Here is a 144,179-nt window from a genome sequence, read left to right as displayed (position 1 = left end):
GTCAAGCAGCGCTACGGGACAGAATTGCGCTCTCGTACCCTAGCTTCACTGAAACCCGAAATCTCTCAGGCATTAGATAGTCTTTTGGATGAAATCCACACCACAGAGAGTTCTCGTGCTATGCGCACCCTGACCTCCCCTTCCCCGCGCCCTGTAGGCCTACGCCCCCAGCGTGCTCCAATGCCCCGCAGTCGCCGCAATCTGCAGACTCGCACCCCCCAGCGCAACAGTAAATACTGTCCTCTCTGTCGTGAAGCGCGCCGGCCAGACACTCATTATTTAAGTGAGTGTACGTACTTACCCGAAGCAGACAGGCGATTCATTGCTAAGGCCCGCCAGGTTGCACATATTTTAGAGTCTGATGATGAGATTGATGATTTGTTCCAAGTTGAACAGGTCCACCTGTCTGAGCCTGTCCCTCTGAAGGATGATACGGCTACCACAGCGACTCTTCATCGTCCCTCAGAGTCCAGGTCTGTCAGTCTCCATATTTTGATGCGTTTTGCGGGCACCAGGTCGTTCGCATCACTGTCGACAGTGGTGCTACTGGTAACATGATCAGAGCTTCTACTGTCCAGTCCCTCCAGGGTGTCATAAAACCCAGCTCGCAGTCTGCTCATCAAGCCGATGGGTCTTCCCCCCCTTGATGTTGTTGGGGAGACCACTCTGTCCTTCACTCGTGACGGCAAGTCATTCGTGTTTGAGGGTTTGGTCATTGATAATCTTGATGTAGAAGTACTCGCAGGTACCCCATTCATGGAGCACAATGATGTGTCGGTTCGTCCTGCTAAACGCCAGGTGTGTGTGGGTGATGACATGATCATTTCATATGGTTCTCGCAGGCCTTCGGACAATGTGACACATGCAGTTCGCCGTGCTCATGTCCTTCGTGCCCCATCTCAGTCTACTGTGCTTTTGCCTGGTGAATTCGTCGAGCTGTCAGTTCCTGATGAGCTACTGTCTCATGACACACTTGCCCTTGAGCCCAGGATTGTCCCTCAGAAAGGTGTTCCCCCAACTGATCCATCTTGGCCTGAACCGTGCATGGTCTCCAGTGTAGCAGGCAAAGTGCGTATCCCTAATCTTACGCCTCAACCCCGCCTGATCCGTAAACATGAACATTTCTGCCAGGTCCGTCCGGTCTACGTTCCTTCAGAGCCTCAGTCTGATGACCTCCCCGTGTACCCGATAGGCCCGTGCCCAGTGGTGTCTCACGTGATACTGAGCATCGTTTTTCTGACCCAATATTGCTCGATCCTGATTGCATTATCCCCATTGGTACGAAACATGACTTTCAGTCTCTCCATGCGGAGTTCGATGATGTTTTTGACCCTGCCTTCACTGGGTATAATGGTGCTGTTGGCCCGTTTGAGGCCGTTGTCAACATGGGCCCGGTTCAGCCTCCCCAACGCAAGGGTCGCTTGCCACTTTACTCCCGTAACTCTTTGGTTGATCTCCAAGAGAAATTCGATGAACTAGAACAACAGGGTGTCTTTGCTCGCCCAGAAGATGTGGGCATCTCTGTTGAGTACCTGAATCCATCCTTCCTTGTGAAGAAGGCCAACGGCGGCTTCCGCCTTGTTACAGCTTTTGCCGATGTAGGCCGTTATGCCAAGCCTCAGCCCTCCCTTATGCCTGATGTGGATTCCACCCTCAGAAAAATTGGTCAATGGAAACATCTCATTGCCACAGATCTCACCAATGCTTTTTATCAAATTCCCCTGTCCAAGGCCTCGATGAAGTATTGTGGTGTTGCAACCCCCTATCGTGGAGTCCGTGTGTATACACGCTGTGCCATGGGCATGCCAGGCTCAGAAACTGCTCTTGAAGAGCTGATGTGTCGCGTGCTTGGGGATCTACTTGTGGAAGGTATTGTTGTGAAACTTGCAGACGACTTGTTCATTGGTGGTGATACCCCCGAGGAGCTCCTCCAGAATTGGTCACGTGTCCTGCATGCCCTCCGAAAGTCAGGCCTTCATCTTTCAGCCCGTAAGACTGTGATTTGCCCAAAGTCTACCACGGTCCTGGGCTGGATCTGGTCCCAAGGGACCCTACAAGCGAGCCCTCATCGCATTGCGGCGCTTGCCTCATGCCCCCCTCCTACTACTGTGAAAGGAATGCGTTCCTTCATTGGGGCATATAAGATGCTCGCCCGTGTTCTCCCACATTGCGCTATCTTCCTCACACCACTGGACGCCGCAATTGCTGGTGGTCAGTCGAGTGATCGCATTGATTGGTCCGATGACCTGCGTTCATTTTTCAAGACCGCTCAGGAAGCCTTAGCCTCCCCCCGTGCCATTACCCTTCCCCGACCATCCGACCAGCTTTGGATTGTTACTGATGGTGCTGTCAAAGATCATGGTATTGGTGCCACATTGTACATAACACGACAAGGAAAGCCACAGGTAGCTGGTTTCTTTAGCTCCAAACTTCGTGATCGGCAGGTTACTTGGCTCCCATGTGAGATAGAGGCCCTTTCTATTGCAGCATCCTGCAAGTATTTCAGCCTGTACATTGTGCAGTCCAAGCACCGGCCATGCATTCTCACAGATAGCAAGCCCTGTGTACAGGCTTTTGAAAAACTCTGTCGTGGTGAGTTCTCTGCCAGCCCACGTGTGTCAACCTTCCTGTCCACAGTTAGCCGGTTCCAATGTGCCGTGCTCCATCTGGCTGGATCCGCCAATGTTCCGTCAGATTTTGCTAGCAGGAATGCCCCAGAGTGCACTGATTCCTCTTGTCAGGTATGCCTCTTCATTCGTCAGACAGAGGATTCTGTTGTTCACAGAGTGTCCCCTACGGACGTGCTCACAGGGAAGCAGAAGTTACCCTTCACTTCCCGTCCAGCGTGGGTCAGCATACAATCTGAGTGCCCAGACTTGCGACGCACTCATGCTCACCTTCTCCAGGGCACCCGACCTTCTAAGAAACTGACCAATATCAAAGACGTCAAACGCTATCTCCGTGTTGCTACCATAGCTAGAGATGGGCTGTTGGTTGTCCGCCATGAACAGGCTCTCCTGTCACCTCGCGAGTGCATCATCATCCCCCGTAGCGTTCTTGATGGCCTGCTTACTTCACTCCATCTCCAACTTGATCATCCCACCCACCACCAACTCAAGACCGTTGTCAACCGGCATTTTTTTGCCTTGGACATGGACTCTGCCATCACACGTGTCACCGACACTTGCCATCAGTGTGCATCCCTGCGGAATGCTCCACACACGGTTGTCCCTCAGACCACTGGCGATCCCCCCGCAGCCGTGGGTACATCGTTCGCCGCTGATGTCATCAAGCGCTCGAAACAACTGATTTTACTTCTCCGCGAATGTGTCACTTCCTACACCGCCACTTGTTTCCTTCCAGATGAGCGCAGAGATACTCTTCGCGATACCTTGATCCGTCTCTGTGTGGAACTTCGCCCGCTCGATGGGCCCCCTGCTGTCATCCGCACCGACCCCGCCCCTGGTTTCGCCTCCTTACAAGATGATGCCCTGCTCGCCCAGTTTCACCTTTCCATTGAAGTAGGTCATGCCAAAAATCCCAATAAGAACCCGGTTGCTGAGAAGGCCATTCGTGAACTCGAAGATGAAATCCTGCGGCATGAGCCCTCCGGAGGACCACTGACATCCTTGTCCCTGTCCCTCGCCACTGCCCGACTCAATAGCCGTCTTCGCTCGCGTGGCCTTTCTGCACGTGAAATGTGGACTCAGCGCGACCAATTCACGCACAGCCAAATTCCACTGTCGGATGCAGACCTCATCTCTTCACAACATGAACAGCGCCTTTCGAACCATCCCCACAGCGAGCGTTCCAAGGCTCCCTCCCGCATCCTCCCCAATGATGACCCTCTCGCAGTTGGGGACCTTGTTTATCTCCGGTCAGATCGCAGCAAGTCCTCCGCACGCCCTCGATACCTTGTAACATCAATAGATGGCAAGTGGTGTAACATTCGCAAATTCATTGGCTCTCAGCTCAGAAAATCGTCATATCGTGTAAAGACATCGCAATGCATGAGGGTCCCTGTTCCCCTTGTGGCTCCTCCCCAGCACCAGATGTCCGACGAAGATGAGACAGACTTGCTTTCCCCAGATGACGAGCGAGATTTGCTCCCCCTGGACACCTGCAGAGACATTCCACAGGAACTCTCATTGCCTCCTGGGCCAGATGTCCCGTGTGTCCCCCTGCAGGAGCCCCCTCCTGAAGCCCCCCTTCCCCCTCTGCCCCAGGAACCTGCCCCCACTGTTCCGACTATTAACGGTCCAGGTTGTCCCCCCACCCGTGTGACCCCCACTGGGCGCCCTCAGCGCTCCCGACGCCTCCCACCTAGGTTTGATGATTATTTGATGTATTAATCAATGATATACAATGTACATGTATTTTGTTTTCTGTGCGAACTGTTGGCTACCTCAGATTAATGCCCCCCCCCCCCTCACTCACTGTGTATCCTTACAATGTACCTCTCTTATAGCCATGTTATCCTGGTGCCACATATGTTATTTCATTTCCCCCATCTGGTTTATTACATTATGTCCCTTAACATAACCTTTTTTCTGAGGTGCCCCAAACGGGCGTTTTTTGTTTTTCTTTTAAGCTGTACTTGTATCATGTTTATTCTTCATTTCTACCAATCCGTCTTTGTATGACATCCTTGTTTATCTTTATTGTCTCTCACCTAGCTGTCTTGGTATGTTCTGCGTATAATTTAGTTGTGGATATGTTCTATAGGTGTATTTTTTTTCAGTCACCCCGCTTATGTCTCAGTGATTTGCCCCTTTGTGCTGTGTATAACATATGATGCTTATATCCTTAGTGGGTGCATACGCCTTCTTGTTTCTGAGTGTATGTAATACCAGGTTTATTATCACATACCCTTATCTTCTTAATATTTCCCAGTTACCTTTATATATTTACTTCTCTGGTGTCTGTTTGGTGCCTGTCCCTAATTGCACCTTTACTCGTACATATCAATGTTTTCTGCTACGTGCATATGTAATTCTATTTTCATATAGATATGTGTATTTCCTGTGTCCCCACATGAACATTTTGTACATCATTTCATATTTTTGTTTATACTGTGTAAGTCTATGCCTTTATAGGAGCTACTTATTTCATGCCATCCTAGCTTGCCCCATCAGGTCGTACATGATTGTCAAATTTGTTGTTTTTGCTGAACGGTATGTTTCATGTCAATCAGGACTGTATGACTCAGTGTCAGCACGTCTGAGAGAGGTATTGGTATGATGTGATGGTTATATACTTGTAACAATTCATGATTGTTTTTGTTTTCTTTAACGTTGACGAGAAGAATTGATGGTAGAATGCGTATCTGGTGTTATTGTTAAACGTACGGTACCCAATAAGTTTTTATGATTACACTCTTGGTGTCTAAGTCAGGTGTTAGTGTAATTGTTATTTTCAGGTGTTAGCTTAGTGTTTTTATAAGCCAGCTAGCCTATTATAGTTCATGGCAGTTTACTCTTGAAAGTATCATAGGTCATGAACAGTGCAACTACTTGTATATTATAATAGTTTACACCCTTATTCATTTTAAAGGTAATGGTTTGTTAAGCTCAAGTAGAGCTTTTATATTTTCTTTATCATTCAGGTGAAAAATGAAAGAGTAAAAAAGAAAGGCAATCACGCCAGTGTTGTTAATGATTATCAATGTTACAAGTCAAGCTTGTTATATAGCGCCACCTCTCGGTGACTGTAGGGTTACTGTCTGCTACACACTGCTGGGTATCTGGTCTGAAGCTGGGTTCCATTAAATGCCTTCAAGGTGACTGTTTACTCGGAAACTCGATTTGTGTCTGCTTCTCATTTACGTTAATGTTGTAATGATCAGGTCCGAAGTACTTGCAAGAGATCCAAAAGTATTCCTCGTCTTACAGTTTGTGTGGAGGAATGCTGGAGGCGTCCTCCAGTTTGATATAGATGTACCCAGAATAAATACCAGGTAAAATTACAGCACAACTTTAACACACAAAGGTGTCATGTGCAGACCATATTTTTTGAGTTATAGAAAAAAAAACCCACTGATGTTATGTTATATATTGCTGGCCATGACAAATAGCTAGAGTTTGCACAATTGCTTTCTTCCAGACTATTTTTTCTTCCTCTAACTCCTTCATCTTATTTCTTCTTCTTCTTCTTCTTCTTCTTCTTCTTCTTCTTCTTCTTCTTCGATACATCGACAGAATGTAGTGAAAGAACAATAAGCACACATAATGTGGAGATATAGGCTAGACCTGATTTAAGTAAAATAATATAATATATAAATTATTTTGCCGTAATAGTTGAATAATTCTCCATTATAGTATATGTCTGACTCGATCTTTGCAAAGATCTGAGCGTGATGTGTCATTATGTGTGCATGCCTATTTCTACAAAGTGGTGTGTGTATCATTATGTACTTTCAGAAAAGTGTGTCCAACTTGAGCTGTTATCCTCAGACTGTTTAGTTTGGGACCTCACTCCTCACTCTTTTCAAGTAATGTACTGCAATGTTACAAAAGAACATGAAACTGTCAGTGTAAAAATACAGAAATCATCAGAAATGTATTTATGCAATCATCCGTGATGAACTGAAAAGACACCCAAGGTCCTTGTCAAAATTTAGTGACATAATTGAGTCGGGGGAAAGTAGAAATTAGAAAAGTAGAAAGTGCCCTTAGCCAAGAGTGACACTATTAAAGCAGTTTTTATTCTTAAAAAAAATATATCAGAAATAGTCCTAGAAAAAGTCACTTTCAGGTTGGAGTTGAACTGTAGACATGAGGCAGTTGAAAGGAAGTGGCCATTAGTTTGGTCTGCTATTTCAGGAAATTTTAATCCCACGAAAATCGTTTTGTGCACGAGATATCATAAGCTAGAGGATGCAACAAACATGAACATCAAAAATGTATACATTGTATATGGTATGGAATCACTTCTGGAATTTAAATACTATTAATTTATGTGTTCATTTATACAAATTTCACTTTCAATCAATGGAGATATAGATTATACCACCTGAGTGCATTTGAAAGTGAGCATATAACATCACAAGGACGGCAGTGAAAGAAGCTTCTAATGTGCAAAAACATGTATGAATGAATGATCATAATCTATAAGTAAATAAAATTGGCAGGCTTCATGTGAAATATACAGGATTACTAATCATGTGTATTCATGTGCACTTTTTCACTAAAGTGGCGAGCCTTGCAGTTCATATTACAGTTCTTTTGACCAGCTTTTTCAAACTCTTGCAACAACAATGTCAAGATTACTTTGATTTCATACTACTAAAGACATTTTTTTGAAAGGGGGAGGGCAATATTTTCATATTACACAAACCTGTAATCTTTCCCCCATGGGTTCCACTCTATTCGTAAAATGACTTGTTTGAGAAAATGATTTTTGGATTGATATAGGAGTAATGCAATTTGCCACAGAATTTCTTTGTGTGAAAAGTTGATAGGAAACTTATCCTCTTGCACTATGCCAAACTGAAATGTTCAATTTCTTCAGACATTATATATAAATAATCTACACTGTAAGATTTTTGCATCACACTGTATCTTCTGTGTGCATAAAACGTCTTGAATGATTAGTTCAGCCAAGTGTGAGAACTCTCTGTGTTCATTTCTTTTCCTAATTGATCATCATGTCTAAACCTTCTTGTGCAGTTTATGTCTTGTGTTAACATGTACAGTAGGCTCAGAAGCGGATCTAGAGGGGGGGGGGGGGTTGCAACCCCCCCCCCCTAAAAAAAAAAAATAAAAAAAAATGAATAAAAAATCCGGGGACCATTTTTTTCTTATCTTATTTTTTTTTTTTAAACTTGTAATTTTATTTTTTTCTATTTATGGCAATGACTTCTATACCCAAAATAGTGGTGTTTTAGATGCAAGAAAACGCCATTTTCACACACAGATTTTCAAAAATTCTCCCTACTGTGGGAGGGGGGACACCCCCCTCCACACCCTCCTCCCCCCCCCCCCCCCCGCTCTCTCCGCTCGCTCGGGCTCGGTCGCTATACGCTCCCTCGCATACCGCTCCCAACCCCCTCCTTTATAAAAAGCTAGATCCGCCCCTGAGACTCCCGCCCGTTATATAAACAAAGTCCTCGGGATCGGCAGTGTTCTTTCGTCATATCGAAATTTCATTATAACCGAACAAATAAAGAATTAAAATACATAGAGTAGTTAATGTTTCGGCCTGAATTTGTAGTCTTTTGTAACCTTAATTTTGTTATAACTGTGTTTGTTATAACGGGAGTGCACTCTAAGATGCATGTAATGGACATTATGTATTGCTATGATAATGGGAACCATGTGTTCACAATGTTCAGGAGTACTCAACTGATATACTACATGTGTGATTTAACGAGCAAGCACCAAAGCATTGAGTCAGTTCATTCTTCCAGTTGTTGAATTATTCCTGTACATATCACACCTGAGAGGTATTTGACGTTGTTTCTTTTTTTTCTTTGCTCTTATCTCTCCTGCCCTGTCTTGATAACAGGGAGCTTTAGATTTTTGCAACTTTGACGTTCAGAGGAGAAAAAACAACAACAAACAAACCTGTTCTGAGCATGCGCAAAATCGCTTATCAAAATCGATCTATTTATAGCTCGCCTCGTCTGAGTTTTCACTACACCTTCTGGGTAGGTTTTATGTCCACTCAATTCACGACGCAGAGAGCTACTTAATGCAGTGATCATATGGGAGCGCCATTTCATTTTTTTTTTTATAGGAGAGGTTGTGTCCTCACATAATCTAAAGCTACTTTCAACACGATGCAAGGAGAGAGAACATCCAACACAATCATGATCTCAAATGTCCATATCGCAAATCTAGAGCTCCCTAGTACTATCCATTGAATATTATCTTTGGAGGAGGGACATGTAGACAGGTCAAACTGAAGGGTAATATAGGCCTCTTCAGTAGGAATGATGAAAACTGAGGAAAGTGGAAGGCAATTTAATACTCAGAAACGGTTTGCTGGAAGAGATTCTCAGGTACAGATCATTGGTTCACAAATTGTCCTTTTGGATAACTGAGATCGTCTTCTGAATGTGTTATGCATGATATTGGAGAGGAAAGGTCTCTATTATATCAAATTACTGGTTTTGGTTTTTTTTTTTTATCGATTGGCACAGATGTCTGGAAAGTAATTGTCGATGAATAGAGATTACATTTTCTCCCTTATCCCTGTTGTGTCACTGTGGCCTTCTGCTTGGACTGAGGTACATTGCTACATCTGAGAGGACTTGCAAATCTACTGCTTGGTAAAGTTTTGATGGATCACTGTTCAAATGCAGATGAAAAGCCTGACATGCTCACTGCTTTGACATTTGAATGATTAACCTGTGATTTCCTGCTGGTTCAATTGTTGAACTAGATGAATTTACCCTGATAAATATAGAAGGAGAAGGTAAGCTGTCTCAATCCTCCACACCCCATAGACTTTCATAAGTTATCTGTCAAATAGAAAGTGGAAATCAACACTTTGGCAGTCTACCCCAGCGGCAGTGCTCAGAAAGTACGGTCATACCTGCCTATAAATAACTTGTGTGAGATATGTTGTAATTACAGAAGTGTTGTATACCACGATGTTATATCAGGGAGCATAAAAGTTGGCTAACATGTGAATATCCAGGTCATAGTTATAAGAATTTTGACTGTTATTGTCAGAGGCTTACACAATATGTAATCAAATGTTTCATTGCAACATTAACTTGGTAATTGACATAATGAACCATTGATATTGCATAAGACAAGTGTCATTTTCATAGTGTATAGAAAGATTCCCATAAAGGTGCACAGTATAAGCTAGGCCATCCGTTGATGGTTGCAAGATTCAGATTAATGCCCATAACTATTCCTGTGATGTCATGGTTTCTCTAATCAGTAGGGACTGATGCTAAAGCAGAATTGATTGCTTGAAAATGTTTAAAAATAATTTGCCCTGTCAATGGAGCATTATACATTTCAAAATAGTTGCCTTGGCAGCAGTGTTGCACCATATTGTATAGGCTTGTGCCGAAAGGGTGGGTTGGGTGGTGGCGCGTCGCGTTAATGGGAACACCACCCTTCGTCCAAAGCCCCCCCCCCCCCCCGGTTTTGCCGAAAGGGTGCGTTGGGGGCGTTGGGTCGCGTCGCGTTGACTGGAACCCCACCCTTCGTCCAAAGCCCCCCCCCCCCCCCCGGTTTTGCCGAAAGGGTGCGTTGGTACTTTTTCTCATGTAATATGGAGTTTTGAATTTATATTTAACCTTCAAACAACCATTTCAAAGAGGCTTTCGTCCGGATCGGTTTACACTCTATCACCACTTGGTCTCAGTTGGCTTGTGCCGAAAGGGTGGGTTGGGTGGTGGCGCGTCGCGTTAATGGGAACACCACCCTTCGTCCAAAGCCCCCCGGTTTTGCCGAAAGGGTGCGTTGGGAGCGTTGGGTCGCGTCGCGTTGACTGGAACCCCACCCTTCGTCCAAAGCCCCCCCCCCCGGTTTTGCCGAAAGGGTGCGTTGGTACTTTTTCTCATGTAATATTAAAAGACGAGTTTTGAATTTATATTTAGCCTTCAAACAACCATTTCAAAGAGGCTTTCGTCCGGATCGGTTTACACTCTATCACCACTTGGTCTCAGTTGGCTTGTGCCGAAAGGGTGGGTTGGGTGGTGGCGCGTCGCGTTAATGGGAACACCACCCTTCGTCCAAAGCCCCCCGGTTTTGCCGAAAGGGTGCGTTGGGAGCGTTGGGTCGCGTCGCGTTGACTGGAACCCCACCCTTCGTCCAAAGCCCCCCCCCCCCCCCGGTTTTGCCGAAAGGGTGCGTTGGTACTTTTTCTCATGTAATATTAAAAGACGAGTTTTGAATTTATATTTAGCCTTCAAACAACCATTTCAAAGAGGCTGTCGTCCGGATCGGTTTACACTCTATTACCACTTGGTCTACAGCCAGTTGGTCTAATAGACTGTTTAATATCAGGTGGTCTAATAACAAGTTGGTCTAGTCATCATTTCGTCCAATTACTGTTTGGTCTAATTGTTTATACTATTTGGTCTACAGTCAATTCGTCTAATAATAGCCATTTGGTCTATTTTGGGTCTGTTATGAGTTGTTCTAATTCCTTTTCGTCTAATCATCAAATGGTCTAAAATAAAATCAAATTTGTCCAATATAAATTTGGTGTATACACATCAATAAAAAGGCCCCCCCCCCCCCAAAAAAAAAAAAAAAAAAAAAAAAAAAAGCCCAGTTGGTCATACACACGAAACGATGACTGGACCAAATGGTACCTGATTAGACCAGGAGACTGGCTATTAGACCATTAATGACAATAAGATCAATGGTTATTAGACTAAATGGGTGTCGACCAAATGATGACAGACAGAGGCTAGACCAACTTGGCAATGGACCAAAATTGATGATGTGTACACCAAATTTATATTGGACAAATTTGGTTTTATTTTAGACCATTTGCTGATTAGACGAAATGGAATTAGACCAACTCATAATAGACCAAATCGGTATTTGATGATATAAATTGGTGTTAGACCAAAAAATAGACCAAATGGCTATTATTAGACGAATTGACTATAGACCAAATAGTAATTAAACCAATAACAATTAGACCAAACAGTTATTGGACGAAGTGATGACTAGACCAACTGGTTATTAGACCAACTGATATCAAACAGTCTATTAGACCAACTGGCTGTAGACCAAGTGGTAATAGAGTGTAAACCGATCCGGACGATAGCCTCTTTGAAATGGCTGTTTGAAGGTTAAATATAAATTTAAAACTCGTCTTTTAATATTACATGAGAAAAAGTACCAACGCACCCTTTCAGCAAAACCGGGGGGCTTTGGACGAAGGGTGGGGTTCCAGTCAACGCGACGCGACCCAACGCTCCCAACGCACCCTTTCGGCAAAACCGGGGGGGGGGGGGGGGCTTTGGACGAAGGGTGATGTTCCCATTGACGCGACGCGCCACCACCCAACCCACCCTTTCGGCACAAGCCGTCTCAGTTGGTCTAATAACCAGTTGGTCTAGTCATCATTTCGTCCAATTACTGTTTGGTCTAATTGTTATTTGGTTTAATTACTATTTGGTCTACAGTCAATTCGTCTAATAATAGCCATTTGGGTCTATTTTTGGTCTATTTTGAGTTGGTCTAATTCCATTTCGTCTAATCATCAAATGGTCTAAAATAAAACCAAATTTGTCAAATATAAATCTGGTGTACACATCAATAAAAAGGCCCCCCCCCCAAAAAAAAAAAATGCCCAGTTGGTCATATAGACGAAACGATGATTGGACCAAATGGTACCTGATTAGACCAGGAGGCTGGCTATTAGACCAAATGACGATAAGATCAATGGTTTAATTATTAGACTAAATGGGTGTAGATTAAATGATGATAGACAGAGGCTAGAACAACTGGGCAATGGACCAAAATTAATGATGTGTACACCAAATTTATATTGGACAAATTTGGTTTTATATTTTTGATGATTAGACGAAATGGAATTAGACCAACTCATAATAGACCAAATCGGTATTTGATGATATAAATTGGTGTTAGACCAAAAATAGACCAAATGGCTATTATTAGACGAATTGACTGTAAACCAAAATAGTAATTAAACCAAATAACAATTAGACCAAAATGACTAGACCAACTGGTTATTAGACCAACTGATATTAAACAGTCTATTAGACCAACTGGCTGTAGACCAAGTGGTAATAGAGTGTAAACCGATCCGGACAATAGCCTCTTTGAAATGGTTGTTTGAAGGTTAAATATAAATTCAAAACTCGTCTTTTAATATTACATGAGAAAAAGTACCAACGCACCCTTTCGGCAAAACCGGGGGGGGGGGGGCTTTGGACGAAGGGTGGTGTTCCCATTAACGCGACGCGCCACCACCCAACCCACCCTTTCGGCACAAGCCTATTGTATATGCATGATGACCTGCATGAGTTGTTTACAATTTTAGCCAAGTGCTCAATGATGAGAAGGAGGTCAATAAAAAGCAAGTTCAATATTGTATGTTTTTGCTTGTCTGTTTTAGGTATTTTCATCTTTTTTTAAAGTATTTTTATGGGAATGTATGAAAATCACACCTCATTTGTTTCTAAGATATTGACTTGTCACATGCATCTCATGCTGTTTCTATGAGCCCTGATGTTGTGTGTGAGCCATTGGTTTATGTTTATTTGTAGAACTTATACTGTATTTCACTACTCAGCAAGAAATGATAACATAGAAGTATCTGAGCACGGCATAGAGGATAAATCAGGTGTATTCTCTCTTTTGTTTTCCAGTGTTGCCCAGTCCCAGGGAGTGTTAAAATGCAAGGTTTTCATCCAAGTCAAGACTTTCTTTCCTTTCCCATATCTCTGCTGTTGAACAGCACACTGTAGGCCTATGATACAATGTTTCTTGCTTTTACTGTTGATAAAAGAAGTACACAGCATGAAATGGCTGAAGAAGGGAGTTAATCTTAAGGCACAATTTTCTTTGCCTTTGCCTTTTTCCTTCAAAGGGTCCCGAGTTTCATCTTTATTTTCATGAAAGATGAGTAAGTCTTGCAAGAATGGCAACTTCTTGTAGCAACAGCTTAACTCTTGTCATTACCATGACACTTGTCATTGCAGCAAGAGTTGCTCTGATAGAGTTTTAATCATTATTTTTTTTAATAATAATAATAATAATAATAATAATAATAATAATAATAATAAGAATTATTATTATTATTATCATTATTATTGTTAATAATAATAATAAAAAAAAAGTAATAATAATAATTATTATTATTATCATTATCATCATTGTTATTATTATTGTTATTGTTATTATTATTATTATTATTATTATTATTATTATTATTATTATTATTATTATTATTATTATGTGTAGGTCAGTTGTAGCACAAAACATTATACCGGTACATACTGTATAAACATTTGCAATAAAGTCTAAAATATAAGGAGATATCACTATTTTCCCCACTGAATCATAACTGAAGATGGTTTAGTCTAGAAATAATTTTATCATACCTATTGTTCACATTTTGTATTTTTATCAATACTACACGATTATAATGAATAAAATTTTTACACTGGTTGTTTCTATCCCGAACTCAAATCTTAGAAATATTTTGAAAATTAAAACTGGGTTTTTGCTTCATCTGCAAATGGTAAATAATACGTTTAAGATTCATAACAATGGCAGTCATGTAATTCATTTTGTGTAAAAGTTTTGGTCTTAATTGTTATTGTTAATGGATGTTTGGATGATGATAATACATTGGCAACTTCAAAAGTGGGATTTTTTTTTTTTGTAACACCTAAAAAACATTGTAGCTTTGATTTACTGATGATGTCTCAGCCATTTCAAAACCGATTCTCGGCAAACAAACTTTGAATTCCTCGTAGAATTGTGTACTCTTCAATATGTCGAAAGTGGTTGAATGCACCCCTCGACCAGCGGATCAATCATAGTCTATAAATAGACCTATGACGTAATACAGCTAGAGTCTGCTGTCAGTGTCACTTTGGCGGACATCAAAGTTGTTGTTGTTGTTGTTTTTTTTTTATTTCATGTAACTCATCTGATTTTCCTGAGAAGCAGGCCAGGTGAGATGTACAGTACTTTTGCCTTTTCGATACTAGCCTTACAATGATACCGTTTCTGTCATTTAATATGGGTCAATCACTCCAGTGATCTGAGCAACGAATGACCGACAGGAGGAATACAGTCCCGTATATTCAATTTCCAGTGTGGTTTTTATACCTACTAACCTAGTCTACGCTAACATTAATAATTGCTAGACTAGCTTAAGCTAGTCTGGTGGCCAGTAGGTAGTAGTAAATTTACAGATTACAGTAGTACCGATACTGTACTACTAGTAGAAGCATGTCGTGGTTCTTCTTCACTACACACTAGTTAGCTGCGCTTTAATAATAATAATAATGTTAATAATGATAATGGCTACCAATTCTAGTTCTAACTAGTCTATAGACTATACACAGCCCAGTCGCTTATTCGCGTAGCGTATTAACAGCGTCTGGTCGGGCTACCAAACTAGCAAGTAAAATTATACTTGTAAACTTTTATAGCGCACACAGGTCCACTTTTCAGTGCTCATCACATGTGGCGCGTGGGCGTGGCGCTTCAAAATTGAAAAGATGTTCTATACATTTTTATAATTTTCCTACATGTTCAAACATGTCAACAGAGAAGAAAATGGTAAACAAAAAACAAATAGATTATATACCATTACTGATTACCAATAATAAAGAATACAATTATTGATGAATTATACAATTGTTCCGAACATTTATAATGACATACCCGTGCCGTACAGCAATTACCATGATTACAGTCCTCAGTGTAAAATCGAGGAACAGATAAGTTTCAAGTTTGGATTTGAATGTCGCTGTAACTGATTCCACAATATTGGTCCCATACCATGGCATAACGGAGAAAGCACAATCACTCCATCCATTTTTTAATTACTTTGGGTGTTTGGATAACAATGCATCTGATGATGAATGTAGACTTCGTGTCAGATTTTTTTTTTTTTGAACAGAATTAAATTTACTTGGGTATACGGGGGAAAAAGAATGAAAAGAATGATGTACCAGTAAAAACAGAAATATGAAAATAATCCTTTTTTCTACAGGTAAACAATGTAAGGAACGGAGAACTGGTGATATGAAATCAAACTTGCTTGTATATTAATATTAAAATCAACAAACTGGGCAGCAGAATTTTGCAACCATTGAAATTTTGTGGCATCTTTTTTTTTGGAAGATTACAGTACACATCAAGACTTCAAAAAATCTTGGCCTACAAACGCTGCATTAACGACATTGCTACAGTAGACCCCTCTCCCTTGCCCTTTTCAGCCAGTGCCCATGCTCCTATTTGTCCAGTACCAAATTTATTATGAAACCTAGTATGGTAAATTTAGTTTCTAATTTATAATGAACAGCAAAACTGACTTAAGCTAGGCTAGTTAGCCTAGCCATTTGAATAGACAAACAAGTGAAAAATGTCAGTGATTCAGTGAAATACTTAATTACAGTCAAACCTGTCGTGTCTAAGCTGCCACCTGTCGTATTCGGCCACTGAAACCAACTCCCCCCCTCCGGGAATTAAAGCCCTGGCCCCTGTTAAAAATACTAGTAGTAAAAGACCCTCTGTGATGTAGGCTGTGTATTGCGGCCACCTGTCTCACCCGGCTAGATCCGATGCAGAGGCAGATCAGAGCCTCCTGGCTGCGTTAGATAGGTGGCTGCTAGATCCTACACGTACAGTAGAGGCCACAAAGTTTGTTTCCCACAGTAGATTTTAACCTGTCTGTATAGTGGCTACAGCCCCATATGGACGTGATACGGTAGCCAAGCCGGTAAATTCAGCATGTTTTCTGCCTATTGTTAGAGCTTGTCGCTGTGCCAGTCATTCATGGGCAACTTGTAGTGATCGCCACTGCTGCATTCATCACTTGTTCAGTCATGATAATGAACTAGTGTTAAAGCTTTCTTCATGACTGTACAATTTCTACTAACTGTGCAACAACTCGATAAGCATTGGCATGGTTCAATGCATGAAACACACATGTGCATACAAGTAGACCTGTGCACATATGTAATTATGTAAGTACATTGTACGTACTTATAAGTTATAGATGACTAAGATGTATGACTATAAAGATGTATACAACAATGATACGTGTACATGTAGGCAATGCACACAAAGGTCAGATAACCTGTCTATAACGGCATCTCTTTTTTTTTTTTTTTTTGGTATCCCTTGGGTGGCCGCTATAGACAGGTTTGACTGTACATTCATTGTAAATGAATATTTATCCATAGCATAGGTCTACCGGTAGTCTGCTGTTATCAATATCATCTGGACAAAGGTTGTAGTCCATCTTGAAAGAGAAGTAGCCTTCTGCACTTTTACTGTATGGTACTGTACCTGGTACAAAACATAAACTTGGCTATCCCCTGCAAGTAAAAAGGATGTGAATGTTGAACTTTTTTTATACCAAATGTTGCACTATGTATTTTAGCTGTAGCAAACTCAACCTTCCTTCTGTTTTGTTTTAACTGCAAACACAGTAGTCTACAAGGGACGATAATGGCTGCCCAGAACCAGAGACTTCCTCTAGTGTTTGACAATGGCAGTGCACTCTTCAAGGCAGGCTTCGCTGGTGAGGAGGAGCCAAAGGTCATTTTTCCATCCATCGTGGGAAAACTCCGCCACGCCCATGTCAAAGCATTTCAGGTGAAAAGGAACCTGCTGCAACCAAATTTCTACCTTGTTAGTCTCTGTCTAAAGACCTTCACTCATTTAGTACTGACAGTCCTGAGCAAAGAGATCAAAAGCTGAGCACAGCAGTACAGGCATGGATGGGGGGGGGGGGGGGGATGGGGGATATATCCTCCCCCCCCTGAAATGGAGGAGGGGGGGATAGCCTGTACAATCATCCCCCCCCCCCCCTGAAATCTGAGAAAAAAAATGGAGAAAGCAGAAATGTGATTGTATCAATTTTGGCATATTGCATGACATCCGTACGCCCGCCTTCAGACAGTTAACAAAGCGGAACTGTATTCTATCTTGTAGGATAATGTATACATAATTTTCTCAAGCGCTCACTCGCTTCGCTCGCATGCGAAGAAAGTAATATCGACGTAAGGTATGGTCCAGACGTTGACATCGTCAAATAGCATAGGCTTACAATATTGTACATGTGTAAACATGCTATGATGCGAGCAACTCGGGACCATCTGCAAATTATGTACGAAAACAAACAAACAATAACAAAAACTATACCGCAATTATAAATATGCAAAAACTCCACTACTGGGTCCCTTTCTGTAGACTTTGTACACTTTTGAGATTGACGTATGTGCAGCAGATCTTTCACAACTTACAAAAGCTCCCTCATATGCAGAGACGTTGATGGAGGGTGAGGGGGATGGTTCCCCCATAAAAGTATTGGGGACAAACATATCATTTTGCTCCTCCTCGTAACTCCCAAGATGTGGATATGTTTTTACTTTTTTGATTGAAAACTGTCTAAATATTTCACCCAAAGATGGCTGAATTTCAATTCTGAAAATACAAAATCTCCCTCGCGTAAGAGGGGGACAGGCCTAACCCTTTCCATACCCTCCCTGTTCAGTCCTTTCTACTTGATACACTTTAGATTGACAGATTTTTAAATGTTTCATCTATAGTGTGCACCAGGTTTGTTACTTCAGTTAAAAAAAAATGCAAATGTTCCGTGGAAGGGAGGAGATATCTAGATACTTTCAATTAACGGGGGGTTCCCCCCCTAAAAAAAAAATAATTTACACTTCTGGGATTGAAATTTTCTCAGATTACAACGTGAATGTGTCTACGAGATATTTTCATCTGAATTCTAAAAATGCGAAAGCACCCTCGTATGCAGGGGCGTGGATCCTGGAGGACGGGGAGCGCGGACGGGGGAAGAGGGGAGGGGCAAAGATATCATTATGATCCCCGATGATTCCCGAAATGAGGAAAATTTTCTTGCGCTTTTTGATAGAAAACTGGAAGGGTGGTGTTAGCACGCTTTCTCCATGCTCGCCCCCCCCCCCTCCCCCGCCCCTATGCATACAAGCAGACTGGGGTTACACTTTGAACATAAACAGTTTTCCAAGTATGCCACAAGACGTGTGCACCAAAACGTTTAAATGCAATCAGTTAATACAGAATCTCCCTCGTGTAGGAAGGGGGAATAGGGAATAGGGCTTATCCCCTTCCACCTTCTCTGATTGACAAATTTCCAGATATTCCAACAAAAGTGTGCACCAGATTGTTGAATTTCAGTTCTAAAACTGATAAAAAAGCTCCCTCGAATATGGGAGACGTATCTTGCCACCCTCCCATTGCTTGATCTCCTCTTTAGACTTAGTATACTTTGGGGAATGACAATTTCAGAATTTTCCACAAAATTCAATTCAATTCTAATAACGCAAAAGCTCCGTCTTGTGTTCCCCTCCCACACCCTCCCCTAAGCTCTACCTCACTAGACTTTGTACATATAACACAAAGATTGTGCACACTCGGAATAAGAGCTAAAATCCATGATTTTAAAACTTCCCTGAAAAAGCCCAAATTATTCCTTCCATTATTTATTTTTTATTTTTTTTTTTTTGGGGGGGGGGGAGGGGGTGCTGGAAAAAATTCCAAGTATTGCACCAAAAGTTTGCACCAGATCGCTGAATTTCAGGTCTGTGTGGGAGGAGAAATGCCCCTTATCTACACCCTCGTGTGCTTGCTTTTTCTGTTTGAATTGCTTAGCAGACAGCGTCTGTGAAAATTATTCATTGTAAAAATCAATACACTGAGTTTATTAAGATAATACCATTTTATAGGCAAATTGTTCATTGTAATCTACATCTAAATGTTCTGGACAAACTGTTTCAAGTCGATAAAACACCCAAACATGCATAAAATTGCACCATTTACAACATCAAAATGCAAAAACTTCTCACCGTGGGAGGGGGACACTCCCATCCCACACCCCTCCCTACCCCGATGCTCGCTCCGCTCGCTTGGGCTCGGTCGCGTTCATGACATTCAGTGGAAGAATTGATACAAGAATTTTATTTAAATGATACAATTTAAAGGGATGGTACAGTATTGGTGGAGATGAGAATTGGGCTATTAACTTTTTGTGAGATACTAAGAAAACGCTTATGAAATAGTACAGAGCATACCATTATAAGAGGAATTCAAAGTTTATTTGATGAAAATCGGGTTTGGAATGACTGAAACATCCAAAAACAAATTAAAACAAAGCGATCGTAATAAAGTGTGGGTCCCACACTTATTAGAATTGCTTTGTTTTGGGTATCTCAGCCATTTCAAAACCAATTTTTATCAAATAAACGTTGAATTCCTCGCGGAATTACATGCTCTTTCATATTTCATAAGAGGTTTCTCATTATCTCACCAAAAAATGTTAGAAAGCTGAAATTAGGTCTCAACCAAAACTATACAATCCCTTTAAGGCGAATTGTTCAATACTAATCGACATCAAATGTTTTGCTACCATAAACAAATGGGACTGTTTCAAGTCGATAAAAGACGTAAAAACATGCATCAAATTGCACCATTTACAACATCAAAATCCAAAAAGTTCTCACCGTGGGAGGGGGAACACCCCCCTCCCACACCCTCCCCCCTCCCTCGCTCGCTCCGCTCGCTCGGGTTTGGTCCCGTTCATAATATTAATTGTAAGAATAAATACAAGAAGTTTATTCAAATGATACCATTTTCTAGTCAAATTGTTTTATATCAATTGACATCACAAAATATTGCTACCTTATAAAACAAGTGGGACTGTTTCAAGTCGACAAAACGCGCAAAATCATGCATCAAATTGCACCATGTACAATATCAAAATGCAAAAAGTTCTCACCATGGGAGGGGGAACATCCCCCTCCCACATCCTCCCCCTCCTCCCTTGCTCGCTCTGCTCGCTCGTGTACGGTCGCATTCATGATATTAAGTGTAAGAATTAATACAAGAAGTTAATTCAAATGATATACCATTTTATAGCCAAATTGTTTTAAAATAATTGACATTAAAATATATTGCTACCTTAAACAAGATGGACTATTTCAGGTCGACAAAACACGCAAAAACATGCAACAAATTGCATCATGTAAAACATCAAAATGCAAAAAGTTCTCACGTGGGAGGGGGGACCCATCATAAATTTGTGAATTTTCCCTGCATTCATAAGGTCAGGTTTCGTGATAAGAATTGTGTGAATTGATTGATGGCTAGTCTGACAGGTACATTAAGTTAAATGGCTGCTAGTTATCATCCACAATGGTTTATTCAGAATTCTTTTTACCCAGCGTGTGTTATGTATGGCCTTTCAGGAGATGCTTGCCAACGCGAAGAAGCACTATGTTGGCCATGAAGCAGTGCAGAAGAGGGGAGTTCTCTCTCTGAGGTACCCCATAGAGGGCGGTGTTATCAATCAGTGGGAAGATATGGAGGCGCTGTGGCAGCATGCCTTTGACAACGAGCTGCAAGTCAAGCCTGAGGAACACCCCATCCTGCTCACGGAGTCTCCAATGAACACCAAGGAAAATAGGACCAAGATCTTAGAGGTGTAATAATCCTGTCATTTCTAGCATTGACTCATAAAGTTGCTACAAGTTACGAGTGTTATGCCTGGTCGAGGTGGTTATCATCATTTTGTTTCATATTTCCATGCGAGATGATGGCTTGAAAGTCCATACTCAGCTGCACTAGCTGGTGTTCCATGGGATGCAGTTTGATGTAAGGTAGCCTTTCAACAAATCAAATGTCTTTCTTAATTTAATTTGGACTATACTGGTATGAAGTTTCTGCCTTTTTTTTTTCAAGAAGTCTAAATGTAAGGTTCTTAATTGAGAATAAGTATTAATATTTGTGAATGCTCAGCAACTTGGATTTTTTAAACATCCCACAACAAATGCATGATAACAGCAAAATTAATGATTAGGGGTCTATAGTTTATCTTCTTGCAGGACTTTAAGAACAGGATTATAGCAAAATTCTGACACAGTTCAAAGAAAAGATTCAGGTCCCAAATTTATTTTCATTATTGTCTGTGATGCAAAATTTTCTTTCAGTTAAAACAAAATTTCAATATGTATGAGAAAATTGCTAGTCCCAAAGACTTCTCTATAATGGAAGTCATGTGTGCATGACAGATAGCCTCAATGATTTAAAACAGAGATATTTTACTTTTATACAAATTAAATGTACCTTGGTACATGCTATTTGTTATTCTCTCTTTATCCAGATCATGTTTGAAAAGTTTAACATACCATCAGTCTTCGTGGCAAATCCTGCTGTCATGTCCCTGTATGCCTCCGGCCAAACCAATGGTCTCGTTGTTGATATCGGCGCGGGTGCAGCTCACATCGTACCTGTCCATAAAGGATATGCAGTCTCAGACGCTACTCAGCGCTTTGATGTGTGTGGCAGGGAGCTTACAGACTACATGATGAAAATACTTACAGATCAAGGGAACTTCCAGTTTTGCGTTGCAGGTGTGCTTCCTTTCTTAATGTGCAAACAAAACATGTCTTGCCAACCTACATGTTGCATTGTTTGACTGAAGTTTTCCCATTATATCTAGAGCTATTTATGTTGAGATATTCTCAAATGTACATTTTGGCTGAAAGAATATCGTAGATCCGGATGAAAATTGGGATTTGTGGCCCTCTTCCTGTCTGGCCCTCTCTCAATCATTCACATCATCACAGAACCCATGATCACCAGATCAGGTTTTGAATTCAGTTGAGATTTTTAGAAAGGGCAGTTAAACAGCCTGAAATTTTCATATGTATAAGGCGCGGTCAGACTGGCAAAAGAGTGAGAAGTTTAAGATCGCGAGGTCTTCGCAATCTTTTGTTGTGCTGCCACAATGGCAGCCAAACTTCTCTATCCTGGATCGAGAAGTTTGGGTCGTTGGTACACACGCGCAAGAAAGAAGAAAGAGCACGCTTTCTGATGGCTAGTGATTGTGACGTAACAATGCACGCCTGTACATGACAATGACCTCGCGCTTCGGAGTCACTTCCTGCAAGCAGATGATGGACTGGTCACGTGACAAAGAGCGCAAAGGTTCAGTTTCTCGCAGTCACACTGGCAAAAGATCGAGAATTTTGGAGGGGGTGGGGGAAAACCCTAGTTGATGTGGGAAGTTTTGCGAGGAGTTTCGTGGGAAGTTTGCGAGGAGTTTCGTGGGAAGTTTGCGGTCACATTAGCAAAACTTCGAGATCTTAAAGATCGCGACCTTAAACTTGCTCGATCTTTTGCCAGGCTGACCGCGCCTGTTAGCTGTCAAGAATGGCTGTATCTACCCAACAGCAACAACAACAAAAATCTAATGGAGAATTCAGCATAGAGGAAGATTACCTTTGAGAGAGGGGAAAAAAAATATGTTAAACTGTCACTAAAAGCATCCTGACTTACTCCCTATTCTGTATGGAATACATGGGAATTAAAAATCATGTAGTAAAATGCTTTGAAAGGATTGTAAGGTTAGCCAGAAACTGGACATGCTTTGTGTGCACATTCTGTGATCATTTGAAGGAATTAATGATAATGTTTTGTGTTTGTGTTTCTGTGTTTTCTTTCTCTGTTTATGTACAATGTTGTAGGTTTCTCCCTCACACCTTTACCTGCGTCATGGAGGGAAAATAAAGAAACCAACTTGAATATAAAAAAAAAAGATAAATAACAACACAACTTCACAACCAAAATGCTGAAACACTTTCTCTACTTAGCTTTTGATTTTTTGATTTCCAGTTCGTAGATAATTGCCTCTTGCAGATCATAACAAAACCACAAGCAATCTTGTTCACCCAAAATTTCCAGGATAAATAGATCTTATGGGAACTATTTGCAGAGATTTGTGATTTGTGATGCATGGTTGTAAAATACACTTCGTAATACAGATGAAAAGCGCCAGCTGATGAGCCAGTTGGTAAATGATTTATGTCTAGATGACTATATGGAATACCTTCTTTCCTAACTTCATAGGTGACTGGAAAACTACTCGTGCAATCAAGGAGCAGCTAGGCTATGTCGCTTTGGACTATGACAGAGAACTGCAGTCTGATGAGGCCGAGGTTGAGAAGATCTACGAGCTACCCGATGGGAAAACAGTCACTGTTGGCAAGGAGCGATTCCGAGCTGCCGAGCCACTCTTCCAGCCATCTTTGATTAAGAAGGAGCATCCGGGACTCCACCAGGCGATCTGGGACACCGTTCTGAGGTGCGATGAGAGCATCCGGAGTGCCGTCTTCTCTAGCGTCGTGCTTGCGGGAGGATCTACCCTGTTCCCGGGGATCAAAGAGAGACTGGAGAAGGAGATCAAGCAGATAACTTCGGGGACGTTTAAGATGAGAGCCCCTGAGCACAGAGCCACCTCGGCCTGGATTGGGGGATCGATCTTCGCCTGCAACGATGCCTTCCTAGGTATGAGCATCACCAGGCAGAAGTATGAAGAGACAGGCTCATCCTAAAAACAACTCTGCCACTCCATCACTTCATCATTTTTTCATTTTTATATTATATAACTGAAATAACTAGAAAATCATTCCAAAGCAACTCAGTTTTACCCATACGCACATGCTGAAATTTGTCCTGCATATTTCCCAGTGACAAAGAAGCCTTTCTAAAGTCTCAGGGCCTACCTCAGCTTCCTGCTGCTGTGCCAAGCAAACTTTTAATAATCAGTTTCTTGTGTGATTATCAGCATTTCCTCTAAGATTCAACCAACTTTGTTCACAACTTTTTTGAGTGACAGCATTTGCAAACCAGCAGACAGACAGACAAACAAACCAATGCCAGCAAAAAACATAACCTTCCGGAAAGACGTAATAATACCACATATGAGAGGATTAGCAGATAAAACTGTATTTTTTTATACCTTACCATGCTTCACTTGCTGATTGGCACATTCATACTAGTGTTTTCTTCACGAGGTAACACAGATATCTGCAAACTGTATTTTGTCAGTGAATTGAGACTAAAAACAAATTTTTTCCCTCTTGTGTCACCATGATAATTCTGTTGGACTGACACATTGTTGTGCTGAACAGGCTGTCTGACCTTTTGTACGGTCCAGCTTACAAGATCAATTAAAAGAATATTGCTATACGGAAAAAATGTCTAGCTTTAGGTCTGCCTTTTCATATCAGGGTTAAGAAAACTTATGTAGACTTTCCTGCCTATGTCTTGCAATGTCAAAGTGTGTGTAGATTTAGAGTTCTTACCATGTGGATTTATTTTTTTATATATTATGTATGTAATATATACAAATATTTTCTGTTTTTGAATACAAAATTATAATGATAAATGTAGGCTGAAATGCTCAGGCAACCTTTATTATAAAGTTGCTGAAATTAAATATGTATATAAACTCTGTATAGACGCATGCAAATATCTACATTAGAACAATCTTATGGAGAGAGGGAGAGAGACAGAGAGAAAAATAGAATGATCGATAAAGAGAGGCATATGGATAAAAACGGTTTTTAGGGAAAATGTGAAATAACTGCAGTATGTCATTATTATCAAAGACACAAACAAATGGGATTAATTGTGTTATCGAGTTCAATATGATGACTCTTGTTTGTTTGTTTTTTTTTCTTTAAGAAATATGTAAAAGTACCAGTAGTGAAAATGATGATTAGAACTGTGTTTAAAATGAACTGATGGAATTCAATGTTATGCCCATCAGACGATTTTTTGCCATAATTTTTGGAGTAATCATTTACAATATAAAGGAAGAAGGAAATCTCACTGAAATGAAGTAAAACTCAAGCTATCACCAAAATGAGTTACATCCGTACATTCACTTTTTGTGTGAATTTTGGTGTGGCCAGATATGACTTGGGCACTGCTGTCATAATTCTACCCAGACAGCCCCTATGCCATTTAACTCTGGTATAATAGAGACATAAGACCCTCAGGCTGAAGTTTAGTTCAACATGTGATGACCACTGATATTGTGCTCAAGATCACATTACCCCCTCCTGCGACTTGTAGGCATTACTTCACTGACAATAGTACTACTGTTGTTGTGTGTAGTTTTCAAGTAGTTTTCAGGTGGTTTTCAGTTTTCAGTATATTCATGTAAAAGTGTATACCAGGGCATTACAAAGTAATAATATTTATCCTTGCCAGCATAGAACTTTAAGAGTCCGGTGCCTATTCATTTATTTTTCCAACAATGCGTTTTATTAGCCTTGGGCAAGTGGGTATTGACTTGGTTAATATCAGCCTATATGTTTTGTACTGTACCCTCCTTATCATTTGCCAATGATGTGAGCAGATTAACTCTTTATGTGCCATGTTTGCACGCCCAGCTCAGTTGATGGCATGCCATGTTTGCATATTCTGCTCAAACGCACAAACCCGCCCAAATTGATCAATAAATTGCCAAATGCCAAAGTACATTGCGAGCGTTTCTCGCAATTCCAATCCTGTCACATGTAGCTTGCATTTTTTGTGGTGATTGACTGTCAAGCAGTATTCCATTGTGGATTTGCTAGCAAAGTCTAAGTTTCTTTCACTGTTTTGTGCATGTTCAAGTAATGGCGCTACAATATGTAGCTACTGGTCACTTGAAAGAAAGAAAAAAAATCATAGATTTGTCACACAATTTACATCTAAGAAAAGCTTGGCAGTTTCTCTACAATTTTGCGCATTGCATGTCCATAACAAAAATATATGAAAGTTACAAAGTTTACACAACTGTAACACCAGAAATTTTTGCGCGCATGAAACTTCTGCAAATTATGATAGACCCAAGATTCGCTAAATTACAATGCATGCAAATGCGTTTGACTACACAACGCACTGAATGCCAGTCGAGTAGTGATTCCTGCGAAAGTTTCATGCCACAAAAAGGTTGTTGGCTCCAACTCGCAAAATTTTCATGCTACAAATGTTTCTGGTTTTACAGTTTGTTGGTCAAAATGTATAATGTACAGCTGTAATGTGTGTAATATTAACATGCTTTTATGTAGTACAGCTGTACAGAGTTTACTGAAATATTTTGTAGCAAGTAGTGTGCTCTTGATATCTTATCAAAGTTTACACTGACAGTACATTGATCAGGGTATAAAATGTAGTAAATGTATGTGTTATGTCAGAGTGTACTGCATGTGTGTAATACACAGAATTTACACTACATGTACCTGCTTTTTAGTCTTTCGGTTGTGCATGTTTCTGGAATGAAATATTTTTATGCCAGAGGATTATGATAAAGTATGTATATCTTGCATGTTACAGAATTATTTTGAAATGAAAATGTTTTGAAATCATCAGATAACTTTGAATAAATTTTATTTTATATACTATATAAATATTTCTTTCTTGGTGTTACCGAAATAGGAAGAATGGCATTATTACTGGTTACAAATTTAACATTGTGTTGGATGTTTGTGTATTCACTTAGGTTTGTGAAAACTGTGCGTGTGCAGGGGTGGGGTATGTGGCTATATGTATGTTTGTGTTTGTTTATATTCATGTATGTTTGCCTACATTATCAGTGCTTTATTGTAAATGTCATGATATTTTTCATCGTGGTGGTGCGCTGGTGTTGTGGGCGTTGGGTGCTGTCAGTGATGTCGGTTCCTGGGTGTGTGTGCTTTGGGTGTGTAGCTCTGTAATGTGCAGACCAGGTACTAATCACATACTTACACACACACACACACACCCACAAAAACAGACAAACAAACAAAAATACACACACACAACAATAAAAAACATATCAAAGTTTCAAATAGAACTTATCTTCAAATTCCAAGTATGGTATTGATTTATAAGCATTAGGTCAGGGCAATGTCTATTTAATTATGCCATATATGTATGTATGTAAGTATGTTATGTGTTACCCCACTCCGGCGGGGGTGGACGGATACGTAGGTAAACTGAAAGAAAGGAAGAATGACGTCCAGTCACAATGAATGCGGGAATGAATGTGTGTCTTTATTCTCAGTATAAATCATACCGAGTTTCAATGATCATATTGACAGCAATCAAAATAATTATCAATCACTCCTTCTTATCAACACAATGTGAATGACACATGCAAATATGCTGATATGAATACCTAATTCTTCATCAGTATAATTGATAATTTACCTTGCTCAATATGATGCTTGATTTATACCTCAAAGAGTCTCTAAAATCAAAGGTTAATTATAACACTTACTCATAACAATCAATCTTATTTTTCCTTCGCAGTAAGCATAATTAACTGTAAAATTCTCCTTTAATAAAAGCAACCTAGCTTAACCTTAACCAGTCATTTAATATATTAATGATTTAATCCAATAAATGCAACTACATATCCTTTGATTATTCTCTGCTTGTATCAATGAATTGAAATGCAAATGATTAAATAAACCTAAACCTGGAATGCATTCACTTCTTTGGCAAGTATTGTTTTAAAAGCATGAAGGAAAACTAGTCATCTTAGTACATTGCAAACAAATCTAACTTCTTTAGTTTTCCTTTGTTTCTCTAAAAGCCAGGTTTTCTCTCTCTTTCCTGCTCGTTTCTATATTTTGCTCCTCTGATATTACACAAAATGCTTCTGTAAAATCTTTTACAATATAAACTTTAACAACATTTGAGATGATCCCTGCCGTCAGGCAAAAGCGAAAGTATTTCGGGAATTTCACGACAGTCGCTCTGAGGACCAAACTTTGGGGACGATCCCTGAATGATTCCCTTTTAATTTCTTTATAAAAAGTGAGGAACTGGCCAAAAGTGAGGAACTGAGGAGCTGGGAAAGTGAGAGAGGTACTGACCACAACTATAAACACACCGTCCAGAGAGCTAGTGGTCAGCGCTCTGGCCGATAAGGCATGAAGGTTGCTGTGAGTCATCCAAACTGTGTTCACACTGGACCTCCATCTCTACATCTACACTCTATACTAATGTACACTATATTACTTCTCGCTGTTTCCACTTTGTACAATATGACAATGTAACTCTGTTAACACTGTATCCAATATCCATATACTCACAACCTATACACTTGTTCAGGCATTTGTGTTTCCACTCAGAAATAAAATACACTTGTAAATATCAGTGACTTTGCAGTCATTCCCAAGATAGCCTAAAAGTCAATGGACTCTGGTGCCGTGCACCACCTAGCAGAGTGTTTACACTGACTGCTCTACTCATCCTTCTACACTGGATTGCACAGCCTGTGGCTTGTTCCCACTCACACTGGCAGTACTTAATCCGAAACTAAATCAGCTTAAGTAGTAATTATACATTTTTCATAATGAAAGCGGTTAAATCACTACAGAAATAAAATGACACAAGCACTCATATTCATATAAATCACTAGCACATCGTAATCAAGCAGTCACATCCGGCATTAAACAATAATAAGTAACTATTCAATAACTTCACTGAGAACACTATTTGTGATCTAAATTCCTCTTTTCCTGAAGGAGGAACTCTGCACTTCAACTACAAAACACTAAATATCACAGAATTTACCCAAAATAAAAGGAATGGGGTAGAATAATTGAACAGGAATAAAATAAAGATTTCTTACCTGAAAGAAAGGAAGAATGACGTCCAGTCACAATGAATGCGGGAATGAATGTGTGGAGCTCAAAACCACATCCATCGGGATGGAGTCAGTTTTCTTAGAATTTGAAGAGACTGGGTAAATTCCACTCTGATTTCAGGGGTGGGTGAAATAGACTTGTGAGGGTAAATTTCCCTATTTATACCTCTGACTGATGTGCATTATTGTTATCAAATGTTTTCAAACAAATTTTGTAGGGGGGGGGGGGGTAAACTTACTACGTTTGTCATATTCACTGTTTGGGATGCTCATTTCTGGGTTGCCACATCTTTCCCCCCTGAGAAAAATGTCGTCCCAGACATGTGTAAATTGTCAGTTTTTGCCCCTACCGTGCCTATTTACAATACAAAACACATATATTACTTTGCGGAAGTCCTTTCCACATCACTTCAAATAATGTGCAAAGTTAAACAAATCAAATTAACGACGGATCGAGCAACGCACAAAATTAATCAATATCAACACATAATGCTACTCTACAATGCAACAATTTGATGATAACACCAAACCTCATAAACAAACACAATTTTAGTGAAATGGTGCAAGACAAATGCCTTCACTATGCTACAAACAGAGCACATTTCAAAATTATAACAACCAACAGGCGCGCTTTCCTGATGGAGTATAACTTTTGATCCTTAGGATCGATGCACACAATTCTTTGATGTAGCGTGCCATACGCTGAAGTGTTCAAAATAACTTGGGGTGACAACAACGAAAACACATGTTCAATGTCATATGACTATAAGGACTACCTTGTATCATAAAACACTTGTAGCCACATCCTTCATCTAAGCAACTCACCCCAAACTCTCATTTAACATGTTGCTCGGAAAATTATGGCAACTTCATGACATTACAGATCAATATTACACATTTAAACAAATTGACAAACATTGGAATGACAGTTCTTACACTGCACAATTCTGATGGTCAGGGTGTACAGGGAATGTGTATGTTGGCCATTGATTATGATGGTAGTGTCCATTCAGGTAAGTGGGTAATGGCATTTGATTTTGGGGAGGCTGGGATACTTGGGGTTGTGTGTATGGTGACATGGGTCTGGTGTAGGTCCCATGTATGTGTTGGCTGCTTTGCATTTGAGTGGGGAAAGGTGGGAACATATTCTCTGGGGGATATCTTGGTGGGGAAAATCGATGTATATTCATTGCCATGCAATGGGGGTCTGGGGAACCAAATTGGTTATATGTGAAGGTTCTTGGAGGGTGTGTCTCCCGGCGAGGTCGTGCTCTTTGACCCTCATCTCTACCATCGTTGTCGGGAGATACAGCATGCAGTGGAGGGGGCGGTATAGGGATTTCAGGGGAGATTTCTGTTACTTCTTGATCAGGTTGCTGGACATCACCTTGCCCATCTTGTCCTTGCGTGGAAGGTTGATTTTCCGTGCTCACCATCATTTCGGGGTCTTGTTCTAAGGGGGTCTGCATTTGGTCCTGCTCTTGCACATTCTCTCCTGAAGGCAGCCCTTCATAACCTTCAGCTTCAACGTTAGGTGTGGTACTCAGGTGGCTGCTGGGCTCGTCCGTCTGCTGCGTCTGGCGACGTTGGAATTCGGCAAAGTATATTTCTTCTTCCTCATCAGAGCTATCTATATCTGACTGCTGGTATGTCTGTTGCGGTACTGGTCGTTGTCGTCTAGTTGTCCGGCTGGGACGTAATGGGGGTGTGGTCTGTCCATGTTCGTTTGGTTTTGGTTCTGTCTCCGGCTTTGGTTCTTGGGGAACAAGGGAATCACAGGGAAATAGCAAGTTGCGATGAAGCACTCGTTCCCTTCCCTTTCCGCTTTCTGGGAACACCACATACACAGGCAGTTCTCCCTTCCTTGCTTTCACTGTGTAGATTTGGTCTTCATAGTAGGACCGGAGCTTCCCAGGACCAGCATGTGGGGTGCAGTCTTTGACCAGGACCCTGTCTCCTGGCATCAATCCAGTGCTAGCTGCTTTCATGTCATACCTCCTTTTCCCTTTGTCTGCGGATTGGAGGGCGGCTTTGCGAGCTAGATCGTATGCCTCTCTCATGCGGTCTTTCCACTTAGCCACATATTCTGGCATGTTCTGAGGTTGCTTCTTTCGGTTCGTGGGAATACCAAAGGCCAGGTCGATTGGGAGTCTTGCTGGGTGCCCAAACAAGAGGGAGTGTGGTGAGTACCCAGTGGTGTCATGTCTTGTATTATTGTAGGCATGAACAACTTTGTTGAGATGGTGTTTCCAGTCCTGTTTTTGTTCATTGGTCAGGGTTCGTAGCATGGAGAGAAGTGTTCTATTGAAGCGCTCCACCTGCCCATTTCCTTGCGGGTGGTAGGGTGAAGTGCGTGAGTGCGTGATACCTGACAGTTGTTGTAGCCTTGTGAACAGTTGATTCTCAAATTCACGGCCTTGATCATGATGGAGCCTTTGAGGATAGCCAAACTTCAGCACAAAATCATTAAAGATTTTGTCGGCTGCTGTCCGGCCCGACTTGTTGGTAGTGGCGTAGGCCTGAGCGAACCGCGTAAAGTGGTCCATGACAACCAAAATATATTCATGGCCACCACGGCTACGCTCCAAGTGAAGGAAGTCAATGCTCACAAGTTCAAATGGCTCTGACGTCTTGATTGGGACCAGAGGGGCCCTGATGGTTTTAGCAGGTTTCTTCTGCTGGATACACTGACACTTCATCGTGATGTATGTAGTGATGGTTCGTTCCATGTGGGGCCAGTAGAACCTTTCACGAGCTAGCTCCATTGTCCTTTCCACTCCCAGGTGTCCCATCTTATTGTGGAGTTCTTCGCAAACAAAGTCCCACCACTTCCTTGGGAGAACCAGCTGTGTTTTGGTCTTGGTGACTCGACGGAGGACCCCATCTGTTCCAATCTGTAGTCTTCTCCATTCGTGCATCATGGACTTTGTGCCAGGAGTTTCAGCTACCCGCTCATGTCTTTTTGGCCATCTCCCTCTTGCCTTGTACTCTAAGATGGGGGAAATGTCAGCATCTTCCTTCTGTGCGGTCAATACGTCAGTTAGGGAGAACAAACAGCTTGCTCCTGGTGGATTGTTGGTGGCATCATTCTCAATGGCCGGGTCAACTACCAGGGAATGTATGACTGCAAAGTCACCATCTGTCTGGTGTTGGATTCCTTGAAGGGTAGCAGTCAAGACATCTGGTGAGATCTCTTGGGTGTAGCAATCCATCATGTGACGATGGTCCAAGGGCATTCTGGAGAGGGCGTCAGCATCCCCATTGGTTTTGCCTGGTCTATACCTGATGGAAAAGTTGAAGTCCGCCAACTCTCCGATCCACCTATGTCCTGTTGCGTTCAGTTTGGCCGAACTTAACACATAAGTTAGCGGATTGTTATCTGTGAAGACGACAAATGACTTTGCGTACAGCAGATAACTGCGGAATTGGTCTGCTACGGCCCACTTGAGTGCTAAGAATTCCAATTTGCCTGAGTGCAAATGGTAGTTCTTTTCGGCAGCTGTCAATGTCCGGGAACCATAGGCAATGACCTTTAACTTCCCATCCTGCTCCTGGTACAATACAGCACCAAGACCGTCCTGAGAGGCGTCGGTGTGGAGCACGAATGGGAGGTCAAAGTTCGGGTAGGCCATTACCGGGGGATTGGTCAGCTCATCAATGAACTCATTGATGATTGCTTGATGAGAGGGAAGCCAAGTGATTGGGGTACTCGAAGGGGCCTGGCCATTTAACTTCTTTAGATTGGCCTTCTTAGCTTTCTTTTTCATCTCTTCCATTGTACCCTTTACATGGAGTAGGGTGTAGAGGGGTTTGGCTCTCTTCGCGTAATCCTTCAAGTACCGCCGATAGTAGCTGGTAAGTCCAAGCAACTTCCGTACATCACCGATAGTCTTGGGTGTCCTCTCCTTTAATGACTGAAGGGCAGCTGTCTCAGTCGGGTCTGGCTTGTACCCCTCAGCTGTGACTACACGTCCCAGGTACCGGACCTCCTTTTGAAAGAGATGACACTTTGTAGGCTTGAGTTTCACCCCATGCTGCTGCAAGCGTTGGAGAACTGTCTTGAGGTTGACGATGTGTTCAGAGAAGGTCTTGCTGTAGACAATTATGTCATCTAAATAGACTTCGCAGATGACATGATTCAACCCTTCCAAGATGTTCTCCATACACCTCTGGTAGGCAGCGGGGGCGTTCTTAAGGCCAAACGGTACCCTTACCCATTCGTGCAAACCCCAGGGCGTGACGAATGCTGTAAGGGGCCGGCTCTCTTCAGACATGAATCCCTGATGGTACGCTTTGCCCTGATCAAGGGTGCTGAACCAAACATTACCTGCCAACCCATCCAAGACATCTTGCATACGGGGAATGGGCTGGCGGTCGGGGATAGTTTTGCTATTCAGCCCCCTATAATCCACGCAAAGGCGCAGACCACCATCCTTCTTCCGGACACATACCACAGGGGACGCGTATGGAGACTCCGATTTCACAATCCAACCCCTTTCAATGAGGTCCTGTAAGTACGTCCTCACCTCCTGACACAGTGGCCGGGGGATTGACTGATAGGTTCTCTGCACCGGGATGTTGTCAGTTAACCGGATCTTCATCTGCAGATCAGGAATGCACCCCATATCGTCATCTCCAGTAGAGAAAACACCTGCTTCTTGCTGTAATAGTTCCTCAGCTGCATGTCTTTGATCTTTGGTGAGTTGGCTAAAGTCAAAACCTGTGCCTTGGTGGTCTTCCCCACCAGTTAAGACAGAAGATACAGTTGCCTTTGGTACTGTTGGGTTCCTATTGGGTAAGGGTGAATCTGTGGGAAGGATACTCCTGACCTGTTGTAACTGCCCCAGTGGAGTGCAGCGGGGAAGGATGATGTCCCTGTGAGTCTGGTTGTGGATAGGTATTTGCAGGCGGCAAGAGTTTCCTGGTCGCAACTGAACTAAACCCGGTTCCATTTCCAGTCCTGTCGTGTCCACAGAATGCCTATCTGGTTCAAAGAGAACAGTCATCCTTTCTCTGATTGGTCCAGGTCGCACACGTACTGCTAATAGGGTTGTCTTCCCTGCAGGAATTACCTCAGACTGTCGACCAGTTTTAACAGCGCAGACCTCATCCGGGATATCCGTCTTGAGTAGGCTGACCAATTTGGGTATCGATTGCTTGTTCTCCTGAAATGATGTCACCAGGGCATGGCAAATTCCAGGCACATTTTGGGAGTTGAGGACCATTTCCCTAATGACGTTGAAGCCAATGATGGGCTCAGGGACGTCTTCTTCCGTGACAAGGAAGGGTACTTGGTATTGGTAGGGGGGCCCACCTTGCGTCTCCAGATCGAACTGGACATCGATCCACCCAAGATAGGGAATAGCAGACCCGTTGGCGGCTTTCACTTGTAGATTTTTGCCCACCAGTTCTTGCACATCCCGTATCACTACATCTGGAAGGATGCCCTTCACGAAATCCAGAGAGACCACTGACACCTGTGCCCCTGTATCCCACAATGCCTCAACTGCGTGCCCATTTAATTTACATTTAACAATGCATCTCTCCCCAACCAACTTCACTAAATTATGTAATTGTCGAGGAGGGAGACATGCGCTGCCATTACCTGATAACCCACTTACCCTTGGACACTTACCATTCTGGGGGGACCTCGATCCATTCTGCAGGGCTACACCTGGTCCCCGTGGTGGGCCCTTGACTCGTTTCCCTGGTCGAGTGGCTGGCGACATCCTCTGGAAATGTGGTTGTCGGCCCCGCAGCGGTAGCAATGTCGACAGCTCTCTCCACAGCCCTCCTGGCGACATTTTCTACACCCGCGTGGTCTTCGCTGGCCTTGTCCTTGCCCTCGTCCTTGTTGGCCCTGCGAGATCCTCCCCTGCACATCCCTCAGGGACGACTTCAACTCAGCAATCTCGGCTGTGAGTGCCTTCACAGCATCATTTTGTTGGACCTTCTCGGGGGTTTTGGCCTTGGTTGTTGGGTCACCTTCAGTCACGACCCCTGCAACGCGGCTTGGTGACTTTTGTTTTCCAAGCTAACGGCAGCATTCAGGAGCCTGAGCAACTCCTCATCTGAAGTGGTATTATTCAAATGGGGCTTCAGATCCTGCCTCACGTTGTCATTGTGGAGTCCAGTCATTACTGCATGGATGAACATTTTTTTAACCAGGGCCTCGTCATACTTGAGCCCCTCCGCAGACTCGTTGGAGGCTCTTAGGACTCGTTGCCGGAGGTCTAGAGCCCGCATGACAAAGCTCTGCGCAGACTCAGTTTTCCCCTGCGCAGTATTTGCTAGTTCATGATAAAGTTCAGTAGCGTCTTTTTCCTGATAGTGTGATTTGAGGACAGTTTTCAGCGTATCGAGGGTCAAATCCGGGTAATTCTCCAGGTAGGAGCGGAGGCGGAGCCCAGGGTTAATCGCTCTAAGGACTGCCTCTACAATCTCTCCTTCTGAGTATCCCCGGTTTACAGCAGCACTGATTTGATGGTGTAAGCTAGAAAAGCTGAGGCTGTCTTTTTGATGGGTGTCACCAACTTGTCCTGATATCCTCAAGTCCTTGCGGTAGGTCGGGGGGAAGCCAAGGGTTAAATCTCGTGGGGCCAGGGATGGTTGAATCTGAACAGGTGGGGTTTGGGGTTCCTTCTTTAAGGGGGACGCTGGTGGCTCCTCAGGAGGGGGTGCAGAAGGCTCAGTAGAGGATGAAGTGTTTGGCTCCTTGTTTGCTAAGTCCTTTAAAAGCCCTTGGAGGGTGGCTGCTCCTTCCTCACCCTCCTCCAGCATCTCCACATGGTCCCTGATAGCGCGGACTAGCTTGGGCCTGGTCTGCCCCTCCAAGCCGGAGATTTTCAGCTGTTCTGCGACTTTCAGCAGGACCGGGGTATCCTGCTGATACAATGCTCCGCTGACCTTGAAAAGCAACTCGTCGAATTCTGCCATGGCGTCCTCTTTGTACCCCCAGTCAAAGACTCCTAGATTTTGGTCTGTCTCGGAACCACGTGAGTCTCACTCCCAGGTCACCTGGACATAGGCAGACTTTCACAGTCACTGATCAAAAGTACAGCTTTGCTCGCGTCGACATCAAGCTGTCATCCTCGTTGGTTCGTGTCGCTGAACCATGCATATAAATGCAAGGTCCTGGCAGGGTCGCCAAAATGTTACCCCACTCCGGCGGGGGTGGACGGATACGTAGGTAAACTGAAAGAAAGGAAGAATGACGTCCAGTCACAATGAATGCGGGAATGAATGTGTGTCTTTATTCTCAGTATAAATCATACCGAGTTTCAATGATCATATTGACAGCAATCAAAATAATTATCAATCACTCCTTCTTATCAACACAATGTGAATGACACATGCAAATATGCTGATATGAATACCTAATTCTTCATCAGTATAATTGATAATTTACCTTGCTCAATATGATGCTTGATTTATACCTCAAAGAGTCTCTAAAATCAAAGGTTAATTATAACACTTACTCATAACAATCAATCTTATTTTTCCTTCGCAGTAAGCATAATTAACTGTAAAATTCTCCTTTAATAAAAGCAACCTAGCTTAACCTTAACCAGTCATTTAATATATTAATGATTTAATCCAATAAATGCAACTACATATCCTTTGATTATTCTCTGCTTGTATCAATGAATTGAAATGCAAATGATTAAATAAACCTAAACCTGGAATGCATTCACTTCTTTGGCAAGTATTGTTTTAAAAGCATGAAGGAAAACTAGTCATCTTAGTACATTGCAAACAAATCTAACTTCTTTAGTTTTCCTTTGTTTCTCTAAAAGCCAGGTTTTCTCTCTCTTTCCTGCTCGTTTCTATATTTTGCTCCTCTGATATTACACAAAATGCTTCTGTAAAATCTTTTACAATATAAACTTTAACAACATTTGAGATGATCCCTGCCGTCAGGCAAAAGCGAAAGTATTTCGGGAATTTCACGACAGTCGCTCTGAGGACCAAACTTTGGGGACGATCCCTGAATGATTCCCTTTTAATTTCTTTATAAAAAGTGAGGAACTGGCCAAAAGTGAGGAACTGAGGAGCTGGGAAAGTGAGAGAGGTACTGACCACAACTATAAACACACCGTCCAGAGAGCTAGTGGTCAGCGCTCTGGCCGATAAGGCATGAAGGTTGCTGTGAGTCATCCAAACTGTGTTCACACTGGACCTCCATCTCTACATCTACACTCTATACTAATGTACACTATATTACTTCTCGCTGTTTCCACTTTGTACAATATGACAATGTAACTCTGTTAACACTGTATCCAATATCCATATACTCACAACCTATACACTTGTTCAGGCATTTGTGTTTCCACTCAGAAATAAAATACACTTGTAAATATCAGTGACTTTGCAGTCATTCCCAAGATAGCCTAAAAGTCAATGGACTCTGGTGCCGTGCACCACCTAGCAGAGTGTTTACACTGACTGCTCTACTCATCCTTCTACACTGGATTGCACAGCCTGTGGCTTGTTCCCACTCACACTGGCAGTACTTAATCCGAAACTAAATCAGCTTAAGTAGTAATTATACATTTTTCATAATGAAAGCGGTTAAATCACTACAGAAATAAAATGACACAAGCACTTATATTCATATAAATCACTAGCACATCGTAATCAAGCAGTCACATCCGGCATTAAACAATAATAAGTAACTATTCAATAACTTCACTGAGAACACTATTTGTGATCTAAATTCCTCTTTTCCTGAAGGAGGAACTCTGCACTTCAACTACAAAACACTAAATATCACAGAATTTACCCAAAATAAAAGGAATGGGGTAGAATAATTGAACAGGAATAAAATAAAGATTTCTTACCTGAAAGAAAGGAAGAATGACGTCCAGTCACAATGAATGCGGGAATGAATGTGTGGAGCTCAAAACCACATCCATCGGGATGGAGTCAGTTTTCTTAGAATTTGAAGAGACTGGGTAAATTCCACTCTGATTTCAGGGGTGGGTGAAATAGACTTGTGAGGGTAAATTTCCCTATTTATACCTCTGACTGATGTGCATTATTGTTATCAAATGTTTTCAAACAAATTTTGTAGGGGGGGGGGTAAACTTACTACGTTTGTCATATTCACTGTTTGGGATGCTCATTTCTGGGTTGCCACATTATGTTTGCGTGTAATTAATATATATATATATATATATATATATATAGATATATATATAGATATATATATATGCTGTTTGCAATTGATAGCTCCAGTAGATGGCAACATCATGTAAGGCTATGTAGAAGAAATTGAAAGGTTCTCATTATGATCTTTTGATCTTTTATTTTTCTGTAAAGCTATTGGTCACCTTGGCATTTGCCGAGATATCTGTGTACTACACATACTGGTGAATACAATCTTTCTTAACTAACATACACTTACATATAATGCGATTGCACAAGTAGAATGTACAATCATCAAAATTATTTACATTACAAACAGGAATGAACAGGCAAAATGCATAATTTCTAATATGAAGAGTTTGATCACAAAATAGGTAGAGTGCCATTTGAAACAATTTGAAGTTTAGCATCATAAAAGCAAAATAAAACCTCCCCAATGATACCTATTTGTGGCATAACAAGGAATACTGTATTCCTGAAGTTAAGACTAATATATCCTATATTCTATTATTACATCAGCCAATTTTCACTACAGTTAATTTGTCTGTTTGTCTGTGTGCAAAATAACTCAAAAAAGTTGCAGGAAAGGTTGAGCATGACACAAGGAACAGATGATTAAATTTTGGTAGTGATTCGGAAATTTTCGTGGATTTAATGACGGATTTTCAATACATTATGTTGGCAGGTAGGGTCAATGAAATTGGGAGTTCAATCTGCACATTTTTTAGGCTTTCATATGCGCTCTTATATAATGCATGCTCTAGTTTTTTGCTAGGTCAAGGCACACCGCACAACTGGAAGTTGATGACGTAACATTAGGCCTCTATATTAGGAATTTGGGCGATTTTCACCATACATAATTATATATGAAAATCACTGATCTCTGTGGAAGAACATGATCATTGGTAGAAGTTATTTTCTTGGCAGAGGTCTACGCTCTCGGAGAGCTTCTCTGGTTTTCTCTATTTCTAACATCTTATCGCACATATTAAAAACTGAAAAGAATGCAACTAACTAATATTGGGATGGAACTCTTCATATACACTGTACTGTACTATTTAACCAGATTAAAATGATACATATGGCACAATAAGCCAAATACATGTAGATCTGAAAAGTATCATTATGATTTAAGTCATAATGAAAACACACAGACAACTGTAATGTACATAAAGATATCAGCTCAAAATAAAGGGTAACTCTAGATTCATAAAAGTAAATAAAAAAACAAATGGGAAGGAGTGAACATACGGTTTTGGGTCTCCTGTGTTTGTTCATTCAGTTTGTTGTGTGGGGAATTAGCTAGGGTGTGACAATTTGGACTTATGATTGTGGTCTGAGAAGTTAAAGTTCATCTTGTGCAAGAGTGTTTTCAGCTTTGGTGCACTGCATTTAGTAATTTCCGTGGGAGACTCGTGTGTTGAATGTATTTTCTGTCTTGCCAACATACTGAATTATTCATTTCTATTTTTACTCTTCTTACAAGTTATGAAAGACATTCTAGTACACATATCTATACAATATACACGCAATAGGAAATTGTAAGTAGGGGCAAGCATGGTGTCACCGGACACCATGGTATTACCGGACACGCACATTTTTGCGTACTAATGACATTCTGTACGCGCGAGACTTCGTAGATTAGCCTCACAGAACTTTGTGTGGACCGAAATCGCAAAAAACGCCACGTAAAAATGTAAAAACACGAAAAAATTCACATTTTTCCTCAAATTTATAGTTGAGTCACCCGCACCTCTTCATAGTTGATATTTATGCATGTTTGAATCACATTTCACGACCGAAACTCTATGAAATCCCACTCACATACAGGAAAAATGCTGAAGATTCCAATAGAACCAAAAGTTCACTGATCGATGTGGGAAATTTGTAGCTATCGTCCTCAAACGCGAACGATGCGGAATAGTTGTGCGCTAAGGGGCCCGCAACTCATCACCCGCGCGTGCAGCTCCCATAGACAAAGCACGTAAACTAGAAATAGAGTCTACCCAGTTGTCGATTTTCTCACAAGGTTTTATTGCGTGAACTGTTCGAAATGTTCAAGACAGACATTTTACCGTAAAATACGAAATTTGAGCCTCATTTGCCGATGTTTTCTTTGTCATCCGCTCGGTGAGAATGTGTACGGTGATTTGTGGGATAAATTAAGGATTAGGTGTGAAAGATGTCGATTATTTCATTGCGAAAATCGTGTCCGGTAATACAATGCGATTTTGCACCGCGCAAAAAGACAACTTTTTGAGAGGGTTATGTTTGAAGCATATTTTCTAAAAACTGGAGTGAACAATTGACATCAGTTGGTTGAATTCGTAATTTCCAGGAGTCTGTGAATAAGTGATGTTATTTTTAGCCGAAATTTCATCCTCTGAGTACGGAATTCAAAGCCACGAAAGAAAGCGTCCGGTAATTGGATGTCCCACCCTACTGACATTTCAGGGAAATGATGCTATCTACAGACTCCATCTTTCATACCACAACAGAATACAGCATGAAGGTCTTTATATGGTATTTGTCTCTGTAGAGAAAGGTAGAGTGTACAATGTATGAGATTGCCCTTCAGCATCAGGTGGGGGAAACGGATATAACTATGTTGAAAACTTCCACCTCCCCTCCCACTCTTTCTTCTTCCTTGCTTTGTCATCTTCTCGTATTTGCTACATTCTTTTTTCTTTTTTTTTTTATAAATTCACCCTGTTTTTCTCCTCTTACACTTCTACTTCCTTTTCGATCATTAACAGTTCTCATTCTCTTCTTTCCTTTCCTTCACGGTTCTCTTCTTTCTTCTACATCTGCTTCTCTGTCTCCCTCGACCAAAAGTGACAAGCTCTAACTTGTAAATGCAACATGTCCTGCATGATTCTTGCAATGACTGCTTCCATTTTGATGCAGACAAGATGTCCACATCCTATTTTTGTCAATTATTCTTTGGCCAACATTATACATCATGAAAATCCTTTCTTTGCTCAACAGACCTATGTAAATTGGTAAAATAGGTTGCCAAACATTAAACATGCTCTTGGATATAATAAAAATTGAACAAAACTAACCACTCATATAAATACACTGTCACACACGCACACACACACACACACACACACACGTGACACACACACACACACACACACAGAGGTTTTGGTTCTAATTCTCAAAAGGGGACAGAAGTTGGTATTGAAACCCTCTGTGAGTGAGATTATTTTTTTTTGTCCCCAGGTTTAAGTATGTGAAATTTGTGCACAGTTGACTCACTGGCAGAGAGAGGGCTAAAGAGTTGATGCCAGTCAAAGAGATGTGAACAAATAATCCTCAGAAATAAACACACCAAAACACAAACAAACAAACACAAAATCTCCACAAATAGAGAACAATTTAGACCATTCTAAACCCTCATTTCCCAATAACATGTATTCTAAGACACCCAGTAGCTAAAGTAGTTGCACAGTTCATCTTTTAAAAATACCGTAGATCTATAAAGTAGTAATTTAAACACATATCTCAAAAGTATGTGCAAACAAGGCATGAGATTGTAGATCATCACACAGTTGTAGGCTCAAGCTGCAGCTTTGAGACAATATGTGACCCTGCATCACAAAACACACAAAAAGTCGCCAGATACAGATTTTTAGTTAAGAGCAGATTCTGAAAGAGCAGACTTCAAGCTTTAAAATGATATATAACTCAATTCAAATGGACTCTTCTAACCTATCCTAACATTGGAAAGAACGCACACACTTTGGAATTAAGTGTGAACTGAGAAAAGAGGCTGTGAAGTACAGGGTCTATTCTAGTCCACTGCCTGGACTGCCTTCGTGTATGTACGGTGTGTACTAGCATGGTCGCACACGGAAGTACCGTCGTTGAGGGCGTGTAGTATAAGGAGAGACCCCCGAAGACAGTCCAGTCGATCTTGCCACTTACCCCAAAAATCTTCGAGGAAAGCAATAAATCATGTGCTCCGTCTTCAACCCTTCCTCGGTGTCTGATTGGTTTAGTTGCGTGTCAATCGATGAGCGTTGTTGGGCGATGCAAATCTTTTCCTGGAAAAATACCTTGATCTCTTGCACGTTGGATATTCTTGGTGAAAGGCGCTACAGTTATTTTCTTTCTACCTTGCTATTTGTAAAGTATGTCATATTATACTGTTTATTATTTATGATAAATGAATTCAAAATATTTACGTTTTTCTCACAACGAGCGAGTAAACTGCTACAACACGACAGTAAGGTAATAATAAAATAGAGTTTTGTAGGACAATATTGATTTAAAAAAATTGAGACCGCATGAAACATAAATGAAAACAGCTGGAATTTGCATGCATGCTGTAGCGATCACAATCCAGCCTCCGGCTGTATTTTGTGCATGGTGTCATATTCCTGACTGCTTCCTTTTACCACCTCCCTGTTTTTACAGTTTCTACATTGATTCGCGTGTATTACCATTTCGCTATTCGCTGGTGTTTGTTTTCGTCGATTTCGCTCAACTCATCCATGGCATAGATCGTTACAATTCCATCATTTTGAGTCTAATTTTGCATTATGGCGACTGTCAGAGTTCTTTGTTTCACGGACAGCGACATTCAGACGGCTTTGGACCACGCTTCTTCGCTGCTCAGATTCAGTTTCAGGAGTCAACATCCCTCACATCTTTCTCGAAAGGACATGACTTGTTCTTGAGTCTGCCTACACATGGACATACTGTATTATCAATCATATGCAAAAAAAAAAAAACAAACAAACAAAAACCCAACAACAACAAACAAGCAAACAAACAAACAAAACCCAACAACTTTAAATCAAGGTAGGCCAGTTCCCGTAGCTTACAAATTGTGGAAAAAAAATGTCCTGCAGTGTCACACTGCTATAGAACGGAAGAAAATGAGCTGTTGATTTCAAAGCACAGGTATTGGCCCATGCTGCTTTTAATATTAATGCAAACATAATACTTTTTCAGATATAAACTAGTAAAATGCAGCAACGACTGTTAATGAGGTTTAATGTTTCCTTTACTTTCTTTCTCTCTCTTCTTTTTTGCAATAAACTCTTCTAGCATTATGAAAATTGGGCATAATTTTTGCATATTGATATGAGTCTATACAACTCTGATAATAAAAGCTAAAGCAAATACACCAATGGATGGGCCACTTACTATAGGTTTTCTCGGTCAATTTCATACTTTTGTCACTCAAATTTATTAATGTGCATTCAAATTCACACAGCACACGCACGCGAAAATACTCGGGCATTCAAATTCAGAATCCGAGTGATCAATTTCATTTATGAGCGTTCTATTTCGTTTTCGTGAAATCAAATTCACGATTGGGCATTCAATTTCAAAATGCGAGCAAAGACTTTCCTACTCGTGCATTCAAATTCGTGCGATAGTCATGTGATAGTCCCAATGAGCTTGTTTGGAGCATTCAAATTCATTTTTAGGCGATCACGTTCCTACTTCATGCGATCAGTTTTACGAGGAAAATGGAGTAGACTTTGAAGAAAGGCAAAAGGGCCAACACGACCGATGAAGGCTTGCATGATGATTGTTTACAGGTTCTACATTGTTCTCTGTTCATGTATTCTTTGTTTTTCATCTCAATAAATTTCAAATTATAATGTCCAATCAGCAGTGCATCCAAACAACACAACGACAATTTAATCATAATTCTTGATGATACTGCAAGCTCACAACGCCCCAACACCAACCACATAATGACAAATCATCAATTTAAAGACAAACTGACACACAATGATCTCACATATAGTCTGGCAAAAGTAAACCAATAAGACAACACACAACAAACAAGGCATATACAATGTTTATGTATCAGTTTCAATATATTATTTGATTTTTTTTTTCCTCGAAGGTGTCAACCAACCCTTCGTATTATGCTCGTCTTTAGGCCTATACAGTGGCTTATGTTTGTTTGTTTGTTTGTTTGTTTGTTTCATTTTCCATCAAAGAAGATGGCTGGATAACCCATATTCAGCTGCAATAGCGGGTCCAGTTGGATGTTCTGCTCTTTGCGATTTAATGAAGTGAGATCTTTTACGTGCATGAGTTGTGACTCTCTCACACATGGGACCTCCATTTTATGTCCAATCCGAGGGACGTGTGCCTGTATATTCCTTTTTGCTAAACGAGAGTTCAAAATTGTCAGTGACCAGGTGGACCTCTACTGCAAAATAAATAATCATCATAAAGCCCAATATAATTATTCAAAGCCAAAATGAGAAACACATGCATACACGGCCCAAAACTAACTAAATTCACGGCTTCTTTTAAATTGAATGCAGTTATTTGAAACATGGGTGCCTATTCACGAATTTGAATGACCGACGAGATTCCATCGCCAGCTTGACATGAATTTGAATGCTCATTGATGAAATGCGTGCTCCTCTCTTAAATTTGAATGCTCCGATAGTGAATTTAAATGTTCCGATAATGAATTTGAATGTTCTGATAGTGAATTTGAATGCTCCGACAGTGAATTTGAATGCTCGGATAGTGAATTCGAATTACCAGATTTTGAATTTGATTGCTGATTCAGTGTTGCGAGCGTGGAATGCTTGAAATTGAACGCTCGGAATAGGAACTTGAATGACAAAAGTATGAAATTGACGGGGAAAACCCTATGCTATAAGATACGTGCTATGAGCTCTGTCAACTGTCTAGAGCTACACTTATCATGCTTATAGAAATAAATCTACACATTTATGTGACTACTATATTAGACTCTCTACACTAATGCAAGACTTTACAATTTTAATGCTCTACAGGGTATAATAAATCAAGTACAAATCCTCCTCATTTTCTCATCTCACTCTATAATCAATTTTATTTGCCATTATAGTGTCGGCTGGCCTCTTCCTCGAGTTTACCTTTGGGAGCAGTGATTTTAATGTTCAAGATATCACTTCTGATGCATATGTGTAGGTCTGTTGTATCACAAGGGTGCTGTTCACTATTCCAAAGGTTCGTTATTCCAAAGGTCCGTTAATCCGAAGGTTCGTTTATTCGAAACACACAAATTCCCTTTACCTAGAGGTTCGTTAATCCGAAAATGAAAAAGGGTTCGTTAATCTGAACATTTGTGGCATTATTCCGAAGGTTCGTTAATCCGAAAATGAAATAGGGTTCGCTATTCCGAAGGTTCGTTAATCCGAAAATGAAACAGGGTTCGTTATTCCGAAATTTCGTTGATCCGAAGTGATATAGGGTCCGTAACAAACCTTCGGAACAACGAGCATTGTTTCATTTTCGGATTAACGAACCTTCAGAATAACGAACCTTATTTCATTTTCGGATTAATGAACCTTCGGAATAACGAACCATATTTCATTTTCGGATTAACGAAACTTCGGAAAAATGAATCTTCGGAATAACGAACCTCATGAATAACGAACTTTCGGACTAAAGAACCTTCGGAATATCGAACCTTCGGTATAACGAGCTGTAACTGTATCACAAAACATCCTACCATATAAATTTTTGCAATAAAGTCTAAAATATAGATGATATCACTGTTTTTCTCAATGAGCCATTCACGGTTTAGTCTGGAAGCATTCTTATTAAAACCATTGTTCACATTTTGTTTATTTAACAATACTTAACATCGATTATACAGATTCAAATTTTTACGGTGGCTGTTTCTATCCCTAACTCACATTTTATAACTATTTTAAAGCACTGATGCTGGGTTTTTGTTTCATCTGCAATTGGTAAATTATGCCTTTAACAGAACTCACCGAGTCTTTTTGACTGTTGTTTCCTATGTCAAGAAACTACTAATTCTCTGGGAAATTCTTTGATGGTGGATGACAATTTGAGATCTAAATCAGGTAAATTTATATCAGAGCATAGATTTAGATTCTCAGCATTTTCATATGTTACAGTAGAACAACTTTAGTATTACCTCTTTTCTATTGAAACCAGTCGGGTACTATACAGCACTTGCATCCATGGACATGTACATAGATTATAGATATCTTAAATTCCGGCAACCTAAATTGCACCAAAATCAAGATATACTAAATAGCATATTTTCAATCACTCACATGTACATAGATTATAGATATCTTAAATTCCGGCAACCTAAATTGCACCAAAATCAAAATATTTATACTAAATAACATAATATTATTTCCAATCATTCACATAAAGTTGAACCAAATCAGTCAATTGGTAGCATCAATATCGATGTCAACTTTCGTGTCATCGCTCGAAACAACTCACTCTTTGCGAGTAATTGCATGTAGGGCCTAATAATGTGAGTAATGTGAGTACACTGCCTGCACAATCTGAAAATGAAGTTAGCCATCTATACAAATCTTTAACCGGGAGCAAAAAATAAATAAATAAATAAATAAATAAAAATCCACACAAATGATTCATGGTGGATGAAGAAATGCAGTTCCTAGATTGCACAAGACTAAACACAGACAGACAGTCTACAGAGACAGACATGCACACAAACACACACACACACACACCCATGCATTTCTCAATACCCGACTTCTTTCAATTTGCTGCACCTGCAATAATCGCACACTGATTTTTTTTTTTTTCCAGATCCTGCTACGCTGAGTTTTTTCAGCCCTTTAAAATTTTCCGCCCTTTAAAAAGTCGCCCATATTGCTGTTCAGAATTCGACCATCAGTTACATGTCAAACCTGAGGTCTACGCATGCTTTTGCGCAAGGTCAAATTTTAGCATGGGAGGTAGAACCAGGGAGGTGGAAGCCTCACCTCCCTGGTAGAACCTTGGTGCACGAGTTTAATTATCAAAAAGATCGTATAGTTTTGGTCGAGACTCAACTTGAGGTCTCTATCATTTTTTTTTTTTTTTTTTGGTAAGATAGTGAAAAATCTCTAGTAAAATATGAAAGAGCATGTAATTCCATGAGAAGTTCAACGTTTATTCAATGAAAATAAAAATGGCTGGGATATCCAAAACAGAGCGATCCCAACAAAGAGTGGGACCCATATTTTTTAGTACAATCGTTTCGTTCGATCCTTCCAAAATCTCTGCATCACACAATAGTGAAAGTATTGAAACGTCAAACTTTCAGCCAATGCAATGAATGAATGCAACGTGTTAGGCACGGGTCAGCTCATTCAGGTTTGACAACACACGGTAAACACTAGGCCTAACCAGGGAGGTGGAACCACCTCCCTGGCATAACCAAGGAGGTATGAGAGAACCTCCTTGGCCTAACCAGGGAGGTGGGAGACAGACCTTCAAATACACGCCCGACGGTAGATCAAGTTACTGATCAAAACATCCTTGAGTGTTTTGCATATTCATGATTTGTGCGGTGCGCCAACCATTACGTCACTTAACGGTTCCACGCCCACTGTTTGCCAACTTCGTCGGGACTCTTTTTTTCGGGGGGCAGCAATTTGTGGACTCGCGCTATGCGTGGACTGTCGCGATCGAGAAGACTTCGCGCTACCGCCAATGAGGGCGCATGAGAGAGTGAGAAAAAAAGAAAAGAGTCCCGTATCGGGACTAGGTCTATTCAAGCGCTTAATCTGTGCTGAGCCGTGCTACCTGTGTCATGAATGGGACAAAAAAAACAAGAAGTAAACCACTGTAGCAACAACAATGAAGGAATTATCAAATTAAGCTGAAATTGAGCATGCTTTATTAACACATTCTGTCCATGGTAAATGTAAACTTTCAAAGCAGTAGCATTATCCTTCCAAAAGTTATTAGAGTTGAAAATGAAGAGTGTGCAAAGGATTTGCAAGAAATAAAAAGGGGGCCTCTAAGAAAAACCTGATCACACTACTCTCCCAAAAAAGTGTTGTAGAAAAACTGCAGAAAACCCACTTTCCCATTCAATTTATGATTCCAAATTCAATAATAATGTAGAAGAAGAATAGCTCTTTCAGAAAATTGAGAAAACTCAAAATTGACTTGGTTGACCCATTTCAACTTTCTGGAGTCCTCATGTAAAATCAAGGGGTGCGACTTTTTGTTTGTTTTGTGATGCACAGTCACATATATTATAATTACCACGGCAACAAGAAGTTTCCCATTTCCTGCAGTAGAGAGGTAATCAATAAGGCAAAGAGTCATTTCACAAGCTTACACCTGAGAGAGTAGTTACATTCACACAATGTTTGATACCTGATTGACTTGATGAGTAGCTTGTAGCTTTAAACAACAATATGACATACATTTGTACGTGAACACAACATCTAAATTCAAAGATTTCATTTTTGAGCAAGAGTCCCACTCAACAATTAAACCACAAAGCCACAGAAGAAATATACAATGTATACATGCAGCACTGGTGATAAACCTCGTAATATGTGACGATACAGTAGTGCACAACATGCAATAGAGGTTGATCTGGAAGCTGAGGTGGAATAGGGTTCACGGAGATGTCCTACTAATTTTCAAGTTCTCTGATTATCATGTCCACATAACACACCACAAGTGGGGATCCCCCATGGCTCATACATAGGACAGAAACCTTTTTGTGGTTCAAATCATCGACTCATCTATAAGAATCTTAAAACACAAGTTCACCTTCATAGACATGTGCATTGAGTGAATGCAAAATTAAAACACATCAGTGAAAGTTTGAGGAAAATCTAACGATCCATTCAAAAGTTATGAAATTTTAAAGTATCCGCGCAATCACTGCTGGATGAGAAGACTACTACAGTATATGATGTCACATGCGTAGAACAATATAAGGAAAATAAAAGGAGAATTCCACAAAACTTTACTTTTTGAATAAAGTGCACATTTCTTCCACTTGTTACTGACGTATGTAAAGGGTAAAACTATTCCCCTTGCCTTCTGAAAGAGAGGAATTGAGTGTTCTTTTGTTATGCAAGAAAAGTGAAAATATATTGAATTTTCTTTATACTCTCTTTACATCATGGTACACATGTGACATCACAAGCTATAGTAGTCTTCTCATCTCGCGGTGATTGAGCAGAAACTTCAAAAATTCATAACTTTTGAACAGATTGTCCGATTTTCCTCAAGCTCTGATGTGTTCTACTAATATTGCTGCTTTTACTCAACCCACATGTCTATGAAGGTGAACTTGTCCTTTTACTTTTGAGTGTGTCTACACTGGGCTTAACTACAAGCTAATCATTGAAGACTGAAAGTTTGGGCTACTCTTTAAGTTCACAAATGTCATGTCAATGTAACTAGTAAGAATATGCATATAGTGCAGAGATCTCAATGGAAGCAGAAAATGCATATTATGCATATCTCAATGAAAGCAATTCCAGAGGTAGTAACCTGAGGATTATCTTTGAGAACTCTCTCGCCTCTCTATGAGGAAAAAGGCATGGTTACACAGCCGGCAGTTCACGCTGTGACCTCCATGGAGCTCCCGGGCATCCTCAATCTGCCTTAGAGAGCTGAAGTTTGTATCAGCGGCAAGTCTGCGCATGACGTCAAAAATGCTGCACAGTCTTTGCAGGTCCCACGCAACTAACAGCTCTGACACTGTTGTCCATTTTCTGGGTGCACGCATTTGTACAGCAGGCGGATCATCTTCGTGAGCCAGCTTAAACAAATGTTGCAAACATGTGACGATTGTTTGAAATGTAGTTTCATCTACAGATCCTGACATTGGTCCTCCGCCTGCAATACTATTCAGGCCTTCTTGCAGCGAAGTAGAGCATCTGTCAGGAGGTGTGACCCTTGCTTTATTTCTCCTTTTCCTGGTCGGCCGACAATCATAGTCCTCCAAGGCAGTAGTAACATCTCCCTCATAATCACCACCATCAGGTATAGAGCCTTGTGAAGATGATAGACAGAGAAGTTAATAGTGATGACACTGCGCATCAATTACTCTGCAGACTAAAAGACTATTCCAAACTGATAACGATAGCTTCAAGAGGAATGATGATTATACTACAAGCAATGAGGAAAAAAAGTTGCGATAATCATTCATTGCTTTTCATAATCAGAATGTAACTAATAACAATAAGGTCTTAATACTTTGATATTAATTGTCATTATCTTCAGTGTTTTCTGAGTATCTCATTTTCATCATCAAATTCTACAGCATTCTTTTTATATCTTACAATGAAGAAGTACATGTACAAGTGTACTAGCACACAAAGGGTTGTTTCAAAATGAGAAAATGTCAAAGCCTAGGGACATAATTGTGTAGTCATCTTTGTTAAAAAAATCTGCATGTACAAGGTCAACATTGACACATTTATGTTGAGGTTTTCTGAACTGCAACAGAATCATGTTGATAATGTCTTACAGACTGCATTAAAGGTTCCCTACATTTCACCTTGATTCCATGACATATGTTGGGAGGAGTCAGACATACAGTTCACTCCCGTTATAACGAACACGGTAATAGACAAAATTCTGGTTACTACAAAGTAAAAATTTAGGCCGCAACATTATCCTCTCTTGTATGTATTTTTACTGTTTATTTGTGTGGTTATACAACAACATTTTGATATTATGAAATAAAACTGCCGGTTCCGAGGACTTAGTTATAACAGGAGTCCACTGTAACCTGCTGAAACCAAATCAAACTGCTATAATCACATGCTAGACCCACGCACCATCTCAAAATGTATTTATGCATCACATCAATATAGTGCTCTTGCAATAAAGGCACTTCATTCATACATAATGAACATGGTTATAACGACATCGTCGTTATAATAAAACTCGAAATTTAGGTCCAACAATTATTATCCACATATCTTTGACTACACTATACTGTTAGGCTTTGTTGAAATTTCAATTAACCTGCTTGTTCCGAGGACTTTGTTATCAGTGCACTGTACTATTGTCGGGGCCATTGTCTGGGCCTGCTGATATATTCTTTAACTGTGAGCAGCCTGTACTTTAACCCATTGAGGACTAGTCCCAAGTATACTAAGGCAAGCATCTATGGGAACTGCGTGTTGTAGCAAAATCAGCCCATCCTCAATGGGTTAAAGGACTCTGAATCAGCCTGCTCCCACCTGCCCACACTTCAAAGTATCATTTGATCACAGCTTCTTGCCTGAACCTCACCTGTGGTATCAAAGGTCACCTCTTGAAGGAGCCTGAAGGTGTCCTCTTCTTGGATCTTCAGCTGGACAACCTGTAACATGCCTGGGATGAGTTTCTGACATGTGTACCTGCCACCACTGAGCTCCTCCTTGATCGATGAATTATTGACAGCGATGAAGAGACGGTAGGATTCTGGCACGCAATGTTTGAGCCGAAGTGTTGCTGTTGTTTCTCCAGGTTCAATTGAAAGAAACGATGGTGCTGAAGAAATAAAGAAAGAAAAATAGAGAGAGGGAATTCGCAAAGAGTGACTGATACACTTGTAATTGCAGATGACTTCTGTAACCCATTGAGGACGGACTGATTTTGCTACAACAAGCATTTCCCATAGACACCTGCCCGAGTATACTCGGGACTCGTCCTCAACGGGTTACTCTTGACATTATTCACAAAAACTCTGGAAATGTATGAAAAAAAAAAAGACAGTCCCAGGGTCAGGCAACAACAGAATCGGTAGCTCAATGTAGAAACAAGAACTAACAACTGTAAACTAGATATCAAACGTTGTCTTTGTTTTTCCAATTACTTTCCAAAATGGGGGAGGGAACCTTTATCAACCATTCAGACAAATTACCCACCTAGTGCATACATGTACTTCACACTCTGTTTTGAAATTTGTATCAATGACATTAGCAACACTCCACTGCACCCCCTCCCTCTCATCTGGTACATGAATAAACTAGAGATTATCTGCCTATATACACTGCCCTGCTACAAACTGACTTTTCTTTTTCATTCTGAACTATGAACTAAACATCACACACACAAATATATCTGAAATTAATTCATTCATCAATATGTATCTCCATACTGCCTTCAGTTACAGTAATTACTTCTTGAAATATTTGACAGACATTTTGTCCATTTGTAAAAATGATTAGAACATAAGGCTTTACAAATCTTGAACTTTTACACCAGCTTTTTATGTCACACTATAATACTTCCGTTTCATGGTGAGGTGTGGCCTATCCAAGCACAAGATATCACACATACAAAATACATTGGGGTAAGAGACTATCCTTAGCATGCATTGGATATAAACCTTCAAAGGCACTTCTCTCTGTCTGCATCCAGATTTCACCTTTTCACTGACAGGGACTTTGGTCACTGTGTACTACTTATACACGATTTATGAAACAATCAGTACTTGAAGCACTAAAAAAGGATAACTTTCCATTAGGATGGAGAAATATCAAGAGACTTGCAAATGATATTTCAAACTGATTGCAAAGTAGGTAACTTCCAACTCACACTCTGTCTGCAAGGTAGTTGACCAATGCCAGTCGGTCCCTTGGCTAGTACTGTCACATCTTGCGTCGAGGGTGATCACATATGTGACTTGGGGCCGTAGGTCACAGAACTCCTTTTTACCGGACATCATGAGTTCTGCTGGTCTGAGCCAATGAGCTTTTTCATCCTTCCACTCACCAATCCTTACGTAAAACGTATTTGGGACCATTGGGCACCGCACAGTAAGAGATGTGGAGGACCTAGAAACCTGCAAGCCTAATGGAATCAATGGAAAGATTAAGTGTGTGTTAAACGGTCATTTAAATAACTCCTTCTTCAACAACTATACACCTTTAACCACTGTCAGTGGTCCTGTCCAGGTGGCAGGTTTTTAACTGATTCCCAGTTTTATCAGACTATGCCATCTGCTTAACCCATTGATGATGCTTTGATTTTGCTACAACACCCATTTCCCATGGACACCTCTCCAAGTATACTCGGGACTCGTCATCAACGCCTCAATCTATCATTTACAGCTCTGCTGTCCAGATCAAGCCAGCATAGGTCAGAGTTTATAGTGTGAGACCACTTCCGATGTTTTCATCACTCTCTCAGCTGCTATACATGACTATACCACTCCAGCCCACTCTTTCCCATGAGATCTATGATGAGCATCACTATCAACTCATTTGTTATGTCTACAGTCCTCCGCTGCTCCTCTACAAGGTACAAACATGATATATTAGCGTTATGAAATTTTTGCGAATTGGAGCCAACGACCTTTTTTGCAGTATGAAATTTTCACCAATTGCCACTGGCATTTAATTCATTTCAATAGTGTCGACAAGAACTTTCGCGTGCATTTTAATTTTGCAAATTTTGGTGCTCGCGAAATTTGCAAAATTAAAATGCACGCGAACATTCCTCATTTTACAGTATACTGATTCCCATGCAATATCTCAGCATGTGAGATGCAACTCAAAGGCACTCATCTAGAACAACTGATGAGAGCTAAATTTGACAAAAGGGCACAAAAAATTATGTAAACAAAAAAAGAAAGAATTGTGTAAAGTTTGGAAAAGGTAAACAATCATCCTCTCTTGGCAAGGGTAATGCTTGACGTCACCATAGAAGTCACAACCTGTATGACACGTCTTTGTGCTACTGTGAGGTTGCGTGAACATTGTCTGTATAAAGGAAGGTTTCTTCTGTGCAATATCTTTTATCATTTCTATCTTGTGACAGTCAATTTTTGACTTGCTCATGCTGAGGTAATATTTCTTTATTTGCATGTTAACTGTGCCTACTGTACATATACTCAGCATGGAATTGGTTAGTGAATTCTTAATACACTTACACTTTTGCTATATTGATGGCAAATCAATGAAGATGCATTGTACATTGTATATATTTCACACAAAAAAGCTAGAACAAATGAGCTCATATATTAAACTGTGTGTTGTGTGAGTGTATGCCCTCTTGTGTGTTACATATATAGCATTTTAGTCATGTACGCGTATTATGATGCTTTACTAGCCAAAATTGTTCTCCACCAGCATCAACTAGAAATTTGCCATGATTTTTCTGATTAAATCAAAGAATTATACAAGCAGACACAAGATGGCAATACCAAATACACTCCATTTGTTTCTGCCATCAAAAGCTTTTTCCATGATCATCACTCACTTTGGCTATGACACAAGAGCATGCACCACCCAACAGTTTTGCCTGAAAGAGGTATGCTGATCACACCGAGTGTGAAACATGAATGTACCAGCACAGAAAGCCAAAAGTTCTATTAACAGCAGCTATTGTAATGTTCTATCAGACAGATGATGCACATGTCTTGCATGCATCAGAAGAAATACATGAATTGTGGATGCAGCAAAGTATGGAATCCATAATAATTTCATAGTTACACAATCATGTACCTATATACGCACACAATTCCTACTGATAAACTCAGACCTGCATGCGCATCATTAGTAACCATGCACCACAAAACCAACAAAAAAGTTGCACATGTTGATTTTGTGTGACGACTGAAAATAGGTGAAATGGGTCAGCCTAAGCCAATCTTGAGTTTTTTATATTTTCTAAAAGAAATGTCTTCTTCTACATTATGATATGGTTTGAAATCATAAACAAACAGGAAGTTGCGTTTTTGGCAGTTTTTCTCAAACACTTTTTTTTTTTCAGAATAGGACCCTATAGTGTGATTAGGAATGTCTTAATATAAAATCCCCTTTTACCCTGTCAACACTCTTCATTTTCTACTCTAACAACTCAGATAGAAAGGATGATGCGACTGCTTTGAAACTTCGCATTGATCATGGACAGAATGTGTCAATAGAGCATGCTCAATTTCAGCTCAATCTAAAAATCCCTTTATTGTTGTAGCTCCTGCGGTTTCCATCCTGTTTTTTTTTGTTTTGTTTTTGTTTGTTTGTTTGTTTGTTTGTTTTTTGGGTTTTTTTGGGGGGAGGGGTCCATTCATTACACAGCTTGGTATAGATTAGTGTGTGTAGACCCTATATACTTCAAAGACTTTTTTCTCAGTTCACACTTTTCAGAACTGTGTGCCTTCTTTCCAATATTTAGATAGGTTAGGAGAGTCCATTTCAATTCTTGCTATCACCAATGACGTAAAAAGTACCCGGATGTTGATTTAAGCATCATTTACGGTCCATTATGGGATAGTCCGGTAGCAAAGTCACTTCCGTTCGTACGTGCGTGATATGTGACTAATGCTATTTACACACATAACCGACTGTATTCTACGTGTACTTCCTGTTTTCTCGACTTGAATTACAGCTTTAATGTGATTTGAAATTTCTCCATTCTAAAGAAATTGCTGTTAATATGACTATTGGTTGTTGCTGCGAAGCTGCCATATGTTGTTCGCACGACAATAAATGAAAAAAATCTGCAGAAATAGGACCCTTACTGGCATGTGAGACGAAACGTGGCCGCGTGGGTGAAGTTTGCGGGTGACTCCACAGCGCAGTACGTGCACGCGCGACTTACTAGTACACCAGTGGTAGTAGGCCTAGTGCCTATGTACGCTAAATACTTGGAAGAAGTTGCTTCAGAGACAGAATAATTTCGAGATCACAGTTCGTTTCCGATTTTGTTCGCGACATTTCGACAGAGAACAAATAAAAAAAAAAGATGGGCATTCCATCACGATATCCAGGTGGGTGATTATTTTCCAGCATATTTTCAGCGTATGCAGAGATGACTGATCTGTGATGTGCACATCGATCGCATGATCAAGCAGTACGCTGTACCAGTATGTGTTAGCTTATGCGTGCAGCGCAGTGGTTCATGCTAATGCAAGGCCGGCCGCCGGCCGCCGGCCGCCGGCCTAGGGCAATGCATGCGGGGACTACAGTGTACGAGTATGATAGGCCTGGCCACTCGCTGGCTCGGGCGGTTCAGCCGCCTACATACAGTACTGTACTAGTATCTGTGGCCGGCGCGGCGCTATAGGTAAGGCACACGTACGCGCACGCTAGCGCTGCGCAAATTATGCCCCGCGCCGGAAGTGCCCTTCCTACGAAGTGCACTAAATCTTGACGAAAAAGCCACATCCGGATACTTTTTACGTCATTGGCGATAGCGAGAATTGAGTTATACATCATTTTAAAGCTTAAAGTCTGCTCTTTCAGAATCTGCCTTTAACTAAAAGTCCAAGACTGGCTACTTTTTGCAGGTATTGTGATGTAGGGTCACATTTATATATTGATCATTGGTCATCACTGGTCAACTTACAGTCCATGGTCAGTGTCTTGACCAGCTCCTTTTTCAGTCCTGGGGAAGATAGCTTCCTCCAAATCTCGATGACATCACTCCAGTAGAGCTGTGCGATCTCCCACTCATTAACATCTCTGCGGACTGCAAGACATTACAAGTGATTGATTTCTTTTGATATCAATTTATTATTACATTTCCCTGATGCTTTGACAACAGAAATTGCACAACATTGTGATTCAATGTAATCTTTATATCACACTGTAAAAGTGAAAATTTTCACAGTGTTGAAGACCAGAAGCTAGCAAAAAAATAAAAGCACATGATATCTTGGCATGCCAAATATCTAGATTCTGCGGAATTAAAAACACCCAAAACTCTTCTTACCTGGCCAAGCACGTAGAAATATAAATTATACAGTATATACAACTTCTTGTTGTTTCTTATTGTTTAAAAGGCACATTGTTGAATACAACAAGTATTCTGCACTGTTAGTTGAGCACAATATTGGAATTATTCCATGAGTACCTGGTAGTGATAAACATAAACCCAATCATAGTGCACTCACACATGTTTTTCAACAAAGAAGGTGGTGATCAATTTACAGCCTTCCTCCATTTAGACCGCGTCTATAGTGCGAGGCTCGGCAGCGCCCGAGCTTGCATTCATTTCAGTGTAAACGCGCAAAAGGCCAAATGCGGGGCCAAAATCGGTCGCGCATTTGGCCACGCTCTGGAGGTGGTCTAGGCCGCAGCCGAGCTGCGGCCAAGTCCGGCCTTTTCTCAGTATAAACGCAAACTGGGCCAAATGCGCGGTAAATTTTAGTCTGTTTTCCAAACCCTCTGCCCGTACTATTTCGCTACTCAGGATATTAACCCCCTCAACGTCGCAAACTAGTATAGTTTAAGGTGGTTTTGTCCTGCAAAGGATTTCTCTTTCGGCAAAGGCCTTTGTCCGAAAGGCGACTTCGTCCCCATGGAATTCAGTTGGCAAAGGGTCTGAAAACCAGACTATACCAAATTGCCTTTGTTTACAATCAGAGCGCCACTATGACAAAATATTGAAAGGTTTGAATTAAAAGCGTGGCCGAGCCCGGCTGTGTAAATGGACAAAATTGCGGGGGTCTGCCCCACAATTGAGGTTGGGCTCGGCCGTGGCTCGGCCGCGGCTCGGCCCAGCCCCGCACTGTAAACAGGGTCTTAGTCTGAAACTTACTTAACTTACTCTTTAATATCAAAATTCCCATCCACAATGGATTCATTTCACATGCCATTTGCCAAAATTCTGCATTACAGCAACTTATGTCAGTCTTCTAATTGTGCATAAATTATGTCACAGGAGGCATAGAAATATGTATTCATTCATATGTAACCTGCCACAACAAAAGGAACCGAATGTTGCTGATGACTGAGCCGAGAATATCATCAAATTTCTGTTTTTGGCATAGTTTTGCCGTCTAATGTTTCATCTATCATCTGCTGAAATTTCGAAGCAAACAATAAAAGGAAAGGCAAGAAATCAGCATTTTCCTGGGCCATGACTTTCAATGGAACAGGAAAGTGTCCAAAGATTTAGATTTAGCGCTGCAGAGAGACTCTGCCCCCAGCAATAAGGGAGTAATATTACTGGTCAGTGTGTGGCTCCCTGGTTACTGATTGGTCGTCCATAGACCCCGCTGGCGCTAAGCTAGAATGAATATTGGAGAGGTTGTTAGGACTTCTATTGTCAAGACGTGAAAACTGTCTTACCTCCCTTTGATCACGATTGCATCAGATAAGGCAGTTATCTCAAAACGCTAACATCCTAGACCACTCGACATGCTCTCATAGAATCAATGATATCTCCGCAACCGAGTACTTTTATGTGTCGAGTTATATATGAAATTAACCAATTTCCTCCGCAATTCTCTAAAATCCTTCAGTGTCCCCAAACGAGATTCTTTTTGCCCATCGACAGAGATATGGACAGGTTGGAAACCAACCTGTGCGAAAGCACTCAAGCGGTGGATGCATCCCTTCCCCACACGGTCAACTAAATGTGCCCTTGAACAATAGAAATATCGATCGGGTGCAATGTATGAATAGAGCGTGCACAGATGGGCTCACAGACTCTTTTGTTCTACACAAATCAGGCACCAGAATGCAATGACTGGGGTCAGCAAACACAGATATCTACTGTGATCAGCTTTGATCGCTAATGTACATGTTCATATGAGTTTTGTAGCAGAGCAAGGGCAAACTAAATCAGAACAAAGGTAAACTAGAAATGTCGCTATGGCGACTGGTATGCCTCCGCCAGAGTGCATGATTCTCCTAATAGGTCTAGATAGTACATGTGGACAATTTGTGATTACATTTTCACAAAATTGGCAAAATATTGAAATGACAAGCTTGTCACAAAGGTGTTAATGTTCACCTTCTTTGACCTAGGTTTAATTGGGTGAATAGGAGAGCATGTATTTGGGTAGTTAAGGACTTTAACTTGACTTTGACCCATTCATATGTTTATGCATGGAGTAATTTTCAAGGTATGGAGGAAAATGTGCAATTTCTGTATTGAATAGTAAATTGTTACCATTTTCATCTGGTCTTTGACCCTAAAATTCATAAGATAATCACTGTCAGGCAGAACATGCATAAATATGTAGTAAGTTTCAAGATAACTTGAGCCACTTCCAAGATATGGAGGAAAACGTTAGTTCAGCACTTTCACTTGACCTTTGACCTTTTGACCTTTGAGGATGGAAAAAAAAAAAAAAAAACTTTCCAGAAAATCTCTATGAGGTTATACATGCATACACCAAGTGTAAATAAAAATAATCCTGCTGGCATTGTATAAACATGAGGGAAATAGTAACATTTTGAAGTGTTGCACTTGACCTTTGACCCCTAACCTTTGATCCCATGAACCCTAAATTATCTAGATAATCACTCCCAGTCAGTTCATGTATACATACTACGCTCCATGAAGATAACTTGAAAAATTTCGAAGGTACGGAGAAAAAAGTGAAGTTTTAATATTTTCACTTGACCTCTTGACCTTTGACCTCATGACCCTAAACTTTCACCAGAATTTTAATTGGGTGATACATGTATATACACTTAGTTTCAAGAAAATATCTTCAGGCATTGCATAGATATGGTGGAAATAGTGAAATTTTATGTATTTGACCTTGACCTTTTGACCTTTGACCTTGAGCATGTGTACCCAAGCGTTGATAGGCACAACTTCACCCCCTAATATACATACATGCCTAGTTTCATTAGGATACCTAAAAAGGTTTTTTAGTTACGCTGTCCACAAAATTCATTACAGACAGACGAAAGGACGGACGGACAACCCGAAAACATAATGCCTCTGGCACCACTTCGTGACGGAGGCATAAAAACACTATGATATACGAATTCTTCCAACAGAAAGAAAACAAGTGCTGCTAGAATAAACTCTAATCTTCCTATCAAACCCATATTGGGGGACTTCATGACGCAAAGAAGCATGAATTTAGGCCACGAGAGCAGGCACTCTGACTTGTCTTCATCTTGGGAAACTGGTATACCAGGTTCCCGTAAGGAACCGGTTAAAGTGGAAGAGTAAGGGAATTACAATCATGACATTTCCGAAAAAATTGACTACCACCAACTTTTAGATCCTTTTGAGGTAGCGGGTCACATATTAAAGACACAGTGACATGGGAAGAGGATGGTGGCCCAGTTGAATCAATCTACATGCACTGCCTTCCCAGGCTCACTCTAAAACAAAAAAGAGCACAGTCCTGCTAAGATAGGAATACTCTTTAGTATGTGCATCAAAGTCCGCACTGGTCAGTATCATTTGACCCAGGTTGAGTTTCTTTGGCTGTGTGTCTACTTACTTTGTACATATAACCGTAGAGATCAGTGATAATGTTTTAGGATTCCTGAATATATCCGATTCTGGCCAAATCTCTCATTGCATGGTATCCCCCACACTACCAGGGGCCCGTTTCATCAAATTTGTCATCAGTGACAACTGCCACATTTCTATGACAAATTTGCTTTCAGCCAATCAGATGCAAGGATTTCAGTAGCTTGTCACATCTATGACAAATTGTCACTGATGACAAATTCTATGAAACGGGCCCCATGTCTTACCTGTATAGTACCAGGACCTCATGACAAGTACCCGCAATTTCTATAATAACAAAGTCCTCAGGACTGGCACCTTATTTTTATAATACTGAAATACAGTGTGTAAAGATATAAATTCTGGGATCTAAGTTTTTTCCTCCTTGTAATGAGAATTTCGTTAATATCACGTTTACTTCTATAGTGGGGGTGCACTGTACAGCTCAATCCTATATAGTGTGCCTCTGCTGCCTGCTGTAGGGGGTCTAGTACTGTATATGCCACATATTTAGCGAGTCTAAATTTTTGCGAATCGGGAATTCCCGACGATGTCACGAGTGGTTAATTTCGCGATCGCGGAGTCCTGCGCTGAACGGAGAAATGCACACACGTACAGAGTCAATATTTTTGCATGTCTTTAATTTTGCGAAAAGCATCCGACTCGCAACATTCCCAAAAATAAAAACCTTGCAAAATATTTGGCGTATACAGTACTCACTACTCACCCGTCCATCTCTTGTCTGAATTTCCCCAGCATCTTCCCACTCTACATTTTTTCACTGCTGGTACCCTCTTCACGATAACTGCCTCACAGTTGCTATTCCACAAGGAGCTCAGGCCATGAATAACCCCTCTTTCAAAATCTGAGGTTTCCAAATGGATGGAATTTGCTGAAAAAAAAAATAAAGGAAAGAAGAAAAGCAATCTTTTCATAGCAACTGCTCCTGCAACATTATAACATGTAGATATCATTGCAGTATCCCTGGGCTCGTCAAATAGATAACATGCTAGCTGGTATTAAACATCCTACACCTTTGATACTAAGTAGTACAGCTTTATAAACGTACAATTAATAATAACCACTCACTGTCTACATCTATTAATGTGTTCTCTCATGAAAGGCTTTGAATATTTAAGGAACATTTTTTGTAATCTTGATCTTGAGATGAATTATGTTCTAGTGGTCAATGCCCTTGTGTGCTGTATGATCTTACATAATACTACATTGTATTCTCTGCTGTCTTCCTCTTTCTCAATTGCAAAATTCTTGCTCTTAAAGTACACGTATAATGCATTGTGCTACATGTACACATAATCTGCCTTCTACATGATATCATGATGACATTATGACATCATAGTGACATCACATAATGCTTTTCCCTCATTCTGTTGTATCTAACATCTTCATTACCATGGGAACAGAATCCTGTCATGGTCACAAATGCATGGTGGGTCACTCAATATTTTGAAGTGATCCTATATATTCACATGTATTGTAAGCATTCATTGGACAATTAGGTATAAAAAATCAAATGTTATTCCAGTTACTCCAATGAACATGCAAACATACCATACAAACCAATCTTCTCTTCTGCATGCTGGGCATGTTGGTATCTGTCCTTACAATGCTTTCTGCAGATCCAATATATGCCCAGTATGATACCAAACACAACAGGAAGTGGAGCAAGAACCAGAACAGCTATGACTACAGGTTGAACTGCAAATGGTAAGAAGGAACAGAACCAATCACTGACATGGGTGCTTTCCAAAAGACCAACCATAAGACATCTGAGATTCCTAAGATCCTTGCTTCTCAACCATTTCCACCTGAGGGCCACTTTGGCTCCCACAAATTTGTTTGTTTGCTTGTTTATTCGTTTGTTTTTTGAGGCCCAGTTAGATCACATAATAGTAATCTTTCTTTTTTTTTTCAATTTTTGGCTGACATCATGGTCCACCTGCGAAAGCTTTGAGGCCCACGGTTGAAAAGCATGGCCTCAGAGCACATTCAAAAGTGACATCAGAATGAAATTAGGTGATTTTTGTTCCAGAAAATTCTGGCAACAATTCTATAACAGCAAGAGGTCATGTATCTCAGTCTGCACTACCCCCTTAGCCCTTATATCGTTATCACCATTCTTTTTTTTTCTTCTTCTGGTAGTGATAAACATAAACCCATGATCATAGTGCACTCACACATGTTTTTGTAAGCAACAAGAAATACAAATAAATTTGGTTCAACAAAGAAGGTGGTGATCAATTTACTGCCCCCCCCCCCAAATCTTGGCCGTTGACAATGTGATCGCAAGGAAAATTAGCATGCGCGTCACCCACAAGGTAATGTACAAAATTGAATAGGTAATTATTTCACAATTATTCAAATTTATTTTCAATTAATCAATTATGATAATTTATGCATGAAATTTAAAAGAAAATGGCTGTAAATCTGTAATTAAAGGTCCAATACTGCTAATTTTTGGTCTAGGTACTCTTTGTAGCATTCTTATTGAATGTACATCAAAAAACAGTGGTATCAATTTTTTTTTTCGTATGTATTTCATTTTTTTTTTTTACTTTTTGTTGTTTATTATTATTTTTTATGGAAATCGTTGGCGACACTTTTCTGATCATAAACAACATGAAATTAATTGATTTTGATCAGTAAAAGTAAAAACAAAGATACATATATGAACTTTGGTCAGAAACGGAATTTGCATTGGATTTGTACATGAAATCATGTTTTTGAACAATTTCGGGTCTGACATGCACTTACAAAATATTGCATAACTTCAGAACCGCATACCCGGGCATCACGAATTTGGTCTCAAAAGTTGCGCAAGACTTTTAATAAAAGAAAAAAATCATAAAACGTTGCGGTGCGAGATTTTTATGTTACAGATTTATCGTGAAAATGTCGAAGGGGGCCCAAAATGCCCCCCAGTCTTTTTAGGGTTACCCTAGCATTACCAGGTACCCATTCTAATATAACTGGGTCTAGATGGACATCATGGGTAAAAGCATCTCATTCAATGATGTTACATATTGTTACATACAGAAAATGTGAACAATAGTTTAACTAAAATTGTTTTGAATGGAAAAATGAGCAAAGAATTTCTGGTCAGTTTTCTTCTGTTTGCGTTCGTAAAAATTGTTCCTAAAATAAATAATTTACGGTTATGGTTTATCAACAAAAATAAGGATATCTCACAACATTTTAGGCTTTATTGTGAAATTCTTATATGGTAGGATTTTTTTGTGATACAATGGACCTATGATACATATGCATCAAATGTGATAAATCAAACATCTTCTTTTTATCTTAATCACTGCTCCCAGTGGTAAACAGTGGCCTTAATGCACTCACTTGGCTGAGAGACCTTTGGACTGTCAGGGGAAGAAGGGGTCTTCCCTGGTGAAGGGCTTGCACCACTTTCCCTGGACGTTACTGACCATTCTACTGAAGTCTGAGCAGGCTGGAGAGTGGTCACTGGGGGAACTGGTGAAAAACAGGACATTGCAATGAAATAAACAAGACACATGGCGGTCAGCTTGTCAAGGATCATATCATATTACTGCATTAATTCCTTTCACTTTATATTAAACTGCATCTTACCAATAAATTCAAACATACCCAAATTATCTTTCACTGATTCATATCCCATAAAACCCCATTTGTAAGTTATAAAACATGTTCAGATGTGTCTGCAATAGTGAAATTTCTGATATTCCTTGGTTGCTCTTCTGAAGTGAAAAAAACCCATTGAAGATTAGTCCCGAGTATACTCAAGCAGATGATTATGGGAAATGCATGTTGTAGCAAAATCGGCCCGTCCTCAGCGGGCTAATCAGGTAATGGGTTTGGAAATCATTAGGAGGAAACTTACCTTTCTCCTCCTAATGATTTCTGAACACTTAACATGATTTTCACTCTATTCTTCCTTTAATACAACTCTCTCTGTCCCCTATTCTCTATCTCCAATAGTGCAACTTCAACTTCCAGCTCACCGCTGCTCTTTGACTGTTTCACTCTTTGCCCTCCTTACACTACCTCTGGGTAGCTTTTCTACAAAGCTGTCCTCTTTCTAGGGTCTTCTTCAGCCAAGCGATGGTCCCTACACGGACTACGAACACGTGGTGTTAATGCAAACCTCTCTTCCTCATTTAATACTTAAATATGCAAACGTTTCAAACAATACAAATAATGGCCTCCATAAAATCATAGTCCTCATTCCCGTTGAAGATGAGTTCCGAGTATACTCGGGCAGGTGTCTATGGGAAGTGCGTGTTGTAGCAAAATTAGCCCGTCCTCAATGGGTTAAAGTGAAAACAAAGTTCTGGTAAGGGCTTGAAAACTCGTCTGGCACCATTTCATATTTGCTTGCAATATATCGAAAGAGTCTACAAAGAAACTTACCTGGCTGACGCGGTTTGCCGGAATGATGAGTCGTTTTGGAGTATTTTGAGAAAAATAATAAAAGTCGGAAAACCGACTTTTATTCCAGAAGGCTCTAGACTAACTCGGTCTCAGGGAGAACTCGATCCTATTTCAGACAATTTACACGCAGTTCGTGATCGCCATATTCTACTGTATAATACCAAATGAGGCCTAATTGAACAGACAGGAAAGTGCGTGCTAATCCTGTACAAAACAAATGGACAGCGCGCGGTCCTCAAGCCTATACGCACATCACCTCAGTTGCTGAGACAGATGCGCAGTCTTTGAAGTTTTTGTTGTTTATCAAGCGTCTTTGATTGTTTTTAGAGGTGCTTGATAGGCGCACACTAATTTTGCATGCGCGCCAAAGAGGTTTTTGATGCGCGCATTGTAACAACTCGGACCATTACTGCAAGTAGCCAGAACGCGAAGCGCTACAACGTAGTTCATACAGGCCGCTCCCATAGTACAACACTGTACAATCCAGAGGGACAACCAATACAACTCAGTCCGCCGTCAAAGCGAGGCCGAGTTAAACCCCGAGTCCGAGTTTAGCCTGACCCCGTTCGGGTAAGTTCTAACCTGAACCTTTTTGGTTTATATTTCGCATTTTCGTCGTTACCCATCGAATATCTTGTTATTACAGCTTTATTCCGCAAATTTCCTAGGCATACTTTCACATTTGGGAGCAAAATTTGACAACTTTTGCAGGCGTACCAGAACTTTGTTTGGGCTTTAAGCGAGAGTTGTATGTCATATCTTCATACTGCACGTACCATATGTGTAGTTTAATTGAACAGATGCATTCCCAGCAGTGATACCCTCTTCCCAGACTGCTTCACAGCTATAAATCCCTTCCTCCTCTTCCACAAAGTTGGTGATCTTCAAAGTATCGGTTGCCACCTCTTCTACGGCAAACTCCTTGACGACAGCCCCACTTGGATCGTACCACTTTATGTAGGGGATGAGCGGCACAGACTGAACAGAGCAGGTAATGTTGTATGTCTTTGTGGACTCTATGAAATCTGCTGCTATATTCACAACTAAATCACATACAAGGGGAAAAGAGAGAAGAAATTGTCATAAATGACTTAAGGAAAAGTCTGTGGGGATGATTTGTCGGGTCATAGGTAAATTCTCAAGGTTGTGAGAAAGACAAAAAAAAAAATAATAAAATGGGGGAAGTCAGAAGGTAAGACTTCTGCCTTGAGTTTGCAATATCTGTCAACTGCACTATTTCACAAATAAAACACTTGTTAACCTTTACACATCTAAATAAGAAACTGTGGAAACCACAAGAAAATTCAGAAACACAGTCAAGATACTTTCTGTACAGGAGCCGATCCAGGAATTCTGTAAATGGAGGTGCCTTTACAAAATTAAGGGGGGCCCTATACATCCCCATTTTTCTTGTTATTTCTTTTGTTTTAACAAAAAAATAGGGGGCCATGCGCCCAGTGCCCCCCCCCCCCCCCTTCTCTGGATCTGCCCCTGATGTGTATGTTTTCTGGGTGGGGGGGGGGGGGGGAGATTACAACTTCCTGGAGGATGTATGAAAAGAATGACACTTCACTGCCCGCTGACTTATCTCAATGCCTAGCAACACTGCTAACTATTACACAACTGACGCATTCTTTGTTCTGCTTGATGGCTTATGGCACCTGTTAAAGTATTAGCCCACATTTGTAAACCTGCAGCAATTGGTCTCATAGTTAGCATGGAGTTTGGGTATGATTGCAGTAACACCTGTGCAAAATTTCGTCCCAATTAGTCCATTATTTTCATAAAAATAAATGAAAATGCACCGTAATCCGTATGCATGCGTAGAACGCTCGCTAGCTCCGGTCCACGTACGTGTTACATGTACAATGTACGTAGCTATAGCCCGTGCTCGTAATTCGATTTTGGGTCGGGTTGACCCGGTTTGAAAATTGATTTTAAAACGATGATTTTCTCTCTCTTATCGAATGGTATAGACAAAGAGCGACAGGTGAGGTATGTTCCTGTTATAACTTGTACTTGAAGTCATATTGGATCTGTTTTATGCAGTTTTGATTTTCGTGGGTTTGCAAATGTGGGCTAGTACCTTTAATATGAATACCGGTACTTACTTGGACTGGAGTAGGGCGGTGTCCGTTTTGACCAATTCCTGCGACATGCTTGGTGTCTCATGTCCGGTGTTTCACCTGATGGAGGACCGTTTGTGGACTCACCACACCAGAAGGGACAATGACCCATGTTTCTTCTGGTGCAAGCAGCGAGGTAGTAGAAATCGGACCTAGTGCTGTCTATGACATCTTTTGGACACAGCCTACACTTCACACATCTCCCTCCTTCGCAGTACTCGCTGCAGGGACAAGAACATGATGACAAGACAAAAGGCATGAATTAACATAAAATTCTACACTCTTTTCATAATTGAGACCCAAGTTTAGCATAAGATTTCACACTCTTTTATAACTGAGACCCAAGGTTAAAGGTAAAACATAGTCCTGGGGAGGGCTCAAAATTCATCTTCCACCATTTGGAACTTGTTTGCACTATATCGAAAGGATCTACCAAGAAACCTGTCTGACTGATTTGAATTGCCAGGATAATCACACAGAGTCCTTTCAAAATATATCTTAAGATCAAAAGTGTGACGTACATGTACTGGTAGTTGATCTGAGTGAATGATCTAGTCCCTCCCCATTCAGTCCTTGGATAGGTAGAATGTCCAGTTCAGCATGTTTGTTTGTTTGTTTGTTTGTTTGTTTGTTTTTTGTTTCTTCCAAAAGAATAGAAATATCATATACCTTCAATGTGCACATATACCACTTAACTTTTTGATCTGGAAAGGATGGCATCAAATTGAAATTCGCAAAATTTGGCTCTGAGGTTCTTTCCTGGACCACATCAGAATCACAGGTGAAAAATGTTAAGATTAATATATTGGTAACCCTAGCCAGCTGTTGATACACATAATCCCTGAGGTGTTCAATAAGAGCTGTTTTTTAGGAGAAAATGAAATTGATCACGAATTCTATACAGTGTACATTAGATGTCATACTGATTGCAACCATCTTACGTACCAAATCTATTGACTACTGCTATCATGCACATTCTTATGTATTATTCATTTATTTAATATATTTACATCTGCACCCTTGTTTCAAGGTATCTGGACCCCCTTGTTACCTCCGCCAAGGGAGGAGGTTATGTTTTCGTTACCGTTTGTTTGTTTGTTTGTTTGTTCGTTAGTTAGTTAGTTAGTTAGTTAGTTAGTTTGTCCGCATGCAAAATAACTCAAAAAGTAGTGAACGCATTTGGATGAAACTTGCAGGAAAGGTTTAGAATGATACAAGTAACAGATGATTAGAAAAAATTTAATAGTGATCCGAGAATTTTGGGGGAATTTATGAAGGATTTTTGATATTTTGGCAGGAAGGGTCAGTGAACATGGGAGTTCAGGCTGCGCATATTTGAGGTTTGCATGCGCACACTAAAGTGCGTGCTCTAGTTTCTGCTAGGGCGAGGCGCGCCGTGCAGCTGAGGGTTTATGACATATCAAAGGTTTCTACAGTATAAGAATTGGGAAATCGGGCGACTTTCAGCACACAATGCTGTAAGTACGTAAGGGTGGAAATCACTGATATCTCTATGGAAGAACAAGATCAGTGGTGGAAATGAGCTGCATGCTTGGCGGAGGTCTGCGCTCTCAGAGTGCTTTTATAGTTTTATAATTGAATTGATGTTAATATGCATTATCTGTTGCCAAAGAGTAAAGCTTTGTGCTTATCCTTGGCAATCATTCTGTATGGAAATTAAGATGTAATGCATGTGATTACTGCACGTATATATAGCCCCATATAGAATGTATGTACAGTGTTTGATTACAATTAAAATAGTTGAAATTGCTGAGAACTGATTTACACATAATTATACAGAAATGCCATGTAAGAGAGAATAAATCAAAACAGATAAATAAACAAATGAATGAATAAACAAATATGTCATGGTTCTTCAAGTTCAACCCCCTTCCCCTCCCTCACTACAGGGCCCATTTGACCAATTTGACAACTTTGTCCACCCACCCCCCCCCCCCCAATTAACCTGTTGAGGATGAGTCCCGAGTATACTCATACAAGTGTCTATTGGAAATGCATGTTGTAACAAAATCAGTCTGTCCTCAATGGGTTAAAAGTAAAGAAGGATTTGTCAGGTTTGGATGATAGTACTGATTTTTTTTTTTTTTTTTTTTATCTAAAGAGATAAAAATGCAAAGCACTAGTAGATGGGCACAATGCAAAAGGCAAGTGACAAATTATCCTGATAGAAAGACATACCAGGGTACAATTGAAGAGTTTGTTCGCAAAAACCGATAAGTCCATTTTTGAAGATTTTGAAGTACGGTCTCTGTCATAAAGTACAAAATAATACCTTTTAAATGATATATTGGTCACTACATATCGTCTGTTGAGAACGAGAAGGGCTTTAAGTCTTCTCGAACACTATGGGTTTTGTGGTCACTTAACGCCCTTATCATTCTCAACCGACGATATAAAGGTACATTTTTTAAGTCATGGTCAAAAGAAGCAAAAATTTTCTTATTATTTTCTTTATTTTTCTTGACCTTTAATCGCAAATATCTCCATTTGGCAAATATGGACTTAACGGTTTTTGTGAACAAACTCTTCAATTGTATCTACAATGCATGATTAGTGTATCTCAAGAAAGGTGAAATAGTTTAATATGACAATGTGCAGGTATACATACACTATCATAAAAATTACTATTAATAGTATACAAAACTACAGAAAAGTTTATACCCTCCTTCCAACTTAACAATATTTCATGGACAGCTTTTCAAAGATGTGCCTTACTCTGATTGGCAGTCTTCATTCTTTGTGCAGTATGGTTGAACAACTTGGCACAGACAAATGAACACAACCTGCAAACACAAAGATACAAAATGCATTTAAGAGAGAACAGAATACCCTGCGTGTATAAATAACACTCCACCCACTCATGACTGGGACATTTATTCGTTCATCTTTTTTACTTTTTTGAATGATTCAGGCTCTCATCTTAGAGGTTCTCAATCTTGAATGTGACACATCCTACATTATATACCCTATGTATCAAATCAAATACATCATAGACAAATAAAACACACACACACACACAAAGGAATACAATCATTTCTTGTGCCAAACAGAACATATTGGACGGGCCATTAGCATTTTGTTCGCAAATGTTTGCCAGAATATTAGCATTCTTTCATCAAGCTAATTGTTCCAGTTTTTGTTTCTGTTTTGGTTTTTTTTTTTGCCTTTTGTGTATGTGCACATGTTTTCTTAATTGAATGACAATTTGAAATTCATTTGAAGATTTTTTTTTTTTTTTTTTTTTTCATCCATACACATGTAATGTATACAAATTAATAATTTCGAGAGTAAGTCTAAGAATATATGTATGTCCTTATGGATTTTTTTTTTCCATTGCATACATTATGACTGTATTAAGTACAACGTGTAGGTACTTTGTAACTTAGTCTACCTCCATGATAAGACATCACAGTTTTATGATATCACATCATTCATGCCTGTAGGACAGGTTTACAGACTACTGTATTTGCTGAACAGGTGTTCAGAAAGAGTATACAGTACAGTCAAACCTGCCTTAGCGGCCACCTGTCTATGACGACCACCTGTCTATAGCAACCAATGAAAAATCCCCCCCCCCCCCCCGAAAGAAAAGCCCTGTTAAAGACCCTGTGTATAGCGGCCACCTGTCTAACGCGGCCAGCAGCCACAAATTTTGTTTGCCGCAGTAGATTTTAACCTCTCTATAGCGGCCAAAAACCCAATGGAGCCGTAGCCGAGCCGATAATTCAGCGTGTTTTTTTTGCTTTGTAGCCGTGCGGGCAACGTTCAGTGATTGCCACAGCTGCATTCATCCCTCATTCAGACATAATAACGCACTAGTGTTAAGCTTTCTTCACAACAACACACATACTACTGTGTAACAATTTCATATGTATACACCGGCATGGTTAATGCATGAAACACGCGGTGTGTGCATACGTACACACATGTAAGCAATGCACACAAAGTTGGATAACCTGTCTATAGCGGCCACCTGTCTATAACGGCCACTTTTCCCATCTCCCTTGGGTGGCCGCTATAGACAGGTTTTATACATTTTATGGTTTACAGATCATAAAATCTTTGCTAGCACTACACATTACTTCTACTGTTGTAAGCAATTTATATCTGACGTAATAGGCTTCTTTTGGCCTAAATATTTGCAACGGCAGCCATGAGAGACAGTCAAATTATTACAATTTGTAAGTTCCCATCGCACTACATTTTTACCTACACCTGACCTGTGCAGCATTAGGAATGGCATCAGGTCAATTCCACGGAAAGGTTGCATTTTATGAAAATCAAACTATTGAGTATAGATGATTAATGAAGCTTAATTAGATGATCTGGTATTGTTTACTAAAAGCAGCCTTTCACAACAGATATTTTGATACCTCATTTGTGAACATCGGTGAACGTGGAGTGGAGTTATGTCCGAAAAACCTTCATTTTTCATGAAAATTGCCAATTTTTTGCGGAATTTATGTATCATTTCTGATACACTATTATGACCATAATACAGCTTGTGTAATTCTCAGATGGCTTATTTTCTGAATGTTCTTTGGTCATAGATTGGTTTTATGATGTTCTAGAACTTGTTCCGGCATCAGTAAATATTATTCTCTCAATCTCAAAATGTGGTAGTTGATGGCGTCCCATAAGTCACGTTTTTGTGTCTCATCAGTCACACTGGTTTTCTCCATCCTGCTACTGTACCAATGAGTAGATATTCATACCACTTGGCTCAGGGTAAGCACCAACCCTTTGCTACATTCAGGAAAGAAAATATCTTTCCAGAGACTCTGTGTGTAAGAATATTTCAGAACTTACTTTCCCATGTGAAAAACGGTGGTCCTCAGATGTCCCATAAGTCACGACAGCAATTTTTCGTTGCTGTACGTAATGCAATGATACTTTTCAAACTGAGTATGGTGTTTTCATGAACTGTGATATGATGGATCTAACCATGAACTGAGAAAAATGCATTTGATGCAATTATTTTCTCAAAATACTGGTTTGAAATTGCCGAAATTGTCACTTTGTCCCATAAGTCACAATGGAATTGACCATCAGTGAATTTGTGCTTGCAAACAAGCTCGACAGAAATGGAGCCTTTAGATAATGACATTTTAGTTCAAAACTGCCCTGCAAATTAACGCAAAAACTTGTAACAACAATTTAAGGAGTAACAAAGGGGAATAAAAGCCAAAATATAGGAATGCAGCAATTTAATATCAGAAGAATGTACCAGTGAAAGTTTGGAGAAAATTGGGACAATCTGTTATTTTTTATTTTTTTTTTCAAGTTTGGTGCAGCTAATGCTGGATGAGAAGACTACAAAACACTTTTGTGGCAATGCGTAATGGTAACAAGTTGTCACCCAACAAGAGGCAGATTTATTGGTCTAATATAATACTCTAAAGAGTATTCTAAAAAAGCATTTAATTCAAATAGGATTATACCATACCTTAATGAACAGGATAGACAAGGCATGTTGCTTCATTTCGGCTGAGCCACAGATCACAGGGCAGCAGGTGACCAAGCATACATCGATCCATTCTGTCGATGACAGCAAAATGCACATCATAATGGAGATTACTAACTACTAGCATCTCGAATGAGGGAGTTCGCTATTTTTATTGGCGTCTAGCTTCGATCCACAGAAATTGTCAATCTGTCATTGCCGTATTGGGCAACTGGTACGAGAGAAACCTGTGATGAACATGTTAGTTTGTTACCATTTCACTTCAGGATCATGTACATGTAGCTAAAGTTAATGAGCAATGGCAGTCATACAAATATACAGAAAAATCTGTCTGTCCGGAGGACTTTTATAACATTTTTTTTTTCTTTCTTAAACTTTTATGGTGCTCAGACATAGGAGGGAATTCCATGAAGCCAGACATAGTCTCTGCAAAAAATATCCCAGATGATAAAATACAGGTCAGTGCACTCATCCAATCTTTTGGTCAATCACATCACTAAATTAAACACAACTTACAGCACAATGATGTAGAGATATTATGCGAGACTGAGACTTGAGAGTAAATTTAACCTAAAGCAGTGCAACATAGGTGATATCTGATAGTGCAGCAAAATTTGGGAAAGACTCCTTTCTGCAACAGCCACCTATGACATAGAATTGATATCCATTAGCCAGGGCTCGACACTAACGGTGGCCCGGTGGCCCGGGCCACCAAAAACGCACGTCGGGCCACCAACATTTCAGAAATGAAGACTTTGGTAGCCTGATCGGGCCACCAAAAAAGGTCAGATGTTTGCCTTTGGGCCACCAAAATTAAAAGTTAGTGTGGAGCCCTGCATTAGCTCTCGTCTAGCCAACATACTCGAGGGTGTTTTTTTATTTTATCTTATTTTTATTTTATTTCATTTTTTTTTATTTTTTTATTCTTTAATTTTTAATTTTTATTTTTTGGGGGGGAGGGGAGACATTCTAAAAGAATGCACTAGGACTAGGACAACAAAAGCACAACGGGATCCATATCGTAAAGGGGATATTCACCTTATAGAATCTGGTCAACGTAAGGCGGCTAGATTCTGTATGAATGACTATACCCGTACTTGGGGTAAACAACAGAGCAGTGTCTACCAAATGTTAAAGGATCTGGAATGGGACACTCTGGAGAACAAGAGAATTTTGAGGCTTCAACTACTGTACAAAATCATGAATGGGGAAGTGGGAAATGAGGCCGATGCCTACATTAAAGTTAATAACAGAGGCGGAAGAACAACCAGAGGAAACAGCAGAAGAATCCAAAGGACACTGACCAAGAAAGACGTACACAAGTACTCATTCTTCCACTGGACAGCAGTGGATTGGAATCTACTTGACGAGGAAACAGTCACATCTACATCCAATACAATCTTCGAACAGAGACTCCAAATGTGAAACACCCCTCCTGCCCTGCCCATACACGACCATACTAATCACAACGTTACAACGTTGGTGGAGTACTGTTAATTCTGAGTAGACCATTCCAACGGAACCGGAACAGAAACAGAAACAGGGTCCTCATCACCCTACTAGGACACCAGAATGAGCATCATCCAGGCTAGGACCCGCCTAGATATTGATCCCATACAATATACGCATGGGCTATGGGTTAGATGTATACCCGACGATAGAATACAGATTGATCTCACGCTCACCACCTACAACCTAACGTTAAAGGGCTCTACAATGTAGTCCGACCATGCCTTTCAACAAGACCTAGACCGCTTCCACCACTGGTCAAGCATATGGCAGATGAAATTCAACACAGAGAAGTATTATCTCCTCCGATTCACCCTGCGTCATAACATCCTAGAAGGAAATTACTCACTGGGTAACTCCCAACTCACAGCTGTGCAGAGTTATAAATACCTAGGACTTACCCTCGCCCACAATCTTTCATGGCAAACCCACGTCAATGACATTGTCTCCAAATCCAATCAAATGCTAGGTTTAATAAACAGGAATTTAAAGGTGCATGGTCCCGGTGTTTTAGTCAATTTATGTGTACGCGAGCGCACGGCGCAAGTTTCCTATAGAGACACTACGCTTTCGACTTCTCTTTGGCGCTTACGCTTTGGCCCACTTTCCCCGAGTCTGAAGAAGTCCGATTCACTGTAGTCAGTGGTCCGATCACAGTTCGGCTCATGATTCAGCTGAGGAGGATGACAGCTTAAGCAAACTTCTTTTGTGATGTCATAATAACAAGCACATATGCACGCACCCTGGCATTACCACAGACTGCGCGATGCGCAAAGAAGACAACAAAGGCAACGTTACTTAGAAACACCTACGCACTTTACTCTTATGATGACAGCTCAACTTCGGTAACCTTCGTATCAATGCTAACGGTGATCGGCAGTATCATCAACAGCGCCATCTATACTACCAGGACTATGCACCTTTAAGACATTCTTCACAGAAGATACGACAGAAGGCCTACTTCTCTCTCGTGAGGCCATGACTGGAATACTGTGCCACCGTCTGGAATCCATTTGCCAAGAAGGATCCAGAATTGAGGCAGTACAGTGACGAGCTGCTCGATTTGTCCAGCAGAGGTACCACCACAGGGACAGTGTGTCCGATATGATCTAGCAACAACTTAATTGGGACACACTAGAACCCCGCAGGCTTCACTACTGCCTCATTCTTCGCTACAAAATAAAGGACAACAAAGTAGCCGTCGACGCAGACAATCTCTTTATACCCATGCCCTACACAAACACTCATTCACTAGAAATTATCATCCAAACAAGTTCAAATCTATACCTGCACGGACCCGGCTCTACCATGTTAACCAGAACTCTTTTTTATTTTTTCCCAGAGGACTATACTGGCATTGAATGCGCTCCCAGTCAGCATCCTGGCTTCCACATCAATAGAAGCCTTTAAGGGTGCACTCACATCACTCAACCACTAAATGATGTGGCTGTTTTTTTACTTGCAACTTGTACTATAAGCACCGTCTGCCTGCACTGCACAGGACACTCACAGGTCCCCTCGACGCTACTTCGATGCCCATACTTCAATTCAGGCTGCTCGGGAAGCTGATCACACTAACACTCGTAACAGTATACACCCAACACTAACAGGGTTGAGTACCATCTGTTCCACATGCTGTGTCATCACCCAGACTCCAAAACAGCCAAAGCCTTCAAGACCCTTCTTCACCAGTACAATCTTCCACCCTTAGAAGATGTCATGAATATGCCCACCACTTATCAATGGAAGAGGATCACCAGCAAAGCAGTCCTAGGTCACAGAGAAGACAAATCCAAAGAGGCAATGGCCACCAAGTCACCTCCTCGGTTCCTTGGACCCCCCTCAGGTTACGACCCTCCTCCCCGCCCGTCTTGACTCGCATTCACTTCACTGCTCTGTGGAGTCTAACCCACTAACACGTCCGTCTTAAACCTTGGTTGGGAAGCAACAGAATACCAGATGCCAGTGTCGATCATTCCAAAGATGAGACCATCACACATCTCCTTGGGGAATGTGTGCTGTATGCCTAGGAGAGGCCGAGAGGAAGACATACATCTCAGATTCTCACACCTGCCAGAAAGAATTCAGGAACTGCTCTCCCAGATGCTCTTAGACAAGCAAGCCACACTCACTGCCAGCCTACTTATCGGAACAAGTGACCCCAATATTTCCCACGAAGAATCTGCATTTCTCCACATCAACTCCCTTTGATTCCTTGCTGATATGCATGTGTTTCGCTTATATATGACATTGTAACCTCTTCATATCTGCTGCTTGATCTGTTGCTTCTTTGATCTTGTCTTCCTCATCTCTCCCGCTCTTTGCTGTTGTTTAGTGTCGATTCTTGTCTGTTGTCTCTGGCTTGACCCCTTGCCACAGGATTAACGTTAGTACATAGTACAATAGTGTATCGCTAAAATTTCTGCGAATCTAACGCAGTTCTCCAGGACTAGAGGGAGTCAACAAAAGAAGAAGCTACATTCAGAGTGATGGATCCTGTCGAGTATCGAAGCTAGAAGTAAAAGTAGAGTTCTAACAAGTTAGAAGATCCCAGACGCCGTGCCATCATGCCAAAGTAAAGCGACAATCGCACGGCGTCTGGTCGGGCTACGCTGTGCTGTGTATGAAAATTAGGTAAATTAATTGGCTTTATGAGCTAGAGAGTAAAATCTAGACGGAGTTAAGAAGGATGGTTGTACCTACCACCAAACGCGACAACACAATTTCACCGTCCTGCGTCAAAGAAGTCTTTGTAGTTTAGTGTGCGTATTTTTCCTCTGCTGCTGGACATCGATGGCTGGCTGGGGCGTACCTGATGATGTACTTGAACTACTTCTATACAGTAATTAGTTCACATAAACACTCGTATACCACCATGAACAATACCTGACGTAGCCCGTAACCCATACAAAACAAACGTTATAGGCCTAGGACCCTACATGTACTTTTTTTCTTGCACTGATGCCCCAGTGATGGTAGGCCTAGTTGAGTGTTCAATCAGGTCCATGGTCAGATACAGATAAATGCCACCGCCGGCGCCACGCACCGCTACACACCAGCGCAAGGCATGCACATTTTAGTTTTTCCCAGCGCAGTAAACTGTATACTTTGTACACAGCTAGCTAGCTAGAGATACAATAGTGCGTTTATGCAAGGGTATGCGGCAGAACATGCACACTCGGATATCGAGCGAGAACCACCGCGCACCGCAGCGCGCAGGGATGGCAAGGGGAATTCCCGTTTCTTTGTATACAAAAAACGAAAGGAAATTCCCGCGAGCTTGTGATTCGTATGGACGTGGTATTATAACAGCAACGCAACGACCTTAACGCAATGACAGTTGTCATAGCATTGTCAAAATTTACATCGGTCTGCTGATTCCATGTTTTGCTGATCATGGGACAAACAAAAAGAAATTACTTCACAAACTACTGTCTACTACCCATGGCAGAGTCATACACCACTTTAGCAGTTGACAGCGATACCATGGTGTGGCGAAGCCTGCGATTAGCAACCAGTTATTCAAATTGCTATTAAAACTTCACTGATTTGTTCTTTGCTCTATTATCAGTACCACAAAGTTCCTCTCGACTTGAAATGGACGGCGCCAGCGAGCATCTGATACGCTTTGGCCAGGCCAAGGAAGAACAGCAATTGATCTACGACAGTACTGGTCGATTGCTCGAACGCATCAACGATGCACTTAGCATCTATTCAAAGACAGGTGAGCACTTTATACAATCTTTGTTTTCCCTTTTTGACATTGTGCGAGCTGCGGATAATGTATAGCATGACCTTGTACGAAAAAATATATATTATATATTTTCAGTGTTTCTGCATGATTTATTGATTATGTAAAAAAAAAAGAAAGCTGGTTAGAAAGCTACTAAAACTTTGCTTTTTTTTTGGACTGCATCTATCTAGGCCCTGTTGAATAGAACTTTAACATAGAACATATAAATATGTAATAATATGTAAAATGAATATATAACTATTGATACAGAAAATATTGGGCCAACGTTTAAACTTCCAGGTCGTGGAGACATTTATAGGCGTAAGACAGTATTATAGTATACGCCTATATAGGCCTATTTATATATATATATATATATATATATATATATATATATATATATATATATATATGTATATATGCGTGTGGGTATGTGGGTGTGTGTGCGTGTTTATAATAAATCAAACATGCAAAACGAGGTTTTATTCTTATGTTTGACATCGAAAAAAAAAAGTGCAACAGGGTCCCGGTGAGGAAACCTGCATGATGGAGATAAATAAATAATCAACACGTGATCATTTCTTGAAGAGACAAAGAGAATTGCAAAGTTTCATTGTCAGCACCAGGAAGGGTTTTTTTATTGTTCTTTGCTTCTCATCTACCAGTGAAGCAAATTACAGACAAATAATCGTAGTTAGAACCTCCTGTGTTGATTTCCTTGTTCAAAATTCTCTCCTGGTATGAGCTCATTGTGTAGGCCTTCTGAAAGTAAGATTAGGCCTATATAACTTTTTCGATGTCTTTGATAAATCATTTTGCAAAAGTTGTAATTGTATTCGATATAGCCTCTAGTACCAATTACTGGGAAAGGTACATTACCGATTACGATAGCTGTGTAAAGAGACACTTCAGACGAATAATCCTCCTCTAACATGTATAAGGCAATGTCATGTGTTGGTCTCCCATTCCATAATGCATGTTTGTTTGTTTGGTGTTTTTTTTTTGTTTTTTTTTTTTTTTTTTTGGGGGGGGGGGTGTATTTCCCAACAAGAAGACCCTATTTGTCAGACAGATATAATGAATCTGACCAATCTATGTTTAAAAGGGGAATTCCCTTGCCATTAAATATTTCTCAATCTACAAGAGAGACGTGGAAGACCTTAAAGGGAGTTATTCCGTGACCCGGGGTCAGGGACTACGTGACTAATTACCTAACGGTGAGGCACAAGCTTGGATTGTATTATAGTATGCCACTTTGAATGACTGTGCACATTTTCTTTGAATCAATCTGACTACCATCAGGTTCTCTCTTCATTAATTGGTACCTTTATTCTTTCTCTATATCATAAATCATCATACGGTACATGGTCTAAAAGAGTGTTTTATCCCGAATCACTCGGTATCACATTTTTGTTTGTTTTGGGTGTGTTGTTGTTGTTGATCTTTTTTTAATGTGTGTGTGTGGGGGGGGGGGCGGTATGTGTACGCGCTTGGATGAGCACTGTATATAGGCATTGATTGTGAGAATGCAAAAATCGACTTCCGCAAATATGAGAGAATGAATCATATGTATATGAGTTGCATTGCAAAGCAAAGTCGTGTACATGCACAAAAGGCTCACATGCACTAGCACACACACACACACACACACACACACACACACACACACACACACACACACACACGTAAGGCTCACACACACTAAACAGGCAGATACACACTCACTCACCTCACGTCATTCAAGTCATTATTGAAGAGCGAGCAAAAATTTCCCGGTGTATGCACCGTTTGTATGGTGTATAACTCATGGTGATGTTTGTTTAAAGCAATTGGGATATCTCTTTTGGTATTAGTTTTGGTTTGTACCAACGGCGTAAATCCGTACTGAGGAGTGGGGGGGGGGGGATGGTCACCATCACCACGCTTACAAGCCCATAACCGGACCGGCGCAGCCTTGGGGGGGGGGGGGGGGGGAGAAGCTTGGTGCCCCCCCCCCCCACACGCACACTTTACAGGGATCGGATGTCCCACTCTTTTGCATGAAATATAAAGTGGGAGGAAAGTGGCAGCAAAAATATGAAGACTTTTTGTTCTTGTTGTTGCTTTTTTTTTTCTTGTCAGATGACTTGCGGCGGAAAATCAGACCTTAAAAGTATGAAGACATTTTTTGTTTTTGAAATATCTGTGAGAGAGAGCGGAGCGACCGGGTTAACGGGGGGAGGGTGTTTTTTTTTTTTTATTGGGGGGGGGGGGTTGTCCCTCTCCCACACGAGGAAGATTTTGCATTTTCAGACCTGAAATTCAGCGATCTGTTGCACACTTTTGGTGAAATTTTTGTTTGTTTTTGTTTGTTTTTTCTTTGAAAAACCAATAGAAAATGAAATATTCACAATATATCATTGAATGACTAAATCGTGGTATTTCAGCTCTTGCTCCGCCTGTGCGGCATCACTGCGAAGGCCTACTAAATAGTGGGGCCTATCACCGGCGTAGACAGGATTTGATCTTGGGGGAGCGGTTATGAGATCGTGAGGGAGCGAAGCAAGCGAGGGGGGGGGGAGGGTATGGCAGGGGAGTTTCTCCCTCCCACGGTGAAATCTTTTTACATTGAAAATTTTGACATTTTACAGTCCCAAAACTGCCGTTTGTATTCTTCGCTTTGAAAATTAAGGGGTGCACACCGTGCGCAACTGCTGTCAATCACTGGCAGCAACATCAGGAGAATGGCATAGCGATTAAATGCGAGCGAGCGGAGCGAGCGAGCTTGAAAATTTTGACATAATGCTTTTACATGCTAAAAACTGCCGTTTGTAGCTATACTTCTTCGCTTTGGAAATCAAGGGGGGCCGCACCGGGCGCAACTGTTGTCAATCACTGGCAGCAACATCAGGAGAATGGTATAGCGATTAAATGCGAGCGAGCGAAGCAAGCGAGCTTGAAAATTTTGACATTTTACAGTCCAAAAACTGCCATTTGTGGCTGTATTTTTTGCTTTGGAAATTAAGGGGGGCGCAACGGGTGCAACTACTGGCCGTTACTGGCAGCTATATCAGGGGAATGGCATAACGATTGAATACGAGCGAGCGACGCGAGTGAGCTTGAAAATTTTGACTTTTTACAGTCCCAAAACTGTTGTTTGTAGCTATATTTTTCGCTTTGGAAATTAAAGGGAAGATAAACCCCAAGAACAATGTGGATTGAGTAAAAGCAGCAACATTAGTAGAATACATCAATGAAAGTTTGAGGAAAATCGGACAATCGATGCAAAACAACAATACAAAGAAAATATAAAGGAAATTCAACAAAAATTCACTTTTCTAGAATTATGAAAGAGCAGTGGACCAACCGCTTTCAGAAAGCAGGGGGAATAATTGCTACCCTTAACATATGTCAATATCAAGTTGATGGAATTTGTAATTTTCATGAAAAATTGATTTTTGTAGTATTTTCTTTATATTTTCTTGGTATTGTTGTCCACTCATACGTCATAACCTCCAGTAGTCTCCTCATCCAGCGGTTCCAACATCAAAACTTTAAAAATTCACAACTTTTGCATCGATTGTCCGATTTTCTTCAAACTTTCACTGATGTGTTCTAATAATGTTGCTGCTTTCACTCAATCCACATTGTTCTTGGGGTTTATCTTCCCTTTAAGGGGTGGGGCGCACCGGGCACAACTGCTGGCAATTCAAGTGGCAGCATGCAACATCAGGAGAATGGCATAACGATTAATGAAAGCGAGCGAGTTTGAAAATTTTGACATTTTACAGTCCCCAAACTGTCGTTTGTGGCTCTATTTTTTCGCTTTGGAAATCAAGGGGGGGGGGGGGGGACACACCGGGCGCAACTGCCGGCAATTACTGGCAGTAACATCAGGAGAATGGCATAACGATTAAATGCGAGCGAGCGAGGCGAGTGAGCTTGAAAAATTTGATATTTTACAGTCCCAAAAACTGTCCTTTGTGGCTGTATTTTTTCGCTTTGGAAATTAAGGGGGGCGCACCGGGCGAAAACTACTGGCAATTACTAGCAGCAACATCAGGAGAATGGCATAATGATTAAATGCGAGCGAGCGAAGCGAGCGAGCTTCAAAATTTTGACATTTTACAGTCCAAAAACTGCCGTTTGTAGCTGTATTTTTCGCAGAAAGATCTGCTGCACACTCTTTGATAAATTAGGGAAATATACGTCAATCTCAAAAGTGTACAAAGTCTATCGAAAGGGATCCTGTATAGCGGAGCTTTTGCATGTTTATGATTGCAATACAACGATCTGGTGCATAGTTCTGGCGATATTTGGACAATTTTCCATTAAGAAAGTTCGAGATCTGTCCTCATCTCGGGAATTGCTTGGGGGATAAATGATTTGTCTGCCTAAACACTTCCGTAGGGGCGGAGCAAATGCCCCTTTGCCCCCCCCCCCCCCACCCCCCCCCCCCGAGATAGATTCAACGCCCCTGATCTTCCCTGGGTATGCTCATAGATGTATCCTGACTGAGTCACCCGTCACTGTCGTTTCTCAGGAATGATTCAGGAAATGGAGGGGGTTCAATTATGGCGATATAGTTTTTGTTATTGTTTGTTTGTTTGTTTTCGTACATATCTTGCAGATGGTCCCCAGTTACTCGCGTCATAGCATGTTTACATATTATAGGTCTATACTATTTGACGTTGTCAACGTCTGAGCCATACCTTACAGTGTATGTCGATGTTACTTTCTTCGCGAGCGAGCGAAGCGAGCGAGCGCTTGAGAAAATTATGTATACATTTTCCTACAAGATAGAATACTGTTCAGCTCTGTTACCTGTCTGAAGGCCGGCGTACAATCGTCATGCAATATGACAAAATTGATACAATCACATTTCTGCTTCCTCCATTTTTTTTTTCTAAATTCAGGGGGGATGATTGTACAGGCCATCCCCCCCTCCTCCATTTCAGGGGGGGGGGGATATATCCCCCCCCCATCCCCCCGGGATTTACGCCCATGGTTTGTACAGATCCACACAACATCCCTAACAAAATTAATCATGCCCCGCATATCAAACATGCACAGTCTCAGTCAGTAAGACTCTCTCTTTTAATTCACACACACACACACACGCACACACACACACACACACACATATATATATATATACATATATATATATATACATATATATATATATATATATATATATATATATATATATATATATATACATACCATAAAGTACGCTCACTCCTATAGCTGATCAGGGCCCCATTTCATAATGTTAGAAGTTTTAGATGTTTAGGATAGCATCTCATCAGGAAGCTGGATTCTTGTTGTTACCATGACAATTGTCATTCTAGCCAGAGTTGCTGTCATATCAACTTTTATGAAATGGGACCCAGCTTGTTTCCATTCGCGCCGTTCGGCGGCATATATGCTTACTTACCAAGCTTGTTATGATAAACAGTCCGCCTACCGGGGAAAATGACGTCTTTGAATGTCATCATCGGAGATATCTCAAGATCTCTGTCTAGTCGCCTTGACACCCCGTTCACTTTCTGCCCCTAGAGAAAGATTACTGGTGTGGGTAACCTGAGGAATCACCATGTTTGCCCTATTCAGTGCTTATGTGATGCCTGCCATGTCAGGCAAGTCTTTGAATCACAAGCTCACACATAACACATAAGGACAAAAGCTTATTAAAAGCTGCCGTAATTTGTAAACAATTTTCCCATTGGTATTTTCGATGCTTGCTAAGTCAGGCAAGGCCTTTGAATACAAGCTTAAAAGGACAAAAGCCTGTATAATGAAAGTTGTACATTCTTTCAACAGAATAAAATAGGTTTTTTACTATCTGTTTTACTATCTTATCAAATAATGGTGCATGACGACATAACTTTTGTGGCTATATCCATTTGAATCCAAATCATACCCCATATAAGTTTTTTTTTTTTTTGTGTGTGTGTGTGTGGTTACTAGTTAGCATATCCATTTGAAACCAAATCATACCACATCTTGAATACCATTCAAGATACAAACATGATTAACTTGAATGACATGTTCGTTAATAAATGTGCTATGACACTTATATTTTATGTTCACGTTTAAAAGCTATTCTGACCATCATGTTGGAAACATAGATACACGCATCGAGAGAACAATGTTCCTGCCCATAGCGAGTTTCGTATAAGACAGTCTGAAGTTCACTTCCTGTTTACACCAACACACAAAAGCATGGCGGTAGGCCAAACCACAGTTTGCCTCCTTTTGGCAATTATCAACTTGCATATCAGTCACGCTAATTGTCTCGTATATATGAATTGTAAATCGAAGGAAAGTGGGTCAGACAATACTACATTGTACGTATAACCATTGTCTGAGAGGGGCGAAATGAATCGAAAAAAACCTTGTTACAACACCTCTCGAAAGTCGTTCAAACATTCAACGCTATAGAATTCACATCAATCAATATTAGTCAATTACTATGAAAATATTCAGAGGACACATTCATGTCAAACCTACCAACATGACACAACAAGGATCCGACATTAAACCTGACAACACTGCAAGGATTATAATGTGATCTCCGCCCCTGATCTATTTAGCAAAAGCTGAAGCTGGAGATCTGCATGGTATACATTTCTTTCTCTTGCATATGTAGTTGCGATTATAAGGACCCTCTATGTTTTACCATGAAATAGTGTGTCTCAAAATTATACTGGTCTACTGTTTGTACTTCGTATGATGCCATATTAAAGTATCAGAATATGATTATTTTTTTTTTGTTTTAAAAATGTATAGAAATCGAATCATATCACTTTTTTGCAATGCATCAAAATTTCGCGAAACTACCGCGATTTTTCTCAATTATTTATTCTTAACAAAAAATTCCTTTGGTTCTAAATTGAACATGTCAACATATTGTGTATGTGCAAAGTCATGTTTGGAGACAACACTTTTTTTTTACTGTATAAACCAATATATTACATTATTTTAGCATGCACCATGCAGCATGCTCAACTCTGTTTAAAAATGCTAAATGTTTCTTTACTGCCCGGATAAGAGAAAAAGTGACAAAAGGTGAAAGGAATATGAGTTGTGCTAGTAAATGCATATGCTTTTTGTTCCTATCAAAAGACCGCCACTAAAATTTTGTTACGACCAATAACCATGATAGAATACTATCACGTTTTGCTGCGTTCACCCCGTTTTCCTACGGCCTGCTAGGTGTATCCTCCTTGCGTATAGTTTCTCACCTGCAAGGTAAGTCGTCGTGCCAAGAAGATCAGCACGGCTTGTCACGTTAGTTTGCCTATAATCATTCCCCCGCGCTGTGATGGCGCGCCCATCCCTTTTGTCCTGAAACGTGTTTGCAGTGACCCCGCCGCGTAGCGGGAAGATCAAACATCAAATGCTTCGTTTACATCATGTTTCCGGCGGCCTCGGCATCCCCGTTTGCCCAAAACGTAATGTGCTGGGGTAGATAGGACATCCTTCCGTTTCTTCCCCCTCAATATTCTAGTCTTGTTCGTTCCAATCCTCTCTCCGATGAACATGTGAGCTATCAGACGCCGTTCTCACGGCGTCTGGTCAGGATAGACAACACAATTATTTTCATTCATTCATTTATTTTTCATTTCCAACAAAAACATATAATATATTACAAAAATTGAATACAGTGCGTAGTTCATCATACAAAGTAAAGGATAAATTTACAGAAAACTTGTAGGTATAGGAAAATGTTGGAAATGGGGAGGAATGCTAAAAAGCTGAGCTTGTAGGCTGCATTCCCCCCACACGTAATACAAGAAATTATATGATCGATAGGCTGATAAACATTGAAAATGGATGAAACAAAGAAACTAAGACAAAAAGACCTATAACCTAACTTATCCGAAACAAAAACCCTGAACAAATCCCTACACTAAGTCGCTGTCATGCCGGAAAAGAGAGGAGAGAAACAAAGTAATATGTGTGTGTGAGTGTGAGTGTGTGTATGTATGAGAGAGAGAGAGAGAGATGGGGGGGGGGAGAAAGCAGCTTAAAGGGGAAGGCTAGTAACTGATCAGTGGGAATCAGTGGAAATGCTGGGAGATGATTGTGGCAGTCCTTATGGGATTCATTTAAGAGTTCATTGTATATCTATTGTTGTGTGAAAATGATTTGCTTCAGAATGGTCTCATATTCAAGTAATGTGCAGTTTAATGCTTCCAGGTTAGCGTCCCTGGTCAGTGACGGAGCATTAATCTGCACATTACTTGAATATGAGACCGTTCTGAAGCAAATCATTTTCACACAACAATAGATATACAATGAACTCTTGAATGAATCCCATAAGGATTGCCACAATCATCTCCCAGCATTTCCACTGATTCCCACTGATCAGTTACTATAGCCTTCCCCTTTAATGCGCGGAGTGAAGATAAAAGACAAAAAAAAAAAAAAAATAGAAGGACACGAGAGGTAGTGGATGGATGGATCCGCTTAGCTGTAATTTCAATAGAATATAAGGTTGGATTTTACACTTCTTTGCAACCAATAAAGAATCAACAATTCTTATAACTATTCAAAATATTTTTCTTCAGATTACTCTTATAAGAACTTAAACTTGGAGATGTTCTTAAACTGTTAGAAAGGTTGTTCCAATATTTAGGTCCAGCAAATGTAAATATAGATTGTGTAAACATAGTTCTAGTTAAAGGCAGATGGAATTCTGCCGTCGTGACCCACTACGAACCGCAGCCAAATATTGTTACGGCCTATTAATTGCAATAAATTGCTTTTAAATAGCACCGATACTGCCGTGGGATTTTTTTTTGGACAGTTTATAAACTAATCTGACAGGGCATTCACGGCAATCATAGTCCGTCACGTTTGCCCCATCCCGTCCAACCACGTTTTCTCACGTCCATTACGTTTTGTCCAAGGGGGATGGCCTGAAACGGGACTGCCGTGGCCGCCGAGAACATGGTGTAAACGCAGCATTAGAAGGAAAAAAAAAGTTCGTTTGAGCACCATGAAATGATTCTCAGTATTGATACTGTCACAATGGCGACACATTTTTTGGGCTCGTGAAAACCTTTCGCAAAAAGTGCCTGTCAGCTAGTCATATACATAAGCACCTTTTGCAAAAGGTGCCCATGAATACCTTTTCCAATAATGGTGCTCGTGTGTACCATTGGAAAGGTGCCTGTAGGTACCTTTTTGACTGAAAAAAAAAAAGATGCTCACATCCTGTGTTTTAAAGTGTACTCCCGACCACCTCTTACCAGTGTCTTGCAATAAATGGTTCTAATCCGCATCATTCGAACAGTGCTCCTGAGCACCATTTCGTTGGAATAGATTCTAATGAGCACCTATGGTAAAAAGCTGATGACAGGCACCATTTGAAAAGGTTCCCACGAGCACCAAAAAAGGTATCGCTTATTATGTGACAAGTGCAGAGAACCATTTAACGGCACTTAAACATTTTTTTTTTCTTAGAGTGTAGCACTTAATTGCATTAATACCTCGGTGCAACGCTCGGACGAGTGTCTGTTTTCTGCACTGTGTGTCACAAAAGCGACACCTTTTTTTTTTTTGGTGCTAGTGGGAACCTTTTCAAATGGTGCTTGTTATCACCTTTTTGCCATATGCAAGGAGGTATACATATAGTATCCTTATTTAGTACGCTTTTGGTGGTCAGAGACAGGTATTTGAGATTTCGTAATCATATATGAACATTACAGTACACCTTTCTTTACAAGTTTATGTGTGTGGGGTGTGCATGTGTGTGTGTGTGTGTGTGTGTGTGTGTGTGTGTGTGTGTGTGTGAGAGAGAGACGGCCTTTACTCTTTGGCAACCACGTCAGTAAATGCTGTTTTTTATGTTTTGTTGTAATAATAATTTTTGTCATCTATTGCCTATTTTCACAAGGTATCAAGAAGGAATCTTTTGATGAGAACATCGCCTTGCAAAGAGGAATCATCGAATCGCTGAAGCTGGACAACATGCGAAAGAAAATGAAAGTTTCATTTTTTGGAGGGTATGTCATATTTCCAGTAACAGATATAATAACGATCATTTCATGCCGAATGTTCATTTGACAATATCGATGTATAGGGGGTTAAGACACAACAGCAACCATAGAAATCATCTTATGGCGTATTGCTATGGGAATGAGAGACGTTGTTATATGATTTCAGTGTAACTGTGATAATTAAGTGTAATAATTTGTGAATACGTTTCTGTAACCGTAATAATTCTTTTAATTTTTTAAACAATGGAATCACTGATACGCATGACTTCATTAACATTGATTAAGCGCAACGAAAGACGTAAGTAAAGCTTCTTTCAAAAGGCAAGTTAAATAGAGACCATAATATATTCTCGATTGGCTTTTGATATTTTCCTTTCTGTTATGGGTGAGTTTTTGTTTAAACGTGGAGCAATGGGACGTTTTAAACTGACTTGTCACTCTCTATAATATCATGAAGTTGACAGCGAATAATTTGAAATTAGCGATCCAAATAACAGTGTATTCTGATCTATAGCCGTCATCATGCAAAAGAAAAGTTCTATATTATGGTAAAAAAAGGATTCTGATATCAGTGGCAAGTAATGCAAATAACGATTGTAATTATTTTGACAATTACCCTTTGTAGATTCATAGCTATAAAATATTCAGATCCAAGTGACACAAAATGCATATGCAATGCCTTTTACAAAACAGTTTTTCTTTGTTAAATTCTTCTTGCAACCTTGTGCAAATACATCAGTAAGAAAAGCTACTCGAGAGACAAAATGGGGAGAAAATTAAAAAATGTATAGCTGTAGTGACTTATAACTCATTTTTTCTCTGAACACATCCGACATGGTATTTGTATCATCATGATTTGAATCAGTAATCTGTCCACAAAATATATACACTAGACGGTGACAGTGCATAAGCAAATGGGGTTCAGTCCGACATGGAGTCTTATTGAAGTGCACTTCTATTCTCCACTTGGCTTCGATAGAGTGAGGTGGATCATGCACAATCAAAATAGTCGAAGTCTTGTCGAAATTTGACGTAAAATGAAAACGAAAACAAAAAGCTGACACTCTATGGCATTGATCACCTTTCCGGGGGTATACTGACTCTTGAATCGCATTTCATAGGGCAGTATCCAGTTCCATGCAACCGAGATGGTTAACATGCAAACAATTTGTTTTGTTTGTTTTTTCTTTTAATGAAACGTCAGACATACAATACTATGTTCCTGAACAAGCGTATAGCTATAGCGTATCATAAGAATATTATACTCTTTCAAAGAACAAAACAATAACTCAAGAATATAAGTGGCCATAGACATTAATAATAGTCAGTTCCTCATTCAGCCTTGCATATAGTTGGGATGTATGAAAACCGTTTCAGCGCCATTCCCCAGAATGCAGAATAATACTAATGACAAGTATGTGTAAATAATGCACACACACACACACACACACACACACACACACACACCAAACACACACACACACACAAACACACACCAACACACACACACAGACACACACACACACACAGGTAGAGAGGAAGAGTGAGAGAGAGAGAGAGAGAAAGAGAGAGGGGGGGGGGGATTACAACCCTTCCAGTGGCGTAATCTACTGATGGCGTTTGAGATAGTCATGATAGTCCTGAAAATATTAAGTATTTCACACTTCACCTGGGTCTGGGGTAATACAGTATAATAATTGTCCAGGGGGTAATCGCCGTAGAACCGGTATTATCCCTTATACATGAGCAGCGCTTTACAAAGAATGCACTTTCCAGATTCAGATTGAATTCAAATGTTATTTCCAATAGCACATTAATTCTTTCAAATTTAATGATGAAAAGACGTCGATGTAATACAAAAATATTAGCAGGCATTAAAAGCGGAAAAGAAAAAAAAGGTAATTGCGTAACCCGTATTCATAAGCTGTTTGCACAAAATTATTGTGTTGCTGAAAAAGAGAGGACCACGTAAAAGAATATTGGTTAAATACCCCCCCCCCCCCCGGCATGGTATGTCATTTCGCAATATCTAAGCAGTGGGGAATTTTCTCTGACTGATAAATTTCACACATCACCTGATCTTCCAAGAAGCGGCACAAAATGAAAAAAAAATAAATAAAAAGCAGGGACGAATGTTTGCCAGCTAGTATCTCAATTGTAAAGGAATTATACCTACAGTGCAAACTTATCAGATGTTGACCTTGTGAAGGTAGGGACTTTATGTCAGATGCATAAAAACCGTGTATTAGTACACATCAGCTAAAATACAACGGTGAATAGAGGAAGAATAACACAGAGAGGTATACAAAGAGTGTACCTTGTACCTAACTGCGACCAGCCCGAACGCGAAGCTCCCACAGTATAACTGGTTCGATTTATACCTTGTATATATTTTCCTTGAGTTTGAGATCAAGCAAACGGCCGCTGCTGATAAATAAAGTATTTGATAAGGTTGCTGTGAGAAGTATTTAAAGGTATTGAAAAGATATGGATATTATGGCAACACTTTGCTCACTTGTTTTATTCGGTGATAATCAAGCTTGATACCGTAAAACGAGAGATCAGCTCGCGCAAGAAATGTCCCGGTATTCTACACTTTCATCCTGTATTGATAGGCCTACACGTAAAGGTTGGGGGAGGGGGGATCCAGGGATAATATGCAATTTTCATAATGCTTTATCTTGAATTGACTGCCGTAAAAATAGGATTATATCTTTGTTTGTTTGTTTGTTTGTTTGTTTGTTTTTTTTTTTTTTTTGTGGTCTTGGCTCATAGGCTCATAAACCTGTTTTTCCCATTCACCGGCCCATACACTCCACTATAGTGTATCCCCCTCCTTCCACACACACACACACACACACACACACACACACACATACACACACCCATACATACACACACCCATACACACACACACCCATACACACGCACACACACACACACACACACACACACACACACACACACGCAACTGATGACAACTCATCCTCTGATAAACTTTGAATTATCAAGAAAGTGGTGAAAAGGATACTGCTGGGAAAAATGTCCCCTTGATACAAACGCGAATCAATCGAAGTTCCGGTGTTATGCAATTCAAATAGTGAGTAAATGTGTAACTAATTGTCAGTCCTTCAGCTGCTTGGTCAGGAGTCATCAAACTCGTACACCGACCATCATGACCAAATGTCAGGTGATAATAAAAATCATAGAAGCGATTAATGCTTTTTCCTTTTTCTTCTCCCCTTGGGCTTCACAAATTTTCTCTTTTCATCTTCTATTTGGCAAGCCAGCCACAAACAACCATGTTTTTTTGTTTTTTTTTTTAATCTGGTTTTGTGTTTTGGTTTTGTTTGGGGGATGTACAGGAACAATGAACCCTGCTTACTCTTTATTAAACTTATTGTATTACGTATCGTGATACCATTTGTTTTGATTACAAATCTAATGTTATTGTAAGTGATAGACAATTTGCCATTCTTCGACGTAAATGGACACCAATTATTCAATACTTAAAGAAATTGGCATGATAAAAAAAATGTATGGTATACAAGCTTCTGTGTAATTGGGTGTAAAAAGTTGACTTATGAAACGATCATTAATTTGAGTAAACTGAATACTTTTTTTTTCTTGTGATCACATTGTGATGAGAATGTGTAGTTTGATTGTTAAACACATGTTAAAATAGGATGAAGATATTGCAGAAACAAATTATATCAAATCAAATTTAATCGTATGACAATTCAAGTCCGATGAGGAGATAGCAGAATGACATTTTTCCGTCTTAAAAAGGTATTCTACACAACTATCCATGCACCATATACAAGCAATAATAGGCGACATTTCAATCATTAAGATTTTGACGTCTTTGTATGTGCTCGTGTGTGTTTCTAGATAATATGGAACTTTAACTTACATTGTTGACTGTATCAGTTAGGTTTGTTTCCAATTGCAGGATATGCTTGATATCGAATTTTGCAATGAGAATACGTTACTGAAACTGTGTTAACGAGTCCTTGGAATTCAGGATATTATAAATATTGCACACCTATTGTTTGAAATGTTGGATCGAGTGATAGATGGATCTTCTCCGCGTTCTCATTTTTTCTTTTCTTTTCTTTTCTTTTTTTTTTTCCATGATGACAGTGGAAATGATGTCAAGTGCTGTGGCATAAGGGTATTGCATTATGAATTCTGGTAAGCCCTTTTCTGTGCTAATGAGCCAAATGTGCGCAAATTTCACACACACAGCCCTGGACAGGTAATTAATGCGGCATCCAGAAGGTTAAACAAGAATATTCATTATGTAGCATAAAAGAAGAGTATCATTTCCTGAAAACGTGTAAACAGATAATAACAATGATATTGTGGAAGAAAAAAAAAGAAAAGAAAAAAAAAAAAAGAGCTCCTTCTTGAACCGATTTTCTGCAGGACAAGTAGCGGTAAAACAACCACCGTCAACGCCTTACTGGGCCGGGAGCTCCTTCCGTCCGGCATGGGTGATACCACGGGCTGCTTTGTGCAGGTGGAGAGGCTGCATGAACATGAGCTGACAGTCAACGTAGATGGCGGGCTAAGTCTGAGCAACTCGACAAGTGTGAAAGATTCCAAGGTGCAACCGAATGAGACAGGATGTGACGGGGGCAAGAAGAAAGTGAAGTCTTATTTTTGTTTCCAGAAAATAGAGCGGGGAGAGCCAGAAGCGAGATTAGGGTTGCATGAGGATCAGAAGCAACCGTTAGATGAGGAGGTTAGTGATATTGATTACAAATGTATACAGCTTTTTTTCTTTTTTTTTTTTAATGCCTCCGCCACGAAGTGGTGCCGGAGGCATTATGTTTTCGGGTTGTCCGTCCGTCCGTCCGTCCTTCAATTGAAGTAATCAATATTTTGTGGAAAGCATAACTAAAAAACGGCTTGAGGCATCCTAATGAAACTTGGCATGTATGTATGAGTGGGCAAAGTTGTGCCTATCAACTTTTAGTTGCACATGCTCAAGGTCAAAGGTCAAAAGGTCAATGTCAAATGCTCAAAGTTTCACCGCTTCCCCCATATCCATGCAGTGCCTGAAGGTACTTTCTTGAAACTTAGTGTATATATGTACTACCAAAGAGATTCTGCAGAGAGAGTTTAGGTCATGAGTTCAAAGGTCAAGTCAAAATATTGAAATTTCACGTTTTTCTCCATATCTCACAATTATGGTTCAAGGTATCTTCGTGGAACTTAGAATATATGCATTTACTGACTGGCAGTGATTATCTAGGGAATCTGAGGGTCATGGGTCAAAGGTCAGGATCAAAGGTCAAGGTCAACTCCTCAAAATGTCACTACTTCCCTCATATCTATGCAATGCCTGCAGGATTTTTTTTTTTTTGAAACTTGATATATATAAATATGTATTACCCAATAGAGTTTCTGTGGGAAGTTTCTTTCCAAAAGGTCAAAGGTCGAGTGAAAGCGCTAAATTTCACTTCTTCCTCCATATCTCGAAATTAAGGTATCATCATGAAATTTAGTACATATCTATGCATGTTCTCCCTGACAGTGATTCTCTTGGAAACTTTACGGTCATACATGTAAGGTCAAAGGTCAAGGGTCAAAGGCCAGGTTTAAATGCTAAAATTTTACCATATGATACTGAAAGTACACTTTTTCTCCATACCTTGAAAATTGCTCAATGTATTAACTTATAGAAGGGTCAAAAGTCAAGTGAAAATCCTCAAATCCCCAAATACCTGCACTCTTAGACAATTTAGCCATTCATCCAATTAAACCTAGTTCAAGAAAAGTGAACATTCAGCACACTTATGACAAATCTGTCGTTTTAATATTTTGTCAACTATGTGAAACTGTCATCACACATTGTCAAGACATTGTACTATAGACCTATTTGGAGAACCATACATTGTGGCGGAGGTATTAATACCAGTCACCACAGCGACATTTCTAACAACAATTGTAAGTTATCAAACATATCAAAGTGTATATACGAAATAATAACAGCAACAATAAAGATGATATTGATGACAGTAATTGTAATGATAAAGATGATGATAATTATGAAAAAGCAAAAAAGGGGGGATTGTACTATAGACCTATTTGGAGAACCATACATTATGGTATGGCGGAGGTATTAATACCAGTCACCATAGCGACATTTCTAACAACAATTGTAAGTTATCAAACATATCAAAGTGTATATACGAAATAATAATAACAGCAACAATAAAGATGATATTGATGACAGTAATTGTAATGATAAAGATGATGATAATTATGAAAAAGCAAAAAAAGGGGGGAAAAAGCACAAAAAACCAAAGGGAGAGAGATATGCATGCAAGTACTTTGCATATGTTATGTATGCCCATATAAGCACAAACAAAATACAAGTGTGTGTATGTGTAGGTTGTAAAAGGGCTGTATAAAAGAGACTCTGACAAGAGGAGGAATCAGTCGGGAATAAAAGGTGTGCAGTAGGAAAAGGCGCAAAGAATTAATTTCATATTTTATTTTATTATTATTCTATATACACTTTGATATGTTTGATAATTGTTGGTCGACTCTTACTTTCATTTTGTTGCCTCTTCCTGATACACCAGGTTAGGGCTCGCTGCTTTGCTCAGCTCCCCCCCCCCCCCCCCCACCATGCCCACTCTTGCTGTTATTTCACTCTTTTCCTTTCTTTATCCCTCTTGTTGTTCCTCATCTTGTTTGATGTTGCCTCCCTTTTCATCCTTCTCCTTCAAAGGTTGCCCCTATGGTCCTCGGGATCACCACTGACCCTCCTCTGCCTTTTGTCTGTCTACCCTCCTTGAATCCCCCTCCCTTCACTAACGTCTTGTTGGGCTCCTTGCCCATGACCTCCAATCCTACCCTTTTGTTTTCTATGTTCTGTGTGAAACTGTCATCACACATTGTCAAGACATTGTACTATAGACCTATTAGGAGAACCATGCATTATGGCGGAGGTATACCAGTCGCCATAGCGACATTTCTAGTTTTTAATTTCACTTTTTTAATATTCTACCAAGCTGTATAGGCCAATTGATATAACATTACAATTATGACTATGATTATGTATTTCTTCTACTTTTTAGTGTAGCAAAAAAAAGCTGCTGAAAACTGCTTATCCAATAGTGACAAGCCAATCGCCAATGGAGTAAAATGGAGTCAAAACTTTTTAAACATCTTCAGACATTTCGATGATCCATACGTTCGATCAGTTCATTCTCCTACTTAAAAAAGCTTAATCATGCAATTTAAATTCTAAACGAACTGTCAGTTCTGTTTTTTATATCACGATCAAGGTCCGTTTCTCCATTCGTGCATTGTTGCTGTGTTGCAATTTATTTTATTCTTTGTCAGTCATTGTGTGTGTGTGTGTGTGTGTGTGTGTGTGTTTGTCTATGCACACATGTCTGAAATGCTGAATAAGTAGGTCCTAATAAGTAGTAAATATAATGATAATAATAATGATGATGATGATAATAATGATAATAATAATAATGATAATAATGATAATAATAACGATAACCGTAAATTTGTAGCCTCGATTATTCTGAAATTTAATACCCCCCGATTTTTAAATATACATACTCTCAAAACAAAACCTAGACCTGAAAAGAGCTTGCTTGAGGCTCGTGCGACTCGGAAATTAAAAGAAAAACGATAGAACCGGAGATTGGATAGCAAACCCTGGAATATTTTGGTAATCAGGAGGAACAGACGGAAAATTAGTCTATTAGTAGTTTGTAGGAATAACATACATTGACACAGAATTCAATAATGTAGTTCGTGACTGATATCATTGTCATAGTGTATTTTTTCCATATACTCTCTCGCTGTCTGTCGCTCATCAGAACTTGAACAGGTTGGTAGATGTGAGCTCAAGAACATCTCTGGATTCCAGTTACATTCTAAAGATCTACCTCGATGATAATGAAACCACCTGTACTTTGCTCCAACATGATTTGCAACTTATGGACTGGTTAGTTTCTGTTCGCCTCTCGACTATCTTTGACCTCCTGAAAAACATAATTTTATTGTATTGTAATAATCATTGTAAATCACTTTTTCTTAGTTTCTTTGTTTTTCTGTACATGAAGTAGATATTGGACAAAATCAATCAATCAATCAATCAGTCAATCAATCAATCAATCAATCAATCAATCGATCGATCGATTGATCGATCGATCAATCAATCAAGAGCAGGATATGTTAGAAGAAGAAAAGTTAGCAGTTATACGTAATACGTTGTCAATACATTTACAAAAGTGGGAAAACTGGAAAAAAAATTGAGAATTTGCTTTGCGTTTATTTAATAGAGTAGGGTCTGCTGCACATCCACCAGGAAATGCCTTTTCCACGCACTCGTATTGTAATATGTGTTATAATGTAAGTCAGGACACACAGGTTTCAGTTGCCTTTGAGGTTTTCACACAGGTTTCAGTTGCCGTTGAGGTTTTGTTGTGATGGCGGTTTTGGAAGGGGGAGGGGGATGGGGGTGGGGTAGTAAGAGGGAGAATGGACGGGGGTATAGAGTGGTCGGGGGTGCGAGGATGGGGGTTGTTTTTTGTTTTTGTTTTTTTAACAATAAACTTCAATCAATGGATATTGATATTTTAGGTTGGATTGAACGAAAGCTGAAAAGAAATTATTTTTTGGGTAAGTGATTTAGTTAATAGAGTTTATAATGTAATGAAAGAATAAAATTGTTAAGAGAATGAGGGATTAGTAGTGTAAAACTAGAAAAGAAGAGACGTTTATATATGGATTGTGTATATGGATTGTGAAAAAAATGTATCAGAGTGTATCAAAACATATTAAACTGATGTAAAGTTTTGGTATAAATTTTGTATTTATTGATGTAAAGGATTATGAAATTGGTCCAGAGAATTTTGTATAAATTTGTTTGTATATATGTTTCCCATTGATGAAGAATAAAATATTCTTTAAAACAAAAAAAGAATTAATCTGGTATTCAATCTACCAATCCTCATCCCAATCGAATTTCGATTGTTTTGCTTCCTTATATGTATTCAGTATTTTATTGCAAGACTTAGGCTGGACAAAGTTACAATTTATGAGCGTTTCATTGGTACAAACTGAAGAGACTGTCGAGAACACTGTACAGAACATGATTGCAGATACATCATACAGTGTTCCTGTTTTAGATTTCTTGATGATCCTATACTGTGATTGTTAAAAGAAAATGAATACATTAATTTTTATTTACTGATTCATTAATTGATTTGGATTCAGTTTCACTTTCCACTTATTTTCCGCTTATTTCCACAAAAACAACAACAAAGAAATAAACATAACTGAATTACAATGTTTGTCATTATGTAAAAACACTTTATCTCTTTTTTTTTGTTGACGTACAAAATTTATGTGTGCATATTATACTTGATGATTGGTTTGCCAGTTACAAAAGATTGAGTTTACTGTAGTCAAATAATCGATGTTTTGTTTCTTCGCAGCAACACCGTATTCTATTCTATGCGGTGGTTGTTTTCTGTCAGTGCAACCTACCCGTTACTTCAAATTTCAGCAAACGCACCTGACTAATTAATTTATTTCGCATCCTGGCGTTCGTCTTGGAGGCAAAATTGATTCTCGTGGAAAATACATGTATAAAACTCTTGGCCCATCAGCGACATTTATCAAGAGTACTAGTAATCCTTTTGATCTGTATCAGTGGCGGATCCAGGCGGGGGCGCGCGCCCCCACTTTATTTTTTGTTAAAACAAAATAAATAAAAAGAAAAAAATGGGGGGGGCGCATGCTCCCCCTTAAATTTGTTAGCCTCCCCTTTACGGAATTCCTGGATCCGCCCCTGTGTATTGTTACACAAGAGCAACTACAGCGTCTGTGTTTATAATAATAGTATATATGTATATATATATATATATATATATATATATATATATATATATATATATATATACATATGTTGTTGTTGTTGTTGTTTTTCTTTTTTTAAATCCTCAGCCCAGGAATTACCAAATGCCGAGAGCTGAAGGAACAAGTTAGCAGCTTTTGTGAAGACTCAGATGTCCACGTATTCATCATCAATCCGAAGACCATCATTTCTCCGGAGGTATAAATACATAAAAAGTTTCTAATCCTTTCAGTAAATCATTTTAAATGATGGCAAAGCTTTGTACTTTGTACTTCTGTTTTGTATTGAGTCCGCATAGCCGTACCTTGACACCTGCTGGGCAGTTCAAACTACTTTTCCTTGTCCTTGATGCGATGATGAGGAATAATACCGAAAGAGCTACTGAAGGATGAATAAATAATGTACGAATGCTTCAAGGACGTTATAAATTAGGATATTCAAAGGCATTACATTTACCATGTGCAGATGAATCAATAACCCAGCTTTAAGGCTTCAAAATAGTTCTAAAATCTGAGTTAGGGATAGAAACAACCAATGTAAAAATGTTAATCAGTATAATCAATGTTAAGTATTGTTAAATATACAAAATGTGAAAGGTAATTACAATAGAATTTAAAAAAAGACCTCCAGTTAAAAATACTTCTCGTAAATTACATGCTCTTTTTGACAACAATCTCTACAGGGAGATTTAGTGCTTTTATGATATACACGTAGGCCTATACTTAGGGGGTTTTCATTTTCCTTCTTTTTTTTTTTCTTTCATGTGCTGTATCAGGAGAAGGACCACTTTCTGGAGGTTGGGCGACGCCTACCCCGACCTGACGTCATTGTTGGTTTCAGCCAATGGGATTTATCGGCTCGAGAAAGACACCCAGAAAAGGTTACAGGATGAGATTATACATCTTATTTTCGACGTATAAACTTACAAGAGGAATATAGGATGATCAAAATGGGAAAAAAAAAATGACAAACTTGACAATTACCCACAATGTAATAGAATTTCCATAAACACTGCTTTCTGTCGTCTCTGAGACAGGTGAAGGCCCGTCACATCGATGCCGTGTACGGACTCCTGGTCGACTTGGGCACGGTCACGACGAGAGAGGAGGCGGAGAAAAGATGTTTCTTTTTCTCCGGTTCAGAGGCCCTGGATATTGCATCGGGAGAAAGAGGTATAGGACACGGTGATGATGGCTGTTTTTGTTATTTTATTTTAGTACTATTGATAGCAACAATGTCAACTATTGCCATGTTCATTAGATTCATGCGTGACATCAAAGCGCATTCACTGGCAACATTTTACTCTGGTGTTCGTGAATCTAAAGTTTTATCGACTGTATTTTTACCGTTTCTTTTTGCATTGTAAATTAAAAATGATTTCTGTTAGATGGCACTTGATCAGACAGTCTTACTGAAATGACAGGACGTATTTCAAATATGTCCATCCCTATAAGGATATAACTACGTAATCACAAAATAATCACAAAATCTTCTCACGTATAATTACCACAGTGTCTGCGTTGTATGTAAGTGTGTGTGTGTGTCTGTGTGTGTGTCTGTGTGTCTGTGTGAGTGTGTGTCTGTTCCTGTCTGTCTGTCTGTGAATAAAGAAACACTGAAATATTCTAACATGACATTGGAACATTCGATGAAAATATGACAACGGCAGATCAGATTATGAGGTGACCAAGACTCTGTATACATGTGTGCAGCCCTCATTCTTTTCCAATGTGCGGACGTACAACTTCTTTTCTTTTTGTGTAATAACACATTGTCATTCTGTACGATAACATGTTAATTGTCCATAATTATTATAGATCAATGAGTCGATATCATAGCAAGACAAATCCGTTGATTAGATGGACCCAATTCGCATTCCTGCTCCCATCAGTTATATTCCGTTGTTATTGTCCTGAATTCGTGATTACTCTCTAGGGCCCGAATTCACGAAGGTGGTACAATTGAAACCATGGTTTAAACCATGGACAAAAACCATGTAGCGCCAAGTGTCGCATGGAATATTTTGTTATGAAATCTGTCATTTCGTCGATGAAATGATTATTTTGTAACGAAATGACAACATTTTGTAACTAAATTAACATTTCGTCCACGAAATGATGATTTCGTTAACGAAACGGTCATTTTGTCGACGAAATGGTCATTTTGTCGACGAAATGACCGATTTCGTAACGAAATATTCCGTGCGACACTTGGCGCCCCATGGTCTTTGTCCATGGTTTAAACCATGGTTTCATTTGTACCACCTTCGTGAATTCGGGCCCTTGTGTCTATCATACTTAGATTATCTTCTGAGAGGATGGGAAGGTAGACATATTGCGTTCCAGAACTTCGTGTCTAAGATCGAGGTAAACATCCGTTTGGAGATAATGAGCTTATGAGCTTAATAATTTTACCATGAAAAGTTTGCGTGCATGGCAACCTCGAACCTGAAATCTTGGAATGTGTCACTATTATAAGTAATTTCGACCTGCTTCAGTTTACAGAATGAGGTTGCCATTAGAATGAAACAGTATTTAGAGTGTGAATAATTGTATAAGAATCACGTATATACATCTCAAATTCATCAAAGAGATGTGAAGCTGATTTATCATCAACCAAATTAAAAGTAATGATAATATAGGTTTGAATATATCTGATTTTTTTTTTTTTTTTTTAGGGTGGGGCGGGAGCACGCAAAAATTGTCATATCAGTCTACATGGTCTATAGAGATGAATAAAATATCTTTAAGGCAGTATCTGTTAAATCTCCTTTTAATCTTTATTTTCTGAAACAATCACGAAATAACATATTCTACGTTTGTTGTTGTTGGTGGTGGTGGCGGTGGTGGTGGTGATGGTGGTGATGATGTAGTGTAAAAGAGGGGTATAGGCATGTCGGGCATGGTTTTTCCGGTACTCACAGATATTGATGAGTAGAATGAATGGATATAGGAAGTAGTGAAAACATGCAATGACGAACGACATGTATATGATAACGCATCAAGCAAATTATATAATGCTAATAATATGTACATGACGATTTATAATGTGAGAGTAGGCCCTATATCGCAGTGTACGGTTTTTGATGACACGAGAACGTATCAATTTAAAGACTTGTTTCAAAATGAAGGATGGAGTCAGATGTCTATCTATATGCACTTATCTAAATCTACTTTTTGACGCATTAGGAGCAGGTAACACTGACAGGAATGCGAGCGAAGCTCGAGAACGGTCGCCGAACGTGTGGTGAGGTTTTGTCGGAATCTGAACGCCTCCTGCACAGTCTCGATGAAGAAGTGAAGCACAAGACGTAAGTGGTGTTGTCATCAATACTAGATTCTGTAGTCAGACACAATAGAACCATAACATTTCAGGTCACTTGAACTTTAAATAGTCTCGCATTCTTTTTCATGAAGTTTCTGTAATGTCCAATTAGAACATCCCCATCCAATTCAGATTTCTTCGAATCTTTAATCCCAAGATTGCAAACGAATATCAGTTAAATATTCCTTTCAGGCTCTGTTCCTTGCTTTCTGGTTATTTTTTTCTTTTTACCTGAATATCAATACCAGTAATCCATCAAGGACTGATTCTTCCTTTTTGTAGATGGTCTATACAATTATGCAAATTAACAGTATGCCCAATATGATTGAATGAAATTTAACATAGACCATTCATTTTACAGTGCTCTGTGCGATATCTTCTATACAGATATGAAGAGTCGATCAATTTCTTTAGTACTGAAATTCCAAACTCCCATTGTTTGAACAAAACTTTATACCTTACTTCTCTTCCACCTATCGAACGTAACACTTCGGATCAGTTTAGATTAACCCAATCACACATACGATTATCAACATATTATACAGTATATGTATATTATATCAACACATTGTATCATTCCCTTCCATTTCATCTTTCTCCTCCTAACTCCTATGTCCGAACATCTTACCTGATTCTCACACTATTCTTCCTTACCACTCTCTCTGTTCCTTTCTCTATCGTCTCCACTAATGCAACTTCAACTTCCAGCCCATTACTGTCCCCCACTCCTCACTTTTTGCACTCCTTACAACCCTCATATTATGTCGCTTCCCTCTTCAATTCTCCTCTTATAGGCTCTTCTTCTGCCAAGCAACGATCCGGTCAAGGACTATACACACATAAACATGGTGTCACCGTCACTCACTGCAAACCTTTCTCCCTCACATTGTATCATATTCTTAGATGTACCGTATGTACCATGTTTAACTCTTGTGCCTTCCCCAAGAGTATATCTTTTTTTTTTTCAGCTCATGTAAGGCCCTAATTATTTTTCTGTATCCGCATTTCTTTTTATGTAAGCTATCTGCGTGTAAACATGACTATAAGTAATGCGATAAGCATTAGAGCAAGCGAAATCAAAATGAATTGATGTAAACTATCCCAGGAGTAGGTGTTACTGCTTTGATTTGTTTTATTCATTTGCTTGTTTTGATTTTTATTTGTCAATAAACCTGATTGCAGGAAGCAGACTACGGACAACATATATGACGTGGAGGAAAAACTGTCTGCCTTTTCACAGGAGTACAATGAGTTTGTGCAAGAGGGCGAAGAGTTGAAGATCAAGGCATCCAAAGACATCGAGAAAGAGGTGACGCTGAATTCTCATTTTCATGCATGCGACATATTTATTTACAGTATGTAGCAGCGCAACTCAGCTGAGTTTGAGAATATCATAGGTAATCTATTCAATGTACAGGAGAAGCATACTAGTATACAAAAGAATAGGAAAAAAACATGAGGTAATTCCATTTTAAAAAAAAATGGAAGGTTATATCATCATTATGTTAATATTAGTAATACCTCTCTCCACCCCCATCGCGTTAAATTATAAACTTTTGCCGCCTATGCATGAATAAATTAACAAGCTCTCACTTTCGAATGATTCTCCTCACCCTTTTCTATCTTGGCTCAAAATTGCTTTCAAGAACTTTGAAAACTTTTAAAACGAAGCCCCTACTTACATATCAGTAAATTATTGTCAGATTGAGTGAAAATTACGTGAGCTTCATATTATGCAACAGTCTTTGTCCGATTTTGACAAAACGTTCATCACTTTTTAGTCATGTTCTTCTACATTTTACTTGAACAAGCAACTTGAACAATTTGTGCGATTGTAGTTTAAAGCATTCAAGATGGTGACTTAGATTCAATAACATGAATAGGATATCGTGACTATGAAAATTGTCGCACTTGCATCGTATCATAAATAACTATCATCATCGGATACATGCTCTTTTCGTTCCTGGTCCAGGTATGTCGATGCTTGGAGGAGGTCTGTCAGACAATGGGCCGGACTTTGAAAAGGTCATCGATGATTGACGATTTTGAAGAAGATAGAATCCATATGTTCGCAGAGGTGAGATGATCGATTGAAGGGGTATTAGATTTGAACTCTTCCTTAATTGGCTGGGGCTACGGCTTAGAGCCTGGAGGCCCACTGGGCAGTGTATCTGCCTTCCGACGTGAATCAAATGGCTCGGGTTCGGGCGCTGGTTCGAACCCGAGAGAGTCTTATGGCGAGCAATGTCGTGTGTTATCGTGCCGGGCCAGCAGTCATATATATATATATATATATATATATATATATATATATACAGGGCTCGACACTAACGGTGGCCCGGTGGCCCGGGGCCACCAAAAATGAAAGTCGGGCCACCAAATTTCAAAAAAGGGCAAATTTGGTGGCCCGCCTCGGGCCACCAAAATTTTTTGAAAAGTATGTCAATAAATTCGTAACTTTTTGCGCCGAAAATTAGCAGTTAAATTTGTTCAGAGGATGGATGAAAAGGACTGAATGAATGCCTGAGAGTGAGTGTTGCAATGTTGTTGAAGTTTATTTATGAGTAGATATGTCCAACTTCTAATTCTTACTATCATAAAACTTAAATATTTGACTCATTAAAGAAAAAGGACTTTTAATGTTTCTTATTGTTGTTTTTTTTCGGGGCACCAAATTTTTCTCTCGGGCCACCAAACATTTGAAATTTAGGATTTTGGTGGCCCCATCGGGCCACCAAACAAAAAAGTTAGTGTCGAGCCATGATATATATATATGAAGGGTTTGTTTGCAAAAACCGATAAGTCCATTTTTGAAGATTTTGAAGTACGATCTCTGTCATAAAGTACAAAATAATACCTTTTAAATGATATATTGGTCACTACATATAAAGATATATTTTTGAAGTTATGGTCAAAAGAAGCAAAAACTTTCTTATTATTCTCTTTATTTTTCTTGACCTTTAATGGCAAATATCTCCATTTGGCAAATATGGACTTATCGGTTTTTGCAAACAAACTCTTCATATATATATATATATATATATATATATATATATATATATATATATATATTGTCAAAGTGGTAGAACACTCCGTCCCTCGGATAGCACATAAAATGGAGGTCCTATGTGTGAAAGGCCACAACCCACGCACGTAAAAGATTTCATTGATTTCATTCATCGCAGATCAGGGTGCATAACTCGGCGAATCAATGGTCCATAACAAGGGTACACAACAAGACCACGTGGAAGACCAGCTACAGTGCAGCTGAATATGACTATCTAGTCATCTTGTCGAGTGGAAAATGAGAGCAAACGAACAAACAAACAGACATACATACATTAGAGCGAGATGAGGCCTCGTATAGCAACAATCCTATAAAAAAAAGGCATATTCACCCCTTGCGAAAATTGAAAAAGGAAGTACAAAGGCTCCGTGATTGTTTATACATGTATATAGTAATGTCAAAATTGTAATGTCGAAAGTGTGTTGTTGTGAGTGTTGTCGTCGTTTTTGCTGTTGTATACATTTTGTATTTTGTACCCTGGAAAGAGGGCAAGAGGTATTACATGAAAATTTATTCATTCTGACATAAAGATATTTTGTGGAGCGATGTTCAAAGAGCTAGGAAACTCGAATGACTTATGACTATCATTTTATTATCATCGTGTGTTTGTACAAAGTGCCAAATCACTATACGGTAAGTATGACAACAAGAACAGAACAAGTACAAAACAAAAATGTTCATTCAAAATCTATTTTGAAGTCAATTCAGTGCACTCCCGTAAGGACGAACACGGTTATAACGAAATTTTTGTACAAACGATATCGATCAAAAATCAATTAACTTCCCCAAATTATCATGTAGACCCTACATTGTATAATAATTATATGGTATGGCTTTGCTTCGCGAACGAAGATTTAAGGAAGTCCACGTCTGCTGCAGGCTCGAAAGTGACTGATGAGTCCGATGCGGGACAGGCAGGCACGGTTGCAGCGGTTGCACGGGAAAGTCGGTTGGTTGATGTTGGGTGTTGGGTTTTTCCTCTGTTGTCTTTTTCTGTTGAGTCGGGCCCTGCGATCATCCTCGAAGGCGGCTGTTGCTCGTCGAACAGTAAGGCGCCAAGATGTGCGATCAGAGGCGATAGCAGCCCACCGTCGGTGATCGATGTTGCAGGTGCTCAAGGTTTTTTTCAAGCAGTCCTTGTATCTCTTCCTGGGTCCACCTCTGTCTCGGTGTCCAGAAGAGAGCTCACCGTACAGCATGACCTTCGGAAGGCGATGGTCGTCCATTCTCGAGACATGACCAGCCCAGCGCAGTTGAGTTTTCATCAGTGTGGCTTCGATGCTATTAGTCTCTGCATAATAATTATAGGTGCATAAACACTATACTATTCGGTCATAACGAAATTTCGTTATAACTATCAGGGAGCTTTAGATTTTGACGCGCGGACGTTCAGAGGGGAAAAAAATGTGAGCATGCGCAGAAGCGCGCGTCACGTCGATCTATTTTTAGCTTGCGTCGCCTGAGTTTTTCACCACGCGTACTGGGCTATTTTTACGTCCGCACAGTTTGCAACGTAGAGAGCTACTTCATGCACCGATCATATGGGGGCGCGATTTTATTTTTTATACGTTGCGTCCCAGCGTAATCTAAAAATACTTTTCAACGCGACGCAGGGGAGAGGAGAACGTCCAGCGCACTCGTCGTCTCAAACGTCCGCGCGTCAAAATCTAAAGCTCCCTAAGTATAGTTTAAGACCGCCTTAGTACCCGAGGACTTTGTTTTAACGGGAGTACACTGTACACATGATGTTTGATTAAACATAAACGGATGTGAGTCCAGCTGATAGAGATATTGTTTGTTTTTTAAGCATTAGTGATGTCCAGTACTTATCCAAATTTCTCTCTCCCTCTCGTTCACCTCCTTGTAGAAAGCAATCAAGAAGTGGTATCAGAAGATACTTGGAGAGTTGAACCGCGCCACGCAGCAAGTTTGCGAAAACTACTCCTTCAGCGTCCTCGGTAGGTTACAAGTCTTGAGAAATCATGACCCTTGTCTATACCCATTGTGACAATGAGAATGCGTTTTAACATACTATTGACCATCTTTCAAGGCATGAACACAATTTTCTTATTTGGAAGAATTCTTAGAACATATTCCTTGACATGTAATATCTATCAAATTTCTCTAATGAGGAGAAGAAAGTTGAAGTCTCCTTAATTCTGTTTGACCACTGTTGCATTAAATTAAGATGTGAAGGTTGAATGTGGCAAATGCGACAAGATGACTTCCTGTTAATATAAAGCATATAAATGTCACCCCCCCCCCGTCAAAGGAGAAATTCAAATACGTTGTAAAAGTTTTATAATGTTTTCCCCTCTTTTCACAAGATGTAATTGAGACATGAGCAAAGAAAATGGGATTCCATCGGGATTCGATCCAGAGACCTCCGGATTGTTAAAAGACCGGTGCTCTTACCCACTCCACATTGTGAAAATTCCTATAGTAAGAGCCAGAGCTTCCATAGCAGTTAGTTAGAGCACCAGTCCAGCAATCCGGAGGTCTCGAGTTCGAATCCCGATGGAATGTCATTTCCTTTCCTCATTATGTGTGTTTATATTCTATACATTTCTGCTCAATTTCCCTTTTGTTTGCATTTATTATAAGATTCGTACAAAATACACTTCAAGGCATTCAAGCATGAAATCCCGTCGGCTTACTTACTGCCGTTTGAAATCCAAGAACCGTCGTACAGCAGCACTCTACCAGACAGCGCCCTTCGGTGTTTGATGACCGGTATCAGCGAACACTCACTCTGGGCTTCATTTGCATCGACAAGGCGAAGACTGAATTCGGGTAATTTCTTTAGTCATACGACAACTTCACTGCACTGATTGGCTTGATTTCCTTCGTATTGTTGTTGTTGTTGTTGTTTTTGTGGGTTATTTTTTGTTGTTGCTCCGTCTGTTCTTTCCGCATTGCTCTCAACGCACTTTGCTCCTCAAGAACATTAGAAGACATTGTAGATGCCTCAGTAATTTTCATGTACTTTAAATTTGTAAGAAGTAGATACAGTCCTCTGGTTTTGAAATAATACGTGGGCGGCCCGCTGCGCACTTCATTGATGTGCTTGTCGTGCTCATATATATAGTTAGTGTATTAATCTGACTGATTTGGAGAATTGAAGTTGCAGTCTGGGAGAGCAGTGGTAACAGTGAGAGCTCCAACGGTGCCATTTCAACATTTCATAAGACATTATATTTTCGACAGTGCATTTTTTTTTCTTTTCATATTTCTTAGCGATTAACAAACAGTATCAGAAAGTAGTTGTTGTTTAGATGTTCCATATTTCTTTTTACTTCCGCCGTCTTCATGGGGAAACGTCGTTATTAGGCAAATTGTACAAAGAGATGATGAACATAATTGGAAATCATTGCTGATCTGTTGCCTTTACGAATATTGATTAATCTGCAAGAGCGGACGATAGATCATTATGATCTAACTGAAATGATAGTGCCTTTACACGACAATGGAAATAAGCGTAATTATTACCTATACGATGTAGTTTTGCGAGGCAATTGCAGTTGGTATTTTGCAGGGTCAAAAGGTCAGCAGTCAATATTCGTTGGTATTTTGCTTCTTCCGGGTTTCGCCATTCACTTTACACAGGGAGGTGGGAAGAGAAGGAGTGGAATCTCTCTTCCCACCTCCCTACTTTACATGTAAACATTCCGATCGACAAGCGTTCAGATGTTTGAAGTTCGACTGGTACAACTACATATGTATTTTTGAAGTTGGAGTTGAATGCTATACATTGATGAACAATTTTTCAATTATTCGATATGTTGGTGATGATCTACAGGTAGTCAAATGTGGCTTGATCTATATCATAGTGTACAGCCGTATTCACTTCCTAATTTACCTAGGGGATAGGTAATAATTATGATATTGACTGGCCTTGAGGGAGATAGCAGATAAATATTGCCCGCACTGAAAAAAATATTGCCCACGTCTTCGACTCGGGCAATATTCTTTCAGTTTGGGCAATATTTTCTGGTATCTCCCTCGAGGCGAGTCAATATTATATAATATTAGTGGCTAAACGGGATTGGAATATTCATTCAATACCTGACTTCAGTGGAGACCGACAGGGAGAGGCACGCCTTGGTTCGTACGCTGGCAGCTGCGGCGGCCGTCTTCTTCATCCACGTGCGGCAGTGGCTGCGCTCTTCGGTAGAGAGTCAGTTGCAAAGGATGACACAGAACCAGACGGACGCCTTCATCTGCCCTGACGAGATCAGGAAGAGCTGTGCTGAATCAGTGGCGGCGTAAGTTCGCAGTTCTCTGATAAAAATTGAAATTCAATAAATCTATACACCTGTATAATGATTTTTTACCACACCGGCTTCGAGATGGACACAATGCGAAGTGAAACTCTGTCCATCAGACTACGCGATGGTAATGATGACGACTTTCGTCCAGGCAACCAATTATAGAACCTCAACTCTTCGATGCTGTGATACAAAACAGAATCTCCAGTTATTTCTGTCAAATTTTGTGATAAATGTCCCAACATACAAAACATTTATTATTATTCATTATTGTAGTCCACGAACTGCCCAACCTATAACTGCCAGGCGCATCCAGTGTTACAGTTTTATATGGCATTGATTATCATAAGATATTCATAACCATACCTTTTGAAATATCTTGCATAAAAATACAAACTAAGTAAAAAACCATGATTAAAACCAAATGTTAGGTAGCACAGTTTCTTCATTGATTTCCTGATCTTTTTCCCCTGCATACTGCAATCAGATTCTGTAACAATTCAAGTGAGTTCTACCAAAGGCAAGTCAAGGGCTGCGTGGAGAAGGAGCTGACACGTCACCAAAATGAGGAAGAATGCATGAGAAACCAACTTGATGCGTTCTCTGAACGCATAACGACTTTGATGTAAGTTCCTCTTTGATCACACCGTGATCAGATCATTTTTCTTTAAATTAAATATTAAATTTCAGTTTCCAAAATTCGAATTAACTTTGTTCAAAAGTATGCGTTGGTTTTTTTTTCTCTACATTATTCTTGTGCATTCTTGTATAATACTAAAGTTTGTCCTTATGAATTGCTTTACAGTTGAATTCATATATGTATCACCTTGTATTATATATAATAATTTATTCTTTTACTGATGGGAAAAAGTAAAATTGAATTGAATTGAGTTGTATTGTATAGAACTGAATTGAATTTAAGTTTCCTACCACTGAGGTTAAGAGTTAAATCACATATTGACATATAAACTGATGGTATAGATTTAGTTGAGATGAGGACTGAACTCTATACGAAACTATACCTTTGAAAATGATATTACAGAGCATGCAGTTTTTTAGGAATTCAAAGTTTATTTGATTGTTTTGAAATGGCTGAGATATTCAAAAACAAACTAAATCAAAGCGATCCTAATAAAAGGTGAGTCCCACCTTTTATTATAGGGTCTCTTTGTTTTGGATATCTGGGCCATTTCAAAATCAATTTTCATCACATGTACGTTAAAAATCACTCTTGAAATTACATGCTCTTTCAGTATCTCACATAAATTTAAAACCTGAAGCCTCATCTCAACCAAAGCTATACCATCCCTTTAAGAATGCCGATTGATATTATGTATGTATATATATATATATATATATATATATATATATATATATATATGTAGAATGTATATATGTATACATATGATTAAGAAACAAACTGGTAATGTATTTTCGGCCAATAAAGCATGAGTTTATTCGACTCAGTCAAGACTCCTGAAGAAGGCGAAGGGTGCCGAAAATTTGAGTCGAATAAACTCATGCTTTATTGGTCGAAAATGCATTACCAGCTTGTTCCTTCATTTCTTCGTGGAGCCAATACGTGAAATCTCAACATGTATCATATATATATATATATATATATATATATATATATATGCATCAATGGAGAAAAATTCGTCATTATCATGTAAAGACATCCGTAAGACTTTATTGTTATGACATGCAATGTTTTGCACCAGCTTTGTGCAGGTGTAAATGGGCACCTGACGATGCTGGGGGTAATGGAAGAAATAATAACTGCTAATACTGAGAGGCTCAAATCTCATTAAATTAACGCATAGCAAAATGTTAGCATAATTATAGTTTATCGGATATGAATAAATGTTTATCCTTCACGAATTACCTTAGCACTATGTGCTATAAGATAGATATGATTAAAGGGATGGTGTAGTATTGGTTGAGGTTTATAATTCAGCTTTTAACTTTTTTGTGAGATACGTTGAAATCACTGTATGGAATGTTAAAAAAGCATACAATTCCAAGAGGAATTAAAAGTTTATTTGCTGAAAATCGGTTTTGAAATGGCTGAGAAATGCAAGAACAGATTAAAACAAAACAATCCTAATAAAAGGTGAGACTCACCTTTTATTAGGATTGCTTTGTTTTAATCTGTTTGTTTAGGATATATCAACCATTTCAAAACCACTTTTCATCGAATAAGCTTTGAATTCCTCCAAGTATTTATGCTCTTTCATATTTCATAAGAGGTTTGTCATTATCTAATATATATATATCTATATACACTGTATATATATATATATATATATGTATATAATCATCATCGAAAAATGTTGGAAACCTCAAACCCCGTCTCAACCGAAACTGAACAATCCCTTTGTGGTCGTTCATGAGTGTTATGAAGATTATCACTATGCTATCAAAATCGTACTTTTCACCTTTTTTGTTAACATTTTGTTCATATGGATTAAATAGGAGGGAAACGGAGGAAATCCAAGAGAAACTATGATCCGAAATGCGAAGAAGGTGTCGAAGTGATGACCTAAAGATGGTGACCGGTGGTGGAGGGGCGCACTTCAAGATGATCTGATAATGACATCACAGTGAAGCAGAAAGTCTTGATTGAAAACGAAAAGCGATCATTCCTTGATATGTCTTGATATGGAGTTTAACGTGATGGCACACTCAGGTTTTCTTCAAATCCTATTTTAGATATGCAGACCCACAATTTTTAAAGTTCTGACGTGACCAACGAGTGTTGGCTGGAATACATGTTGATGATAATTTTGGTGTTGGTAAAGTTTCTTGTCTGAATCGTTATTATCCTGTTGTATGAACACTCCGTAGTTGAAGCTATGGTCAGAAGATGCTAGAATTATTACACTCGAAGTTATTAATCCTAATGTAATTGTTATGGTATCCACTGACCCACAGTTCAATTCCACGCCATGTCTACGCTGACCTTGATTTAAAAAAAACGTTTTTAAAAATATTCACGTTTTAGATTAAGCAATCAGGAACTGGCAATTTGTTGTTGTTGTTGTTGTTTTTATATTGTGGACGAAAATATAATTGATGTATTATTTGTTTTTGAGTAATAAGTCAACAACGTAAATCTCTTGTCCGTTAAGTTATTTTCTATAGATTATTACAAAAGAATTTGTAAAAGTTTTGCGAAGTTTTGTACAGTGGGATATTTGCTAGGCCATGATGGCATTATCTGAACTGTATTAAGTTACTCTTCTTTTTTGCCAAAGTTTTCCTTCTACGGTATGGAATTGCACTTTAAAATCGCTATGTTCATCTCGATTTATTATTTTCATCTCAATTCGTCATAACAAATATTTCACGCCTGGGAATGCTCATATTTGAGGTTCATTAGACAGTCGCAAGATTCCTGAGCCCCACCACAGCAGGGAAAGGCGTGCTAGCTATTTACAAAATCACACCAATCATTATCCAATTATGACTTATTTCACTTTTAAAACTTCAGTTGACAATGCTAAACCTTCTTCACTTCCTTTATAGGTCGTAGAGTTTCGCTTGAAAAGTTAGCTAGTCTTGATGCGGTTCCTGAAAATGCTGACTGGTCAAGAATATTTGAAAGTGATGATACTAATTCGTCTTTTGATTATTTTATGGAAACATTTAATCATCATTTAGATGATGTAATTCCCCCCAAAATGATTAAATTAGATTAAAGAAAGATACCTAGAATACCTTGGATTTCAAAATCAATTCTTCGTTCAATCAACGGGAAAATCGATTGCATTACAGATTCCAATCGAAAAGAAAAAATGAGCAATCAAAAATAGATAACTTTCTACAAAAATACTTTAACAATAATTTGACGTTCTAAAAAGAAAAAAAAAATTACTTTCAAACCAACTGGACAGATATAAGTTTAATACGAAAAAAAAAAAATTATAATGTTTAAAGCAAGCTATGAATGTTTGAAGTAAAAATTCAGATATTGATTAACACAAAGTTGAATGATGAAACAGTCAGTGACCCTGTTCACATTGCAAATGTTTTTGATTCTTTCTTTTCAAAAATAGGTGAAGATTATGTTCAAAATATCCCTGGGTCAGAGAATCATTTTACTGAATATCTACGTCGGTTTTTTTTTTTTTACTCCAACTAATAGACATGATTTTTGTTATATTGTATCTTCTTTATAGCACAAGAGGAGTTTTGGTTGTGATTACATAGATAAGTTTATTTTTAATATGTTACTGTATATCCACATTTGCTGATCCACTTGCTCATATATTTAATTTGTCAATTTCCAATAGTGTGTTGGTTGATAAGATGAAATTGCCAAAGTGATTCCATTATTTAAGAAGGGTGACAAATCTGAAATCAGTAATTATCGTCCAATTTCATTATTATCATAGTTATCATAGTTTTAGAAAAATTCGTTTGTAAGAGAATTATTATTTTAGACCAATTTTTACCAATTCTCAATTTGGTTTTCGAGAGAAACATAGTCCTACTCATGTTATTTTATATTTCGTTGATAGAGTGGCTGACGCAATCGACAATCATTCTTAGTTAATGAGGTTTTTTTTTTTTATAACTTTTCCAAGGCCTTCAACACAATGGATCACGAGATTTTATTCCACAATTATCATATGATGGAATAAGGGGGAAGGCCTTGGAGTGGTTCAAGAGTTATTTACGTAATAGAAGACAGTTTGTTGCAATCCAAGACAATCACTCGGTAATAAGAGAAGTATGCCTAAAATGTGGTGTTGCACAGGGAAGTTCATGAGGACCACTGTTATTTGTTATTTATATTAATGATTTTGTCAGGTATCTGAAACACTTTCCTTTATTCACTTTGCTGCTGTGGATACCAAAGTATTTTTTTTTTTGCCCATTACACAATGATATTGATTTCCTTGTTAAAAAGTCATTTTTTAATCAAAACAAGTAAAAACCATTGGGTAAGAGCCCCTTATCTTAACAATGGGGTTTTAGTTTGGGGCAACACTCACCGCAGAACCTACTGGCAATGACTGGATAGAGTGGTCCTTCTGCAAAAGAAAGCTCTCCGTGTCATCAGATTTCCTTCCATACGCTCCCATTCAATTTGCTTTTTGCCTCTAATAGGCTGTTAAGAATTAAATATTTGTTGTTATTTAACTTAGGTCAATTTATGTACATGTACAGCAACAGCTCACTTCCGTCCGTTTTCGATTCTATGTTCCTAAGAAATTAATCATTCTATGAATATCCCATTCGACATTCCAATGAATTTCATTTACCTCTTTTACGAGCGATTCTTGCTAAGAACACATTTATTTATACTGGCCCAACATATTGGACTTCCTTGAATTATAAATAAAAAATGCCCCTCTATACATTCATTTACAAGGAGGTTAGAATCCTTTGTATTGCAATTTTATGGTCCCATGTAATTGAACTAGTCTGTTGGCTGATCTTTTTTTTTTTTCAGTCCTTATTATTATATTATTTCTGCATCTAGTTCTCTTTATTTCAGTGTCCTTTCACATGTCCCATTATTTTTTCGATATACTTCTGTCGAGGATCGCTGGATCTGTTATGCCATTCTGTCCATTGTATTGTCTTCGATTCATATTAGTCTTGTCTCATTCTGTCTTGTCTCTTAGTCTCCCTTTATTAGTTTCAGTGTTGTTCCAGTCTCGTTTAATGTTCATTCGCGTGTGTGTATGTCTGCCTGTTCGTTACTGTGTCTTCGTACTGGGCTTCCAGACCTTTGTTTTAATCATTTGTACATAAACGTGTTTCTTTATTGACATTCTGTACCAGAGGGGACCACATTCTACAAGATTTGTCTTTTTAGTGGGTCCCTCCATCACCGTGTCCATTTCACGAAGTTTTCGTATTGTTATTTCATCTTTTTCACTTCAGTTTTCATGTATTATTTACTACAAGGTTCCACAATAATTTTTATGCTCTTCTCAGTTTATTTCGTTTTGCTTGTGAAACCTTATTCTCTATTACCAAAGAAAGTGAAATGTTTATGTTCTTTTCGAAAAAAAAGAATTTAAATGGAATTTGAATTGAATTGAATGAAATGCCAGAGCGAGATCTCTTGAGAGCCAGTATGACGCAAACTCAACCATGGCCTTCCGCAGCTGGGAGGAAATGTTTTCTATAATCCCTTTTGTCTTTAGGCGTGGATGTTATATTTTCAAATAATTTTATCTGTGTATAAGAAAATCTCTTACCAAATGCATACTGTAGTTATTTGTCTTTTTTTTTCTTTAGTAGTTACCTTTCTAATTTTATTGTAATAACGCCCATGGCATTATCGTGATATCTATCACCACTCAATTCCCTGCCTTTTAAACTCTGTTATGATCGGTGAGAATTATCAACCTCTACAGGCTCAGAATATGTGATAGTGGAGACTCATAACATAGCATAGCAACACATACTATAAAAATCATGACTTTCTTATACAAGACAACTACTCTCTAAAAAAAAAAAAAAAAAAAAAAAAAAAAAATGAGTGAAACTATTCACTCCTAAAAGACTGAATACAAAAAAGAGTGAATTTAGAGTGAAATTGGAGTGAACTTTGAGTGAAAATGTTCATTTTCACTCGTTTTAGAGTGACCTCAGGGATCACTCCAAAATCTTCAAGTGATCCCTGAGGTCACTCCAAAATAAGTGGAAATGAACATTTTCACTCAAAATTCACTCCAATGTCACTCTGAATTCACTCTTTTTTGTATTCACTCTTTTAAGAGTGAATATTTTCACTCGATTTTTTTTTTACAGAGTAAACAAGGACGTGTTTTCTACGCACGTGGGAGTCGAAACGAAGTGAACAGAGCTCCCTTATACGAACAAAAAGTTTCGCAATCAATCAGCTATATGTTAAGTTCAACAATAACTTCAGTGTCAAGCCAAGATGGCGCAAATAAAACTCATCGACAAGAATATTGTCTCATCGGACAACTGTCGGAGGGAAAAACTGTTTATGATTTGCATATCAGATGTCTTACCATTGTAATGTGCTTTGACAGTAGAGCAACGATCCGCCTCTTCTCAACCATTAATATTGTTGTTGCATGAAAATTCATAATTCGATGTCACTATGTATGTGGATTTTGACAGAGGCCGGTCCTCAGAATTCATGCTCATACTTAATATAGGGTGTCACAGTCAAGGTAAACAGTATGAACATTTGATGTGTAGCGTACTTTATGTCCTCTCCTTCCCCCCCCCCCCCAAAAAAAGAAAGAAATAGAATTAAAAAAAATCTGACTTTCTGCAATAATAACTTTAACAATGGTGAATCAATAAAATGCAATTTCAAGTTTATGTGAAACTATAACTTATTACGTACATCTTATAGAAAACTCCATTCGATTTGCGTCAGTGGTCACAGAGAAATTGGGATCTTTATAGGGCATGTCAGGGATTCCTTCCCTCCGAGTTTTGTCCACTGCATGCTCACATCTTACAAAATACCAATCGCAGCCAAGTGCGAAACTATGGAAGAACGTACCCATTACATACTTTACAGTGATCCACATTGCTCTATGACCGCTTAACTAAGTCACATAGGGTTTTGTATAAGATGTAGGTATAGTATTCAGATTGTTTCATCATTTTGAAAGTTGACATTGCAAAATTCGATTACAAACTTTTTTTTTTTTTGAGGGGGGGGGGGGGGGGCACGGCACAATGTATAATAGGGCGACAACCAGTCTGACGACTATTTTCGAGGGCATTATCCTCATCATGTGTTTGCTTGTGATGTGGTCTCCTGTATTTCTGTTATATTTTGAGTTGTGTAATTTGTCTTTTGAACGGCAGGTACACGTGACTCCTAGTTTGCATTTGCTATAAATGTGGTGTATAGCCTACTTGAATAAAACACTTACCTGTTGATACTGTTAGATTCAAATGGTATTGTACTCAGTTATTTTGTTCAATTGACGACTCATTGCATTATGTATAAAGGAAATATGAAATGTAGAAATAAAATCAGTCAATCAATCAATAATATGATTTGAAGTTGACGTGTAAGCAGAATTTAAGTCCATATCAAATGTTTTTCAGTTTTAGGGTGAGAATAAGACTGTGACGTGAAAAACATGCGTGTTTGCAGATTATGCCTTATTTTCTGTGTTTCGGAGTGGATGGTCAAAGAAAACCAAAACCCAAAGAGAAATGTGGATTGAGTGAAAGCCGTGGCATTAGCAGAGCACATCCATGACATCACTGAAAGTTTGCGAAAATCGGATAATCGACGCAAAAGTCATGAATTGTAAATTTTTTGGTGCTGGAACCACTGGATAAAAAGACTACTTGAGTTTATGTCATCATGTGTGAACAATGATAAAAAGAAAATAATTATATGAATAAAATTCAACATGCTTTCACATTTCTAGCGTAATGAAAAAGCACTTCACTAACCGCTTTCAGAAAGCAGTTGGAATAATTACTATTACCCTAAGCACACAATGTCAGTATGAAGTCGATGGAATGTGTAATTTTCATGAAAAATGTTTTTTTTTTGTGTGTGTGTGTGTGGAATTCTCTTTATAGTTTCTTTATTGTTGTGCACACATGACGTCATGAATTCTAGTAGTCTCTTTATCCAGTCATTACAACACCAACACTTTAAAAATGTATAACTTTCCAATAGCTTTTCAGACTTTTACAAGTGAACAACTATAAATAGATGGGTGCAAAGTGGCAGGCGGAACGATTCTACCCCGCGTAGTTACAAGTAATCAACGACCAAACATAATAGTCTTGCTATAGAAAGAGTAACACGAATCCTATAAATTGTTGAATTGACAGTACCTTTCAAACCTAACACTGAGGCCGCTCATGAAAGAAAAGTAGAGATATGCAAAGTATTGTTGAATGAACTAAAACGCAAGGGCTATAAGCCTTCCTATTTTCCATCGAGATCGGAACAAGGTGGCTGTGGAGCCGGGAAATGTGCAAACGCCAGGAAATGTGCAAACGCCGGGAAATGTGCAAACGCCGGGAATTGTGCAAACGTCTCGCCGGGTAATGCGTACGACTAAAAGGCCTACTCAAAACATATAAATTCAAACAAAGTCCCGCTGCACTCTATCAAGACATTAGCAGATATGCAGTAGTTTCATCATTCACCATATTCTACGCAAGAAAAGAACAGAACTGGGGGATGTTAATCACTTAGAAAGTAACATGTAAGAATGAAAGGCACTTAGTAATAATGTAGTATTATGTAGAATTATTACATTAATTAGGTAAATGTAATGACTTACTGGAATGATATTGTTTGGCGCATGTCCAAAAAGAGTGTATAAATTAATAAAGTTGGATTGTTCCAAAAATACTTGGAAATGCATTCATAGCGGACATATAATGATTTATTCAAATTCCACTTGATCAGTTAGAAAATTTGATGGGGCATCCTGGACAAAATAACGAAATGAGTCATTGGTAATGCGGTGTACAGCTGGTGTATGTGTACTGCGTGGGGAAAAGGAATTAATTTTGTGTAATCAAAGTTGTGCAATTGTTGTCAACCTCAAAAATGTTTTGCGAATACAGCTATATTGTTATTTATTCACTGTGTAAGTATTTGTAAGTGTGTCATTACCTGCCATGTGTCCAGAATAGGACCATGGACCTGGTATATAATTATGTCAGCATGTCCTTTGTTTTACTTATTAATAAAGACATGGTTACAACAAGTTAAAGCTTTTTGTGAATAGATTTCTGAATATATAGTGATTGGGATAAGGAATAAGAATGTTTTCAAACTTTAGAACAAATCACAATGAACAAGGCTGATTACATAGCAGCTTTACCATTTGAATGCATAAATGAGGGCACTGAAAAAAAAAGACTACAAAAGAAGAAAGCACGTATGAATTCCCCACCCGTGACTTTGTGAAGCAAGGCGGTATTGTAATGGAATTACATTCCCACATTTCTGAAATAAATGAGTCCCCTGCTCTTGCATTCTTATGGTGAAGCTGCGCGTGACATCACCCTCGTTCAGTGTAGTTTGTTTTTGTTTTTTGTCAGAGTATTGGTTTCTCTACTCTGCACAATTAATTCCACATATCTAAACAGGGAGCTGTCTATTTATACTACATGATATGAAATTATGAAAATCTTTTGTACTTCCCCTTAATTAGAGTCACCCTGTGTGTTGTGCAAATTTCTTGACGATACGACAGCCTAATAACAAAAAACAACAACAAACAAACAAACAAACGCATAAACATATACATTATGTGTAATTAGCGAAAGAGAAGTCAGGTTGTCCGCTGTTATGTCACAATGCTACGATAATAGTTATTTATGATTTTTTTTTCTTCTCTTTCTCTCTCTCTCTCTTTTGCAGTTCTGTTTTGTTAATTGTCCAAACATAATGAAGTCAAAATGAAACGCTGTAAGGGAATATAATATATGGTTTACATGGAAACTTCAAATTTATGCATTGTGCGTTAACTGTATGTATTTGTAAGTGAGTCAGGTTTTGATGTCTGTCGCCATTTAAGAGTTGACAAACATATATGCAATGTATTATCAATTTTTTTTTTTTTTAGTTTTGTTATGTAGAAAATGACCTCTGATATTTGAATGGAATAAGAAAGATTGGTAGTTACACATATCTTAAATTGACATTTACAAAGAAACAGTTGTTTTGTTTTTGTTTTGTTTAAATGTATGCCTGTTAATGAAAATTGTAATTTTTATATTGTAAACTGACTGTTTTGGGTGCACCAGGTGGGTTGGGGAGGATGGCCTGAGGGCCCAAGTCATTCAGTTGGCTCATTCCAGACCCGGGCTGCCCAACCTGGTGCACCCTTACCACTCCAGTGTATGTTCTGATTTCGAAATATGTATTATGATATTTGTGAATGAAAGCCGAATAAATAATAATAATAATAATAATAATAATAATAATAATAATAATAATAATAATAATAATAATAATAATAATAATAACAAACTCTTATTTTTATAATAGGTATAAGATAGTAATAATAATGATGATGATAATAAGGTCTCATTAGGTATCCAGGGTAGCCTGTAGTGTTGCCACTGCTCTTCCAGAGGTCTCTATACAAGGATACCATTATTATTACCCTATATAGCGTTGCGAGGTAACCATATCGTATACACCTGGGTGGAGAGGAACATCATGGGTAAAAACATCTTGTCCAAGGACGTAAGCACTGGGAGGGAATCGAACTCGGGTTCTCCGATTGGGAGTTAGGAGTCTGATGCACTATGTGGCACATACAGCGCCCCAGCAATGAGTAAGGGGATTGTGGTGGGTGTTGGTACAAGCATGGAGCTACTGACAGAGTTAGTAGCTCCATGGTACAAGTGAATGTGCTCAGCAAAGCACGCAGTACGAGGTGCCCTATTGAGTATAGTTTATAGTGAATATACTTACGTATGCTGACAAAAAACATCGAAGCCTAAAAACATCTTTATGGTTACAATAATAAGAAATCAACTTCATCCCTTGTTGTTTCGAGGTGATTTAGTGCTCAAGTTCAACAATGGACTTTTCCTGCTCTAAGTGTTATGAATTGTGAGATGATGTGTTAGATTTTGAAAACTCTGCTGTTGATACGTCAGTTCAGTGTAATATGTAAATGTCCAAGTTATGAAAAAAACAAACTGATAGCACGTGTGACAAAATTGAGCATGAATCTTTTTTAGACGTTTGCAAAAGATTTTAAACAAGAAAGTGTTTTATTCACCTAAAACAGAGCACATGAGAGGTGCTTCTGTTGATACGTCAGTTCAGTGGAATATGTAAATGTCCAAGTTATGACAAAACTTGATATAGCACGTGTGACAAAATTGAGCATGAATCTTTTTTAGACGTTTGCAAAAGATTTTAAACAAGAAAGTGTTTTATTCACCTAAAACAGAGCACATGAGAGGTGCTTCCTACTCTCAATGTGCTCCTCATACGTTAGTCAACTTCTTCAATTATTATATACAGAAATAAATTTCATAACTTCTTCTTGGGGCCCGTTACATAAAAGTTACAATTATTAACTTTGCCATCCAATGGTAACTTCCATGGAATTCTTGATTTTGACTGGCTGTTGAGTATTGTTGCCATGGTAATTACCACTGGATGGCAAAGTTACCATATTGTAACTTTTATGCAACGGGCCCCTGGTGTTTTTGTCTGTTTGCCTTATTTCGAGGACGCTGAGTCCGAATCTGGACGATGCGTCTCTTGCCTCCATGATGGTTTTGAGATGTTCAAAATGACCGCCAATTGGCAGCTCTACAAAATGTGAAAAATCACATACATCCTTAACTGATGAAAAATTCAAAAAGAGTAATGGTTTTATCCTATCTCGAGAGCGATGAATCCGAATCTGGATGTTGCAACTTTCACATCGTTGATGATTATTTTTTAAATATTCAAGTGGCCACCGAGTAACTAGAAAATAAAATGCCTTTTAAATCATTGTAAATGGTGAAAATAAAAACTCTCTCTCTCTCTCTCTCTCTCTCCTTCTCCCTCTTGTCTTCGTGACAATACTTGTAATTATTGTACATTGTACTTTACCTGCAACATTAATTTTTTTGCATTTTTTTTTTCTCATTTGAGGTTTATCAATGTCTTTTGAGCAATACGTCCGTTTAAATATGCAATGTATATGTGTATATATGTGGTGGTGTTTTTTTTTTTTCATATATGCACGGTCCGGTTTTTTTTTTCCCCTATGTCAATACTGATGTTTGAAACTCATGTTGGTTCTATGCGAATGGTTACAAGGCAGACTGCTATGTTTCTGTTTTCGGGGTATTTTTTTTATAAGTCTCTCATATCTTCCCTCGCATCCGCTATAGTTTTTGGTTACATTGATTCCTCTTATATACTCTTCACTAGACCTGCTCCTCTTCTCCTCACCTTCATTCTCCCTTGCATAGTTATCCCTCCGTTCTTTTGCTCCCTGTCTCCCTCGCTCTCTCTCTCTCTCTCTCTCTTCTTTCTAAATACCCTTACGGCTGTATCTTTTGCTTCCAAGAGGATGGTACGGTTACCGTTTCAATTGGGTTTATGGTTTCCAGTGTTTGTTTTTTTTTTTCACGATGATTTCGAGATAATGCGAAATATTTTATCTAATATGAAAGAGTGTAAAATTTTATAGGGGAATTTGATTTATTTTATGAAAATATGTAAATTTGTAATTCTGTTGATTGTTTTATTTTTTGTACACTTATTTTTTTGATAATCTCACCAATTCCATTTTTCTTCCGCATTCTGTTTATAACTTCATTATGATATGATTCATTTTGTGGAATTGTTATTTTTTGAATGCTCCAGCATTTTGAAGTAATGAACAATTGTATACAAATGATTGAACTTATGTATCTTAATTATGATGTTTATGATTTTTTTTCTTACGCGGACTCCCGCTTTCCCTTTCACTCCCACCCTCATTTCTGCCTCTATAATCCATATCAGTACCTCTCTCCTTCTTCCCTTCCTCACTTCCTCTCGAATCCATATATCCTGACTAAATATGAATATGATGTGTTCATAATGGAAATGCTTTTTGTAATTTTATGATTATTTTATCTGTATTGTGTATGTGTTATATTTTTTTGTAACATCGTGCAATTCAGTCTCTGACTGCAATGCGATTGAAATAAAACCATTATTGAATTGAATTGAATTGAATTTCGAGGGTGCAAGTTCAAGGGCCTGTTCAATTATGCTTTCGTGTTTTCACCAACAACAACAAATGCTTGAGCTGCGGAAATGTAATTTTCCCCGTTTTTTCCAAAAAAGTACGCGCCCCTGAGGGTCATGACATGGGTATCAGGTCCCTCTAGGCAAACATACAGACAATGACCTGAAAAGCAGCCGATATACCGTGCACCACGAGTACACTGTAATTAGGGGCTGGCAAGCAGCGTCTGCTAAATGCTGGTGTGAGATATGTAGGCAATATACGATGACATTGTTCTCAGGCTTTTTAGGGCGTGTAAAGAATAAGCCAATAACGGGATTCCCGAGTCTAGTGACATTGTCGAAGTTAGGATATCTCTCTGCAGAATCAGTCTTGCGGAAGATGGGAGAAACATGAAGAAAGGGAAATCCAGGAAGTACTGCACTAAAAATGACAGTTTCAAATATACCGCGTAGGGCAAAGTCACTATCAACAATGTAATGGTGCACACTTGTTTAGTAACTTCGTGTTCAAAAATTGTTTTGAACCGTTCTTCGAACTGTTGCAGTTTCTCATTGATCAACATCAGGAAAGGCAAAGGCGACTTGCAGCTGAGCTTTTCAGCAGTCTGTGCCAAAAGTCTTGTTTTAAAATAGGCGTCATGGAGAGCGCAACGGGCGACGGTGACCATTTGATACGCTTTGGCAAAGCAAAGGAAGAACAGCAACTGCTCTACGACAAAACTGATCAACTCATTGAATGTATCAGTGTAACGCTAAGGAGCTATACAAATACGGGTGAGCACTGCTAACTTCATGTTCCCTTTTATAGACATTGTTTATGCTACAAGTATAGTATACTTGTAGTTTAGATGTACATAAGATGTAGGAATGAAAGAAATGATATTATAAATCTTTGCATTGACACAAAGCAATTGATGACAAAACAATTTTTCATGGATATTGTCAAGGATACAGGATACAAGGACACAGTGCGAAGCATGTGAGACGGAAGGTGAGAGCAAAAAAGGAATTGAATTCCCTTCGTAAAACAACCTCTGGGAGACAATGATGGAGTTGAAAGAGAAATTAGTGACAAGAACATGAAATGGAGGATTGAAAGATGAAGGGTTATGGTTATACTGAGAGAAAATGAATGAATGTTAGCATAGAAGGGATGAATGGAGTTAGGATTAGGATTAGGGCTACGTTTATGTGTAGAATTTATGTTTGACTCGATAACAGTGATAATTGACTGTACGTATAGTGTGCATGTCCCTATGCGCTCCAAAAAAGGAGTAGATCATACAACAATCAAAAATAAAATACTTTTACAAGGCAAACTTGAATTTGTCGATATCGGTAATTTGTCTTAATTCTGGGGTAGATTATTCTGTAAGGTAGAGGCATGATATAAGCAAATCAAGTTTGAGTTTCTTCAGTTTGTCTCCCTCTACAAATGAAAATTTGTTAAGATCGCAACTGCTGATCCGTAAATCAAACAAACATGTTGGAACAAAAAGGAACCATTGGGACTCGAACCTGTCATCTACTGCTTTCCGGGCAGCGACACTACCACCAGGCTGTCCCTGGTTGCCGGCAACCAGGGCCTGCCGGCGACCAGGGACTGCCCGGCGGCAACCAGGGACAGCCTGGTGGTAGTGTCGCTGCCCGGAAAGCAGTAGATGACAAGTTCGAGTTCCACTGGTTCCTTTTTCCCGACATGTTTGTTAATTCACAGATCAGCAGTTGCGATCTTAACAAATTTTCATTTGTAGAGGGAGACAAACTGAAGAAACTCAAACTTGAGCCTTCCCCCTCCGAATAATATCTTTCTTTCATTTATTCTATGCCTTGTCCGCCTTGGACTACTTAACATACCAATGTCGGAATTTCGGAGCTTGGGTATTTGTTCCATGTTCATTGTGTCACTGCCGGGAGGGAGAAAACCTGAAGAAACTCAAACTTGAGCCTTATCCCTCTGAATAATATCTTTCTTTCATATAAGCAAATGTTCGTTTTCCATAAAATTTGGTTCTTCTGTTTGCAATAACAAATAATAAGTCTTTGCCTTTTGAACGTATGTTCCTCTCTGATGTATAGATTTGAAGTTCGTTCTCTCAAACAGTGTAGACCAAACAGACATAGAAGACTAAAAAGGCTAATAGCAATATCTTAAATTATTACCTATACGAGGTAGTTTTGCGAGGCAATTACAGTTGGTATTTAGCAGGGTCGGGAGTTCAGCAGGTGACATTAGAGCATATCACGAGCATCCGGGGTTTTACATATACAGTGGACTCCTGTTATAACGAAATCCTCGGGATCGGCAGTTTTCTTTCGTTATATCGGAATTTTGTTATAACTGAACAAATAAACAATAGAAATACATAGAGTGGATGACATTGTAGTCCAAACTTGTACTTCGTTATAACCAGAATTTTGTTATAACCGTGTTCGTTATAACGGGAGTGCACTGTAAAACATAGCCTTTTGTCAAGGCCCTCTCGCTGTATGGTGAAGAGAGCCCAGCTGAGTGGGGTTGCGCCTCGCGCTGGCGAGCTCGGCTGGGCTCGCTTCGCTCGCCCATTACAGCGAGAGGGCCTTGACAAAAGGCTATGTAAAACAGGGAGGTGGGAAGAGGAGTGGAATCTAACCTCCCTGCTTTACATGTAAACATTCCGATCGACCACGAGGAGAAAACATTCAAGGAGGTCGCTGCGTGTCGATTACACACACCGCAGAAGATCGACTATAAATCAACTCATACAAGGTCGACCACTTCCAGCAGCACTACGCGTCAAACAATGGCTAGTCCATTTGTGCTCAATAACTGCGCAGTGACCATCAGTTATTACAACTCTCCAAATTGAAACAGAAGCAAAAATAAAGTGTAAAATCGTTCAGATGTTTGAAATTCGCCTGTTACAACTACATATGTATCTTTGAAGTTGGGGTTGAATGGTATTGATGAACAATTTTTCAATTATTCGACATGTTGGTGATTCTACAGGTAGTCAAATGTGGCTTGATCTATATCATAGTGTATAGCCGTATTCACATATTTTCCTAATTTACCTAGGGGATAGGTAATAATTATGATATTGACTGGCCTTGAGGGAGATACCAGATAAATATTGCCCGCACTGAAAGAATACTGCCCTCGTCTTCGACTCGGGCAATATTCTTTCAGTTTGGGCAGGGAGGTGCACCTCCCTGGTTTGGGCAATATTTTCTGGTATCTCCCTCGAGGCCAGTCAATATTACATAACTGTTTACGGCGTTTGACCAGTGTAAGCTTCTTAAAACTGGTAAATTATTTTCTCATATGTTCCTTGATCTTACACTACTCGTGCAGCAGGGTTTATTGAATAGCTTGTAATCTTTGTATCTGCAAGCAACGCTTTAAAGAAGCAAATGTAAAAAGTTCTCACTGTGTGGAAGGGGAATGTCTGTGACATCTGTCTGTTGACATCTCGATATTCTTTTTCATTTTCTCCTTCTTCTTCCTCTTCTTCTTCTTCTTCTCTGTTTAGAAAAACGCTGCAATGGCAATCAGTTGAACAAAAATGCATAGACCAGCAATATTTCATGATATCACACCCTGGATGACCGAGTGGCGTCCTACCTAAAACCACTTGTCTCTTATCATAGACCTGTACTTGTACTCTACCGTGTCTACCATACGCAGTCAAAGGTCCATTCTTTGTGCCAACACCACGGACAGAATACGTGCACGCGAGCTGCGTTTTATTACCAGGGAATTGCAGTTTTCAATTATATTTGCCTCTTTTTTTTTTAATTTGACAACGTGTCCTCATCTTGAAAGCTTTAGAAAAGTATGTCGTCAGTAGAGTTAATACTTTTTGTGCGCTCTATCATGCACTATACTGGATTATAGAACGACAAACACTAAATATCCCGATTGCCGTTTTGTTTCAAGGAGGCCGCAGGCGGAGGTGGAATAGAACTGCAAGCATTTGGCAAGAGTTAGTTTTACAATTTAGTGCAGATGGTTGTATGTTTGTTTGTTTGTTTTTTACAAGTTCTTTGTTTTCTTTGCGTATTGCTCTCTCTGCTCTTGCCATCTTTACTCTCGTCAGTGATATGCCGTCGTTGCCTTTCGGGCAAGAGTGACGAATAGAGTTAGATGAACTCTACTCCTCCCACCCATTCTTGACCCTGTTTCAGACATATTGCAGAACTTCAGCTGACTATTGGTTTGCATCAACAAGGCATTCATATTTGTACTTTTCTCGAGCTTCCTCAGGGTCCCCCGCAGCGCACTTTGACTTTGTATCTGTTTCTATGAATACTTGATACTTCGACAATCCCGTGTAATAAGGAAAACACAGCAGTAATGGTCTCATGGTATGGAAGTATATAGTGCCTCTCTCTAGGGAATTTCTGTTTGCAAAATACCTGTGAATCCCATTTGGTGCTGTGGTCTTACATAGCATGATATCGTGTGCATTCACTGGTTCTTTCGCAATCACAATTGCTCAATCACACAAAGACACTAAATATGATCAGAATTCATGCATTGTAAAGAGGAATTCCTCAATTCCTGCGCACAGCATTGTATTCTTTATTGGCTGTGGATCAGCCTGTGTGACGGGATAATGCAATGGACCGTGTTAGTTCAGTAAAGAATTACAATATGTGGATGTTTCTTTTCATACCCCCTAGTAACAGCCTAGTAACGAAACATTATATTCACCCAGGGAGGTGACCTCCCTGATTCACCCAACCCCTCCATTGGCTCCATTGACAACTCACTAAGTTCCATTGGCAGAAATTAATTCACTTATATAAGCCCCGTTTTAACAGACCTTACCGCGACAACGTCAGACCTTCCGGCGACAACGACAGGAGAACAAATTCCTCGCCTTGGGCAATAAAACCCTAGGAAAGAGGGAGGGTTTGTGGAGCCGGGAAATGTGCAAACGCCGGGAAATGTGCAAACGCCGGGAATTGTGCAAACGTTTCGCCGGGAAATGTGCAAACGTCTTGCCAGGAAATGTGCAAACGCCGGGAAATGTGCAAATTTCATCAACGGGAAATGTGCAAACATGACGCCGGGAAATGTGCAAAAGTTCAATTTTGCCGGGAAATGTGCAAATCATTTACTTTAGCGATATTGTGTATAAAGATAGTAGATAAAACTCCATATCAAAACTGCCCATGAACTTCCACCATTTAGATTTTCTTAATGAAATCCTTGACAGATTTTCAACAAAATTGGCAGGTAGCACGATTATGGCAATGGGATCTCAATTTGTTTATATAGTAGCCACCCCCCCCCCCCGAAAAAGGGGAGGGGGCCTCAAAGTCCCAGAACTACGGTATTATCGAAATTCCTCTTGTATTATATAACCAAATAAGAATGAGCTAGGTTCGTTCTTTAAAGATATTGATGACAGGAGTTCACGTTTAATGACAGATCCAGGGATGCAGGGCACAGGGCCATAAGTGGGGAGGAGTCTTCAAATTGAAGCCTCAGAGTCCCTAATCTAGTGCTATGAAGACATTAATGACTGAAATTGCATGTTTGATTATGACGGATCCATGGGTGTCCGGATCGCGGGGGGGGGGGGGGGGGTGAGGGGAGGAGAGGGATTTTCTACATTGTCAGTATCTTTTTGAAAAGTCTAGGACAGATTTTCACTAAACTTGTCAGATAGCCTCATTATACAGTGATATGATCTTTATGAATTGAAATTAGCCCCCAATCCTCCCCCCACCCCCGGCCGAAAAAAAAAAGGGGGGGGGGGAGTTGAAGCTTCAGAGTCCCTAAACTCTGGATTTTTAAATATCTTTTTCTGTCGAACAAAAAAAAAAGATAGAGCTAAGTTAGTGCCTCGAAGACATTGATGACTGAAATTTCATGTTTGATTATGGCGGATCCAGGGGTGCCCTGATTGGGGGTGGGGGGAGGGGAAGTGATGGAGAGGAGGAGGATTGTCCACATTTACTGCATCTTCTTGATGATTCTCAAGAAGGATTTTCACCAAACTTAGCAGATACCATCTTTACGGGGATATGGTCTTATATGGTAAAATGAGCCCCACCCCCTCCCACCGCCAAGGGGGGGGGGGGGGGGGGAGGAGTTGAAGTTTCAGGTCCCTAAACTCTGGAATTTGTAAACTTCTTCTGTTGAACCGAAGAAAATGGAACTACGTGATATGAAGACACTATATAGTTACTAAAATTTCAGGTTTGATTATGACGGGTCCATGTGCCCTGATAAGGGGTGTGAGGGGAGGAGGGGGATTTTCCACATTTTCTGCGTAGTCTTGTAAAATCTATGACGGATTTTCATCAAACTTGGCAGATAGTATATTTATTGTGATTCGATCTTAATTTGTTAAATTGAATCCCCCCCCCCCCCCCCCGGCCGACGAGGAGGGGGGGGGGGTGAACCCTCACAGAGTCCCTATTCTCTTGATTTTTTTTTTTTTTTTATTCTGTCGAACCGAAAAAGTTAGTGCTCTGATTGGGGGTAGGTGAGGGTGAGGGGGAGGGGGTGCTGTTCGTTATTCCGAAGGTTCGTTATTCCTAAGGGTCGTTAATCCGAAACACGCAAAGTCCCTATACCTAGAGGTTCGTTAGTCCGAAAATGAAAAAGGGTTCGTTAATCCGAAAATTTGTGGCGTTATTCCGAAGGTTCGTTATTCCGAAGACTGGTTAATCCGTAAATGAAATTCGGAACAATGAACCTTCGGAATAACGAATCTTAGGAATAAAGAGCCTTCGGAATAACGAACCTTCGGAATAACGAGCTGTAACCAGGGGGAGGAGGGGGATTTTCAAAATTTTCTCCATCTTCTTGAAAAACCTTTGACGAATTTTCACCAAACTTGGCAGATAGCATCTTTATGGTGATAGTACTGTAAATACAGTTAATGCATGATGTAGGTTCAAGTTTACTGTGACAGATGAAGGGATGCCCAGAAAGGGGAGTGGTTAGGAAGGAGGCTTAATTTTCACATTTTTTGCCTTTTTCCTGAAAACTCAAGACGCATCCCTCGGATAATAAAATCATATATCAGCTTAAAAAAAAACAACAACAAAACAAAACAAAACAAAACTTCTATACAAATGATGGAGCTAATAGAGTGCTAGTGCCTGTTATGGTAAGTTAATTCATGAATTAATGTTAAGTGCGGCGGAGGCGGATTTGTCACATATTCAGCTTCTTCTTGAAATCCTTATTTAATAGATATTTGCCAAGCTTGAAACGTAGCGTAGCGTATTTATCTGGTGATATGATCTCAATTTGTCTAAATGAGCACTGCCTCAACCCCTAAGGTGGGAGGAGATGGAGCCCCTACCCCATCTCCGCCCCTTGAACTTGAAAAAATGCTAAAAGATGCTAAAAATGTGGAATATCCCCCTCCACCCATCACCCCCCCCCCCCCCCGATCTGGGCACCCCTTGATCCGCCATAATCAAACATGAAATTTCATTCATTAATCACGTTAATGTCTTCATAGCACTAACTCAGCTCTATCTTTTTCGGTTTGACAGAAGAAGATTTTAAAAAAAAAATCCAGATTTTTGGGATGTTAAAAGTGAAGCTTTACCCCCCCCCCCCCCTTCGGCGATGGGGAGGGGCGCATTTTAACAAATGAAGATTATATTACCATAAATATGACTGTATTTCACAAGTTGGGTGAAAATCCGTCCTAGATTTTTCGAGAATGTGCTGAAAATGTGGAAAATCTCCCTCCCCCCCCCCCTCACCCCCGATCAGGGCACCCCTGTGTCCCCCATAATCAAACATGAAATTTTAGTCATTAATGTCTTCATAGCACTAACTTAGCTCTTTCTTTTTCGGTTCGACAGATGAAGAAAAAAAAAATCAAGCGTTTAGGGACCCTGAGGCTTCAACTCCTCCCCCCTCCCCCCTTTGGACTGGTGTGTGTGTGTGTGGGGGGGGGGGGGGGGGCTCATTTTGACAAATTACGATCATATCACCATTAAGATGTTATCTGCCAAATCTGGTGAAAATTCGTTGTAGGGTTTGCAAGAAAATGCTGAAAATATAATTAAAAAAAAACAAAAAACAAGACAGATGTCGCTAAGACAGGTGGTAAAGATGGTAATGGTTCGTGCGATTGAGAGTTTCTCTTCCATCTCTACATAATATAGGTGAAATGAATGGTTTACACATTTCCCGACGTTTTGCACATTTCCCGGCAAAATTGAACATTTGCACATTTCCCGGCGTCACGTTTGCACATTTCCCGTTGATGAAATTTAGAGATTTGCACATTTCCCGGCGTTTGCACATTTCCCGGCGAGACGTTTGCACATTTCCAGGCGTTTGCACATTTCCCGGCGTTTGCACATTTCCCGCTCCACAGGGTTACCGGGTGTGTGTGTGTGTGTGTGTGTGTGTGTGTGTGTATGAGTTTTGACAGACACCAAAAATCTTCTCCGGTGAGTTTCTGCAGGGAGGTGCTCACCTCCGTGGTTTCTACGAAGGGGCTGTGTCCACTGATGCAGCTACCCCGCCCACCGGCTAGCGCCGCGTGTCTGTAAACAACGTGTGGTTACAATCGGGAGGTGAGCTTTCCACCTTCCTGGTTACAATCACTGATCTCAAGTACATAAATCAATAGAAATCAGGGGTTTAAATCCATTCACATGATTGTGATCAATTTATGGAGCCACCTGTATATCGATAGCTCCATGATCAACTATTTTCTGCACAGGCGCGGTGGAGCACCCCAATTATCTCGCAGAAATCCATCGGCAGCCGAGCCTCATTTGCATAAAGTAAACAACATGTACTCGCGTAGTTGAGAAAAAGTAAACAACTTCTCAAGCTAATAACAATTTCAGGAAACCTATTTTCGGATTAAAATTGAGTTAGTTTGAATTTGAAAACATGTCCGAATATGCACATATAACATATTAAAGGATTTGACAATGATAAAATGTGAAATTTTAGCGAAAACCTGGCGAGCAAAATTACCAAAAATATGCCTCGAAAATCATCCTAAAATTCACGAAGTGTGATTGCGGAACAAAAGCGCCATTCAAACAAAGTACACCGAAATTTATTTATCTGCTTGCATTTTAAATTTCATACCATAATATTCCCGGCCATGGTTGTGTCGGAAAAAAAACAGAAGGTGATGTCAAAAATGACACGAACGCAAAGCGTACAGGTCGGTCCCATGTATAATTAATCGCGTCACTGTGGCGTTGCATGTCACAGCACACACAACGCATTGCTGCATGCAGCGTGCGCAGCAGCAGCTCAGCAATCACCGCCGTGCGACACTCAGCAAAATTGACTGCGTCACATGCAAACCAACAATGAGCACGAAATCCTGAATCTCACGTACCACGCATGCCCAATATTACGGGAAAAGAAATGACGTCATTTTCAATTGTTTCGCCGACTACAATTTTCTATTCCAAACCCTGTAGAAACAAGTTGATTTCTCAAAAAGTACAGGTGGTACAAAGCGAAAACTTTCACCATATATGGATTGAGGCCTGATGAACTTATGTTGCCAGTTTCGGACACATTGGAGCCCGGCCATAGTCCAGTCGGAAAAAAACAGAGAGCATGTTTTGCGAGAGGTGATTTTCAAAACGCTTTAATATCTCAAGTTCTAGTGCAGCAAATTTCATAATTTTTTCATCAAAAGGAAGGTTTTTAATAACTTAGATAGTGTGGGAAGTTTGAGTTTACTAGCGGCACGCATAGCGGCACAAGGAGAAGGTAAAGATTTGACTTTTTCATGCACACAGTTTCGGGCAGCCGTGGATGCCCGTTGGAAATTCAAATAGAACGGGGCGATAATGAGATGCAAATTGGGGTGCTCCACCGCGCCTGTGCATGTCTGCAATATGTTACATATTCGTGTTGACTGTATCAAAGGAATATTACCGCAGTTGCGTTCTAACAGAAGGGTTACCCGGGTAATATCAGGGTAACGCGGTAATTAAAAAAGAAAAAAAAAAAAAACAGTATATATAGCTGGCCAGGGTAAAATTTGGCAAAAGTTACCGCGACGACGTCCGAGGAACATTTTGCCCGGACCGTTTTAACAGGCAAAAGTGAAAAAAAAAAAAGACTACCCTGACGTTACTTTGACACTACCCTGGCAACCGTCTCCTATTAGAACGCAAGTGCGGTAACATCACATCCCTGTGGTAAACTCAACACGCATGCGCAAGATTGCAGACCAATGTTAGACACGCCGCACGCCGATCACGTTCATGGATTACAACCACTGATTTCTATGTACTAGGTGTTACAAAAAAAAAAAAAAATCCCACTTTTGATCCTTGTTCAAAAACTTATATATCAGATAACACTGTACAAGCAATAGCTGAATAGTGCACAATTTTCTTGAAGATAATTCAAAAATTAAAGCATAAAGCAGTTTCATTAAATTCAAGGGTTTTTAAAGTTAAGCTAGGGTTCAGATTTTGCTTTATTTTCAACCCTCCTCTGTACAAACGTTAATTTTGCACAGGGGTCAGTTGGTGTGTATGGGAGTGTGCACACTCCCATATGTGGTTAACACCCAGAAAATGGTCCTGAACAATGGCCAGGGTTTGAATGCTATATTTATGAGAAATTCCACTATCACAGCTAGTCCTTATTCATCCTGAAATGTAGTGAATGCAAGCACATGAAAACATGTGCTTACTTTTTTACATGTGCATGCGTTTTACCCTTTCCCATGAATTCAGACTAGCAGTGCCAAGGGCAATCCATCATTATTGATAAAGCATGCATGTGCCTTGGAGCAAAAGACCGGAAGCCTAGTCAGCAGAGCTCTGAAAAGACGGTTTTCGTGGTATTCATTGTCAGCACACACTCACGAAATGTACACATCATTGGTCCCTGTGTAAAGTTCACTTTTGTACAGAGGGTTAAAATTTAATCAAAATCTGGAACTTGACTTTAAGATTAATCATGGATTTCATGGAACTGATTCAGGCATTCATAGTCAAATCACCTCTACCTAAATTGTACACTATTCAGCTATTACTCATATCAATGACAGTATTAAACATCTTATATATTGTTTTCGAACTGTCAAAAATCAAAAGTGGGAAATGTTTTTTTTTTTTTTTTTTTTTTGTAACACCTAGTAGTTGTTCATCAGTGATAACCCATGTTTTGTCATTATGTGCACAATCTAGAACAATAATAGGCGGCGCTAGCCGGTGGGCGGGTTAGTCGCATGCTAACCTGAAAACATTAAACTGCACATGACTTGAATATGAGACCATTCTGAAGCAAATAATTTTCACACAACAGTAGACGTAATGTACTCTTAAATGAATCCCAAAAGGATTGGAACAATCATCCCTCAGCATTCCCACTCATTCGCACTGATCGGTTACTAGCCATCCCCTTTAAAGTAATGCTTTCCGATATTTCTCAGTTTTATTTAAGGAAACCTCCGGACGATTTTCAGACTTATGCATTTGAACATCCATAAATAGTTAAAATGGGTACAGAATGATGCAGGTGGTATTGTAATTGAATTACATTGCTACATCGCTGGGGTATGCGAGCCTCCTAAGCCATCATCCTTGTTCAGGGTATTTTTTATTTCATTATTCAGAGTATCGGTTTATCTACTAGGAACCACAATAAATTGCACAAATTTAAACATGGCACTATCTATATTTATTTACTCCATGATAATGATGTTATGAAAATTCCTCTTTAACGTTTATGGTCATCCTGATCATCCTGATGGTTAAAGCATTACTGTTGTTAGATTACCTGTACAACGAAAATGTGGTTTGTGTAAATAGCTATTTCCTCTCATCCAACAAAACAATCATAAAAAGAAAAGTATAACCAGCATTTTGCTAGAAGTGAGGAGGTTTAGCAAGAATTATGCATATTCAGGAATATTATACTGTATGATAATATGTAATGTTAAGTAATCGTCGGTGAGAGGTGTCAAGGAAAAAATGTGTCAATTTTCGCCATATCATGTTGGACATCCAACAGTGGAATTCTCATAACTTTATAAGATATTCCGATTTTTAATCTTTATGCAATATCAATGGAAGGAAATTTCATACATCGATGCATGTTCCCCTTTTTATGTTTTATGTCATTTATTTTCACAAGGCATCGACACGGCACGTTATGATGGTACCATATCCCTGCAGAAAGGAATCATCGAATCACTGAAGTTTGACAACATGCGGAAGAAAATGAAAGTGTCCTTCTTTGGCGGGTACGTCGTAAATCCTATTGTCATTCATAATCATTTCATTACGTGTATTTATTTAACCTCTTTATAACGCAGGTATCAGAATAACATTATTTTGAATAACAAAAGAAAATAAGAAAGCAATGTATCGCACATCACTGAATGACTGGTAACATGAAGATTTCTTTTCAGTATAAGCACTGTGTTAATATTCATACACGATACTGGTCTGAAAATGGAGTTATTGGTATACGTAAACTTCAAGATATCTGCACACCATTTTCTGAAATTACAAACTCTAACTTACAACAGTTAGGTCATTTGTAGAAAAATCATTATCAACTTCAGGAACATATTCATCAAAATGATGACTTCTGACATCAAAGAACTACTAACCAAGTGGATATATGGTAAAGCTGTTTGAATACAACAACCAGACCTGCAGTGCTGCTGTTTTTATCAGTATAAGAGCCTTTTAAAGTCATCTTGCAAAGAAGCAGAATGAACGACTTTGGAGGAATTGACTAAAGAAGTAATTTCGAAAAAAAAAAACGTTCACATTGCTTTTTTGTCATTCAGTCAATCTAATTTACTCAATCAATATTTAGTTTTCAGAAAATTCAAAGTGAAGAAATTATCACGATTTGAATGGATACATAGAACATAAGTGGTAATGAATATCATTACACGTAAGTTGTTTACAAACTGATTTTACATCCACTCGATTTATAGTGTGTACAAATTGTATGAACGATACGATGAATAATACAGATGGGGCTGCAGCTAACAAGCGTAGCAAACTTACAACCCTTTAAATATAATGCATAGAAAAAAAAATAAAAGGAATAAGCCAGTTCGGGGTTAGCTCATGGGCACATGGGTACAAATGACCTACGCTTCTTTCTCAGTTGATTAGGCACTCCGCTAGTTTCAAGCGACAGAAGGCATAAACTTGCCCAACATAACAATTTATGGAATTCATCAGTCATGTTCAAACAAAGGATGAACTTGCATAGACCAGGTGACCAGAATGATCCTTCCATTGGCATTTTGGAAAGCATCCATTTCATTATTTTGCATTGAATGTATTAACAATCTCTTTCAATTCAATTCAATTCAAAGTTTATTTCATTTTCCGACAAAACATAAGTTACACTTCTTTTGACAACAGAGAATAAGGTAAACAGAACATTATGTATTGAAAAGAATGTACAACAATTGAGGACCTTATAGTAATTATACATTGTTGTAAAAAAGAAAACAGAAGTGATCGAAATGAAGTACATGTATAACTTTGCTTTCTATTGATATTGTCAGACACCGCTTTTTGCTGTCAGGTGGATGTGCTGGCAAGCACCACTTACAGGGATCACTTGAATAAGCATTACATCACAGATGCTTATCTCAGTGAATTTAAAAACCACCATGCTCTGCTGGTACAGATGACCTTTTTCTGCTCATGCTCAAAGTGGAACCCCGAACTGGCTTATTGTGTGGAGATGGGTAGAAGAAAGGAAAAATGAAGCGAGAGGTTTATTTGCTTTCATCAGGGAGGTGGTAGAGAAGGAGAGACAACTCCTGCTCTCCTTTGAAGTCATGCACGGCACCGCCGAGAAGTTATGCGTTCAACTACAGGTGTTACCCATGTGCTTTGACAAAAGAGAGCATCAATAATCGGGACTAGCGCTCTCACATCTAGAAATACTTGCCCCTACTGCAATTTGCTCTCTCTTTCAATGTGATGGCAACAATGAATTTGTGTACCTTGAATTGGGGCAGCGAATCAAAATGCAGTGTAAAACTGACAATTTTAACAGCAATAGTTTAAAAGCACGCTGGAACACGCTTTAGCGGAGTACTTTATTGAAAGATCAAAATATCCCAGATTAAAAGATGGAAAACTAACATGCGGAAATGTGCGCAATATAGAAAAATATTAGGTTTTTAAGAGGGCCTAACCTTCATTTCATTTCGATTTGCGCATTACGAAGAAACTAGAAATACATGTTTATAATATTGAATTCTTTCCTAAACTATTCTGAATCAATTCGAGTATTTCATTTAAAATCTTACGGTGAAATAAGCCAGTTCACAGTTAGCTCATGGGCACATTGGTACAAAATAATGACCTTTCTTTTTTCTCAGTTGGTTAGGTACTTCACTCATTTTCAAAGCAGCATGATGCATAAGCATGCCCACAATTTATGGAATTCACGTTCAAACAAAAAATGAACTTACGCAGAGCAGGTGACAAGAATGATCTGTCAATTGACATTTCGGCAGGCATTCATTTTATTGTTTTGTTTTGAATGCATAAACAACCTTTTTCCTACCAACATTGCTAAATACCAGGCTTGCGGTCAGGTGGATGTGCTAGTAGGCCCCATTTATAAGGGTTAGCAGCATGAACCATCACATCATTAAAAAATCAACATGCCTGATTGTACAAAATGACCTTTTTCTGCTCATGCGCAAAGTGGAACTGTAAACTGGCTTATAAAGCTTGTAATTCAACGAAAGGTAAAATGCGTTCTTCGTCTCCGAATTTCGTCTTGCAACTAGAGCGGTGCCGAGCATGAATTAAAAGCGCAGTGGAATGCTAGACATCCCATTGTAACGCCTTGAAGTCCTTGAACCCAAACATGTGTTTGCATGAATTACGAAGAGTTGCCACTCCATCTCTGTAACACCTCCCTGCTTTCATCAAGTTTTACACATTAAAGTTATATCACCTGGATCACAGACCAAAACGGCATGACAAAATGTTTTCTCACCCAGGTGTAGATGAACACTTATGTATGCCAGCTCATGGTCGGTCCCATTCCCATGGTTACGTAAGAAATTAAATGCGGCGATATTAATTTTACAAGGATTTTACATGCAGCACGCCTTCAATAGCGGGATTCGCGACGTACCCGAATTAGCGGGATACAAATCTGGAGATTTGCATCGCGATCGAAATCTCGACATTTTTGCCCGTGTGGACACAAAAATCCCAAGTGATTAATCATCCCGATCAGCATCGCGATACAGATCTCAAGAAATCTTGCGCGTATTCGACCCGGGGTGACCGTGTAAATGCAGAACCAAATAATATCTACATTTTATATCCCATCATTTGAATACAATAGAGTATCGATTTATCGATGGCCAACTTGTCGGATATTTCCGTCAAACACTTTGAAAAAACAAAGAGAAAAATCTCGAGATATGGAAAGCGATCGTTAACCCTCTCTATTGTAAGTGCGAATGCGGCTATTGACATTCCTTACAAAGGATCGCTAGCCAATTCAAGTTCAAACGTATTTCCGGTCGGAGTAAAATTATATGGCGCAGCACTTAAAATTCAAATTTATGCTTATCTTACCATGACCCTGTGTCCACACGACGGTCGTGGGAAGAGACTCCGACCAATTTACCACGGCCTTCGTGGGTATTACCGTGGAGGGTTGGTGTAACTTCCGGAAGTGGTAGCGCCGCGCACGTCGACCATACCATTGTTTTTACCAGCGGCATTTATCTTCTCCATTCTTGTTGATGAGAATTTCTGAGCGCAAGCTTCTCCGTCGCGATCGACTAAATTGTACTGCACGCGCACGTGTACTCGCATTTGACTCCGGAAGTTTTACCTAGGTCGTATAAGGTTTGTAAGGTCATAGATACTCCGAGGGCTTGTCCGCACGGACAATTTACTCCGACCGGCTAGTCGCAGTAGCGAGATACTCCTGAAAAAAACTCAGGAGTATCTTGGTCCGGAGGAAGAGGTCGTGGTAAGTTCCCCCGACCGGAGGAAGTTACCACGACCTTGTTCAGACGGGCACTACTCCGACCTCTCCTCCGACCTTCTTCCGACCAAGCTTCCTCCGACCCTTCCTCCGAAGTTACTCCGACCAAAACTGCCTCCGTCTGAACGCAGCTACTGATATCCAGATAGCAACATAAGCTGTGTTCAGACGGAGGCAGTTTTGGTCGGAGTAACGTCGGAGGAAGCTTGGTCGTAGTAACTTCGGAGGATAGGTCGGAGTAGTGCCCGTCTGAACAAGGTCGTGGTAACTTCCTCCGATCGGAGGAACTTACCCCGACCTCTTCCTCCGAACGAGATACTCCCGAGTTTTCTCAGAAGTATCTCGCTACCACGACTAGCCGGTCGGAGTAAATTGCCCGTGCGGACAAGCCCTCGGAGTATCTATGAACTTACATACCTTACGACCTCGGTAAAACTTCCTGGGTCAAATCGCAATGTTGACATTTTGCGTGTAGTGCAATTGTAACCTAGTCGATCGCGACGAAGAAGCTAACGCTCATGCAGAAATTTCCATCAACAAGAATGGAGAAGACAGACAAACAAACAAACAAAAAACCCAAAACAAAACAATCGTATGGTCGACGTGCGCGGCGCTACCACTTCCGGAAGTTACACCAACCCTCCACGGTAGTACCCACGAAGGCCGTGGTAAATTGGTCGGAGTTTCTTCCCACGACCGTCGTGTGGACACAGGGTCGTGGTAACTGGTAAGATAAGTATGAATTTTAATTTTAATTGCTGCGCCATGAAATTTTACTCCGACTAGAAATACGTCTGAACATGGCTATTGTTTTTACAGCTTTCTGAAACGAGTACAGAAATGTTAATACATATAATGCAAGTTAATGTTAATGCAAATATAAATTAATTAGAATAGTAATAAATGCCATATTTGACATTTGCTATAAGTTGGGAAATAACATTCTTGCTATTGCAAAAGCAATCTGCTTCCTTTTGTAGGCAAAATCTTCATTTTACAAAAAGCTGTAAAAAGATAGCAAAAATATTCTGAATAACCGTCAGATAAATCCTTCCACTAAATTTCTTCAGGACTAGTAGCGGTAAAACGACAACCGTCAACGCGCTTCTTGGACGGGAGCTCCTTCCGTCAGGCATGGGTGACACCACGGGCTGCTTTGTGCAGGTGGAGGGGCTGCGTGAACATGGTGAACATGGGCCGAGTCTCGACGTAGAAGACGGACCAGGTATGAGCCAATCGACAAGCGTCTTTGAGGAACAGACTCCCGAGTCTTCAACGACAAATAGAGTGAATGATGCAAAGATGCAACCGAAAGAACCAGGATCAGCAGGGCTAGGGACAGAGAGTTTATATGGCGGAGCCGAGATAAAAGTGAAATCATATTATCGCTTCCAGAAAATGGAACGGGGAGAGCCAGAAGCACGACTGGGGTTACATGAGGATCAGAGACATCCGTTAAATGTGGAGGTTGGTGATATCAACTACAATTTAGATGAAATGCAGTAGATTTATTCTACAGCGTATAGTCAAGTCATTTATCATTACACATCATTTGAATGTCCTTCTACGTTTTGTGTAATTTGATCTCAAATTGGTCTGTTGATTATTGTGTTAAACGTATTTTTTTCGATATCAGTGGAATGTAAAATTTGTACAAAAATGCGGAATATGGAACAAAAAAAAAGTTAGTCTAGATTTTTAACATTTAAATCGGGTATGATCTCGTGTCGTGTGTCGATGTATTCACTGATTTTCTCGTTCATTTTGCACAGACTCACATATCAAGAGCTCACTTGCAAAACAACCTAAATCCATTTAGTTTGTTTTTTTAGCATTTGGGAGTTTTCCGAGTGCCCTAATAGGCATCGCGTGCATCAAACTAACTGCAGTCCAACTCACAGGAGATACAAGAAGTTTATAAAAAGAATACGTAAAATTCATATTTACTTTCCAAAAGGCCTAAATCTAGAAAACTAGATTCACATTTCATCTATCTTGTATTCTGACTTTCTAAAGCGGCGTCATCATTGGTCTTACTGACCAATCAGAAATAAACTCACATCCAGCTGAGCTAAATACTCTGTGTGAGGCTGTGTTGTGAAATTACGATATCAACCCTGTCAAAGACGAAAATTGTGGTGCTGATGAAAATAATGGAGAATAAAGATGTTGATGTTGGAAAGGGGAGCATTTGGGGAAGGTTAACCCTTTCAAGAAGCATGACATTGTACTTGGTACAGATTGATGCTATGTATAGGGCAAGCCTGCTTTCGAACAATACGGACAGGGTGATGACTGTCGGTAAGGTATTGATGGCAGTAAGGTACCTCACTTACATGACTAAGGCCTAAATAGCTATATACTGAAGCGCAAATTTTGAATTGATTTTAGTTGTTGCTGTATCAGCTCATAATATACGTTTCTGGTAGACTTATGAATAGTTGACGATTACGAGCAGATCGACTGAAAAACACTAAGGAAGGGTAAGAGATTAGAAGCTGTGTCATCGTGCGCATGATGTACCTTTTTTTGAAATGTGTAGAACTATTGCCCTTAAATGTATTGTTTACCATTGGGACCAGTGATTTGAAAATGTTCGAGTCATGACATCTATTTTGATGCATACTGTGTAAGTCAGCTGTATTACAAAACAGGCTACCATAAATTATAAAAATTAATAAAGTCTAGAATATAAGGAGTATATTACTATTTTTCTCAATAAACCATAACTGATGTAGACGGTTTATTATATTCTAGAAAGAATTCTATCATAACTATTATTCACATTATGTATATTTAACAATGCTTAACGTTGATTATACCGAATGACATTTTTACATTGGTTGTTTTCATCCCTTACTCACATTTTTAGAACAATTTTGGACTACAATGGTGGGTTTTTGCTTTATCTGTAAAGTTATGGCGAAATAATGCCTTTAAGATTTTCTCCACCCCCCCCCCCCCAAAAAAAAAAACCCACCAAAAAACAAAAAATACAAAATTCATGAGATCTATTATATGCAGGATTTTTTTAATTATCATTTCTGTTAATACGATGATCGACCTTTGAACAAAATAGAAGAACAGTTTGAATAGAAACATATAAGGAGTGAAATTAATTATAAACAACATCCTTGGTTTACTAGGAGTTAGCTAAAGTGGATTGAAGCTGAGTACATTCCAGGTACTATACATTCTATCTATAGTGTCAACAGATGAATTGCTAATACAAACTGAAAAAGAAACCAATACAAAAAAATGCATAGATTTACTGATTCTATTGAATATTCTTTGATCGGTATATAATCTTTATAGTTAATACGTATTTCTTTTCGTACTTTCTCTCTCTCTCTTCTCATAGAGCTTGAACAGTTTGGTAGATGTGAACTCAGAAGAAACGCTGGATTCCAGCTACATTCTCAAAATCTACCTCGCTAGTAACGAAACTACCTGCACGCTGCTAAACCATGACTTACAACTGATGGACTGGTAAGTTCTTTTCTCTCCCTTTTTGTGTTTATTTAGCAGGAATCGGTTGACATGGAAATGATTGTCAAAACACTGTACACACACAAAAAAGATTGCAGGTACATCGGTAGGCTATAATGAATTCATTTATACTGCAATTTATAACGGAACAAGTTTTCTTAGATCTTAATGTTAGTATACATCAGTCTTAAATCGTCTTACAAATGGGGGCCTATATATATATATATATATGTATATATATATACATATAAATATATATATATATGTATATATATATATGTATGTTATTTTCCATCATACATGTAGATGTAAAAGATATATATATATATATATAATATATATATATATATATATATACATAATATATATATATATATAATATATATATATATATATATATATATATATATATATATTTAGACCCTATGTCCACTGATCAATGCAAAGGACTATGATTATTGTGATTGTGGTCGGTCTGATAATTCAATTTCAGCGAAGATACCTGGTGATTATTATTTTCCATCACAGGGTTCGTCTGAAGAGGCTTGATTGAATCCGGCAGGAAAAACAAACAAACAAACAAACAAACAAACAAACTAACTAACGAACAAACAAGCATCAAACTGTCCGCGGTGATATAATTGATTCCGTAATATCATTTGTTTTAACGTTCGCTATAGTCCAGGAATCACGAAGTGCCAGGAACTGAAAGAATTAGTAAGTAGCTTTTGCGCAGACTCAGATGTCCACGTGTTCATCATCAATCCGAAGACTATCATTTCTCCGGAGGTAATTATATTCACAACTGAACCTTTTGTGGTATTCCAATGCTTGTATTTACATGTAGAAGCCATATTTTGTCGATGCGTCTTATGAGGGTCAAATCAGGAATTTTCAAATCATTCCTTCGCAAATCTGTACTGTAAAGATGAATGATTATGGCGACATGAAACCAAGCTTGTGAAGATTATTAATGTAAATGTTTTATACAAAGTGAAACAACCTTTTTTAAATCATATTTGCTTTGTTAAAGTCCAGGTTTGTTTATTTTTTTTTTTCAGGTTTTAATAGATTCATTCATCTTAATCTTTTGCCATGGTAACAATGTGTATGATCAATATAATCAGTTTCAGTCCCCTCCTCTTTCCTGTTCCGTGGCCAATAAATTATGCATACGTCAACACTCAGTGACGAACATGTTGAACATGTTTGTATGTTTATGCTGTTATTACTTTTTCTCGCTTTGAACGCTTTATAGGAGAAGAAACACTTCCTTGAGGTAGGAAAACGCCTACCCCGTCCTGACGTCATCGTTGGGTTCAGCCAATGGGATTTATCTGCTCGAGAAAGACACCCAGAAAAGGTAACAGGACAAGGCTATTAAACGTAAAAAGCATAAAAAGAAGACGAGCGAAAAGAAAAAGAGAAATCATTCTTATTGCCAACTTGTCGGTGACTTACACTACAATTCAAGCTCCATGAACACGACTTCCATTTACATTACAAAACAGGTGAAGGCCCGCCACATCGATGCCGTGTACGGACTCCTGGTGGACTTGGGTACGGTCACAACGAGAGAGGAGGCGGAGAAAAGATGTTTCTTTTTCTCTGGTTCAGAAGCCCTGGATATTGCATTGGGGGAAACAGGTAGGAAGTTGTGTTCTTTTTGGTTGAAATTATACCTTATCATACACCATAGCCATTGACAGTGTAAAGTTTCTACCCATGATGATAGCTATGCTACAAATGAAAATTATGTACACACAAATCAATTGATTTTGATTAGTGTGTTAACGGGCCCTATTCATCATAGGTAGGTATCTTTGCTATATGTGTTGAATTGATTATACTATTTAAAGCAGTTCGTGTGATCTGTCACATTTACTCTAATCTATTCGTTGGTTAAAGAAAGACGTAAGGTATCTATATTGCCTTCCTACTCGCCTCATACTCAATGAGTTCGTGATGTTCTCAAAGTTGATGATCGACGTGCATTTGTCATATTAAACTCAGGATATCTTCTGAGAGGATGGGAAGGTAGACATGACGCGTTCAAGAACTTCGTGTCAAAGATCAAGGTACAGTTACACACTATTAAAATGGGGCAGTGAACTCCCGGTTTTGATAATTTCACTAAAGCAACATATTTTACAACCTGTGACCATAAAGTGAAATGTAATTTATGTAGAAAATTCCCCTAAATACTGATATATTTGAGATCTGTTTAAACTTTTACCAATTGGTTTGTCAGTATTAAACAATTATCATGATAATGGGTATGATTGAATGTGTGGGAATCATGCATGCATGGGTAGGAGCGCCGTGGCAATGTTGATAAGACTCCTCAATCTCAGTCGGAGGATCTGACTTGGAATCCAGTCCAGTGAACCACATTCTTTGGCGAAGTATAATTTTTTACGCATAATGTCTCTCTCGACCCAGGTGTGTAAAAATAGGTATCTGACAACGCTATATAGGTTAATGATAATGACAGTACCCGCTGGTAGAACAGTGTCAACAGTCTGGAAACTATTTTCTGGATAAAGAAGATCACAATCTATGGTTGCCATAATCATCTTTATATCCTGATTAATAGTTATAAGTGTTATTGTCACTACTAATGTTTCATCATTATCATTATTGTCTCAAATACATTCAAGACGCAGAAAGAAATAATCATGATCATGAAAAAAAAATAATAATTTGAGTTGATAGATGAGCAGGGAAGAACGCGCGAATAGGTCAACAGGTGATGTACAAACATGACAAAAGGCCGGTTCAACAGTACAACACGGTCCGCGGAACTCTAGAACCTATCTACTTTGTCTACTGTTGAGCGGGGAGCTAGGGCTCCTAACTTTAACTGAAATAACAAGTCGTCCACTGCAATCAGTAGCAATCAAAGCAGATCTACTTCTGAACTGAAATTTCTTAAAATC

At 39.5% G+C, this 144,179-nt stretch overlaps 4 protein-coding genes across 4 annotated transcripts in view; 3 read left to right on the top strand and 1 right to left on the bottom strand.

Annotated features, from left to right (window-relative positions):
- Positions 1-20,929: 20,929 nt before the first annotated feature.
- On the top strand, positions 20,930-24,073 carry LOC140234327 (uncharacterized). The gene is made up of 3 exons (XM_072314387.1): positions 20,930-21,160; positions 21,841-22,090; positions 23,589-24,073. The coding sequence occupies exons 1-3, from the start codon at positions 20,930-20,932 to the stop codon at positions 24,071-24,073; spliced, it is 966 nt and encodes a 321-aa protein (XP_072170488.1).
- Positions 24,074-47,826: 23,753 nt separating this feature from the next.
- LOC140233820 (uncharacterized) lies at positions 47,827-75,334 on the bottom strand. Its single transcript, XM_072313912.1, has 11 exons — positions 75,305-75,334; positions 69,537-69,604; positions 66,786-67,021; positions 65,451-65,717; positions 63,604-63,735; positions 61,810-61,956; positions 60,965-61,129; positions 56,377-56,499; positions 52,624-52,878; positions 51,334-51,573; positions 47,827-50,082 (listed from the first exon to the last, which is right to left on the bottom strand). The coding sequence occupies exons 1-11, from the start codon at positions 75,332-75,334 to the stop codon at positions 49,586-49,588; spliced, it is 2,160 nt and encodes a 719-aa protein (XP_072170013.1). The 3' UTR covers positions 47,827-49,585.
- A 2,057-nt stretch (positions 75,335-77,391) lies between these two features.
- LOC140234524 (transmembrane GTPase fzo-1-like) lies at positions 77,392-110,588 on the top strand. The gene is made up of 16 exons (XM_072314566.1): positions 77,392-77,518; positions 87,417-87,525; positions 91,948-92,266; positions 95,376-95,503; positions 97,510-97,618; positions 98,196-98,300; positions 98,457-98,592; positions 99,722-99,786; positions 100,609-100,730; positions 101,927-102,053; positions 102,717-102,821; positions 105,679-105,769; positions 106,416-106,604; positions 107,887-108,076; positions 108,567-108,704; positions 110,555-110,588. The coding sequence occupies exons 1-16, from the start codon at positions 77,392-77,394 to the stop codon at positions 110,586-110,588; spliced, it is 2,094 nt and encodes a 697-aa protein (XP_072170667.1).
- An 11,828-nt stretch (positions 110,589-122,416) lies between these two features.
- The window catches only part of LOC140233819 (uncharacterized), a 39,349-nt gene continuing 17,586 nt past the window's right edge, over positions 122,417-144,179 (top strand). Inside the window, exons 1-8 of the mRNA XM_072313911.1 lie at positions 122,417-122,552; positions 133,882-133,990; positions 138,822-139,218; positions 141,113-141,240; positions 141,921-142,029; positions 142,499-142,603; positions 142,752-142,887; positions 143,254-143,318. Of these exons, the coding sequence (XP_072170012.1) occupies positions 122,417-122,552; positions 133,882-133,990; positions 138,822-139,218; positions 141,113-141,240; positions 141,921-142,029; positions 142,499-142,603; positions 142,752-142,887; positions 143,254-143,318 (1,185 nt within the window). The remainder of the gene's footprint in view (positions 122,553-133,881; positions 133,991-138,821; positions 139,219-141,112; positions 141,241-141,920; positions 142,030-142,498; positions 142,604-142,751; positions 142,888-143,253; positions 143,319-144,179) is intronic.

This window comes from Diadema setosum, chromosome 10 (assembly GCF_964275005.1).
Source record: "Diadema setosum chromosome 10, eeDiaSeto1, whole genome shotgun sequence".
Lineage (NCBI taxonomy): Eukaryota > Metazoa > Echinodermata > Echinoidea > Diadematoida > Diadematidae > Diadema > Diadema setosum.
The sequence above is the reverse complement of the archived record's forward strand: the minus strand, read 5'-3'. Positions and strand labels throughout refer to the sequence as shown.

What these genes read in the sequence shown, in the direction of transcription:
- LOC140234327 (XM_072314387.1), top strand. Translation starts at nt 20,930, where the DNA reads ATGCTTGCCAACGCGAAGAAGCACTATGTTGGCCATGAAGCAGTGCAG. An exon ending in ATAGGACCAAGATCTTAGAG is followed by an intron (nt 21,161 to 21,840) that starts GTGTAATAATCC and finishes CTCTTTATCCAG; the next exon opens with ATCATGTTTGAAAAGTTTAA. An exon ending in CTTCCAGTTTTGCGTTGCAG is followed by an intron (nt 22,091 to 23,588) that starts GTGTGCTTCCTT and finishes CTAACTTCATAG; the next exon opens with GTGACTGGAAAACTACTCGT.
- LOC140233820 (XM_072313912.1), bottom strand. Translation starts at nt 75,334, where the DNA reads ATGGGCATCGAAGTAGCGTCGAGGGGACCT. An exon ending in TCCAAAGGTCTCTCAGCCAA is followed by an intron (nt 61,957 to 63,603) that starts GTGAGTGCATTA and finishes TACCATTTGCAG; the next exon opens with TTCAACCTGTAGTCATAGCT. An exon ending in GGTGACCTTTGATACCACAG is followed by an intron (nt 50,083 to 51,333) that starts GTGAGGTTCAGG and finishes CATCTTCACAAG; the next exon opens with GCTCTATACCTGATGGTGGT.
- LOC140234524 (XM_072314566.1), top strand. Translation starts at nt 77,392, where the DNA reads ATGGACGGCGCCAGCGAGCATCTGATACGCTTTGGCCAGGCCAAGGAA. An exon ending in GAATCCATATGTTCGCAGAG is followed by an intron (nt 102,822 to 105,678) that starts GTGAGATGATCG and finishes ACCTCCTTGTAG; the next exon opens with AAAGCAATCAAGAAGTGGTA. An exon ending in AAGGCGAAGACTGAATTCGG is followed by an intron (nt 106,605 to 107,886) that starts GTAATTTCTTTA and finishes ACCTGACTTCAG; the next exon opens with TGGAGACCGACAGGGAGAGG.